Source organism: Pangasianodon hypophthalmus, chromosome 23 (assembly GCF_027358585.1).
Source record: "Pangasianodon hypophthalmus isolate fPanHyp1 chromosome 23, fPanHyp1.pri, whole genome shotgun sequence".
In the NCBI taxonomy this organism is placed as follows: Eukaryota; Metazoa; Chordata; class Actinopteri; order Siluriformes; family Pangasiidae; genus Pangasianodon; species Pangasianodon hypophthalmus.
The window spans coordinates 11,786,437-11,895,435 of record NC_069732.1 but is presented as its reverse complement, the minus strand read 5'-3'; the positions used below and the strand labels follow the sequence as shown (position 1 = coordinate 11,895,435).

The following is a 108,999-nucleotide window of genomic DNA, read 5'->3' as shown; positions in this document are numbered from 1 at the left end:
GTCATGTTTTATAGCAATGTGACTATATCAAATCTGTTCAAATGATGTATCATCTGTTAGCTGTGAGCTTGTTAATTAGTTTGGCTATTAATTTTTATTTGGTTTTCCACTGGCTGAAAGATTTAAAAAATGATGTTTATAAACTCAAAACCATATCATTTCAGTCATAAATGAATAAACTTGGACCAGTTTTTATTTCCTTATGCATGTGGAAACAGAGTTGTCCCAACTGCTCATCCATAGCTCTGACTGGAGCGGTCCCATATGAGAGATAAGCCCAACTCAGCATGCTCACCTTCAGAATTTTTCATTTATGATCCATGCTGACTGAGAGCAGGAACCGACAGAATCATCTTTAGGGGATTATTTGTGTTTGGTTTTTTTGTGTTTGGCTTCCAGAAGCATTGGAAGCAGCTTAAGCTGGAGCATGGTGCGGTTTGCAGAAAGTGGCGATTCCTTAATCCAGAAATACCACTGAGCTCTGGCACATTCCCACACATTCTTCAGCTCTTCTCATAATTCATTTAGCACTTTTGCTCCTCCTGTATTAAAAATAAACTAGGAAGATTAAGGCAGCCATACAGGATGATACCTTTTCATTTGACCGTGTTCTATAAAAGTGTCCCGGGCTTGCAATAAAACTAATCCCACCATTGGCTATTACAGGAGGAGAAAGTGGAGCAGGTCACACAGAAGAGGGGACAAGAGAAGAAATGGAGTTTATTAAAAGCAGTTTATTATAAATCACACTTGGGCTGCTAAATATGCTCGATTGCAAATGTAGATTACAACTGAGTGTGCTATGTTGGTGATGTCACTGGTGACCTCTATAGACAAATATGGTGTGTGTGTGTGTGTGTGTGTGTGTGTGTGTGTGTCTATAGAAAGTGTAAGTGCCCATGTCTGTACATGAACTGCGTATATGTGAAGAGACAGAGTGAATGTGTGTGTGTGTGTGTGTATGGACAGTGAGGGGTTAAGATGGCAGCCAGAGTCCAGAAGCCTGGAGCAGCTGCACTAGTGACTGAAAAGAAAACAAGGCCGAGGCGAGCCTGTCAGTCCTCTGATGTACGACTTGTAATGGGATGTTTCCAGACCTCCTCTGTCCATATGGCTGCCGACACGTTCAGAAACACCCACCGCCTACAGAGCCTGGGACTCTCGGTAAAATACATCTGGCCCACAGACGCACACATAAACACACACACGCACACACACACACACTTCCTTTATTGCTGACAAATTAAAGTAGAATTACAGTTTCATTAATTTGTATAGACATACTTGTTCCATGCTCTGAATGAGTAACAGTAACACTGGTTTGTGATTTAATATAGTACTAAAAGTAAAAGTCGTCTTTCTTCACAGTTTCATCCATAGCCAACATGTTAGTATTTTCTCACTGAGTCATGCACTTGGGATCAGTGTAAGCTGTGGCTACAGATAAAATGAAACCAATAAAAGACTGACTCTGCAACTGAAACCATGCAAAACAAAATTACAAGTTCATATACAACCATATTATACTATTATAAATAAGCACTGTTCAGAGGAACAGCACAATAGTAGACTAAAAGTCGAGTCAAATATTTCAGTTGTAGTAAAAAAACAAAAAAACAAAACCAAGAACTACACATGATAATATCTACATACAGTAGTGATGCAGGCCATTTGTAAACTGTTACTTATTTACACGTCTGAAAAGAAAATCAGCAGCACCTTCTGATAAGACCAGGCTGTTTTTTATACAGTCTACGCCTTAAATCAAGCACAGCGAAGTCTGCATCTGCATTAAATATGTTCATCCCACAGCCATGTTTGTTGCTCTCCTACTCGCTGTGCTTGATCTGGCTGTAGCAGCTCCTCTCTCACTTTGCAGCTGTGTGTCTCAACACCCAGTGAATCTCCAAATTCCCTAATCACAGCACGGCCTGTTCTCTTCGCCACATCCTGTACAGTCACCTCTGAAAAGCTACTCTGAATAGATGTTAATTTGAATTTATCAGAAGAGGAACTGACTCACTGATAAATTGTTCTAACCTCCAGAGCATATGTACATGTGGAATAGTGAAGACACTATAGTGTCTGAAAACCTGATCTTCAGTGAGTTTGTCTGAACTTTATGTTACACTGTGTGGGTTGACATGAACAAAACAATATGTTCAATATGGCCAATTATTTGATCAATTTATTTGCATGCACATAAGTATTGTGATTATTGGAAAACTCCAGGTTTACATGAGTCACTCTGTCTGAATTCTTTAAGTGACATCACCACAAATAGTGAACCTATTAGTTTACCTATTCCAGTAGTGAGGTGGGTGCATTGCTACATTTTAAATCAAATACTTTGTAGGGACGAAGTAGCACTGTAATAAAAGCCAAAACATAAATAAATACATAATATATTTTAATCATTGTATGATCAAATTTATGTTTACCTTGTATGTAGCACCGTGGTCCCGCGAGACACGACATTTTGTTCCACTATATGTCCACACATGTAGCAGAATGACAATAAAGCTCGACTTGACTTGACTTGTATCTATCTCTTGATATCAGTGTTTAGTAGCTCAACTGACTCAACAAAAAATAACAGATTAACAGTATGCGTACCCTGAACAGCCTGGCTATTGGGCAAAATCACAGTGCCTTTATTGAATTTCAAAATAGCCAATAAAAGCATGTTATGCTACACTGTTTAAATACTAACTTGAGAAATAGGCATGAGAGGCATGTCATTCAAGCACCTGAGGAGTCTCACTGACTGCAGGAACTTCCATTCTCTCACCTTGAACTTTCTGTTAGGTCTTAAAGAGACACATATCAACACTGACACATTCAACTATTCATAACCACACTCAGCTTAATGCCCCCTCACAGTCATAGCTGAGTACTACAGAGCTGTAGTACAAGTGTCTGAGACTACTGATCAATAAAAAACACTTAAGACTAGACGGTGAAAGGAAGAACACTGATGGCTGACACTGATCAGGAGGAGAACTGGAAATAAATAGAGTATGAATACTGAAAAGCATTGATTCATGCCTGAAAACATGTGGCCGTACAGCCCATACTGAGTCCAAATATTGAGCATCTATCTGTCTGTCTGTCTGTCAACAGTTATTAATTAAAAGTAATCATATTTCATGATTAATAATGTATGTGGTGTAGATGTGATACGAATATTTTTATGAAACCAATTTCATTGCTCAATTTCACACTTTTTCTTCTAATTATTTTCTCCAAGGTGTTTCACATTTATATCCATTATATTTTCATTATTTATTTAATAATTGTTTTTAGTTCATTCACATTCTACTGTCTAAGACAATAGATTGAAGCTAAATATGGTCAAATATTTGCTATAATTTATTTATTTATATGCATACAAACATTGTTTTTCACAATGAGAGTGTTCATCACACTTGGCTAATAACTACAATTGTGTGCACTGAACCCTCAGATCTGTATGAGAGAAAGGGCTGAGAGGAGGGAGACAGGCAGATAGGGGAAGGCGCCTAAATCAGAGTCGGTTTGCTTAGTAATGTGGAGCAGCTCGCGGTGTCCTAACCCCAGGCAGCTTGTAGACTGCCAGGCAGGTGGGTTTTTATTAGCTTTCCTCTGAAATGGCTTCAAATGACTTCACTGGTGGGTCAGGGCCAGCCTCCATCAGCGCTCAGGGAGAATGGGTAATTACTGAGGGAAATACCGAGGGCTGCCTTCAAAACCACCCAGCCAGGGCCAAGTGTTACATCATTAGAGAGCAATCACCACACACACACATTCTTAAAGCACATATATTCATGTGATGGCTTTGTAAGGGCTGCCACTTACTCAGTGAAAGCAGAAAGCAGAGCAGATGTGTGTCACCCAGGTTTATGGACCAAACCTGGTGGTATTTAGTGAGCAAGCACTCGTGCCTGGCTGTGGCAACACCACTGACATATATCATATAGGGCTGGCTTTAAGGTGCTGCCATAGCCATAGACTGTTTTACTTGCATTTTTTTTTATAACAAATGCAATTAAATGCTGTCCCACTCTACTTTTCCAAGTCCTCGGTCTTACCCACAGTTAATCGACTGGAGCGACTTCAAACCAGCCTTCCTGAAGCAAAAGCCATGGCCGTTCACATCAAGGGGTTCAGATATTATATTGTTAACATATTTATTCCATCTGTAATGGGTTCCCACATAATCTCCAATACTGCTAGGTTAAAATTCATTACTGTCACAGAGGAAGTGGCTTTGATAAAAGCCACTAACTGACTAAAGACGTACCAGGCAAAGTATGCACAAAATTTTAAGATGTTTAGCCTAATAGATAAAAATAATTTCCAGTAGACCAACCTAGTAAGTGTGTTGTTTATGAAGATTTATTATATATCATATTTAACAGGATTTTACAAACAAATTTGTATTTGTATTCAAGATATAGAAAATGAAATCTTTACTATATTTCCTAAATAGGATTATTTGAAGACCCATATTAGTAAAGGAAAGAATTTCAGGTCAATATTTAGCAATTCAGTTACGTGTGTTTAGGACAAAACTGTGGTTGAAACACTCTTGTTTAAATTGTGTATGGCAACATTGCTAGATATTTAGTTTACTTAACAAAAAGATTTAACTGAAACTATGGGATTTTGTTTCTGCATTTAAAATCTGTGATGGAATTTAATTTATGTTTAAATTTTTTTATTACATTTTTAATTTACATCATTTGGTAATATGCGATTAAGAACTAAGACTACTGAATTTTGAGCAGTGTTATAAAATACCACTGTGCATCAGAGTAGATCGATAAATTTATAGGTTGAATAGTAGGTCAACAATTTATGAATTATGTCTTAAAATTTTACTTAAATGTTTAGACTGTATTATCATGATTTACAGACAAACTGAACAAAAAATTATAATTAGTACACTCTTAGACAAAATGTTCCTTTGATAGTTAAAGTTTCTTAGCTTCTTTAAGGGGTTTCTACTTGGAGTCCTATCTGAAAGGAGAACCGTCTGGTGTAGGGTTCTACATAGGAGCCCCAGAGAGACCAAAAACCCTACTAGATTCTCGATGTAACTTCTGTAACAGAGAATTATCTTAGCATTGAAAAAACATCTGTAAATTGTTTTTAAATAGTTTAATGCCACTGCTCTTAACTACAAAAAGAGTTATTAGTAAAAAATATAATAGACAAAAATACATAGAATTAAAAATATACTTGCCAGAGTGTCTTAAAAATACATGTATTTTTTTTTTTATCTTCACAAGTTTTATTACGGCTTTAATCCTGGTCAGCTGAAAACTCAACTTCTTATTCTAGCCATTAACAGACGATGTACTTTTACTAGTTTCAGCAACAACATCGAAGGTAATAAACTCTGCCCTAAATTTTTTATTCACCTTTTATATCTGTGATGAGCATATGGGCATCAATGTCATATAAATCCCAGGGGGAAGAAACTCTCAGTGGGATTCAGCACCGGAGCCGAGTGAGCAGCAGATGGGCTATAATAATAAAAAGTGCATCAGGCCTCACGTGTGAATCAAGTTCTCCACTTCTCGTTAACGGCAGACATGTGTAATTGATTCCAGATGTGGGATGAGCTGGCAGGGGACGATGTCAAATAATGAGAGGTCGCTGGTGATCTGCACCCCTGGCCAAAGCTGCTGCCACACATCCTCAGCAAAGCACTGCAATTTTACGGTCAATTGGGCCCTTCAGCTGGTGGGACAAATTGGACATGCAGAAGACTTCCAGCAAAAGTCAGTTAGAGACAGAGTCCGCTCAGATGAGCTTCAAAAGAGACAATGATGTACACATCACATGCCCAAATACATTCGCATGTATAATATAAATGCCGACCATGGCACTTCAGAGTTTCCAAAAGGAAGTCATAGGAGCGCTATTCCAGTTTAGCTCATCACAGCATAGCAATGTCACAAACTCTCCTATTCACAAAGCAGAACAGACGCGGGAGATTCAATTACTGTCTGGAACCAGAGTTTTAATGTTAATACGCCAGACGATGGCCAATTCTGCAGTGTTATATTTTTTCAGTGGTGTTTCCAGTCTACCAAGGACACATCACCAGTTCTCTGGAACAGTGACCTGTTGCTGACAGTTCTCTTGAGCAATCTTCCTGCTCCATTACTGGTATCTTCCACTTTTGTAGAAATACACCACCTTCCTCTAAAGCCTAACAATTCCTGTGCTGCCAGTGTCATTTATGCTCAAAGTTGCCTCACTGTTTCCTGTAAATTTCTCTATAATGTATAAACTATATTTTTTAACGAGTTACTTTTTGTTCTTTTCACCTTTCTCACTGTATTCAATTAAGAATTAATTGAAAATTGCAGTATTTGCAAGTTCTTACAATATTACTTACAGTTTACAGTAATAGCCCCGATTCTTTCCAAACCTTATATGCAGTACCTTACATATATATCTGTTTTACAGCACAGTGGCACAATTATTCAGGAACTTATAATTCAGCATGCCAGACCACCAAAAAGCTATAAACCTGCTTAAGCACAAGTGACAGGCATATGAACTAAAGTTAGGGCTATTTGCCTGGAAAGCCCTGGTGATTGATGGGACTTAAGGATAATTCAGACAGGAAATGGATGCTCTTACCACACAAATATTTCCCTCATCCTCATGGACCACCAGCACTCACCCCTAATTCCCAAGAGGTGCTGGGTGAATCCTCACAGACAGGAAGAGGAAGGAGCTAGCACTCTCCTGAGCACAAGCCTGAATCAGTCACATTAATTGGGAAACAAAACACTGAGTGTCTGAGCAACATGACAAATACAAACACGCCCTATGCTGTGAAGAAATCTTTTTAAGAGCTTTATGTCTAAATAATGGATATTTATGAAGCCACTTAAAAACACTTAAAGTAGCTATATGAGGTTTTCAAATATAAGAAGGTATACACAATCAATACAATCTCTAAAGAGCACTGTTTGTAAACTAAAATGCCTTGCTATTTATTGCTGAACACAGTAAACATAGCAGTCTAATTTTTCACCTGTATACTGCTAGGAAAGCACAATTCGTAAGTACTAAACCCACTCGGCTAGTGGAGCTATGATTAACCTGATGAAAAATATCCTGTGAGATAAATCTAAGGCAATAAATTTCAGCTCACTCCCTGGCCACTGAAGCAAACTGTAAAAACAGATATGTGTAATCCACGCACACCCACATGAAGTGAAAGAGTACACTTGTGCAACTCATTGTAACAATAAAGGCTTATTGTTTGAGCACGAGTAGCAGACACAGGTCTGATTGTATCCCTGAGGCCATTAAGGCTTCTCCAGGACTGCTTATAGGGATCACAGCTTCCCTCTCTGAAACTTAAATCCTCTCTAGGTGGTTAGGGGAATGTCTGCTGGACATCAGGCACCATATTATGGTTCAGGAGGGATTTCCAACCAACTCTAATAATTCAATGATAAATGCGTTGGTGAAAAAAATGTGTTGACTAATACCTATACAAATCTGAAGCTAGCACTTTGAACACTGTAAAGTGACTCTCTTATCGGAGAACTTGAATTCCTTCCTGATGTTTTGAGTGTGATAGTAAGTGGTTCCAAACACCTAAAGAAGTAGCCGCATTGGCTATAGTAAAAAGTTCTGTTAGTGTAAGTGCAAATACAGTTTAGAGAAACACAATATAACCCTAAAGTGACTGTCATTGACATGATCTAATATATATATATATACATATATATATATATATATATATATATATATGTATATATATATATATATATATATTGTAAATTGTGTTTTAATGCAGCACACTGATAATGATTTATTTGTTACTGCCCTATATGAGTCAGTTTATAGTGTTTATTTAAAGGCAGATCTTGGGTTTTAAGCCCTAGATATTAATTTGAATTAAGTTCAAATGATTTGGTCCTGATTTTACCCCCCTCTGTGTGTATAGAATACAACAAAGTTTAGTGACTGGGTAAAGATAGCATTAGTCATAGAAGCAACCAAGATGCTAAGGGTAACTCTCAACATGATACTACCCCCACCATGCTTCACTGTGGGGTGATGAACACTGTTTGGTTTCCACCAAAAGTAGCACTTCATTCCAAGGCCAAAAACTTCAAATTTGGTCTCATTAGACCAGAGAACATTTTCTTATAGGTTCTCCACTCTTCCATAAAGCCCAGCTTGGTGAAGCGTGTGGGCTACAGTTGTCCTGTGAACAGCCATCTGATTGGATCTCTCCAGCTCCTTCGGTTTTAACCTTGGCCTCTTTTTTTGCTTCTCTGAATAATGCTCTCTTATTCAGTTTTTTTGGTGGATGGCCTCCTCTAGGCAGAGTCAGTGTTGTGCTATATTCTTTCTATTTTTAATAATGGATTTAATGGTGCTCTGGAAGAAAGATTGTTTATAACCAAACCCTGATTGATACCTTTCCAGAACTTTGTCCCAGACTTGTTTTTATAGCTCCTTGGTCATGATGCTGTTCATGATGCTGTTTGTTTAGAAATGTTCTTTAACAAACTTTATGGTTCTCCAGGAACAGGTGTATTCATATTGAGGTCACTTGGTACACAGGTGGACTCCATTCAACTAATTATGTGACTTCTGATGACAATTAGGTTTTCACAGCGATGTCAGTGAATACTTATGCAATCACATGTTTTTTATTTGTAAAAAGTTTGCAGACTCTAATGATGAATGTGTCCCTTAGTTTGTTTAATGACATTTTATTACCTACCAGCTGCAATGGTGAGAAACAGGATTAACCAATCTGTATCATGCATTTTTCTCATTTCTGTTTGAAAGCTATTAGCCAGCTAGCTACACTCTTAAGCTTAGAGATATTGAGGTGACAGTTGATGTACTACTGGAAGTTTACTGTGGGAGGAGAAAATTAAGGGTATAATTGGTTTTATTATGTAAATATTTCACATGGACAGTGGCACAATGGATAACATTGCTACCTCACAACTCCAGGTCCTGGGGTCAATCCTGAGCTAGGGTTACTGACTGTCAGGAGTTTCGCTTGTTCTCCCCCTCCAGGTTCTTAGATTCCCTTCTACTGTCTAAAAACATGCATGTTGCTTGTAGGTGTGAATGAATGTGTGAAATTTGTGTGTGCATGTTGCTCTCTGATGGACTGGCATCCTATCCAGCGTGAATTCTCCTGCTTTGTGCCCAGTGTTACCAGGATCCCTTGTGACCCTGCTCATTATGAAGAGGTTACTGAAGATGAATAAATGAATGATATTTCCTGCTTTTTACTATCATGTTATTTTAATCAATATTCAGAGTAACTGTCATAAAGATATTTTATTTCCTTACCCATATTAATGTTATTAATATGGCAAGATTGATTTGAAAAGTAGCATGTCCCTTACATAATTAAATGACAAATTCTAAATACCCCCACCACTTCTACTACTAAAACTTTGGCATCCACCCAAAATTTACCAGCACATCACATTTATCAATTTAATTGTACACATCATGCACTGGTGCATGTGGCTACTGGTGACTAGTAATCAGCTTGTTTCAAGAGTTTGACTCCAACAGCAATCTATGCTGTCACTGAGAGGAAAAAAGATCACAAAAACCACCCAAGTAATGGAAGCTGCATTAGCTGTGGCAACAGTGTCCTATGTGTCATATCTTTGCCATATATTTTTCTTTTGAAATTTCAGCCTATAAATCTGTGAAAACGAAGTGCTACCTGTTCTACCACCATTTTCAGACTAGGTGACTAGGGACATCATCAGCATTTAAGATTAGATGCTCACACAGAGATAGAATGTGAGCAGTAACAAGATGACAAGACTCTTGTTGTACAGTGTAAACTGGGCTTAAAAGGTTACAGTTCAGCAACTTGTCATATAATAAAAGCACAGATCTAAATTTAGATCACAGATCCACCACCACTCCCTTTGTTTAATATTGTATGCTTTGATGAGGATGGTGGTGTCTGCATGAAAAAAATACTGAGAAGGGCGGAAGAGAAGCTGTGTGGCTGTATTATTTTTTATAGACTACTTGTTATTCTGACTGAGTTTTATTATGGTTGGAAATGATGGCGTTACAGTCAGGATAGTTCACTCACAGCTGGTCCACAGATAGCCTAACGCCTTTAGTTTACTTCCTTCTTTCGCATATGGTGAGGTAAAAGATGCATTACCTTGGCATCTCACATTATACTTGGGACTAATTACATGCTTGTAAAGTTTAGTGAGGCCCAGACCTAATGATGGACCACCCATTTGTCTCAGCAAATGGATTTTGGCACAACACGCAGTCCAGGTTACCACCAAAACAGAGTAAGTCTTTAGTTTCACACAGCACTCCTAATGCCAAGGTTATCTCCTTCATAAGTTAAGCAAACTGCTCATAGATTACTCATATGTTAAAAAAAACACATAGGGGTGAATTTATAGCTGTATAGATATAGCCACTGAATACTGTGCCACACAAAACAATATACTGCAGTAGTCGAAACACAATCAATTTTGGGTGTTGGGTAGCATAGAAGACTTGTTACATGTTTTGACTGGCCTTGAAAAAGAAAGACAAAACTCAAACTAGAACTATTAGTAAATGGTAAGTAAATTCTTATGTGGAAGCATCATGGAATGCCTCTATCCATTAGTCTTAGCCCAGATGTTATTTTTTTCCAAACAGCTTCCTTAGTTAGATAGCACATATAAACAATGCAGCTGCCAAGCTACAAACATCAGCAGTAGAAACGCGAACCTACTTTTGATCCTTCAGTGTTTTTGCCCTTCATCTGGATGAATGTGGAGGAAGATTGATACAAGATGTCACTGGATGTAAGAACAAGTAGACTTCAGTGGAGTGTGTCCCTGCTCTCCTAGTGGGAAGTTGCACTAATGCCATCTCTTCAATAGGGAAAGCCATAGAGAGTGTCTAAGCAAGCAATGCCAAAGCCTGCAAATATGAATTACCAAACACACACTGGATATGTTTGCTGCTCAAGATGGCAAGATGGAAAGCTGCCATATTAAACAAGATGAATCTCACAAGGAGAAGATATCATGTGTTTAATTATACACCAGCTAATGATAATGTCCTAAATCTTCACTGCTGTTCAGAAGGATAAAATACAGTACCACATAAAGAATATAGTCCCTGTGTAATTACCAGTGGTGTCAAATGAGGCATTGATTTGCAATCTGCTGAGTAACTGGAGGCTCTGCCAGTCGTGTTATCAATGGGCTGTGAAACCTTTTTCATATTTGGCACATAGGCCTCTTCACGCTGGGTGCCAACTTAAACAGCAGCTTGAGCCCCATGACACTGGACAAACCGTTCTCTGTCATCGCAATACTTCACGCTGTCTCCACCACTCTGCCGCCAAATGTACAAAATGAGCTTTTTTGAGAGAAGCTGAGAGAACGCCTGAATAGTTATGACTGAGTCAGAAAAGGATTCTTTTAAAAATTAGGTTACATGTGGTGATTTGCTTTATTACGACATATTATAGACCATTAGATGAACTCATAACACAAAGGTTTAAAAAAAAAAGGGTATATCTTCAAGTAATTTGTATATGCTGTCAATAGTGACATGCAAAGCTGGATTTAGGTTCTTGTCATTTTTAGCATATAGCTCACAACTGGGTAGTATATATACATTAGTACATCACTGTGTTTAGTTTACAATAAACAGAATCATGTTCTTATTGTATCTTACTTGGTGACGTTCAGATCATTCCACTGTTTCAGTGCTGATGAGCTTTGATGAGTTGTAATGGGTGGCTACAGTAGAACAAATTGCTAATTGAATGTAATTAAAGTCCTCATTCACAACTCCATACATTTCAAATTCCATTGAAATATTAATGACCTCTTTTGATTGACCAAAAAATTCTAAAAAATGTTGCTAATCAATGTTCCATGAAATGTTCCACAGTTCTACTGTAGATATTGTGCGATCATGGGGCACCATGCTCACTGTCCCATTTAGCTTAATAGAGTTATTATTGCATAAAGATGGGAACTGCAACAAGCATTAATAGAAACCCACTGGGGCAGGAATCAGGCTGCCCCATGCTCCCTCTGTGAATATTTTCAGTGAAGGAGGAGCAGTGGACAGGACTACTGACAGAGTTGTCAAATTTACACCAAACTGGGCTAGTTTAGAAAAACTTTCCAACCAGCAAGATCTTGTTTATAGTAAATAATCAGGAATTATAAGTAACACATTTCCAAAAAGGCAAATTTTAAGTGCAGACAGTGTGGATAAAAAAGCTGTTCAGAGGATATGAAGAGTTTGAAGGCATTTATAAAGACAAAGGTGGACATACAAGTTATTAGAGAATATAGGAACTATATAGTTATTAGAGAATATTATATATTAATATTCACTATTAATATATTACTGTGCGTTATTTAACTGTGGTGGCATGATGGTGCTGTGGGTAGCTGCCTCACAGCTCTGGGGTCGCTGGTTCAATGTCAGGTTAGCTCACATGCTCACATGTGGGTTTCCTCCAGGTTTTCTGGTTTCCTCATACCTCCTAAAAACATGCTCGTAGGTTTATTGGTGAATAAATGCTATGCAAAGGACTGGTGTTCCATCTAGGGTGTGTTCCCACCTTGTGCCTGGTGTTCTTGGGATGGGCTCCAGATCCACCATGACCAGGACTGGTATGGAGGGCGTACTGAAGATGAAGGAACATCAGTGAAACATCACACACAAAATGCTTTATTTTTGTAAATTAAATTCCTTATGTCTTTTTCATTTTATCCTAAGGATATGCAAACTTTTGCACTCAAGTGTACATGAACTGTGTATGAACTATTTTACTATCCAGCATCTAGAGTGAGAGCATTTTGAAATGTTGATACTTTAATAATATTTAATTCAAAGATTGATTTCCTAATACAACTTAAGTATGGCAGAAGTCGTTCAGGTGTTAAATGTGTTTCCAGAATGAGGACAATATAATATATATGGAATTTTTTAAAAAATGCCATTATGCTCTATAGAATTAAAACCACAATCATATCTACATTATCACGCAAACAGGTTAAGTGATCTCTCTGGCTCTTTGCAGTGTGCGGGGTCTGGCCTGGTGTAAATGTTTTTTCATGGCCCCTTGGGCCAGGCTGCAGCACAGTTTCTCCACATCCTGAGAACTCGACTGCTTTTGTCCACTCTCCAACCTGCTCAGCCAGGAACTTCCAGTCACAGGCCAGATTTATGAATCTGCTCTCGACAGGGGCTCGCCCCACTGCAGCTGTACCAGGTTTGTTCTTCGAACAATAACATCCAAATGCACAGGAAGGCTTACTCTCTCTGTCTTTCTTTCTTTCTTTCCTTCTTCTTCCCTCTCATGCTATAAAGCGGGACATTTTCTGACCATCTAAATCTGGGCTGTAGAATTATATGTTAGTCATTTTCAACTTTGTCACTACTCTTGGGACAAATCAATACTGAATAATATTCAAATAACATTTGTACTAAAATTATTTTTTATGTGTTTGGTCATGTAACTTTCACACTAAGAGCCATTTTGAATGTAAAAAAAAAAAGGATCTGTCTGAAATACATTAAAACGTCCAGTCCCAGGTGATTATTATGAGAAAAGATATGAGATGTGACTCATTCTACACACTTTATGCTTTTCAGTTCATTCAAATGGTCCCAATAATTCCACTTTCTCTTTTCCTCATTTAATTTCTTCTCTTCCTTTCCACTCCAACTGGCCCTCTTTCACTCTCCATCGCCTACTTTCCTGCTTTTCTGTTCTGGACGGTTTAACACACGCCAGACCTCGGCAGAAATGTGTGGAGGAAGCAGGGGTGATGAAAGACCAGTCAAAACATATGTGGGGAACTGCCATTAGTCCATATGGTTTTCTTGTGAGGCTAATAATGCAAGTGAACTCCGTGTCTTATGAATTTGGTTTTATTAAGCTGGATGAGGTGCATCCATTGTTTTTTTTTTTTAAATAAAAAGGGTCTGTACTAATGGATGCACGTCTAAACTTCTTATATGTTCTTGATAAACTAAGCGTGGTGCTCTTCTTATTTGTGAACATGATTTGTTTCAACAAATCTCAGGTCACAGGGTTAAGGGTTACACAGGAAGATGTGTTACAGGATTATTACATGAGTGAGTGAGTGCGCTGTATGGGGCCAAACCTCTCTCCCATTTCCTTTATTACAACTCTTGTGAAGACAAAATGCCCTGTGTTTCTCAGCAAAGGAGCACAGACTATCACCTCTGACCATATGATTCTTACCAAGTTTGCTTGTTTCATACAAACATGAATGTCTTTGATTAGTAAATGGTTAACACTTTTAATCAACAGTTATGGGATTTTTTTGTTTTCTTTCATTTAATTTAATGGTTAATTTGCACTCTTTACAGCAAGAGCCATTTTCATTTTTCAGCCATTTTCACTTGGTATTGTTATCACAGTCCAAGGGTCACTGAATTAATCGTGACCACAGGTGTCTGTGTGGAGTTTCACATGTTCTCCCCATATGGTTTTCCTCTGAGTTCTCTGGTTTCCTCCCACCTGCCCTTAAGTTAACCAATTTCAAAAGAAGGGTGAATATTAGGGATCTCCTTCACCACATTCTGCTTTTAAGAGAACCAGATCCAGGGAGCTTGAGGAAAGAGGGAGTCAGTCAGATTATATATCCCATGGTCTTTGTTAGTTCAGCTGAGCTTTATGCCCTTGGTTTTATGCTCACTGTTTGTCATGTTTGTGACTCTATCTATCTGGTCGTGAACAGTCTTCCCCTCTTTCTTTTTTACAGACTTCTTCAATCTACCATGCTGGTAAGCTAAACTCCTCCATTCAAAATCCTTAGCTTCATGATCTTTAACCATAGCTACACTCTTTAGAAAATCTTTAAACATCCTTGAATCAACCCCTTTTTCATAAAAAAAAAATACAGTTAGAAATTTATACTTAGCTATCTTTTGCAACCCTACAACAAGCTTTGTGTTTCAAAAGGTTCTAAGTGGAACCACATTTGAAAGCTAGAACAATCGACCATTCAAAAACCTTTGTGAGACCATTACAGCTATGTAATGCTGTGGGTTTCCAGGGTTTTTATAATTTAATAGCAAGTTCCAAGTCATCCAAACTGCTGGTAGTTTGTCTCTTGTGGGTGTTTTGCGATTGCTATTATTGTTTCTTGTGGGCAGCATGCACTGTCAGTGGATTAGCAAATTAGCAAAGCAAGCTAACTGTTCTAGCTATGTACATGCGACAAATGCAACAATGATCTGCTACTTCCTTCCAAACCTTATAAATAAAAATTGTGAGCGGGGAACTGAAGAAATTTCAGACCACATGTGCCATAGGATTGGTCCAAGGAATCATGTCAATTCAATTTAAATGCCACCTGTTGCTCTGCCACTTGCCACTGTTGCTGAAATCACAGCTGTAAGTCATGCATATATGTATGTAGAAAATTAATGGTCATCTGTCACATCGGAAAAGGCGAGGCAAAATTAGACAAGACTGAATTGGTAAATGGGAAACAGGCTACAATGACAACACTAATCAAGACCAGCAGATAACAAAGGCTAGAACTTGTCATAGACACAATGCTGTAGAAAGACTTGTAAACAGTTGACTTCCATTAGTAATCCGGTCACTTTAACTGGGACAAGTGTTTGACTGGAGGTCATGTGATGAAGTTGTGGGCTAAGCATCATGGGAGTTATAGTCTGCAACTTTGAGAGTTGTTCAAAATTTAGAATTCCAGGATTGACAGAGTCTTACTTACTGACACTTAGAAAAGTAAATTAACAAATATACATATATATATATATATATATATATATATATATATATATATATATATATATATATATATATATATATATATATATATAACCAGGAAATAAAGCCTATCCTAAACTCACTGACTCAGATTCATGTTGTGAACTTGACATGATCCTTGGAGCTGGTTTCATAGTGGGGAAAAAAATGAACTGAAAATTGCAGATATAAATCCGAACTCCTTGTATATGAGTAGGGATGATCTGATTTTCAGACTTTTGAATCACAGGTGTATATCAGATCTTAATAACAAATAGCCAAACTGCATTTTTCCAGACCTGCCTCCTGCAGCGATATCATTAACATCAGAACTATTTACGATGTCTCTCTTCAATGGCACAGGTAGGATGACCTAAACTGTGAAAGCTCACAGCTGAACATCTGTTGGCCTTAAAACATCTGGATTGGTCCATAAATCATGGTTACCTTTGGTACTTCATCGAAAATGTTTGTTTCCATTTTCATCTTGAGGGTTCTTCAGATTGCGGTTCAGTGACAAAGTGAAGTAGATATACCATTACAAAAATATTTTAAATCTAGAAGTATCAAGGTTTTTTCTTTTTTGGTTTGTCTTTCTGGATGAATCCTTCATGGTTATATGTATCCAAAAAACATTTGAAGAAATTTTATTAAATGTGTAGAGTGAAAGTGTTACCAGACTTGTCTGTGAGACTATTTAAGAAAGACTGTTGTAGAAATAAAAATATACTGTATGTGTGGCAGCCTGGGAAAACCCTTTATGTGGTCAAATTACAATATACACTATATATAGTTCTGAAAATGTAAGCCTGTCTTGAACTGAAACTAGTGTCTTATTCTAGCATTTAAGTCTGGTGACCTGCAAAAGTGAAAAAGGAGAAAAATGCGTTTAAAGATTTAAAGATTCACTTCCAGCACTACTGTAAGTCATCCTATTTACCTCTACGTGTATAACCTAATCTACTTACTGACAAATTTTAAAGAATTATAAGTTTGCTATGGGAAATAAATTGATTATCAGCATTATCCACATTGGTATCTGCCTCAACACCTGAGGTAAAAGTAATTCATGGCATTTAAACACAAGCCTTATTATTGACTATCCTGTTAACGCTAACATTGGCAAGGAAAAACTTATCACTGATTAATTCATTCAGTTTTGTTCTGTTGACCAAATTTCTTGTTTCATGTCTTTCATTAGATCATTTAAACATTTTAAAGCTTTGCTCTCTGTCATCTGTACAGATTGTGTAAGCGCTCGTATCTGTTTTGATGATGACGTGATGGTGCAGGAGCCTCGCTGACAGTTTGAGAGTCGGGATCTATAAATATCTAAAAACTTGATCAGGTCTTGAGAAAATTACACTTAGCTGTCAAGGATTTAGTCTTCATTAGGCATACTAATTGTTTTAAACACTGTGTTTGTTAAACTGACTCCTTACGCTAACAGCCAAGGCAATGTTAAAAGCCCAAATAAAATCATTTCTATGTAACTTTGGTCAAATATGTTTATGTTTTCTTAAAATGGGCATGTCAAAAAATATTATGTCAGCTCAAGCAAGATCTGAGTTTTTTGTCAAACAATTTGAAATACTGGACATTTCAGTTTGCTTCAGAATAGAAGTCGTTTTAGACAGAGTGAAGACAATGTTTTCTAAAGTGTTCCTTGCACATGAGGTTCTGCTTGTTAAAAGTTACATGTGAATAACCCTTTGCCATCTGAGCATTTCATTAAGGATTTAATAAGCCATTCCACCAGGGCAATGATAACATTTAATTCGATCATGCTGCCATGACACACTAGTAAAGGACCTAAAATCCTTCATCACAAATCCTATTATGACATTCTTGCACTGAAGACTTTTTGGTCCAAAGAAGTAATATGTTACCAAAACTCAAATTATTATAGATATCAGTGCCAGATAGACTTATTTCTTGATGAAGAATCCCAAAAAGGTTTGGTCTCCAGCCTGCACATTGTTCTTTCAAGAGAGTAGAGGAAATGATGCAACTTAGTTGGAAACCAGCAACTGTTACTAAATCTAGAAATCCAGAAAGCAATGCACAGAATTCTCATTCTCGAAGTTATTGTAATATATTGCCATTCGTACTAGAAATCTGTGTTACTTCTTGTTACTTATTTCTTTCCGCTCTTATTTTTCTACTGAAAAAAGAGCGGCTGCTGCCAAATTGGTCTCCTTTGTATTCCCAAAATCTGAATCCATCAGGAAAATAAATTTTCTAATAATGTCATAAACTAATAGTCTACACTTTGTCTTTGTTGGTTTAAATAAAGAGACAGCAATTTAACTAAGATTAGGATGTTCCATTACCTCACCTGAGAATACTATAATAATTTGTTGACATAACGTATTACAGTTTTGTATGATCAGCAGAACCTGGAACACTTGTATGACTCATATCCAGCTGGAACCATGTTATGATTTAAACAACAGCTCTGATCAACTGACAAGAAATACATAGCTTCTTAAATTATTTTTACAATCTAGTAGTGCAAACATTGCATTGTTTGATTTTCTTAACAAAGTTGTCTACACTTCTACAGCACTTGGGAAATGTAGGTAAACAAAAAGATTTGCTACATCTAGCGACACTGACCAGTTGCAGCAGAGGAGGGCGGTGCCTTCAGACATTAAAATTTCAGAGAATAACTTTTCTGAACTGCCTCACCCGCAGTCTCTAAAGTGCTTTCCGACCTTCTGAATGCTTTAGACGACTGTTTTGAAAGGAAGTATAAATCAGGCTGTAAAGACTTTATCACAGAACTGGTTGGATGTGCTTACTTTCTCCTCCAGGTGTGCAGTTTGGCATCAATTCCAGAAGGCATGCAGACTTTCAGACAGAGATTAATCTAAGATGTAATGATTTTGCAATGTTGGTAGAATCCAGTGGGAATCTCAAGACAAGCTTCATCACTGCATAGAGAGTCAACGTCAAAAACCAATTGATCTTGGAATTGGCACATTCACAAGCATGAACCTAATGACTGCACCAGTCAAGCAAGAACGTGGGAGTTATAACCTACTGGGAGTGTGGGTGTTTCAGATCTGAAGTTATTCATGCACTTCAGATGCATGAATAACGTGAAAAACAGAATGGGAACCAAACGTTTTGTTTTTTTATAACGTAGGAACTTTACTGTATAGCTCACAACAGGTATTTGACTTAGTCTGACGGTTAAATGAGAAGGGGTTCAGAAGAACTGAAGATGCACAGAGAGCTCCTGCCTTAGAATGATGTAAGGAAACACATATTGAACTCACCCCTATTCCCACTCACTCCTGAAGGAATTCTGATTAATCCCGCCTGCCCCCAAAAGAATTCTGACCAATCCCACCGACTCCCTCAGTTATTATTTTTGTCTGTACCTGCCTGTGATGTTTTCTAATGAGCTTAGTCTGTTCTTTTTCTCCAAAATATGATCAAATTATTAATTTAAACCAGAGTCACCCTGACTAGGATAAAGCATTCACTAACGACAAATGACTGAACGCAGTAAATCTGACACATCTAATGCACTGCCATGTTAATGAATGTGGCCTTTCTTTGCAAGCTTCATATGAGACCACCTGCTCCCACCCACATGAAAGTAAAAACCACCCATTCCCATGACTTTTTTTCCTAGTCCCAATGCACGCCTCTAATTAAGACCCTAACTATCCCTGAGAATGCATGTAGTACCAAAGTTACACAATAAAAACCTTATTACTATGATTGAAAAGCAAATGATCATGCTCCTTTTCATACTTGTGCTGTGGAGAAATGCTCTCAGAGCTGAATTGGTGGTCTTCCACTAGAGATAGGGAGTGTTTGGGAGTGCCTTGGAATGACAGGAATGTCTTAGTAGTGTGTACACAGGTGCACTAAGAAATAGGATAGGATTGGGATCAGACAGTTAATTGGGAAATTGAAATGGACGTATAAAATCAGTGCCTATACTTTTCTGCAGTCAGTCCACACGAAAAACAATTAGTCCACACATGAATCTGGAAAAAAAAGGCAACCAAGGGTTATAGAAATCAACTTATTGGCTCTGAATATGACAATTATTGGGGAAAGAATGATGAAAAACTACAGTCTGCACAGCTCTGGGAAAAACGTGGACAATCATTCATAATTTTCATTGTTGCTCCATTCTCTAGAAAAGATTAATGAACATGCTTAGCTTCTACTTTACTGTGATTTACAATTTAAGATGAATCAGCAAGATTACAATAAGTTGTCCTCCTAAACCTCATACATTAAGCGCTCAAGTTGTGCCAGATTTAAGACTAATTTGCTCACACTTCCAGACTACAAGTCTTGGACGGCGGTCCTGGGTGGAAAATGACAGCATTTGCCGAACAGATGTTTGTGTTTTCTGTAAAGCCTCAGTTTATGCATGAGTGCTGTTAACAGCCATTTGAGTGACATAAAACATGAAATGCTAATTAAATAAATGTAAGAAGAAAGAAAGAAAGAAAGAAAGAAAGTAAGTTGTACACAAAAATAGGTTTTAATTGCTTATGGTCAAAGGTGGTCTTAACACTTTCACAGAGATTTCAAATTAATGTTAAAAGAGAAATGAACACTTTATTTGTTCAAATACTATAAACACTGTATGTATATATATATATATATATATATATACACACACACACACACACACACACACGTATATATATATATATATATATATATATATATATATATATATATATATATACATACAGTGTTTATAGTATTTGAACAAATAAAGTGTTCATTTCTCTTTTAACATTAATTTGAAAACTCTGAAATATCTCATATATATATATATATATATGTATATAACAAATACTGTGTTTATAGATAAAGAGATGAACTATATGAACTATACACACACACACACACACACACACACACACATATATATATATATATATATATATAGATAGATAGATATAGTTATAGATATGTATGTATGTATATATATGTATATAACAAATACTGTGTTTATAGATAAAGAGATCTATGAATAATACAAAAAAACTATACAGAGAGTGAGAGAGAGATCAATTAATGTCTACCTCAAGACGTATGTCTCATTGCTCTTCAAATATCTGTTTTTACTGTTTTTATATGGCCTGATTAGAGGCTTATCACAAATAACAAACATATGTTCAACTCAAGAAATACGTTGTGTAGTTTATATGGTTACTGTTACAGTGTCTGGATGGTTTCGCTGAAATGGCTGTCTGAGTGCGATAAATCTTAAGACATTTTACTTTATCACTTAATCATTTTCTAGCTTTTGTTTTAGATTTGATATGTTCATCTCTTCTTTTTTTTTGGTTGAGAGGTCATATGCGTGACTCGGTCTTTTAATGCTCCAGGTGTGAAGTCACATTTTGCTCTATTTCCTTCAGTTCTTGGCCCAGATCTACTGTAGTTAAAGTCACTGTTGTGCCAATAAATAAGACTCTAAATGGACAAAACAGCTGTCACTCATGGTCCCCTGCCAGTTTATTGGAGGGGTTGTGGTTTCCTGCATTTCGTCATTCGATATCATCCGGCCATAATCTTACGATTCGGAACAATTTCCTGAGCCCTAGACGATTCCTCAATCTTGGATACCGCAGCATTAAACCGCACTGGATTTTGGATGTAAGATTTGTTTGAGTTTCTATAATAATCTTTCCAAGAGCATAATGAATTCGAACTCTTGCTTAAACACTTGCAGGGGAATGTAGCTCCAGTTTGCCAGTTCAGAATTTTAAGTCACTGAAAAATGTGACATGGTTAAACCATTTTATTATTACACCACAACCACCATTTGTTTATGTCTGGAAGCATGACAATTGACTTTTACTCAATAATAGCCATGGAATGTGATTAAGTCTAAGAATCTGTGATGACACCTGATCTCTTGTTATGCTCGATTATTTGAGCAAACATGTACATTTCTCATAGACAGCAATTTTAATTTCTCCCAGATGCACCATGAGTTGGCTTTGATCCAGACTGTCTGTGGAAACAGTGAGAAATTCAATGCACATATTTAAATCATGGCCATTTGTACTTTGGAAATATATCTTCTACTGTAGCAAAATGGCTGCTTGAATCTAATTTCAAATATGTGGGCGTTTCGTTATCTGTACCGTGTTGGTGAAAGATTTGTTCTTGCACCGAGCCACTGGATTCAGAAGCCCACAACCACTGTGACACTAGCTATCATAGTTCAGCACAGATCATCCATCAACACCTACAGTTCCACTGAAAATGATCCTAAATCATTGCACTGAGAGGCCACGCAGACACCCAAATTCAATATGGAAAAGTCTTCAGTTGGCTGTGTTGTTCTTGGCATGGCAGAGTGAAATGACAACATTTCCCTTCCTGCTAAAGGAAAGCTGTTCCCTGTGGGGTCAAGGTAGATGGTTCATCCAAGATCAAAAGTAACATGGACCAGAGGCAGTCCAAAACAACAGCGGTTTTATCATCCTCTTGCATTGCATCGATTGACTGAACTTGGATACATAGGAACTTGTAAATGCCCAGGGAGACTGTATACGACAGAAAAAGCACTCAAAAGAAACCCATAAGAACCCAGATCATCCAGAACCCATAAGAACCCAGATCATCCAGCAGCATAGTGAAAAAAATACTTCAGGATAATCACATCGTGAAATATTTGTCTGTCATGTTTAAGTACATTGAGCTGGATTTTAATGCTCTAACCATACATTATTAATATTTACACACAGCAATGTTGAATTCTCTAGTCTGATTGGTCAGATGGTGTTTATTAATGTTCTATAACAGCAGCACAGACAATGGTGCCGGCTGTAATTCAAATGACAGGTATATATGAATAAGCTTGTGGTAGAACCTTATCATTTCTACAGTAACACCTCATGCACAGGGACTTGCATGACACTCTGCATAACTTAAGGCTAATAATAAACAGATAAAAAAAAATGCGTGGTGATTAAAAAAAAAAGAAAAAACTTATAACTGTTGATATGGTGAAGCTTTCTGTAAAGAGATATTTATTAAAAAAATTATGGAAAGAATCTTCAGTGTCAGCGCTTTGTAAGAGTCAATTAGTTTTATAGCACAGGGTTCTTCAGTACAGAGGACTTTGTACTTTCTGTTTATAGCTGCTATAATGTAAGTGAGAACAGGAACTAACTTGGTTCATGGATTTTTCCTTGTTGCAGGAAAATAATCAAATTTACGGTGGTAACAGGAACACAGCATCACGTCAGACTGTCGATTGTTTTCCTATAACAGCACGCCCTGTCATGTTTTATTACTTACTTAACTTCTATTTTAATCTTTATTCTAGAGAACAAAGCTGCAATAAAACAGAGAGTCACTATGGCTTCCAATTAGCTCTTTACCACACAGTCACGGTGAAAATCATATCATCCAAGTTTTGATTGCTTGCTTTCATTTACTTTAATGATCTAGTTTGTGGCCTGTGGTATACTTCTCATACCTAAGTCATATTTGTCTTGATTTGTGTTTATTTATGTATGTTTTTTATTGATTTGTTTGTCCATAGCAACTTTTTCCAGCCCATATTACTCATGTCGTTGTTTAGACATGGCTATGATCACGCTACAGCTAAACATATTTGCAAGGCATTTCTTACGACCACGAATTGTTTTCTCAAGAGCATTGCTCGGTGTCTTGCTTTGATCACAGTATATCTTATACAAACATCTAAATTGTACAGCTAATCAAAACCGTCTTGCACAGAGGAAAACTCATGGCTGGCTTAGACCACAGCTGAAAACAAATCCACTTAGACTGGGTTTTGCCAGAGTGTCAGGGGGAACAGTAAAGCCACAAATCAAATCGCTCTAAATTTTGGAGGGATAGAATCACCAGCTGCTCTCATAAGTGAGGACTCTTCAAACCTCACGCCAATTTCAAAATGCTACTCCAAAAATTAGTATATACTCTGCAATCAGAGAAATGTCAAAGCATAATATTGGTTTTTCAACATGCCTTTCCATCAAATTTACATCACATTAACTTATTTAGAGGTGATAATATTTATAAGAAAACCAAGACTCTAAAGGGAAAAAAGAAATAGCTTTTAACAACCCTGTGGTAAATTTATTCAGGTCAATGGCACAAGAAAAATGTAATTCTTGTTTATTCAAAAGGTAAACATATTAAATTGGAAAAAAAAAGAAATGAACTACACATCCAAGGGAGCAGATCAGAAATGGTATAAAATGCACTGTTCTTCTATTATGCATAATTACTCATAAACAGCCTTCATGCTAGCAGGAATTAAGCAATGCAAATATTGTAAAAACTGTAAATTTTTCATTAATAGGATATTCATTCAAATTATAATATTTAACTAAATATCCAAAGTAAACTGTAGTTTTGGTGCATATCTAGCTCTAGAGAGAAGTGCACAGCATACTAGTAACTGTTCTTTATAGGATATTTATGGGCATTTAAAAGCCAGTGTGATTCAGAAAATGATGATGAATGATGATGATGATGATGATGATTATTATTATTATTATTATTATTATTATTATTATTATTATTATTGGGCAAAATACAACGTCCTCAATGCTGCAAGTGTTCATATACATCATCAAATTTAAAATTAAATCAGTACAGTAGCAATCAATTAAGGCAATACTTAAAACAGTGCAAAAATTTTCCCCAAGGCACTTATGTGGAATGTTCACAACAATCTTTCATTTATTTACAAAATCCAACTTTAAAGCTACAGCTCACAAGTAAAAAAAAAACAAACAAACAAACAAAAAAATTGCAGTCATTTATCTTAATCCATAATCCCAGTATTTGTTTCTTTGTCTGTGTCCAGGCTTGCCATCTCAAAGATGTTGCAGATTCTTAGCAAATGCTAATAAATGGCTCTAGTTTTAAAGGCCCTAGAATCCTAAGAATGTCGATTCCTGAGGAAAACTGTAAGGTTCAGGTGGAAGATTCCAGAAGGTCATAAGTGAGCATGCTCAGAGCTCTGGTCACTGTCATGACTGTCGTCCTCATTGGCCGGGGAGCCTACAGGGTGATGCAGTCCTACCATGCCAGCAAATTCGGAGGGCAACAGGGTTCCTTTCTTCACGTTCACCAGTTCTTTCTCTCGCGCTGCAGCTCCCTGCTGTCCTCCTTTCACTCGTTTCCACTTCATCCTCCTGTTTTGAAACCACACTTTCACCTACGCACATTGAAGACGCAACCAATCAACTCAAGTTTCAGTTAAGCACAGAGTATACTGTAAAGCATTTTAAAAGCAATACACTTCTGGTATCGTAAAGTGGGTAATGACACAGAGTAGCCAAATGTACACAATATTTACAGGATTAATTGAGTCTCCTAGCAACATTGACTTGCCAGAACTGCCTTCAGAGAAACTCAATGCCCTTCGGTGCGTGCCTGAGCAGGCGGGTGTGATACTTTTGAGAAGGAGCTGTTGTGGCATATAAGCCCCACCTCTAAAACCACCATCACCTATATGTGAGAGGTCTCTTCTTAATGTGGGCGTATGAACTTATGTGTTTCTGCTTGATTTACAAGCTTTTTGTAACAGAGCACTGAGAGCACAGATTTCAGTCGTACTCTCACTAGTTCAATTTACATTGCTCTTACGTAAAGCACACACAACACCTCATCTTCCTTGGCAGGACTCGGCGACTCTTTGATGTCACACTTACAGAAGATATCTTATTTTAACACTGTGGGTATTTTTCTTCATGAATTTGGATGAGTAGAGGTGCAGCAACCTGACTGGCGCCATGGGGGTTGGCATCGGGTGGCCAGGCTATTTACACCTGGTCAATAATGTGCTGATGCATGGCGCCTGGCAGCCTGCTGGCCTGTGGCCCTGACTCATTTGCCTGACTCAACAACTTGCCCTGTATTTGTGTCTCTTAGTGATGATTAAGCTGCTGCCTAAAACAGTCCGAACGGTTCCAGACCCCAAGTTGGTAACCACCCCCAACCTATGTGACTATTTTAGGGGTAGGTAGTTATTTTAGACTGCAGGTATTTTAAAGTGAGCTGTGCTGGAAATTATATGTTGAATATGGTTGCATGAATATGAACCATATTCAACATATGAAGCTTGTCTAAAATCATAATTGTAATGTTCATATTCCTCCGGCAAAAAAAAAGAAATTTTATTTATATATATATATATATATATATATATATATATATATATATATATATATATATATATATATATATAGTATTGTGCAAAATTCTTAGACACCAGAAAAATGTTTGTATGTCAGTAAAGAGCAACATATTATAAAGCAACATATTATGTAAGAAACCACTTTTCAGACAAAAAAACATAATGAAGGCTGCTGGATTTTGCTGCAAAAATAAGAAGCAAGTGCGACAGTCATAGTCTCCAGAAGAACTGTGGCTAGTTGTTCAAGATGCTCAGTAACACTTACCAGCTAATTTCCTTATAAAACTGCACAAATTGTACCTGAGACCGCTATTTTTTTTTAAAGCAAAGGGTTGTCACACCAAATATTGACTCCGTTTCATTTATTACTGTTCTTTGTAGGATTTTTTATGTAGAAATATTTAATTTCCTTATTTTTGAAGGCATCCTTGCTCTACAGCATTTCTTCGCATAAGACTTTTGAACAGTACTGTGTATATACATACATACATATACATATATATATAAAACACAATGGGACGTTCTGTTAAAGGAAAATAATCAGTAACCGGGTGGTGGGATGCTTCACCATATTAATTATACATTTTTGATTGATTTTATTTATTTTTAGTGTTTTATTATGTGAAACCTCTGCCATACAAGTCCCTGTGAATAAATTATTACAAATGACAACATATTAGAGCGAGTGCATTAATATGAACGTGATCTTTGCAGCTGGAACGTCTGTCAGAGCCAGGTTGTTATAGAATATTAATCAAGACCTTCTGACCAATCATTTTCGAGAATGCTCTGGTATAAAGTCCTTTAACTAATTACTGTAATATTGGTTTGCTTCACAATGTCATTAGAACGTTGCTCACAGAGTGTCCACATTTAGATAATAAACTAACATTATGGGCAGTGGTGTTAGGGCATTAGTATTAGAGCTAAAAATTTTGACGTAATGTTGTAGGAACATTTATAAATGTTATATTCTCAGAATGTAGAGAACCCATTCCTAGAACTGTAACATTTATAAACTGTTCTGCTAACCAAGACTTGTTTGCTGAGTAGGTGTAATTTAGATGTGCACTGAAAACAAGAGAAGCCTGTGGTACTAGGAGTACTGAGAATACATGCACACAGACTGATTCGTCACTCATTACTTTCTTCAATATAATGTGACGAGTGAGCACATCAACTAGTGAGATTTGGCTGTTCCAGGATCAACCCACACACAGATTTATTGGACCGGTGAAGGGAATCTTCGAGAGCCAATGTGTGGAGGAGTGCGGAGGGAAAACAGGGCTGAACAGGAAGACTTGAATCCTATGTGAGTTGTCTGGCTTCTTGGGCTTTTCATTGGGCCAAGGCGCTCAAGATGGGTTTATCCTACAGGTTCTCCGGATCACATATGGGGGTGTGACATCCATAGGCTATGGTGTATAAATGCAGTCTGTCAAGCAGACATTTGATTTACACTGGGATATAATGGAAGCCAAAGGTGGAGTTGAAGTGTTGTATGTTGGTAAAAAGAAAATTCAGTAGGTTTTGGGCTTATTTAAGGGTGTCAGAATTACAGAGTGTGAAATACGCTGTGTGTGAGAGAAGTGGTGGAAACATTTGGCTCTGTTTGGGCTACACAAACAGCAGGAGGAATAAGGATACTTACATAAATGTGCACACGCACTCTCAAAACAGATGTGTTAAAAAACAACATTTAGTGTCACATTTTCAACACATCTGTGCGTCTAATCAAACACATCACATTCTTTTTACTTATAACACAACCAGTGTGTTTTCAGGCAGTGTGGTTTTTTGTAACACAAATATGCGTTAAAATACAGTACAGTATTTTAAAGGCTATATATATGACACTCATACAACCTCAAATCATACATAAAATCAAAAAGAAGATATGTCAATGTGAATATTGACAACACAAAAAGTGTGTTTATTACCACATGATTTCTGAGAGTGCATAAACAAGCATGCACACACACACACACACACACACACAAAATACACGCAGGAACCCAAACCAGCCGTACCGCCTGTGTTTTGAAATCTATAGGCCTCAGAATGATATCATGATTCTCGTCTACAGGATTACCAAATGTTAAAAAATCAGATTTTTAAACTGTTTTTTTTCCTATAGAGGAAGCTTTCCTCAGTTTTCTACATGCTTCATGTTGCAGCAATCCAATCAAAATGAGATATGTAAATAGTGTTTCAAGTATTATTTTTAGTATTTTAACAATAACAATAAAAATAACATGGTTATTTTATGTTAAAAAATGGCACGGCTGTATCTCACTCTATGCAAAAATAAATATTCAACAGAAAGCAAGCTCAGCATGGGGCATACTTGTCTCTCTGTGAGGTCAAGGTTGACAGCGATTTCGTAACGTCTTAGCCGTGTCAGATAGTTGTGGTGGGCAAACTCTGACTCCAGTTCCCGGATCTGCTCCTTGGTGAACGCTGTGCGCTCCTTCCTGGGCTTACTGCTCACATCTGACTTATAGCTCCCGTCTTGGGAATCTAAAATGAAAAACAGAACATTTTCCAGCTGTGGGGGAAAAATTTGCCGAAACTGGACAAAAAAGTTTTTGTGAAAATACAAAAGGACAAAAAAAAAGACATGGGATTGTGTGATAAACTACAGGAGCCCAGGAGAAATGAAAATAAAATGAGAACTAAACAATTAGGGGTTCCAGTCACCTTTTATTATGCCGATATTGGTCATGTGTTTGCAGAAGGCCATCAAGGCCAGGCGCAGAGTAAACCTGGACTAAATCAACACAGCTCTCCTGTTCTCTCTCATTTCTATATGATCCATGCTACATTTTACTGTCCTTCATTGTATATCAGGTATTATTTTTAGGAATAGTTTAAGTGATTTAGAATTTTTACCAGTAATGTAGGATATCTGCCACTGCAGAAAGCTTGTTATTCATGCTATAGTCTTTGTACTGTAACATCTTTTGGCATAACAATTCACTGTATATTTTATTATTCATTAACTTGTGCTGTGATTAAAAGTAACAAACATCCTGCTTTCATCTTAATAGTTTTAATAACTATTGTAATTGTAACCTGAGTGCAGTTAAATGGAACAGTAAGTCGTGCGTGTGCTGGCCAGTGGAGTGTAGGTTTAATGGCCGAGTCTGGTGCTACACTGGGTCATTCTCTCATCAGTCTCAGAGGTATAACTTGCTGTGGCGTTTCCCTTCAGAGCTTTAATGGCCTACTGGTGAAACTGGGCTTTAAATGCTTGCGCCAGTCACACCTGTGCGTTTGATCCCCCAACATGTGTACTGCATTTTGAACCACAAAATATGTTTAGTGTTCATGCTGAAAACTGTCATTTAATGTTCGATTGACTGCTTCACTGCTTGTACAAAAACATAAATACAATTTAAATACAATTTTGAATTGAGATAGTGTAGAAGTAATTTTACAGTTAATCTTGGCATCTTAGTAAAGATCTGCTGATATTACTGATCCTACAGCAACTCAATATATGTATATTGAAATTTGTTTACTTCTAAAATATTATAGCGGAGTCTCCTTGTCTAGCCCCTCATAACCAGCCTACAGAAAAGACACTGGTTGGTATTTCCCCATTCTTCAGCACGTCTATTACTTAAAGATTTTCATGCTGGCGGTTGAAAATAAAAGCCATGTCTGAAAGAGTGGCCCATAAATTATGATCCAGCACTTTGTCGCCTTGAACTGTAATATTCTAAATGCCCCTGTGAAGTTCAACCAAAACTAACCCCTAAAGTGTTTTCATGAAAGGGATAAAGGCACCATTACAGAGCTGAAACTGCTGCCTCTACTTTCAAGAAGGAGGAATAAATTTTGAAACCATATTTTTGTCCTGACCACATGAAAGCGATCTGAGGAAAATTACAACCCACTTCATTTATTGGTACTGAACGTGCAAGAGTTGGTCACTGAGATATTCTCAGCTATTTGGTGCCACCATTCATTTAATAAATGTCTCTAGCAGCACCTTTCAAAATAGAACAAAGCAGAATAGAAAATAAAATACCAGGAAATGACGAGAATATATTGTTACCCCTTACCGTGCATGCACATTTAATGTGAATGGCCAAACATTAACATGATGGCAACAAATTTATACAGTCAGTGGCATTGAACTCGCACTGCCATTTTAATTTTTAAACTCAAATATTCTGCCCTTTTGCATATGTAATTAAATAACATAACTAAATTAGAATTACTTGTAAAATTACAAAATGCCACAAAACATTGTGATTTTATATTAAATTATCAACTGTGCTTAATATATTTAATGTGTGAGCTGAGTGTGACATCTGATTCGGTTTAATGTACGAGCGGCCTGCCACATGTTACGCAGCAATGTTTTTGTTTGTTTGTTTGTTGTTTGTTGTTTGTATAATTTAATCTCTATTTATTGCTATTTGGATAAAATTGCAATGCTTTGGCAATACTTTAACTGTTGTGATGGTCATGCCAATAAAGGTCATTGAATTGAATTGATTTGAATTGAAATTAATTGAAATGAATTATTTATTTCTGATCTGTACTTTACAGAAAGCCTTCACTGTATTACACTGTAATAAAATTAGTGTAGCAAATTAGTGTAGTGTAGTAAAAGACTATGCTACAAAGAAAGAAAGTATGAAAGAAAGAGAGAAAGAAAGAATCTTTTTTAATTATAAAATCCCCTTTCAGAACTGACGTGACCTATGTGGAGTAAATCTTAAAAAGCATGTATATGTAATATAACTAAACCTCACCAAAAGTTTGTTCTGACAGTTGACAAAAATCATAATATAATCCTGAAAGAGGGAAAGATCATTTTCCTGGTCAGCATGGTTTATTAGTGAGTATGGAAATACAATGGATGACTACCAAACCAAAGTTGGTTTAGAAAAATGAAACGCATACTGCAAACCTTTCAGTCATTAGGCTCTTTGTAGCTGTTACAGTGGTGAGATGTGTAATTTAAATCCAGGTTGTAGCCCAGAAGACTTAATGAAAGAAACTAGCAAATGACCAAACAAAAATAAAATGACAATATTTATCACTGACTTTAATAAACTCATTCCATCACATGGATTAGAGTACAGAATATTCAGTATCTTTGAATGGCAGAGTATGAAGCTTTTCACTGTGGTGAATGTTTGGCATAATTATTAAAAAAAATAATCATAATAATAAGTCAACAAAAGTGAATTTTTAGGTGATGTCGCATTACATCTAAAGGGTGAAAATTATTGTTAAATTATGCAAGAAACAATCAAACAATCTGTTTGAATAGTTGTGAAAAACACATGGACTTTATTTGGATAAATAATAATATGTATAATAATTCATATTAACGTAATAATTCATATTAAAAGTTGTGTAATTTGGTAATATTTAAAAATGATAGAGAATTAATTACTTTTTCTGTCAATTTATTACATTTTAAAAGTTCAATATTTAAAAAATATTTTCATATTAATGTTTAAGAATATAGCAGTTATTTTTTATATTATTATTATTGATATGTGTTAACAAAGGTAAAGTAATACTGTATAAATATGCCTTGCTTACCCGAGTTGTCACTCTTTCCTTTACTGTTCCTCCGCTCTGGTTCTATGGGTGACATGGTTTGCCGCCCGTAGTCCCCAGACCCACACACTGCTCCTGCTGGGTCAGTGTTTCCTAGGCCTGTGTTTGCTGTGCACATATTCTGACCCGCTGTTCCTCCAGATGTGCACAGCTCTGCAGGAGTGTCAGGGTGAGGAAGGCAGGCGGCGTGGCGGGTGCTGCCAGGCGAGGGCATCTGCTGGACATGCCAGGCGGGCTGATGCTGTTGATGATGGGGCAGCTGCTGAGAAGGATGATTGCGTGCATGAAGCCCGCCGAAACCTCCCTCCTCTCCTGTGTAGCTGCATGGCGGTGAGGGTCCTGGCAAATCAGGGTAGGAGACGTGATCAGAGCGGCCGTGCAATGCCAGCGACGACTGGGTGAAGGCCGGGTGGAGAGTCTGGGCTGGAGCGTGTGGGTTCCGCAGGCAGCCGAACAGAGAATGATCCATCTTGCTTCAATCACCACAAATCCACACTGAAGTACTCCAGACCAAAAATCACAAAAATACACCCTTCAAGACTGAACTGAGTGTCACACTAGAGAGAGAAGATGCAGAAAAGTGGTAGTGGGAGGACCAAAAAAGCCCCTAAAATCACTCTGCTCCCTCACGGCTCCTCTTGTACTGACGGCTCTCACAATCCAGGACTTCAACGGCAAAAGGAAGAGGGAGCAGGCGGCGATGAAAGACAGGGCCTCCGGTAATCCTGAGCATGCGGCCCCTGTTGCCAGGCCAAGCGAGGGTAAACACACACAGCCTGCTGGAGGCTGCTCGGGTGACACACAACAGAGAGGGAGGGAGGGAGAGAGAGAGAGAGAGAGAGAGAGAGCAGGGAGTGTAGGGGCGCTTCCAGAGAAATGGAAAAGGAGAGAGGAATAGACAGAGAAACAGAGATGGGGGAGGCTCAGAGGAGGAGGTGGTAGGGTTGGATGTTATATATAGGGCGTAACTTGAGAGTGAGGCCGGGTCACTGGCTGCTTGCTACTGACCACATGCTTATGGTCTTCCTCTAGAAAGTGAGAGACAATAAATTTGAACCTGGCCAAGCAGGTCTGACCTCAAGGGAAATGCAGGCAATTTATTTTGGATCTCAGCTGCCTGACTCTGGCTGGCACATTTTCTAAGAACTGAGTCGCGTCGGGGGAAAGAGGGGGCTCGGATGTGCAGTGGGGAGAGACTGAAACTCAGCTTGCTTTCGACGTGCAATTTTACAAAATTGCCTAAAAAAGCAAGCTTTGACTTTATGCATCAGTCAGCATCATCATCATCATCATCATCATCATCATCATCATCATCATCATCATCATCATCTTCCTCTTGGTCTTCTTCTCCTTCTTCATCTTAATTATTTGCCATTTCATCACCATTGTTTGCACATTTTCTAACAGATCTACTGTATTATCAGTATCTCCAAACTACATGGAATCAAATTATCCTTATATTTTAAGCGAAATCTAAAATCGTATTTAAAAAATCATTTTAACATTAAAAATCTGCTCTTCCTTCAATGTGTCTCTTGGAGGATTTCCACTTATGCTTATTAAAATCAATATGTAATCCCCGGTAAAATGGCACTATTCTTCTAGACTGTTGCATTCCACAAATCTGGACTAGCTACATGTATAAAAGTTGGTTCCAGAAAACAAATACTGTTCAAATTCATGAAGATATGTGTCAGTGGGTGGAAGACAATATTTCTCTCTGAGAGTTCTCACTGAAAATTCAAACATCAAAAACCTTCTTCGTCTGTCGCTAAACGTTTGACGATTGGAAAAGTGCTAAAAATGTATTTAATGAGCTGTGTGTTCACTACCACAGCAAAATTCCATACATAAATGAGGTCAAACAAAAAACATTTTCTGTATTTTATCAAATGTTAATATTCTAAACATATTAATGTTATTGGGTGGGTTACCAGTTCACTTTTTATGTATATTATTCCTGTTTTTAAAACTTCATGATTTATTTATTTTTACTAACATGCCTAAATCCTTTTTTTCAAATGGAAACTTTGATGGAAATGATGAAAATTTTGCCTACAAGGATACAGTCGTTCCTCAAGTGGAGCTCTTAAAGATTAACAAGAAAATGTACCTTGTTATAATAAATGTGTTATTGCATATTGATTTATATAGACGATGTTTACATTTTAATTGTATATATTATTATTAACTGTATATGAATTTCTCAACAGTTGCTTGTGCTAAATTTATTTGCGACTTTGTTAAGAAACTAAAAATGGCTCTGCAGTTTACCCTCTTTATTTTTTCCAATGGTTTCTTGCTGAACAGAGTATATATAAACAAACGCAGTGTGCTTCTTCTCGTCGAGCCAGATTGTAAAATATAGAAAGCAAATTTTAAGATAGATCAGTGTGATCAGTGTAAGATAGATCAGTGTAATTATAAAAAAGAAGTCCATACATTAAACACGTTTGATATTTTTGGTTCATCACAGTGAGCTAACTAAAGATGCGCGTGTGTGGTTTTCCCCCCGTACTGTCCTATCCAATCCTATCTATGTATGTTGTGACCCCCAGGCTTGTAAAGCTGAACCAGTGGAGAAAATTAGATTCATTCTGAAGGTAAATGACTTTAGCAGAGCTGATGTGGGTGTTATTGCTATTTTGTGTCTCTCAGTTTGGAGAGACCGCTGCACGTGGAGGTCTTGTATTAATACCTAAAATAAAATGCAGTGTTTGCTTAACAAATTAAGCCAATTAGTCGTTATGTAACGTAATCTGCGAGTGGAGCCCCTGGGTGTGTATTAATGCTCATATGGTTTCGCTTTAGCTTCAGTCACAGTGCCATAGCAGTGCCCCGCGGCCTCCGAGTAGTTATGTGACTCTCCTGCTCCTCTCCTTCTTTTTGCACTCTCTCTCTCTCTCTCTCTCTCTCGTTCTCTGAGAGTACAAGCCCTAAGCCTCTGTAATAACCAACTGCTAATTTGACAGCTCCCAGTGGAGATGGGATATTCTGCAGGTGAGGCCTTTTGACCTTGGTGACCAACTGTGTGTGTTTGTGTGTATGTGTGTGTGTGTGTGTGTGTGTGTGTGTGTGGCATGTGTACACAAATGAAGCTCTGTTTTACTGTAGTTCTAGAGGCGGTTTTCCTCTGACAGACAGTACATATTAGATTTTGTTGGATTTTGTGCTTTGCCTAGGCAACACTCCCTCAAACTGTCTCCGTCAATCAAATCAACAAGGAATAACATTTACATGCACTTTCCTGAAAATATGACTGAAAGCAATTTTTTTGCACATTTTTTTAATTAATTTTATTTTCAATTGCAGATGCTTCGTGGGGGATGAATGAGAAATTTTAATTACCAATATCATCCATTTTCCATTTATATTGAGTTTATTAATTAACTTATTAATGAGCTGATTAATGATTTTTCATAATTTAATACTTCCAAACTTTCCCCCCACACGTTTTTCTGAAAGAGTATAAAATAATGAAATGTGAACCCTTACAGAAAAGTCACATGTCTTATGATTTACATGTTAAATTATGTGTACATATATAATTTTTTACAAAATTCATTTATTTTCACATGTTAATCTTTCCCATGTAGGTTGTACGGTTTTATTTTTCAGATGTGAGTTTTGCACATGGATAATTATTTTACACGTGCGGTAACATTACTCACATAATCACACAATGTGAAATGTATGTGTTTTTTTTCAGTGAGGAAGCATATGTAATATGATGAAATATTTGCTTAGTTTTGGTTGTGCTACATTTCAAAATTAAACCTCAGACATATAATTCAGAGACAGTGATCAGGCTTTGTGCAGCTTTGTGCACAGTATAAGATAAGACTCAGAGATTAGATATAATCTCTCTTATAATCTCTTACAGAAATTCACAGATAATGACTTGATCGTCACTGAAGCATATGATACAGTTTGTGATTTTATAACTATTTAAATTTACATTTTTTGTGCTTTGGTTATTTAAAGACAGATCTTATGTTTTTTCCCCTAAAACTCCTCAATGAAATCAAGATGCGAATGATTTGATTTGGTCCTTATTTGTGTTTTTGAAATATTACAACATGTAAAGCACAATGTTAATCAGTGTTTTAACATTAATAAAAAAGATCAATGTTTTAACATTAATAACAAAGAAACCTTTGGGTATGTACATTTGAATTTGACTTGCCTGTAATGTGTAGCCACAAAAGACATACCTCTGTATATTGAAACTAATATATGGAATTAATTTGTTTCTGAACACAGCATTTAATTCTCAAATTCAGCATTTATAGTATGTGGATTAAGTAAAATTTTCCATGCATTTAAAAAGGACAAAATGGAGCCAGACTCATACACACGGCTCTAAGATTTGGTAACAATTATATAATCAAGTCAAATTATATATAAAAAACATATCGTATCAGATCTTCTATTCTCCAAGCCTCAGTTGTGTTGTATATTGTACTTGATAAGTGTTTTTTTCACCTGTTCATATTTCTATAGTACGTGACTAAAGTTCAGTAGTACATTTATTATTATTATTATCATTATTTGTAAGCTAGAACTATTTTTTGTCCTCCGTTTAAAAAGAATATCTTAACAGATTTATCTGTCATCAGAATATACACTCTTCACTTACCAGAACTAAATTCTGTTCAGTGACCAACGCTGGACTCACAGCAGTCGTTTCTATAGTAACAGCTCCTTGACAGGGACATGTATAGTGGACGTGTCACATAATCTAAAGCTAATAATAAATAGATTATGTTATGATTAATAGATTATGTATGTTATTTAACAAAGATTGATATGAGGCTGCTTTCCGTAAGGATATGCTTATTTAACATTTATAGAAAGAGTCTGCTGGCACTTTGTAACAATTTTCTGCCATGAGAAAGTCTTCACGGACAGAGAACTTTGCACTTTCTGGTTTTTAGGTAACATGACAGAGTGTTTGTTAACATCAAGAGAGAGAAAATGAAAGGCTGTTAAGAGAACGATTGTTTATAGCTGTTAAAATGTAAGTGATAATAGTAGCTAACTTGTTTCCTGGAAGTTCCACAACATACAACATATAACTACCCATGATTAAAAGTATGAAATGGCATTCATTAATAAATTCAAAATTAGACTCATTGACAAATTGCTGTGGTTTAAGAGAAATAAAAACACTTCAGGATGTGCTGTTTTTGTTTTAATTATCAACATTTGAGGGGTGTTAAAGCAAATCAACAAAGTCGTTGATTTTTTTTCCTTTAATAGCAGTTTCCGAAGTGTATTAATCCTTACATATAACACTGTGTAATGAATACAGTTTGTTTACAGCGAAAACTTGAGCTATAAACAAGTCAAATTTAATATTGAGCTCCACCAGTTTACTGCAATTAATGTGAAAATTTAATTTGAAATTTATTTGATATTTCATTTAAGGGATCATAACAGCTTTGATGCCTGAAGCTACTGTATACTGTGTTTTGTCAGTCAGCTGCTGAATCCACACAGAGTGAATCAGTCTGCTGTAATGCTTATAGCTGAGACTGCTATATCCTACGCAATGCCTTCACTTCGTCTCAGCCTTTTAAAAGAGAATTTGTCTCTGGTTGGCTGAAAGCACTGCCATATGTCAGTAGTTAACATAAATGAAAAAAAAGTTTATCCTTCCAACTTAGGTCTCTACCTTCTATGACATGTTGTTCTAATATTACCGATAACTCTAAAAAGTGATGCTGACATTGTGTGATTTAACTGCTTCCTCTTTTTCTTAGTCCTTGGTGTGCTGGCCAAGTTTTTCAATGGAATTTGACTTTTCTGGTGTCTTTGTACCGTTAATACCTCTTACTTTCTGCAGTCTTTTTTGTCACATTTCTGAATCTAATGATTTTCAAACATATGATTTAACCTGAGAAATATGAGTCACAATCTCAGTTATTTCTGCTGTGTGAATTTACTGCCATGGCATCAGTCAGTGTTTTCTGAGCTTATGTATGCTTTAATACAGTTGTGACAGCTAGTACTTCCATAAGATATCATACACAGGACCTGGTGCTGTGCTGTCTTTATTATTTTTTGAGTAGTGTTGCTGTACTTGATTAAAATGGATCAAGAATTTCTTCACAGAAAGCAAAAGACCATTAAGCCTTGTCTATTAATATTATGTATTATTTGTCAGGATTAAAAATGTCCTCATTATTTAGCAAGAAAAAAAAAACAGTGCTGACCTAACTTGTTAGGGTTAGGTTTAGGATTTGATGTAGAAAATTTTAACATATAGGTACTTACATACATACAGTATAGGTTACATATACAGTATACTGTATAAGTCCTGAAAAGTCACAAAAAACAAATTCGTGAGTGTGTGTGTGTGTTTGTGTGTGTGTGCGCATGTGCGTGTGAGCGCGTGTGCATGCATCACGCCCTCTACTGGCACAGGTTAAAAGTAGGCTTACTCTAAAATAAACAAAATAATCCTGTGGCTGTCCTCTGACTTTTTGAGATTTCTTTTCTCACAGCTAATTCGCAGAGGTTTGGTCACATTCAAATCTTTTTGGGTGAGTTCAAAGCCTGTCTGAATAGCTGGACATATAGAGTTCGACCTCAACTTGGCATGAATGGAACATCTTCAGGCACATTAATAACTGAAACAGGTTTTTCTAAGCCACAGAAAAGCCAGAAATACTGATTAGGCATCTCCAATGACAGACTACCAGTGGAGCATCACAGACTAAAAAAGACAGATGCTTCCCTCATACAGTCTCCCGTATTTATCCGTTGAGGTTTTTCACATCAAGTCTTTTTAAACAGTATGCCACTGAGGACTAAATACTCCAGTCAGCCAGCTAATGACGTTTCGTATTCACTGTCGAATGTTCAGCTCTCGTCTTCTTTAATCAGGGCATGATTCTAAATTTTTACCCTCTAAACACTAATCCTTTTTGAAGATTGTGTGTAAACATCATGTGCAACCTGTGCCATCCTTGCATACTCATTCTGAGGCGTGTAAGTCTATGTGTTTTTTCCAAAAAGCCACAGTTAAATTGCCTTGAATTCACCATTTTCTTAACAAATGGGCCATATCGCCCCACCATGCTGTGTTTACATGGAATAGGGCTGACCTCTTGTCAGCGCTGATTAATCCAGAGGGAAAAAAATAACAAAATTAGGTAAGCCATAGGAGCAGTAGCAATTTTCTCTCTCCCTCTCTTTCTTTAGCTTCATGTAAATTTGAAAACAGACTGTATATTTTGTTTTTTAACTCTCTGTCTCCCTGTGGCGCAGTTTGTCTACATAACTAAGTAACCAAAAAGCCACATAAACATAAAACTAATAATGTGAGGCAGCAAATTTAAGTAGTTTAAAATGCACTGGTTTGAAATTTTTTGAAGGGATATAAAACAGAGTTATGACGTCAACACTCCATAAATCTCTGTGGAACCACTGTTCACTCATATGCAGAGAGAAACTAACAAAAAAAAAAAACCTTTTTACAAAACAGTAACTTTGTTTTCATCATTCGAACAACACGTTCCCTTGGTAATGATTACTATTTGTGACTAGTATTATTATTATTATTATTATTAACTAATTCATTCATCTTCATTAACCGCATTATCATGGTCAGTGTTGCTAAAGTCTATCCAAGGAACACTGGGCATGAGGCAGGAATACGCACTACATGGTACATTATTTCATTGCAGTGCACCATGAACACACACATTCACACCTAGGGGTAATTTAGTGTTACCAATCCACCTACTGGCAGGTTTTTGGGAGGTGGGAGGAAACTGGAGAATCCACATGGATAGGGAGAGAGCATGCTCTGCTCAATTCCACACAAACAGTAACTCGAGCTGAGGATCAAACCAGGGACTGTGGAGTCAGCAACGCTACACACTGCACTACCATGCCTCTCTATTTCTATTATTATTAGTAGTATTAGTAGTAGCAATAAATATAACAAAACCACCCTATTTTTATTTCACTTTGTAAAGATCATGGGGATGAGCTCTTCCACTCTGCAATGAGACATTTAATCAATAAGAAATCATCGGCCCAATGTATTCTTTTCTTTTTCTGGTGTCAGTCATGATTGAAGTATGCATGAAGTAATGACCACAGGAGTTCCAACTTCAGAGCTATGACTACAGATTTATTAAATCAGAACAGGGAAGTTGGATCATCATGGAGACTGGGAGAGGAGGAAATAGCCTAACTCATCCTATCCCATCTGGCCTGCCTTTTATTCCCCTCAGCTCCTCTGAGTGTGTGGAATGTAGTAAATCATACAGGCTGGCCATCCCTGCAGTATTTTCTCTTTCCTCTCATGTCCGTCAGGGGCCCCTTAAGACAATCTGTAATTAAGGCAGCATGGGCTTGGTATACACACACACACACACACACACACACACACACATACAAACACGCACATACTCTTTCTTACTCACACAGACTCTTATATACCCCCTTGTCCCCCCTGCTTGTTGTTCATGTACTACTAAACCAGGACATGACATCAACATTGGTCAAAAATATGTTTTTTTTTTTTATCCTTGCATTGCTGCACTGTTCTTGGCTGTTGGCATGAACCCATGTGGAAGCCTTGGCTTTGGATTTATGGCATGCTTCCCTTCACCAGACGTCTGCGGCGAAGCAGGCATTCTGCCGGACAGCCCGTATGAGACATCCATCACTGCAAGGCCATCGGAGTGGGAAGAGCCACTTTCACAGGCAGTGCTGCATGGAGTACCAGGCAACTACAGACTGGGATACACAACTTTATTTGAAGGTTGGAAGGATCCTACTGGTATAGTGCAGGCTGTATTTTACTCTAATGAAACGTTTCCTGAGGTTTTACTGAAGTGCATTTTTCTGCTCTAGTTTTGTTTCCTTAGGTGCTGAGGGAGATTTTTATTTTGTTCTTTGGTTCTTATTTTCAGGTTGCTTTTTAAATTTGCCATTCGTGTTATGTGATATCATTTAAGAAGTCTATCATTTTAATTCCATCCATAGTTGAGATTTTCACGCTAAGTTGTATGTATTTTGGTCTTTATATTATGCTAGGTGTACTAAATTAGTATGCTGGCTAGCTAGTTATTTAACTGGTTCATATGTGGTTTGAGGGGAAGATTTACAGTCTTGTCCCTTAGAGAATTTCCTGAGCAATTTATTGGCATTTAGGAAAATCCTACTTTGTTAAAGAAATAATGTGAAAAGGTAACACTGCCAGCTGTATTTAAGCTAGAGAACAGCAATGGTCTGTTGTATTACAATACTGCAACTATAGTTAAAGGTAAAATATTTATTAACAGGGGTGCTGTGGTATCTGGCACCAAGACATTAGCAGCAGATCCTTTATGTCCTGTAAGCTGTGAGGTGGGGCCTCCATGGATCAGACTTGTTTGTCAAGCACATCCCACAGATGCTTGATCAGATTGAGATCTGGAGTATTTGGAGGCCAAGTCAACACGTTGAACTCTTTGTCATGTTCCTCAAACCATTCCTGAACAATTTTTGCAGTGTGCCAGGACGCATTATCCTGCTGAAAGAGGCCACTGCCATTAGGGAATACTCTTGCTTTGAAGGGGTGTACTTGGTCTGCAACAATGTTTAGGTGGATAGAACGTGTCAAAGTAACATCCACATGAATGCCAGGATCCAAGGTTCTGCAGCAGAACATTGTCCAGATGCACCCTGCCATCCACATGATGTAAAAGAAAATGTGATTCATCAGACCAGGCCACCTTCTTCCACTGCTCCATGGTCCAGTTTTGATGCTCCCATTGTAGGCACTTTCAGTGATGGACAGGGGTCAGCATGGGCACTCTGACCAGTCTGCAGCTATACAGTCCCATATACAGCTGCGATGCACTGTGTGTTCTGACACTTTTCTATCATAGCCAACATTAACTTTTTCAGCAATTTGTGCTACAGTAGCTCTTCTGTGAGATCAGACCAGATGGGCCTTTGCTCCCCACGTGCATCAGTGAGCCTTGGACGCCCATGACCCTGTCACCAGTTCACCAGTTGTCCTTCCTTGGACCACTTTTGGTAGGTACTAACCACTGCATACCGGGAACACCCCACAACACCTGCTGTTTTGGAGATGCTCTGACCCAGTCGCCTAGCCATCACAATTTGGCCCTTATCAAAGTCACTGAAATCCTTACGCTTGCCCATTTTTCCTGCTTCCAACACATCAACTTTGAGAACTGACCGTTCACTTGCTGCCTAATATTTCCCACCCCTTGACAGGTGCCACTGTAATGAAATAATCAATGGTATTTACTTCATATTCACTGTGTGTTTATAATATGGGTGTGAAATCACAAAGCAGTATAATACATATTATAATTATAATCCATATTTGTGACAACTGAATGTTTCTATATATGAAGTTTAACTTCACAAGCATTTTCTAACACAGCTCACTAAACACATATTCAGTGCTTTAGCAGCATGTGTAAAGAGCACCATCTAGAGTTTACTAAAGGGTAAAAATAGATGCAGCCAAATATTACTGGAAATAATATTGCAAATATATTGCAAAGTTTCAATCTAGTGTAATAACAATAGAACTAACACTGACTGCTCTCTCCTTCTGAGTGTCTGCCTTTTTATTACTTTCTCTTTCTGTTTCACTTACTTTTCTTTTTTGTCTGTCTATTCATCTGTCTGTCTTGCTCTCACAGACACTCTCTCTTTCTCTTTTTTTCTCCACTCTTTTGTGTGCAGTGTATGATTCATCCTCTCAGATCAGTCATTCTGTGTATGTACTTCAGCACATTTTATCGCATTTCTTCTTTGTTTACTGAGAAACAATGCGGTATAAAGAGTGTTTTTGCAGTCTTTGAGTGGTTTATAGAAGAGAAGATACCCTTCTTGCCCAAATCCACAAGGACCTGGCATTCAAATTCCTCATTATTTAATGAGATCAAGACTTTGCTGGTTTGATTGCAAGGCACTTTAATAGCATATCATATTAAATATGTATTTCTTTGTCTTAATTTTCTTAGAGTTTCTTATTCACAGTTTGTAAAGATGATGTTACATGATCAATCAGCAAGCAAGTTTAAAATGGCTACAGAATGAATTATAAGAGGTTACAAAAGTTCATCTAGAAACATATTTCATGATTATTATTAATCTTTCATACATTTTTACTGCTTACGGCTACAGTGTTCTATGGCACAGATGGCACAGGGTAGGGTTGCCGCCTCACAGCTGCAGGGTTACAGGTTCACATGTTCATGTCCGTGTGGGTTTACTTCAGGTTCTCCATTTTCCTCCCACCTCCCAAAAAACATGCTGGTAGGTGGACTGACAACTCTAAATTGCCCCTAGTGTGTGAATGTGTGTGTGTGTGTGTGTGTGTACATGTTGCTTTGCAATGGACTGGAATCCTATCCAAGGTGTTTTCATGCCTCAAGCCCAGTGTTTCCAGGATTGGCTTGGGATCCATCGTGACCCGGTCCAGGAAAAAAGCAGTTACTGAAGATGAATGAATAATGATCTCTATTTTATTGCTCTTAAAGTTTATTAATTATATGAGGATTCCATAATATTGACCTTACACACCTGGATCACACACCCGCTGCTGCACGCACATGGAAATACATACCTAATGTTTGTTCTTAATGGATTTCAGTTGCCAAGAGATGTGCATAATTACACTAATTACATGGCAACAGACAGTCTTTTCATCACACTGCTTTGATTTGGCTGATGGTTGAATTAATTGTGAGTGGTTGTTAATCAGATCAAACTGGAAGTTCAAACAAGAATCCTGTTGGTGTTTTCTATTATTGGATCCATGCTCTTTGGTTGGGAGATACGCTGTCTACATTAATTATGTTCTAGTGCACATGGCACGCGATGTAGATGTTTTCTGTATATGGGGTGGTGCTGTGTGTGCGTGACATTGCCTGTTCTTTGTCTCTAGCAAATATTCTGAAAAGAGGAACGAACAGTCAGGTAGTAATTTTTCGATATTAATAGAAGATGAAAGGTTAACTGTGTATATTGATAAATGTATTTCTTAAAATGAATCATGTCCTGAGTTATCCTGTGGCTTTGCAATTTCTCTATGGAAATTTCTTTATTATGGGCGTACGGTGACAGAAGTCTGGCAGAGATTTAGACTATTCATCATTTTCCATTATTCTCAGAGATTCATGATGGGTGACATTCATGAAGGTTTCAGCACCTGTGTCTGTGAGCCCACATGTCTTTGCTTTATTTCAACACCCCCAATCAGTGGCAGTCATCAGCTGAATGCTGTTGAGAAAATAAAGGGCTGTTTTATATTAAACACTCTCGTCATCATTTAGCAGTAGGCGGTCACCATGGCAATGTGAAAAGAACAGAAGTAATGACTGATTGAAAAACATTACTGCTGTATTACATCTAGTCTCAAGACTGGCCAATGCTCTGGCTATATAGCTCAGATTATTATTATTATTATTGTTATTATTATTTTACATTTTTTGTTACAAAGGTACAAAATATACTGTTTCCAACGACCATGATGAAACATGCATTACAAGCGAGGAGCTCTGTACACACAAATACATAAAATGTAAATGCAAATTTACATGTAAATTTCCAAATATAACACAAGAACAAGTGGAGCGCAATACTCTAACTATACAGGAAAACATAACATAGAACCAGAAAATATGTACGTAGGTATGTATATAGTAATCATGTATGTATATATGAATGTAGTGATCTTTTCGTGAGTCACAGTTTATAGAAGATCAATGCTTTAACTGATTGAACAAAAAGAGGGACTGCTCACTGGATTTCATTTATATTCACAACAACAAGGTTCAATAATTTATGATCACATGTATGAAACAGGCTTCCCCTATAGGGGGCAATAGATGCAATTATAATGGATACCTTTGCAATGCAATGCATGCAAAAATCAGTTCCAAATTCCAAAGGTCAGAGGATTCACTTGCGAAAAATACTCCTTTTTGCTTCAGTCTTGTATTGTACTTTTAAATTTTATATATATTCATTCTTATTTCATTTCATTTATAATGTTAAATTATAACATTATGATTTTGCTGCTGTAATAGGTGAATTTCCCTCTGGGACGAGTAAAGTCTATCTATCTATCTATCTATCTATCTATCTATCTATCTATCTATCTATCTGATATGTGGCTCTGTTTTGCTTTTCTGAGTGATCAATTGCTGTGAGCATGGCACTGTGATAATGACCAGAAAGAACAGGTCCATCAAAGGTGAATAAAATTGTGCATTATTGATGTGAAACTCCATACAGTATATAATTTCTAAGTGTGGCTGAACTGCTTGCAAATGAATAATCACACAATTGTACTTTGGTTAATATCATTCATTTTATATCGAAAGCCTCAAGCTTTCCAGTCTGAATGTTCGAGCATGCAGGATGCTACTTGTCTTTGTAAATTAAGCAAAATGACAATTTTACTCCCTGTCACACTTTGACTTGCGCTCAGACCTGCGGTGGACAATCTACATCATCTAGGGCTAATAATACACAGATGTAGAAAAATAAATGTGTTGCTATTTTAAAAAAAGAAAAACATTTTAGCATTGAAATGGTTACACTTTCTGTGAGGAAGTGTTTATTTAATATTCATGGAAGGCGTCTCAGGTATCAGCACTTTGCAGAGTTTGTAACGTTTTCCGCCACAGGAAAGTCTTCACTGCATAAGACTTGGTGCTTTCTGGTTTCTCAGTAACATGACTTTTTTTTGTCCTTTGAAAAAGTGAGGCTGGTGAAGGAATAACTTTATAGCTACTATAACATAAGTGATAACAGGAACCAACTTGTCTCTTAGATGTTAATTATAACTATTTAATTATTGTGCTGTGGTGTAAGAGGAATGAAACATTGGGATGTGCAGTTATAGGAAATTAATAAACTGTTGGGTGGTAACGGCAACTCTGCTTCATGTTAGGCCACGTCACATCACTCTGTTGTACATTATTTTTCTATAATCTTGTTTTATTGCTTGCTTAAGAGATGCCCTGGATTAAGAATAATTCCATGAAGTAAACAGAAAATTAGGGCTTGTGACCAACTTTATTGCATAGGGCACGTACACCACCACCACACCGCATAGAGCATCCTTATTCATAAACTGTGATTCACAGTGTGAGGTAGAGAAATCTGATGCTGCCAAGCATGAGGTCACAGTTAAAGGATTAGTGGTGTCAGTTGTTTGCACACCTTCAGTGCTGACACATAATCCTCAGTGATGAACAAATAGCACTGTTTATCTTTTAAACCCGCATTTCCTCTTCCTGTATTGAGTATCCCTCACAGCAACAATGGTCTTGTGTGTGGCATATGCATAAAGATCAGTGAAGATGCAGCCTTTTACAGCAGCCTCACAAAGCAGTTAACAGGCTTGGGGAATGACAAAAGGCATCCTGAGTTAGAAGAAAGCCATATAAGTCAGACTCATTTACAACTGCATATATATCTGTACTGCACTGTAAATGTAAAAATCTACTGTTAGTCACATACATAAAGGATTAAATAGCAGATTGTGGATCTTATCAGTAGTCAAACCACATCAGAAACGTTGCGCACACCAAAAATGTTAGCACACATCACAAGAGTTGAGACAATAATACTTACAAATTGTGAAAATGATATCATCCTGATATAGTTTTATGTGAAATCACATGCTAAGTGAGAGTGGTAGAGGGAAACAGAGTTAGCTGCAGATGTCGGCCTTACTTTGCCCACCCACACCGGACCGGCTTTCCCAGAAGTGTAACTACTATGGTGTCAACAGACAGGAAAGAGCTTATCGTCACAAGTGCAACTGTGGGTGAATACATGAAGTCAGATTCAGATATGAAGATCAGTCACCACATTACTTCTGTTGGCTGCTGTACACCACATATTAGGCAAATGTGAATGTGTACAAATGAGACTATTAGATTCTAATCAAGCCAAACTCTGACCTACTGATCAAACCGTATAGGCTGATTATTTATCAGCCTTTCTGAATGCACAATTATAAAGAACCTTCTGCTTAAACAGATATGCAGCTATGATAATCTGACATAAGCTATTTAAAGAGTAGCGTTTGGTAACATTGTCGTGTGATGTTTCTATGAAAATAGTTATTTAGGCAATTAATTATTTCTTAATTACTTAAATCAACAATGTGGAACATCTGCTTGTTTAACTCTACTGGATTTTTTTTGTATTTTTTTTTTTTTATAAATACTGTATTTAAAGAGAGTATTTGTTTGACTACCACTACTGTTTCAGAATCTGATATTTAATTTTCTCAGCACAGGAGTTGTCATTAATTTAATGGTTTCCAACAGACTTTTAAGAGAAAGGGCAGGGATTGATTTATGTGCCAAGTTTGGTAATCTCTAATTACTGGCTCTTACAAAGTATGTCTTCATGTTCATTGTTACATACAGACTACGATCTACATGCAAAGGAATTTTTTTTTTTTTTTTTTTTTTTTTTTTGTCGGGTTTAGAATACCAAATATTAAATATACTAACTAATACACCTCTCCTTTATTAGGTAATGTTATTCAGGTATCTGACTATATTGTCAGTTCCTTATGTTCTGAGCTGCTAGGGTGCTTTCCTTCAGAACTAGTGGAGTTTTCCTGTGAACATATTTCACAATTTGTCACCTAATGACCTTGACTGTATGTGGGTAGCCAATAAAAGGTCACTGCTACATCACATTTATCCTCTTTCCATTCTCAAGTTTGGGAGTTGAGGAAGTAGATTCAAAGATGCTAAAATATAGCATTCTAATTGTTTGGATTCTTGCTAATAAACATAATTTTATTATTATTTAACCATCAGATGACTGTTTGTTGATGCTTACCCTGGGTGGCGATAATTCTAGTGTTTGACTTATTACTATTCTCTCCACCTTTGACTATTGTCTCAGCATGTAGTATCATGGGTGCTGTGGATGCAAAGTGATGAATAAAAAACAGAGCTGGAATCTGTCCCATTCTGGAACCTAAATGTCTCTTTAAAACAACTGTATGCTACATATACTGGACAATTATGGTTTGTGACCATTAGACCTGAAAGATGGATATTTCCAAAGTCCAACTGCTGTGAATATACAGGGGTACATACATTTCTCTACTGTCATATCAGCAGAAACCAGAAGAAAGGATGTACCAGTTTAGGGTCCTTCCTTTGGGGTTCTGGATTTTGGTTCAGTTTATGTTTGTTCTAACACATTTAAATTGTAACCACAGACATTTACTTGGAGTGAATTTATTCAGAATGGTTTGGAAGTGCGTTTACAGAAGAAATGTGTTATTCGTGAAAAAAAAAAAAAAACATTTTTTTGAGTTTGTGTAAAAATTTACATTTCATTAACGTGAACCTTGATTGATAGACTTCAAATAATGTAAATGGCATAATTTACTGCAATTTAATATACAGATTATGTTGTCCTTTATACACAGCTTCACTAAAAGTTTGATAAATAAGGCCCCATGTAGGAACATTGTCAGGAACGTAAGAACATTAGTATTTACTATATCTGTTTTCAACTTCCAAAATAATTTATTTACATGTAAAATCATACAGTGACAGAAATAGACCTTTCTGCCCAGGGTGAGAAGGGTTACTCAGAGTTTCCTGGGGTTGTGAAAGGAAAGATTAGAAATATGGTAGCACTTGGCTCAATGAGATTCTGGTCTGGCCTAATGCCTAGTAATAGCTAAAGATTATAGCGTGATTAATTATGCATCATTACTGTGGGGATTGTTACCACATGCACACTCTTAAATCATTCTTCAGCCCACACCTGCTGACGGGAGGATTTATGTTTGCTCTCTTCAGTGGTAGAGATCACTAGCCACGCCAGGCAAATCTTGATGAGGGGAAACATCAGGGTCAAATGTTTTAAATGCCCACTTAAATGTTACTCTTTTAGCTCAGAAGTAAAGAATGAAATTTGTGTATTTGTGTGAAAGAGCATTCATTTGTTACTAAAGAAATTTAGTAAATTGAGAAATTTTGTTAAAAAAATTCTGTAGTTTTTAAGAATGAAAAAACAAAAGTAATTAATCCCTAGAAATAATTATATTTGAAATGAACTTATTTACAGCATGCTTGACACTTCTGTAACATGGCATTTGACAATCATGAGATTAAGATCTTTCTGGATCAGAATGTCTGTTCTTTGACGGATGTGTTTTCGAGCATACTTAATATCATGATCTCATATCCATCTATCAAGTACATTTCATCTGCCAGCAACCGCCAAGTGTGTATGACTCCTACTCTCAACCCTGAGGTTTCTACTTGCTGGTGTGGAGCTGAGCTAGCCTCCTAGCTTTCTGTACTTCAGCCAAAGGAAAGATGGAGAGAGAGGGTGGGTGCACTGGCACGATCAACTGTGATGACAGAGGGAGTTACAAACTGCAAAAATGAAGTGTATCTGTGTGTGGCTTCGACTAGAGCTTTAAGAGATAACTGATTGCGGTTGTTATATAAGACACTGGAATGGAAAATTACACATTGAACTAATGAAGCAAAGGGCACATAATGAACTGATGAATTTAAATACAAGGGTTAAGGCATTTCTTATTTGAGGAGGTTGTCACTGAATGTGGAAAAGATGATTAAAGTCAAAAGATAAAATTTTTCAGCACTATGGGCAAGGAAGGTGCCTCATGTCTGTTAAACAGTAGTTTCAGCTCCAGATGATTTAAAGAGATCTACTGTATATGTATGTGCATGCAGTCATCATAAACTGTGTTGGTTTATGATAACTTTAAGATTATGGCTGTTAACCGATGTTATAAATAACAGCAGGTGGTCCTTGTATCTCGTGCTTTCTAGAGGCGACTATGGTGCTGGTATAGACAAATAGAAGGTCAGACCAGGTTCATTGCACCTATGATGAAAGCTCTTATCTGTGAATAGGTTGTCAATCCAGTATAATATTTTAATTAATATGATTTAACAAAAATAACCACTTTCACGAGCACTGCCTTAGGGTTTAAAGGAATACAATAGCATTCTCTGTCTACTGCATTTGTAGTATATAAGAGATTGTCACAAAGAAGACAAGAACGGAAAGCACTTATATATAATACAGGCCTAAGGGCAGTCTTTCAATAAACACTTATAATTATGTGACTAAAAGACTAAAATACAACCATTATACTCTAACAGTAAGGGTCTTAAAAGGAAACAGGCATGAGTGAATGTATTACCAAAGCTGTTCATGTGTAGGTTTATTTAACTTTTAAACTCCGGAACAAAAAAGTAATTCCATGTGCCATGTGAAAGTGGAAGTGAATGTATATACTTACTTTGAGCTACATTGACTGATTTGGCAGCATGTAACCACAAATTCTTTTCATTCATCTTCAATAACTGCTTTATCCCAGTCAGGGTCACGGTAGGTACAGAGACTATCCTGGGAACACTGCACATGACATGGGAATATATCCTGTATGGGATTCCAGTCCACCACAGGCCACCGTACACACATTTATTCCTAACATTCACACTTAGGGGCAATTTAGCATAGCCAATCCACATACCTGCATATTTTTGGAGCAGGGAGAAAACCAGTGAAGCAGGAGGAACCCCATATGGACACAGCGAGAACATGAGAAACTCCACACAGTCAGTAACCTGAGCTCAGGATTGAACTGAAAACCCTGAAGCTGTGAGCTGGCAATGCTACCTCCTGTGCCATCATGCCATGAAACACACATTCTTCTGTCTGACTAAGTAGTCCCATCTCTGAAAGAATTAATTATATGAAATATATTGAATTATATGAATGAAATTTCATTTGCAAACATGTATGTTTGGCTGAAAAATTCATGAAAGCATTTTTTAAAAATGATTCATATAAATGTTTATTGACTGCTCCAACACCTGCCATCAAACCTCTAATATAAAATCGTAAATAGGTTTGCTGTTCTTCTTAGACGTAAACAGGTAGAGTAATCCTTTAGGCAAGACCAGACTTTATTTTCCTTCTCACATTTTATTCCTTTTGAAATTATTTCATCTCCACCCAAAATGTTATGTGCTCAGAGTCACTCCACTGCTGTCTATAGGAAATGGAAAACTCTTGATGAACTGCTCAAAACAGTGGCCTGGGGGAAGGTACTGTGTAATTGCACAACAGTGCTACTTTTAGAAATGAGGAATGAAAGGACCTAGAATACAAAAAAACAACCATTCAGTAACATGTTACCACAAAGAGAGGCTGATATGCCTTGGGCTGAGGGTATCCCCTCACAGCAATGAGTCATAAGATTTCTTTTTGACTAAATCTTCTTTTCCAAATCCACCCTTGGCACATCAAACTTGTGGCTGCTGGGTGCAGAATTATTGACACAAACCATGATAAAAAAGCTATCTGATTTATTGCACCCAAGGCAAATATTTTGGCTACAATGGGAATATAAAATGGGTATAACAGATCTCATCAATAAACTATAACAATTCTGAAAATGTTTACTATATTGCAAAACATTAAACATGACAGTGACACTGCAAAATATTGTGCCAGTGCTGAAGTCTTAATGTCTTCACACGGGAAGCCTAATTTCTCTCATTAAAATTGTTTTCAGTTCATTATTTCCCAAGGAAACTAACATTGCCTTGGGGTTTAAATGAGGTCTGACTTTAGTCTGCTGCACTTTCTCATGTTATTTCAGAAGAAAATATTCAATATCTTCCTTCCAAAGTGTTATCTACATAGTGTACCTCTATTAAATTTCATTTCTAGTAAAGGAAAAGCATTTTATGAACCCTGTTAAAAAATATGGCCTTGGGGGAGAGTTGCGAAACAGAAGAAAAAATGAACACGTGAAGACACAAGCTCTCGTAAACACACAGAGGGAGGCTCCTAGAGAGAGACAAAACACACACAGAATTAAGAGATCCAACTACAAGTTCCATATCTTATCGTGAGTCAGTGTTCTTGAAAATCAGTGGCCTTCCAGTACAGAAAGGTGATGTGAGGTTAAAAGATGATGACAGTGAAGTTTTCAGCTGGGAGTGAACTAAACTCCGCTCTACTCCTCTGCATTTGCTCTACGTTTTTTCTTTGAGGTGGCCTTCTGGGGTGACGGCTTCAGCTGGGACTCGTTGTGTTGCCTTGTATAGCGCTTACAAGTGCACGAGGTCACAGCAGTGACCTTGTACGTGCGTGTACTGCCATCCTGGCACCAGAGCCTGACGCGCTGCGTGCGCATATGCTCGTTCACGCACCTCCACTCGGACGCATCCCGCCGTGCCCAGTATCCTCCTCCGATCCAGTTGGGTAGCAGTTGAGTGGGCAGACACTCACCAGCACACACCAGCTCCTTCACCGCCTTCAGGCTGGTGCACTGACCGTCTGATATGTACTTGGTGGAACGCAGCTCTCTGCAGCCCAACTGGCTTTGCTCTGTGAAGAACAAGCAGACATCTTCATAGTTATATAGGCTGCAGTGTTTCTGAGGACTGTGCCCTTCTCCCTACCCAGGCTACACCGTACACTCTCAGAAATAAAGTTACCGAGCCCTTGTCACTGGGGTGGTACCATTAAGGCTGCATGTAGGCCTATGTATCTTTTACCGCATTACAGTAATGTTCAAATGTGCAATATTTTATAATTTTATATAATTGTATTTCTTACAACACCGCATTACTGTGATGTTCATATGTGCAATATTTTATAAATTTTATATAATTTTATTTCTTTTATTATTCCTAAGGGTGTATATACAGTTATAGTTTAAACTTTTCTTTCTTCCTTCCTTTTCTTTCTTCCTGCACTTTAACTGTCTGTGAGCTGCTGTGATAAGTGAATTTCCCCACTGTGGGATCAATAAAGTTAATCTTATCTTATCTTATCTTATCTTATCTTATCTTATCTAGGAAGGTGCATATGGTGTCCAATTATGTACTTTAAATTATTTTTAAAGGTAAATTATTTTCCAGGTAAAATATACACACTAAAGATACCACAGATGGTACCACCCCAGTGACAAGTAAAAGAATAGTTTGGTACCTTTATTTCTGAACATGTATACAGTAAGAATTCTACTCATTTGATCATACTCATATGTAGAGGTAGAAAGTAACAGCCATTCAAAGTTCCACTCACAATCACTGACACTGAGTTTTACAATTCTTTATGCAAAAGCCATGGTGGAAAATATCGATGTGCTAATGAAACCCTAAAGTACAGAATAGAGCAGTATAGAGAATACACATAATGCAATACAGAATAGTAGGGCATCATTTAGTACATGGAGAAAGCCTCATGTAGGTTAACACTGAACAGATACTGTAAGCTGTAAAAGTGAATTTGAAAATTTTGCCTGAGTTATTTGTATGTTTGATTAGTAAAGTAGGCTAGGTTTAATTTACAAATCCAAAGATGGATGTAATCATGTAAACATTAAGTTAAAAAATAGACAGTCACTTTGGTTTATATATTTGTGTAGTTAGTACAAGTTTGTTGTGCTGTGCTGTAGCTTGGTAGGCAATAAGATATTGATAAATATGTAGCCTGCACATTAAAACAGGAAGAATATGGTTAAAGCAACTGAGTGAGATTAGATTCCACATTGTTCTTCTGATGCTGTATAACATTCATACATAATGCTGTATAACATTCATACATAATTCATAATAATAATAATAATAATAATAATAATTATTATTATTATTATTATTATTGTTAGTAGTAGTAGTAGTAGTAGTAGTAGTAGTATTGTTGTGTTGTTGTTGTTGTTGTTGCTAAATGTAACATTAATATGATTCACTCTTGAATTTGAACACTAATCACCAATTCTCTGGTTCCATCAGGTATCTGTCAACTGGTAACCTCAAGGGTACACATTTTGTATCTTTTACCAAGGTAGGATACCTTTAAAGCTTTATCGTAAAAAGATACACATTACAGGTACAAAAGATATACCCTTGAGGGTAACACCCCACCAACAAAGGCATAGTTTGATACCCTTTAGAGAGTGAAAGTACTTTTCATCAGTGCAAACAGTAACATCTAATCAAGTAGAAATATCTTGCAAATAGTCCAATTTATCTAGTATTTCCAATTATAGGATTACAATAAAATATTAGGAATACAATAAGACTTTTTTTTCTAGTTTCAGCCTTGAAAGTGTCTTGTTGTATTGGTAGATAATTTGTCTTATTTTAATCATTTATTTCGACAAAAAACAGAATAAGAAAATTCAAATGAGTGAAAGCATCAAAGTGAATAAGCTTATATTTGATTTATAATAAGAAATATTAGATAAATTTGCCCATATTCAAGATATTTTCACTTCCTAAGATATTATTTGTGCAATGAAGTAATTGCCTTTTAATGATTATTTTAACAAGGACAACATCCAGGCACAAAATGACATCTTAGTGAAAGCTGAGTGGAAATATCTTAGTGAAAGTTAAGTAAAAAAATATCTTGTATATAGTCAAATTGATCTAGTATTTCCTATTATAAGATTACTATAAACCAAATATAAAATTATTAAGCCTATGTCTAGACATTATTTTACAGATCTCAAGTTTTAAATTTTGTCTATTGGCAGATAATTTTGCAAATAATTTTGCACATAAAATGCTTTAAATTAGCACAATTATCTACCAATAGCACAAGACTATTTCATGCTTGAAATTACTTTTAAAAATGTCTAGGAATAGGTTTAATAATCTTATATTTGGTTGACTATAATCCTGTAGGAAATACTAGATCAATTTTATTATTCAAGATATTTCCACTTGATAAGATGTCATTGTTTGGAGTGTAAAGCTGCTGTGAGCATTTCTTTAACACTCTTTAAAGTTAGAAGTAGAGAGAGAGAGAGAGAGAGAGAGAGAGAGAGAGAGAGAGCAGTAATGCATCCTTTTTACCCGGAAAACAACGGTAATGTCATAGCCTATGGAAAAGAAATTGAAGACAAGATGCACATGTTTGTTGTGCAGAGTGAGTAGTAAGCTACGCACCTATTTGCCCTGTGCTTTCTGTACGTCTCCCGCCGCCCCGCGCTTTGTTTACAGATCCATTGGCCTGAGGTTCCTGGAGCGAAGAGGCCGCGATGCCATCCGACAGTTCAGTGGCACCATTCTGAACTCCTTGGCAGCTCTTCAGCAGGGCACAGAAGACAATCATCAGCCAGTAACCATGCATGTTCAAGTGTATATGACACCAGTAGCCTTCCAGTGCTCAGTGAGTCTCTAAACATTGCATGAGTGAGGTGATATCACCTGTAGCTCATATGATTATATGGTTTTATACTCATCCCTCCCCGCCTTCAGCCAACAGCACTTGCCTGGCAAGTGAGGTTTGTAAGAAAGGGGTGTGCGCTTGCATTGATGGTAGGTGCTGAAAATGTGGTCATGTTCAAGCTGGAAAGTCTACACCATGCACATCTGAGCAAATCCCTGTGGTTTCACTATTCACTTTTTGTTGTCATCACCAGGACATGTAATAAGACTGAAAATTAGAAAATGCTGTGCTCTGTGTTTAGATTTTCTTTTTAACTACACTATTTTAACATGTTTACACACATTCTTTGAAATTAATGGTGTAAACTAGCTAAAGCACCATGCATTTATCAATTTTATTTATTTATTTTGAATTTTGAATTCTTTAATCCTATTACAACCATGTATGTAAAAGTTGAATAACATAACAACATGTGGTATTCACTTAAAACTATTCCAGCAAGCTATAATAACTCGAAAGTCTATAATACTCTGACACCAGTTTCTTGAAATTTGCTTTTACTTTTTTTTTTTTTTTTTTTACTTGTGTGTTTATCAAGTAAAGAAAAGGCAAGCCTACTTGTTGAGCATATTTTTCACCACTCTTCCTAAATTGAAAATAAGCCCAACCTTTTGAATGGGTCAAATATTTTGGAAACTAAACTTTAATGGAGAATATGTAGAATTTTGTCAAATTCAGTATTGTAAATTATAGTATTGTAAGCTTTGTCTCAAATAGCATGCTAATATACTATTCCAGATTATTTTTGAGCATGCATAACTATAGTGTGCTCACACTGAGAAATACAAACAAGTATATCTCTATGTATATTTGTAGAGCTAGTGAGGCATGGAGGAATGGATATTATGCACTGAAGGGAATAGGAGGGTCTTGGAACAGCAAACGTGTGCTTTACTGCAAAAAATATTGTGAATATGGGTAAATGAATCAAATATTTCTTATTATAAGATTATAAATCAAATATAAACTTGTTCGGCTTGTTTTTAGATGCTTTAATTCATTTTAAGCTTTACGTGTTACGTGTTCTTATTCTATTGGCTGATTTTTTTTTTTTTTTTTGCTTCTTTCTAGGAAGAATGCTTAAGATGAAAAAAAAAAGAAACTGGTTTAATAATCTTATATTTGGTTTATTGTAATCCTATAATAGGAAAAAATTAGATAAATGTAAGTGCATATAGAATTGGTTTAATCTCTGTTATTGCAGTCTAGTGCAGTCGGTGAGTAGGTAGAGATGAATGTGTACTTTGTTGGAGAATTTCTGCAGAATCAGATGTATTCTACCTTCCTTATTCTACTCCAAACAGTTCTCTAAAGCTCCAACATGTGCAACAAACCCATGAAATAAAATACACCAGGATTATTTTACCTCTAACTTATCCAAACAGGTGTCTCTGATGAGCATGCCAAATAAATGTATGACAGAAATGGCAACACAAAGACCCGTGTCCTCTTTATTCTGCTGAAACTGTGTAAGTCTCCAAATGAAACAAGGGTCTAATTTCATTCTTTCCTAAGGCTGTTGCTTTCAATTCATCATATTTTATCACTGGTACACTTCTTTGATTTTGGTTATATATAATTATGGGTCTCTTTTGTGATTAAGGAGTATGCATTATTGTTTTGCTGATCTTGCCTTTTACCTTTCACTTATGCTTTAAAAAAAAAAAAAAAACGAGCTGTCAAAATGATTTCTCATGACTTAAAAAAAAAAAATACTCACTGCTAGTGATATTGTTTGAGAGACAGGGGACTGTGGAGGGTTATTGGGGAACTCTGAATGTTCAACCCCCCAGGCTTGAAAGCAGAATGTAAAAGCCATCTGATACAAGGTGGTATTTGCTAATTTCTTCATCTGAAAAGCAGATATCTGAGATAGTCCTTTTGTGCTCTGTGACTTTGACAAAGTAAGAAGTGGAGACAGAGGAGGAAGAGATAATCTCCCAGGAGAGATAGACGGGTTACAGCACTGTGTTATGAGCATATTGACATGCAACATGACAAGAGAACATTACACAGACTCTCACTGGCCTACAGGGTGATCTGCTCTCTTGGGATGAGATGAGATGGGGAACAAAGCATTCAGGTAAAGGTGAAGAACTCTACAGAATTCAGCAGAAGTGCCTTAGGATGTATTCAACAGTACCAAGCGTGGGAAGGTCTGAGAAGATCGCTTCTGTTCTTCTCATATCCTGCTTTGCCATGTACCTCATGATACAACTGATTATTGTATTACTACATTTTGTTACATAATTAATTTTATATAACTACAGTATTGATAAGGGCAATAATGATAACAGTGCTCATGATTATGATAATTGAAGTAGGCAATACGTAATGGTTTTTAATTTATTATAATTTATATAGTGGGCAGGGTGGCTTAGTGGTTAGCACTTCTGGGGGTTCGACTCCCGCCTCCCCCTTGTGTGCACAGAGTTTGCGTGTTCTCGTGGGTTTCTTCGTGAGTTTCTTCCGGATACTCCGGTTGCCTTCCCCAGTCCAAAGCATGCATTGCAGGCTGATAGGCATCTCTAAATTGTCCATAATGTGTGAACAGGAGTGAGAGTGTGTGTGTGATTGTGCCTTTTGATGGGCTGCCAACCCGTCCAGGGTTTCCCCTGCCTTGTGCCACGAGTCTCCTGGGCTAGGCTCCAGGCTCTCCACAACCCTGTGTAGGATATGCGGTACAGAAAATGAATGGATGGATGGATAATTTATATAGCTTACAAATATAAATTATTTTACTCACTATGTTAGAATTTACTTATATACTTACTTATATCATATAATTGCTGTAGATTTGTCAGCTGCACGTTCATGCTGTGAATCTTCTGTTCTACCACATCGCAAATGTGCACTTTGGTTTGGTGACCAAGGAAGCCACTGAAGCACACTGAAATCATTGTCATGGTGGAACCAGGTTCTACTGGCAGATGTTGAGGCAGTTAATTAACCTTCATGAGTGGCAGGTATTTTTGTAGAACACTTTCCATTTATAAATACATTCTGGGACTACATTTTGACAGGGTAGAATTAATTAACATAGAGTAGCTCAAAGAATGTGTACTTTTTACTGTGTGGCTCCAGAGCTAAAATGCTTTGGTTAGACTGTCACATTTCACGTCTGTATCATCCGAAGATCTTTATAGTTAGAGTTAGGTCCATGGTATTTTGTTACACATTGTGGTACATCTTCATGGGTATAGCTCTTCTAGGTGCTGGAAAAACAGGACTTCAGAAAGCACTGAAAGCTGATCTTCTTCATACACACTTCTAACTTTATATAAAAGCAGACCAATAATGATGTATATAATGAAATTAGAAAAATATTCTACACTGACAACAGGCACCATGAAGTATTGCTAGGCTCCAGGCTTTCTAATGTTCCACATGTTGGTCAGGTTATAAAGTTTCTGAAGGTTTAATAATCAGCTTTCAAAGTGCTGACAAGACACTTACAGCTTCAGCAGTGAAAATCCAGGAAGACAGCCTGCATTTTTAACATCAAGTCCACTGATCTATGGAAGAACGCTGTAATAACAACTCATACTGGAGTTTTGGAGGACAAAAGCTGCCCTCTACTGTCATAAATATTACACTACCATAAAAGCCTCAGACACCCATTTACAGAGTCGACACTCAGCAGAGAGCAAACAGAACTCCAGCAACTTCTACCTTACAAGAAACTCATTTTTACAATGATATTCTTTCCAATTTAGCCTGGTTAGTTAGTGAATAAAGATTTTCATTTATATTTACATTTAGATAAACTACCCTGATATGTGTTAGGAAAGACATCTGTGAATGAAACAGTTTATTTAATGTTTATTCAGAGAAAAAATGAAAAAAATGAAAAAAAAACAGCTTATGAAAAAAAAATAACTTGATGGAGTTACAAGACAGGAAATTTTTAAAAACAAAAAATAAAAATGAATTTGTTCAAATGGTTCAATCTAGAGGTATAAGGAAGAAAAATACCAATCAGTACTGATCTGTAATAAGAAATAATCCACCATCAGTCAGAGTTGTTCTTCAAATTTAGTATATACATGAGCCCTTATGCCAGTGCAGAAGCACACTACCAGTCAAAACTTTGGACACACCTTCTCATAGAAGGCTTTTCTTCATATTTCTACTATATTAGAAAATTAACACTATAGTATAACATGATATTTTATTTTTTCACTACAGTTGTCCATAAACAAATTTCAACCATAAGCTTTTATCAAAATGCCTTTAAGACAATGAAAATTATACATTTAATCTAGTGTGTCCAAACATTTTGATTGGTAGTGCACACACCCTGTATCTATCATCCTAAAAGGTACTTTAAGAACCCTTAAAGTTTCTATGTAGAGACCTACAATAGAGCGTTTCCCCTTTTAGAGATGATTTCAAGTAGAATACCTTTAGGAGGCTAGAAGTGTTAAAAAGCCCAAAAACCCTGAATATCTTTTTTTTTCTAAGAGTGCAGGGTCTAATGGGTCTTTGGTTATCACTCTGGGTTCTATGTAGAACTGAGTGTTTCCCTATCAGAAAGGGTTTTGGTTGTGTAATGTTCTGCCCAGTTAAAATGTATGGTGAATAAGCAGAGCTTTAATAGTCAGGAAGATGGATGGTCCTCTCTTCCCCAGTCCTGGCAGCCAGACATGGCCTCTGCAACAGCATTCGAAGGGTCAGGGTAGTTCTCACAAAAAGAATGTGAACGTCCAAGCTCCGCAAATCCCAAACAGAGACCCAGCAATGAGCTGCAATTTCCCTCAATAGCATCATGACCATCATCTGAAGAGAAGAAACAAAGTAATAAATCTGAGTGGACAGTAGAGGAAGCAGTCACCTAAACATCAACCATGATATGCTATCGTATCAGAGAAACACAGAGCCCACATCTCCTGTCAAATTTATTCATCACGTCTTTGCAGAAATGTGAAGTGTCTTATGATCAGTTTATTTCTGTTTCCGAGTGAAATAATGAGATTTTTTTCCAAGATTTAAAGCAGTGGTTCTCAAATTGCAGTCCAGGGACCCCCAGGGATCCGTGAAGCATAACCAGGGTGTCTTTTTTTTTTTTTTTTTTCACTTTGTTATAGTGCTGGAAATATCAACTCATTATTATCAAATTTATCATATTTATTATTGACTTCTTATAGTTATTAGCCTATTTGACTGCTATTTATCCAAAACCTCAGTAACTCAAAACCAAATATAAATAATGCCAGGCCTATAAATAATCTCAGCTTATTATAGACACATATAGTCTGTCTGTAGTAATTTCAGGAATAAAAAGCTCTGTGGCTCCAATAAATAGCCAAAATATTATTGTACATATTTAAATAATGAACCTAATATTTCAGTAGTTGGATTATAGTTGAATCGTTGGAGAGGGTCTGTGAAATTTGTTTTACGGGTCTGTGGCTGCAAAACGTTTGAGAAGCCATGCCTTAAAATAGTTGGTAAGTGACTGAGATATGAATTAAACAATGATTATGAGGTTAGAGTGCACAATGTCAGATTTAATTAAAGAGTGAGCTAGAAATAAGTTCACCCTTTTATTGTAAATAAAATAGTCATATTTAGTACTTGGTTATAAGATGTGAGATGTGATTTCCATGCAGGGAAAAGTAAACAGAAAAAAACCTAGCAAGATGCATTGCATGGCAACTGCAAAAAAAGAAAAAAAAAACAGCTAATTTCAAATAACTTTGAAATTAATATAATTATATTAGGTCTTTGCTATTCCAAGACTCACCAGTGCATTCTCACACTGTTGTTACACACTAGATTGCGTTTCCGACAATTCACAATTTCCCAGACACAATTAAAAAAGACATTATGGCATAAAGACATTTCAATATTTTACCATTTCCAGGGATTTCTCTCACACTAGGAGAATCTTTACTCTGAAATTCTCGCTGTCGCTGCAAGGCCTTACATACTTTCTTATGTGTGAACCAGTGCAGCCTCTGACAAGCCTGCCCACAGTAGACAACCTGGAAAGAAATAAAAAATCAAGATAGTTAACGTGTGCCCTTACCCACCTGTGCTCAGTGCTAGAATCAGTCTCAGTAAGAACGGAGTGTAAATACATAGAACTCACAAAATGTTTCGGAATCACATCATATCAAGCTTAAAAATGGCACAGACCAAAGATTATATGACAGGAAGCAGGGAGCCTCTGTACCATTTCGCAGAACGAACACTTCTTATCAGCTCCCCTCTCTCCGCATGTAGCACAAAACTCAGCATCCATTAGAGCCGTCTGACCCGTTAATGCCTGAGTAAGAACTGAGAAGGCTGTTGGGGAGTTCCCCTAGAAACAATAAACAGTTTGCTGATTTTACACATGTTGATTAAAGGAGCAGTTTGTAATTTCAGTGGTCTTTTCTGTCTGTGAGGTAAATTGCAATTTCATGGAAAACTTCCCCTAACTGATCCCACCTCCTCTGGAAAAACTACATATGCCCTGCGAGTTGTAATTTAAGGAAAAGAGGCAGGAAACATAAACAGAAGCCTGAAAGGGGGGGAAACCTTTTTTGCATGATAAGATTGCAAATTAGTTTTTCTAAGGTAACTTTGAAATTAGTAAGGACTAAGGTAACTTTGAAATTAGTAAGGACTTAAACACACCGTGGCATATCATGAACTGAATCGTTTCTGCTAGGTACTTTTTAAATAACCTATACATGCTCTTTTAATCGAAATTGAATACACTGGAGTAACTTATTCATACCACACTTTTGACCTCTATACAAAGTGTAATATATGGAGGTTACAGGTTACACAAGACAACAAATAAATCAGAATGTTGGTAATAAGCCATACAGTTTCACTAACATTTTCCACTGGAGCTATGTTTTGGACCAACTGGTGCAACAGAGTCGCCTCACAGTAAGGAAACTTCCGGATACAGTCACGAATAAATTTCTCCTGGTACTGAGGAAAGCCATCACCATCTCGCCCTTTTAAAAGACTGAAAAAAGTCACATAATTACCATCTATGGAACTAATATATTAATAAGTGTGATCACATTGAAAGACTAGTGTGATTAAAGGTTGCCATTTGCATCACTTTAAGGCGCTTGACAATGAAATTACCTCTTGAGGAGAGCGTCTAGTTTGTCATCACGCTCCTGTAGGAAGGCCAGGCACTTTTGTAGCACACAGCTGATGTAGTGCATCTTCATAGCCAGCACCTCATTCATGTCCTGCTGCTTCACACACTGCTCACACAGCAGATCCATCACTCGGTAACACTTCTCTAGAGCTACGACGTCTACCAGGAGCGGGTTTTCTTTCACCATCATCACCATCTAACAGAGAGCGTGGGAGGATGGGTGGCATTTGAGATAAGTGGAAAGAAGACAAAAAGGAGCTAATCAGGAAAAATATGCCACAGTGAAATATTTCAGTACCATTTTGACCCAGCTAGCAGGTTTCCAGGAACTAGTCATATTTTAGATTACACATTTTCTCTGGACTCATCAAAAAAGATAGATTAGGAGTTAAATATCTGTGAGACTGTGAGGACCTTATGCAAGACATCTGAGATAGCTAAGATACCATGCTCCAAACAACATAAGGCACATAAGATCCAATTACACCATTTTTCCATGAACCCTTACTTGCAAGATTTTCCAATACAGTATTATTTATTTATATACGTATATGTTTACAATATACACAATAGACCAAAAGTTTGAAAGCAGCACTAAGTCTGTAAAGCATGAAACCTTCACCATTTTAAGAAATAACAGGTAGTATATGTACCATAACAGGTAGTATATGTACCATGTTTTTCTTTACATTTTACATTGATTTAATGTATACATTTTAAAGTCCACAAGTTTTAACAGATATGTTTATCCCATATATCCTTGGTGAGTGAAGAAGAGCCTTTTGGTGAATATTTTAATAAATCTATGCTTTTCTCCTAACGATAATGTATTTCAGTAGGCTTATGGGAATCAAGCCATGTACTCACTGCTAAGCTACATTTTGATACTGTGCTTAGCATACATTATATGGCCAAAAGTATGTGGACACCTGACTATCACACTCATGAGCTGGAAGCATGTATGCTGTAGGACTATGATTTCACTTCATTAGAACTATGAGACCTGGCCCAAATGTGTTCCAGCATGACAATGCCCCCTGCATGAAGCAAGGTCTATAAAGACATGGTTTGCCAAGGTTAGTGTGGATGAAATTGAATTGGCCTGAACAGAGCGCTGACCTCAACGCCATTAAACACCTTTGAGATGAACTGGAACACTGACTGTGCACCAGGCCTTCTCATCTTATATCAGTGCACAAGCTCACTAACGCTCTTGTGTCTGAATGGGCACAAATCCCCACAGCTTCCAAAATCTAATGGAAAGCCTTCCCTAAAGGTTGGAAGCTATGAGTAAAGAGGGGGCCAACACCATATTAATGGCTATTTGGCTATTACATTTGGCTATATAGTGTAACTGTGCGTAAATACCATCGTAATGTTTGGTGTCTCCTTTGACTTGCCTCAGTCTAACACTGGCAATAGCACATACAGCTTTTTTATCTAGTTTAACCACAGTTGTATAGGTGCTATTCAGTGTGACTGATATCATGTTTATTTGTAGAATTGAGTTGTGGTGCTAATTTTGCTCGCACTTAAAGGCAATTTACAGCAGCTCTGTGTTATCCACTCCATGCAATCAGCAACACTGACTAAAGGCTACTGATGTGTAAAATACAGGTTTATAGGAGTGTCTTATATGGAGATCTAGTGACTAAGGTGCATTCCCTAATTTTCTGAACCTTGTACAAACAATCTGTGAACCCACCTCCTTGAAATGGCAAACGTTTTAGTCTCCTCCACTTAGGGTTCCTGGTTAATGACTCTACTATTCCCTTAATCTCACCTTGGTTTTTTTTTTGGTGTCTTGCAGATGGACTTCACTGTAACATATTTTGAAACACTGCTTGCAAGTTTATACTTTGGCCTACAGTTAGTTCCATCAAATATAAACATGTAGAATGGGTACATGCTTTTGCAAATGGTATCATGGCCTGAATTCACATTCCCTTTTATGGAAACATTAGTTGATGAATCTTAGCTCACTGGCCACATTCATGCAGAAGAAGATCTCATTATATTCTATGATAATCTGTAGCCATGTGAAGTTCTGCTGGATTTTTGCAATTTACAGAAAATGATCTCTGCAGAAAATATATAGATTTAAGAGCAATTCCTACCTTGACTGGGTTGAGGTTGGTGGTCATGATGATTTTATGTAAAGGTCCTGCCAGTTTTGGAGGCAGTATGGGTTCTTTCTCTAAGCCCTGCGGCCTGGTGTAGTATTCTAATCTTGTTCGTGAGAAGAAGTTATTGATCACTGTCACACAGTCATGCTGGCCTGGCAATACAGAAGAAAAATTGAAATAGCTGCTCAGTGGTTGTATATAATTTAAGTATGTAGGCAGTGTGTAAACATCTTTGTCTGTCTGTGAGCATTACCTGCATTACTCACCTACAAAAGCTGCCATTTGGGCTGCGGTCCGTCCCACGGAGTTGACCAGGTCTGTCTCTGCCCCAGCGTCCAGCATCATCCATGTAATCTCAGCATTGCCTAAGCATGAGTTTTATTCGCGCTTTGAATATTTACTCAAAATACAACTGAGCTACAAAAACACAAATGTTTTATATAAAAACAGCTCTTTTTTTTAATCAAAATTCAAAGATTTATTTCTTTTAGTTGATTGATACTCCAAATAAACACCCATTTTCACCCCCAGAAAACATCTGTGTTGTCACCTGAGAGGCTGGCGAACATGAGAGCAGTATAGCCATACTCATGCTCATTACAATTGACATCAGCTCCATGCTGCAGCAATAGCCTGCATACGTCTGCTTGCCCCTTATAAGCAGCATGCATGAGAGGGGTCATGCCATTCTGGATGGAAAGGTCACGGGGAAAACATTAAATACACAGATGTGAGATTGTAAATGAAACTGCACCTTTTATCAGAAGGCATTTATAACAAAAGATGTCTGATTTGATTATTCAAAGCAGCAATCTGGTTTTATTTTTTTGTATTGCTGCCTCTAATCAACAAACATTTTTACTTCTCTCACATATTATCTTTGTGACTCATAATCTGAGCTGCTTCTTGGCCAGAGCTGACTGAGTGCGTTGGTGGCATAGATTGCATGCCATACATCTGAGTTTGACAGGCAGGAGGCTTGCGGTTTGCTGTTTTAAACCACTCTATTTTTGACAAAAGAGTCTGAAGAAGCTTGTATTGTGGGCTACACTGAGTGCTGCTTCTCCATTATCAAAATCCCTTTGAGCTGCACGTCCGCCTCTCACAAGTCTCCACCATATGTCTGTCTAACAATGGACAGCATGTGTTGTCAGTTCACTCCAACAGGCACTGTACAACTTCACATAAGAGCTACTCAATAAATGATTACATCATTTACACATGGACTACAAAATTTACAGTTATATGATTCTGATTGGTCAGAAGATGTTGATTAATTTTCTATAACCGCATGGCACTGACAACTGGGTTGCCTGCAAGTTGTTTCTATAGCAACAACTTACACAAGGACCTGTATGGCAGACACTCCACATAAATGGATTTAAAAACGTGTAATTATTGATATGGTGATGTTTTCTGTGACGAGAAATTTATCTCGTGTTTTAGAAAGACTCTCCAGTGTCCACACTTTAACAGTCAGAGGTAAAGCTGTAAGTTTAAGGTTGTGACATAGCAAAGTCTTCAGGGCAGATGGCTTTGTGGTTTCACTATAAAATGTCAAGCTGTATTTTTGTTTTATTAACTACAAGAGAGAGAAAAAAGACTAATAAGGGAGGTACTGTAGCTTACAGCTGCTATAAGATAAGTGATAACAGGAAGTAACTTGTTTCATGGATGTTTAACAACATTAAACAGGACTAATATAAAGTAGGAGGTGTAATTCTTTTATTAATACAAACGTAATTATTGGCAAATTGATGTGGTATGAGAGAAATAAAATGCTTCATGACATGATGCTATTGGAAAATAATCAACTTAATAATAGTCTTGCATTGTGCCATATCACACCACCTTTCATTGATTATTTTCCTATAACAGCATGCCCCGTGTTTACGTATTCATTTGTGTTTATGCTATAAAGATAAATTAATTACTCTTACCTCATCCAGACAGTTAACCCGCACTTCTTTACTGTTGAGAAGCCGAGCAGCCTCTTGCACATCCCCTGCAAAGAAAAGATTTGCTTGGTCAAATAATTACAAACTAACAGATGGATAATTTAAAATATTTTACACATATTTGACATTCAGTTATATGATCAACACTGTAAAAACATGAATATCTTGTAAAACTGTGTGTACATCAGACTGGCCCTGTACTAGGTGAAACTTTAGTTTATTATTTTTTCTATACGTTTAGAAAAAAGTTTATTATTTGCTGTTTATGTAATTATTCAAAACAATACCGATATCAGAGGTATTGACTGAGACCTGCTACCCAATACCCAATAGTAACCAAGCCAACACTCTGCAAGCTTTTATTGTCAAGTTATGCAAAACAGATGCATGCAATTCAGTAAGCATCATACTTATACAAGGTATAAAATAATCAGAGGAGCAGATTGAAACATTTGTTAAATATGATCCGATAGTGATCCAGTATTTCAATTCGATATCATCCCTGACACCAATACTCAGTATTGAATTGATACATCCCTACATGTCATGTAAAATACATTCAATTAACACACACACACACACACACACATCAATTTCAGGAAAAAAAAATATTAAAGATATATATATATATATATATATATATATATATATATATATATATATATATATAAAAGAATAGGTTCAGAAAATCTTAAGAATCTTTAAGTTTAAATTTTGAGGTAATTTTAAAGATAAAAAGGGCAGTATATATGCATCTCCTGCACTCTGACTGATACCTGCAGCAGCAACCTGTAGCATCTCTCTTTCAGCAGATGTTAAATCACCTCTCTTCGTTTTAGCTGTGTTCTCTTGAGTTGTCATTTTAATGTTAATTGCTATGTTTTTTTAATTGTTACTAATACGAATTTGCCTGTATTTTCCCTTTAAAACACCTTTATTCATTCACGGTAAGGTAACGAGAGATATACAGAAGCCCTCAATTTATAACACTGTAGCCATGGAAGAAAAGCCATTGTTAGGATCGTACCATTTTCGGATCACAACAAGGGGGAGATAAAATATATGAGCTCAAATGTAAGAACATTTAAAGCAGTAATTTTTTACTATAGGTTGACATACTTTATTTACTATACATCGAACTTTCATCATGTAATCTGTTATTTTATTTACAGTGTATTTGCTTTATAATGTAGCCTAATAATGTACAATAGACTCCTCGGTGGTGTCAATGTTGGACTGCTCTGAGTGCATTTCAGTGCCTCTCCGTGTGGAAGAGTGAGACTTAGCGGTACTCAAGCGGTGTTCAAACTCTTCACAAGGTTAAACCCACTGCCAGGTAAAAGAAGTTTTAACTTCAACAGTGCTCTTTTGAAACGTGTCTTTCCTGCTGTAGTTTAGTTCCCTGTGTTAGTCTATACTGGTGTGAACCTGTGTGGTAATGTTTAAGCTGTTCAGCTGGCTTTATGTGTGTAGAGGAGGTGTAGAGGAAGCTGTGCTGTTCAGCTATGTACATGAACATGTATATTTTGCTTAAGAGCATTGAACGCACCTCGAGTCTAATGTAAAGACTGAGCTGGGCTTTAACTGCACAGGTAAAGTCATGTATCATGTCCTATAAACTAATCAGCATTGCCAGAAGATTTCTAACACAGTATTTATGCAGGATAATCTTATGTGTTTTTATGGTTGAACACTTTATTCATCTAAGGATTTAGACAGGTGGTGTTTTGAAAGAGGAACTGAAAACCTCATTTGAACATTTGTATTCAATAGGACACAAAAAAGTGTTACACAATAAAATACAGGAACCAGTCATATTCCAATATGCAAATACAGCTCATGCAACACCGGTTTACCAGGTGAATGATTAGGTGCATAGAGTTGTGGGCGTCCCCAGTTTGCATATAAAATCTTTTGTGATTTCTCTACGGTCCTGTGACATTTTTGTTAAACTGCTACATTAAGCAATTTATTATTCATTATAAAAAAAAAAAAAAAAACCTAAAGGTCGTAATTTACATGACTGTGCTTCATCAAGCTGATTGTTTTCCACTCTGCATTTGGACTAAGACGTGAGCACTTCTCATGCTGATCTGGTTTGATCTGGTTCACCCATCCGTTCAGATAAGAAATACATTTGGAGGAGATGGAAACACTTGCCCTGACACCAAGCTGTTGGTGTGGATTTTTTTTTTTTCTTTTTTCTCTCCAGACAGTATAGCATCCCAATGTCTCATTTGTTAAATTTCATTTATGTTTCTGGTCTGGAGTATTCTCAGGAGCCCTGATGTTTGAGACTGGTGACACCCCCACAGTGTGGACATGCCAAATCATTGTATGGCTATGGAAATAGATTAGAAGGCCTGAGCTGGACAATGTCCACTGGCATACTAGTCAGTAGGTGATAAGAATGAGAGGTCCTATTCTAGGAAAAGGTCTGTGAGCTTTGTAATTATATGAATTTTGACATATGATATCACACAATGTAATCATCTAAGTTGCAGTAACACTTAAGACTTGTTAAACACCCACAGTATTTTAGCTCTGCAGCCTGATTTTTTTATTTTATTTTTTTCTCAACATAATGGTTTGGAAAGTGTGCCAACTTATTCAGTCCACATTCATGTACTGTACATATATTCATTTATTCATCTTCAGTATCCTCTTTATCCTGGTCAGGGCTGTGGTGGATCCTGATACTTTCCCAGGAACACTAGACTCGAGGTAGAAATACACCCTGGATGGGATGCCAGTCCATCTCATTCCATCACACACACATTAACTCAGTCATGTTTTTTGGGAGTTGGGAGGAAACTGGAGAACCTGCAGGAAACCCACGCACACACAGGGGGAAGAGAAACTCCTCACAGACAATAACTTGAGGGCAGGATTGAACCAGGGACCCTGGAGCTGTGATGTGGCAATGCTACCTGCTGTATCACCATGCTGCCTGAGCAAAACCCATCAACAAGAGCGTGTCTTTTTATCTATCAGCCAGTTAGTTCTTACTGTGACTGCCTGATCAAGCGCCTTTAGTTGTGCACCAGCTATGTCGCAGTGTAACCTTGCCCATTCTGTAAGATCACAAACATCACTATATACAGAATGAATTGGTCACCTAGAGTTAGCTGGCTAGCTAAAATATAAGCTGTGGTTTAAAGGGAAGATGGGTGGTCTGCTGATGGTTGGTCTCAAATCTCAGCTGCATGTTCCTGACTGTTCCTGAATGTAGGTGCTTTTGCTGAGGCTCTGTGCATCTCCTGGGCTAATGGATGCAACTAGCCTGCTAACTCTAGCTAGTTAGCTAAAATATTTTGTAGAGAACAAAACTAACATGCAGGTTGTTTCTGATGTGTGTGTTTTTTTTTTTTTATATATATATATATATATATATATATATATATATATATATATATATATATATATATACCCAATCTGTTCTAGCTAGATAGTATTTTCTTGATGGCTAAAACCCACACCAGAGGATTAAAGGACACAGATCAGACAATCAAAGGGCTTGAACCACTCACTCTTTCTACATAGCTTCAGATAAACTTCCTAACACCTCTCGTTAGTCACTACCGGGCATCTAACAAGGACAGCTGACTATCATCTATCATCCACTAGCTTCCCCATCAAATTAGAAACAAATAAATGCCCACTCTGTTTAGCAAGAAAAAAAAAACAAGTCTAAAACTCAATCAGTCCTAATCCCTTCTTTCCTGATAGACTAGTGTCAGACTCTATCATTATCACACTTCTATTTGTTTAGGCTTTTATGCAGCAGCTAATGTAATACAGTATATTTTTTCCTCCCTTCATACAGGTTTTTTCCATTTTTAACAGTCTTTCTCACTATAACTTTAGACATTTATGTACACTGCCACAATTTCAGCAGAGCAGAAATATGATTGTTGTGTATTGTTAGCTTAACAAAAGAACAAACGTGTATTACAGTATGGGATATACTGTATTCTCCAGTTTAATAAAGTATAGATATAAAGGAGTGGAACTTCCTCTTTCTATCGCATGTGGACTCTTATCTGATGTAATTAAAGAGTGAGGCACGACTCAGACTTCTCTTTCGTTTGCAAGGTGTGATCTCTCTCTGGGTGACTCAGTTTCCCAGCTAATTCTCACTGTGTAAATTAACCCAGAGACGACACCCAGAGACTTCCTCTAGCATCAACGATACCAGGTTATGGATACAGCCAGTGCTTGTGTCAGATACCTTTTGCGCATACCTAACAACACAATGTTGTCATTTTTAGCGTACAGTGGATGAAGATTATCCGGGCCGGTTAAAGCTGAAGTGAAAACAGCCCTTGTGGAACTTGTAGGGTGATGTCTGGTATCTCCTGTGTACGTGGGGTCAAAGCTGCAGGAAATGACTAGCCCTAACTGAGACGTACAATGTGCCCAAGCCATTATTAATTAGAATTAGGAGTGAGTGATACAGTAAAAATATACCACAATACATGAAATGCAAAACAGTAGAACATTTTGTATAATGTATCTAGTAGCTATATAAAAAAAAATATATGTACTTCAGGAAAGGTAGGAGAGAAATTCATTTAAATTCCTAAAGAAACTTTTTCTCGAAGGATCTTCAACTATTTTTGCTCGTGCCACAGAAAAAAAAGCATCATTAATGTTACCAAAATCTTTGAGGTAGGAGTAACTGGAATAACTGTTTCTGTACAATATACGTAAACTATGACACCTAGAATTGTCATTATTTGTGTAAGACACTCCCTTTTTTCTGCAGAAGCTACATCAAAATCAGGTACCAAATTCAGTTACAATGCCTTTCTTTGTTCTGCTTTAAATTTCAGTAGTTTCCGTAGTCAGGGCTGTGTGGGCAGCACTTCTTTCTAATTGAGCTGCAAATGATTGGTTGTGGGGGTTGTGTGTTTGGATATGCATTGTTAAGCGCCAGAGAAACGTCAAAAATACCTTCCAAAAAAGTGAGGATGGGAAATGTTGCTGAGGAAATGGAGATTATAGTCATAATTGTGAATACTGGGGTTTTTGGATGTTGATGGTAATCGATGGCTTGATTTGGAAATCATCAGTGGCTGTGCACTTGAAAGGAATTGTGTAGATGCAAATTATGTACAAGAATTTCAGCACATTTTCCTATACTGAGAAAATAATGGAAAAACACAATGTTTACTCGAAACCTGCTTATAACGCCTAAGGGCTGCTGTTGCAGAGGTCAGCAAATGCTAGTGCAAAACACTTTCATGAATTCTATAGTTGAAGGGTTTTGTCCTTTCAGAGATGGGCCTACATTTTCAACAGGAAGAATTTGTACTTATGCAAAACCTTTAGGAATGCAACTGGAATGACTTGTAAACTGCTTTGGAAAGTTTGATAAATCCAAATAGTAAGAGCTATAATCAAATATTCTCTTTTCAGTGCAGTAGTTTTTAATGTAACTGACCCTAGGCTTTCATTATAAGTGAGTTTTGAGTAAACAGGTTTTCTGTTGTTTTCTCAGTACAAGAAACTGTAAATATTATTTAGAGATGTGATAGGTAGAGAAATGACACTAGAGTATTCCATCAACTGTTGTCAAAGTGTGTGTGTGTGGGTGTGCGTGCATGCGTGCGTGTGCACAATACCAGGCAGTGGACTATGCTCAGACATGTCCTTGCTGTAATACGACACATGTCCCATGCCTGGCTTACTGAAGTTTACGCTGTCACAGAGATGAGCTCCTCTATATTTAGCACAGAGCAGTGTCAGCTTGACCACAGCAGTCACTTTGCTGGAGTGCTCACAGAGACACACATCACACTTACTCTGTAGTGGAAAGGACATTACAGCTGGTAAGCTTTTCAAACAGCAGGTTTTTTTTGTTGTTGTTCTCTCTGTACTGTTTCACCACGGATAAGCTCTGGTGTTCAGGAAAGTGTTAGTGATGATGCGTGGGAAATACCTGGCACGGAAGCGGTTACTGGAAATAAGGGAGTGAAAAGTCGGGTGTTATAAATTTACTTCTGCTTTGCTTTCTGAATGATGGTTTTATGAAGTGGTATCAGGTTGTTGAATGTTAATAACTGGATCAGGTTCAGATTCTACCATCTTTTTTTAGAACTGCTTAATATAACAGAAGCATTTATAATTTGAATATAAGCCGTGCATTACAGGAATATGCCTTTTTTTTTTTTTTTTTTAAAACTTAATTTGTATTTGTTGCATGTGTAACATGTGTAACACATACTATGGAGAATACCTAGAAGAGAACAGAACCACTAGTGACTCAAGTTTAATAATGCTAATAAAAGTCTAAGGGCAGTTATATATGTTTAAAATAGACATAGAAAAATAGAATTCACACATGTGACACAAGCATGTGAGAGCAATACAATTTAAAAAAAAATGCTTTCCTGAGCATTTTGTGGTTTCTGTGAGATTGAGGAACTTCTGTATTTACTTTGTGCTACATTGGTTACACATAAGCACAAATTATGAATGAAAGGATGAAGTATATGAATTTAGAACTTAATTTACCTTAGACGGAAGAAGACATTAAAACTTCCTCCAGAAATGTGTTTTGCATATAATGAATGCCCAGGCAACTGCCCATGGACTTCCAAGGTTAAGTGAGTTTTGTATAAATAGATGTCAAAATGCTGGTCCTTAATAATCACATATATGCTACAGAGGCTGGAGATGGAAATTGGGTTGAAAACCTCTGGATTATTCCTTTAATGTTCTCAGCCTCCTGGTTCTGGAAGTATTTCAGCCTGCTGGTATCATTTGGTCCGGTTTGCACTAACATGCGAATGTTTTCCAAGTAGATAAAAAAGCACTTCTGTAAGTCTCTCTGGATAAAAGCATCTGCCCAGTTCATTTAATGTAACATTTATTTTTCTTTTCAGGACTTTTATGAATACCGGTAAGCAACAGAAGCCAGTGCTTACAGGCCAGCGGTTTAAGACCAGGAAAAGGGGTGAGTGTCCATTTTCAGCACTGTCCATCTACTGTATAGTGTAATATTTTATAGCAGTTTAACTAGACTAAATAGCTTTTTTTGCCTTGAAGACTGTTTAAAACTTTTATTTCCAAACAAATTGACTTTTATCCAAGTTTGTCTGGGCACTTATCCACATAAGTGCGCACACACACACACACACACACACATACACACACACACACACACACACACACACTCCCCTAAGGTACTCATGTGCTGCAGTCTTTCACTCACTGTTGCAAAAGTCCCTGTAGCAGTTCTCTGCCTTCCATTAATAGCCTGTTTGTGTCTGCTCTTGCACAACACAACCACCTCACTACTGCTGCCATTTTTCCACCTGAACAACACACACACACACACACACACACACACAAGCACACAGATCAGGAACAGCAGCGCTGAAGCTGCCCACACTAGTTTAGATGCAGGACTTTTCAAACAGGCTTTATATGATTTAAATACATTAGAGCTAGAACACTGCGATTGCAGTACAGTGCTTTATAGACAAATGCTCATGGAAAAACTGTTTTTCATTCTGAGCTTGGCTTGGCCTACAAAATGTTCCTCAGGGGCTTGTGACTGCCAAATGTGAGGGTGTTTTTTATCACAGGACACTGGTGTCACACTTCAAAGCCTTACTCTGTAGGTGCTATTGACTGTTCAAATGTGGGGTGTCATAGCTACAGCCAGACTGTTAATGTGTACTTCTACCCATTTGGTCTGATGTATTCATGAACTATGTACAGTAATGATGGACTGTAATTGGCTACTAGAGCTCATTAAAAAGATTAAAAAGTGCAAGATTCATCCTCAAATGCTCACATTTGTGCACAACTATCAGTTACACAGACAAGAAATGTCTTTAGCAAACACTTAATGAAAAGTAGTGTGTACCAGTCTGTACCAGTCCCACAGTTGGCTTGGTTCTGATTACTTCCCTCTGGTTATTGCAGATGAAAAGGAGAAGTTTGAGCCCACGGTTTTCCGAGACACAATCATTCAGGGCCTCAACGAAGCTGGGGGTGATCTTGATGCTGTAGCCAAGTTTCTGGATGTCACGGGTTCGAGACTGGACTACCGTCGCTATGCTGACACTCTGTTTGACATCCTCATCGCTGGGAGCATGCTTGGTATGAACTAAGAAAGAGGAATGTTGATGGTTTCTGCTGTACTTTTTTTCTTTCCTTTAACATATTTTTTAAAGGATATGTTTAAATATATGCATATATTTTAAAAGCTTTTTCCACATTTACAGTACTATCTTCATTATTATTTTTATATTTAAAATGATTAGATATTTTAACATGAAATGCTGTCTGTTACTATATGGCAGTTTCTTGGCAATGCTGGGGTTATGCTTAGCTTAGTATCATGATCAACAGGTGCATTGACATTGCCCACAGAATCAATGCACTGTACTTTGTCTAGAATTAGCTCACGTTTCAGGGTTTCTCTGTAAATGTAGCTGCAGCTAAATGGTTTACTTTGGGGTTTATATGTAGTTACACTAATCAGCAGGACAAGTATGAAATCTGTCTTAAAGAAACAGTTCAGCCAAAATGATTAACAGTGAGTAGAAGCTGCAATTAGTCAGCAGTCAAATGTACGTGCACATAGAGTATGTATGCAATTACTGTCTATAGTCTGTTGCTATGCAGTTTGTCAACCCCACATTCACCTAAATAAAGCTAATACACCTCATAAGCCTAAATAACAGCTCATTTTTACATTTCATACACCCTGTTGTGTTTTTTCTCCCTTGTTGACATCGGCTCCTTAGGGTTTATTGATATGAGCAGTGTACAGTCATACAAGCCGTTACACCATTAACCTCTAACCTCTGTTTCTCTCCAAGCCCCCGGGGGAACACGCATTGACGATGGGGACAAGACCAAGGTGACTGTCCACTGTGTGTTCACTACAGAGGAAAATCACACTGCTGCTCGCAGCTATGCTCAGGTAAAACACCTCCTCGCTGAACGGTAATGCAGAATGCCAGCCGTGCTGTGTCACTTTAAATGCAGATCTGCTTGACACTTTCTGTATTAAAAAAAAAGGTGCTTTATTAATTAATCTTGCCAATGTTTAATATTAATGTCAATTTTTTAACACTTGACTGGCTGGAAATGATATTTTGTTTATTAATTTGATTTTCATGTTGTTCATGTACATATCACCAGGTTTTCAATAAACTTATCAGGAGATACAAATATCTGGAGAAGGCTTTTGAGGAGGAAATAAAAAAGGTACTTTCGTTGTACTCTACTTGTTCCAACAGATGGTGTTTATACTGTGTGGAGTTAAAACAGTTCTTCTTTCATCAGTCAGCCTAAATACTGCTATGGTATAAGAACTCTGTGCTGTTTGTTAGGATGAGTCACCGTTGTCTATGTAGCCCCCATTTATAACTCCTCTGACAGGCTCTAATTATAAATTTGCACCTTAATTATGAAACTGACCACATCTGAAGGAACATTTTATGTTGCCAAAGCTTTGCTGCTTAATAAGAATAGTAGGCATCAGAGATGAGTACACATTAATGGGTATGAAGGACCTATTATACATTATATATCCCTTATTATATTATCCCTTTGGTGTTTATTTTCTACTTCAATTTGATGTTTGATTAAGCTATAAATAGCTTGGGGTTTGGGCTTTAAGTGGTGTGGTTTTGTTTGTGTCTGTCATACTGACTCATGGAATACAATAGAGATACCTGGCAATTTCAACATGTGAGCCTAGATAGTTCACAATAAGGTGTAACCAAGCCACATGATTGTGGACCTTTGAAACCATGGTCAATAAATACTCATTATGTTGAAGTTTCTGGTTGCTATATAATTAAGAAGTTGAGTGTTTGTTCAGTGTGTGTCTGGCTGTTTTATGCCTTAGTAAAAGATGGATAAGGCTTTTTTCAGGCAATGTTTTGGAGGGATTCAAATCAGGGCTGTTTTTCTTTCTTTCTGAAACCTGTTTAACACTTTCTGTATGTTGCTGTTTGTCCTGGACAGCTGCTACTCTTTCTGAAAGCCTTCAGTGAGTCTGAGCAGGCAAAACTGGCCATGTTGACAGGCATCCTGCTGGCCACTGGCACACTGTCGCCTGCCATCCTTACCAGCCTCTTCAGTGATAACATAGTGAAAGAAGGTTTGTGGAAAATATTATACATTAGGTTTTAAGTGTGTGTGTGTAGGGTTAGGGCTTGGGGCTTACAGTTTTGGTGATGCTGAGAAAGTCAGCATTTACCAGTTCCGTCAAGAGGTTCTCGCTCCGCAGCAAAACATCAGCATAATGGATAGATTTCACATTTGATTTGACATTCATTAGTCTTCAATAAGCACTTTTATTATTTTATGGTTAGGATTACATACACTCACTGAGCACTTTATTAGGTACACCTGTACATCTACTCATTCATACAATTATCTAATCAGTCAATCATGTGGCAGCAGTGCAGTGCATAAAATCATGCAGATCAAGCTATCATAAAATCATGCAAATCAGCTATCAGAATGGGGAAAAATGTGAACTCGGTGATTTTGACCGTGGCATGATTGTTGGTGCCAGATGGGCTGGTTTGAATATTTCTATAACTTCTCATCTCCTGGGATTTTCACACACAACAGTCTCTAGAGTTTACTTAGAATGGTGCAATAAAGAAAAAACGTACAGGGAAAAGCAGTTCTGTGGATGGAAACGCCTTGTTGATGAGAGAGAAGTCAACGGAGAAGGCCAGACTGGTTCAAGCTGACAGAAAGGCTACAGTAACAAATAACTACCCTGTACAATTGTGGTGAGCAGAAAAGCATGTCAGAATGCACAACATGTCAGACTCTGAGGCAAATGAACAGCAGAAGACCATGTCAGGTTCCACTTTTGTCAGTTAGGAACAGAAAGCTGAGGCTGCACTGGGCACAGGCTCACCAAAACTAGACAGCTGAAGACTGGAAAAACGTAGCCTGGTCTGATGACTCTCGATTTCTGTTGAGGCACACAGATGGTAGGGTCAGAATTTGTCACCAACAGCATGAATCCATGGACTCAGCCTGCCTTGTGTCAACAATCCAGGCTCGTGGAGGTGGTCTGATGGTGTGGGGAATGTTTTCCTGACACACTCTGGGGCCGTTAATAATGATCATCGCTTGAATGCCACAGCCTATTTGAGTATTGTTGCTGACCATGTACATCCCTTCATGGCCACGATTTACCCATCTTCTAATGGCTACTTCCAGCATGATAATGCACCATGTCGCAAAGCAAAAGTTGTCTCAAACTGGTTTCATGAACATGACAACTTTTTCACCTGTGCCAAGCAAAAGAGTTTTTTGAAGTTTAGGATCTTCAGGTGTTCTCAAATTTTCATTAAACAGATGCATGGAAATCCTTGTAGTGATGGGACACTGCATGTTTGTGCTAGAAAATGAATACTTAGCTTAGTACTTGCAGTCTTACATATACAGGTTTAAATTGTTTTAATTTAATTTGTACCAATATATGTATCAATGCACCCTAACATTTTTAGGATCATCCTTCTATTTGTGATGTTGGAATTTATGATTTTCACTCACCTTTATGTCAATCTTATTATACAGGGATCGCTGCTTCCTTTGCAGTGAAGCTGTTCAAGGCATGGATAGCTGAAAAAGATCCCAATGCAGTAACTTCTGCCCTGAGAAAGGCCAGCCTGGATAAGAAACTCCTTGTATGTTTGTGTGTGAGAGATTGCCTGCGGTTTCAATAATGGGTGATATTTAATATTGTAAACATGCTAAATTTGAGATTATCAGCAGATCTGTGAAGGTGTTTGCTCTAAACATTCATGACCTTGAGAATTGGACATGGTAACAGAAAGAATGCAGGATAAACTTACAACTCATTACTTTGTGTTTGTATATTATTACTAAATTTTGACAAAATTTATAAGCTATTTTTAATTCTCCCTTTAACCTGGTCTTCATTAATTCAGTCTCATATAATCTGCTCAGGAACTCTTTCCTGCCAACAAGCAAAATGTGGAGCATTTCTCCATGTACTTTAATGAAGCTGGGCTGAAGGAGCTCTCGGACTTCCTGCGTGTGCAGCAGACTTTGGGCACCCGCAAGGAGCTGCAGAAGGAACTCCAAGAGCGTCTGTCTCAAGAGTGTCCCATCAGAGAGGTGAACATGCCTCCACATTTATACAATGAGTCATGATCTCATTGGTTGTATTTTAACATTAGTAACTTCACATTTGCTTGGCAGACAAGACAGATTTTGTAAATAGGTCACAGAAAAATTCTTAAAATTAATACAGATTAATGTGTAGTTTTATTATATACTTTCAGTTGAATATTATAATTGTAATTCTGTTATTAGGGGGCCAAGCACAGAAGGTGCATAGACATCCTATTGTTATTCTACCTTTTCTTATTATTCTTCCACTTCTTCTTCTGGCTAGGGTGTCTATGGCAGCCCATAGAATCGTAAAATGGTAAAAAGTTGTGAAATTTGGCACACTGACTGGGAAGGGTCTAAGGAACATTCTGACCAAATTTGGGCCGAGTGCTGCCAAAACTATAGCGCCACCATTGGGTTAAATTTGGGCCTAATTTGGAAGTCCATTTATGGTCATAACCTTTGAACCATGTGTCCAAAATTTAAAAGGCATCCCTGGATTTCTTGGGTCTTGACAATTTGAGCGCACCCTATGACGTCAATTTCCACCTAATTAGATTTTCCACCACTTTTTTCGCTACTCCTCCTACAAATTTTGGTCAATCTTCACCAAGAAGGCTCACATCATCTTGAGGCCTGTGTAAATAAAAGTTATCAAAGGAATTCTGATATTCAAAACTGTTCTCCCATAACGGACAGGCAAATGTGTGAAACTACAAATAATTCTTGAATCCCTTTGCCTATAGTTCTGGCTCTGCTTTCCTGTGATTGCTTATGCAACAATTGTAGCGTGTCTGTGAATGTGCGGCTCACCGAGTCTAGATGCTTGGCCCCCGAAAATGCTGCTTGCAGCTTTAATTTTAAACTTTTATTCTAAACCATGCACTTCAGAACTAAAAACAAATAAGTAAAAATGGAAAATGATTTATATCACAGAGCTATTGAATTCTCGATTCTGATTGGTCAGAACATGTTGATTAACTGTTATTCTATATGTTGGTTTATTTTTTATAACAGCAGCTCTGACAGTAGTTTCAGCTGCAAGACTGCAAAGCTCATTCTAATATGGACTAAAACTATTTAAAAGGAGATGTATATTTAGCATTTTTGTTTAATAGCATTTATAGCTGCAATAACATAAGTGATAACAAACTTGTTTTGCAGCCAACTTAAATGTACAAATGTAAATGTAACCATGAATGGATAAAAAAGTATGATACGTAATCTTTTATAAATAACAAATTGTACTCATTGTGAAATTGCTGTGGTATAAGAGGAATAAAACACATTGGGACATGCTGTTATAGGAAAATAATCAGCTCCTGGGTGGTAACAGTACCTCAGGCTACAATGAACCACCCTGTTGTTGATCATTTTCCTATAACAGCACACCCTATTGCTTTTTATTCCTTACATAATCATACATGTTAATTTACTGTAAGATGAAAAGGCTTCAGATGCGAAAGACATGTTTCATCTTTGACCCAATAGTGTAGCTAGAAATATAAATTTATGAAAGCCTATACAGAAAGAAGTAACCAAACTAGTTTTATTAAAGCCCAAGCTTGATCATACATTATATTCACACTGCTGCTACATGGTCAAATGAACATAGGGCAGAACACACTCACCGCATTTATTGTGCTTCCCTTGTTGTGAAGTGCATTCCACTCATGATTGTGTGCTCTCTCAAAAAAATCATACTACTGAGCATAATATTGTACAGAAATCACTAACATTTTGCAGCAAAAACTCACAGCAGCTGGATCCAACCAAGAAATTGATCATCCTGCTAAACGTTCACTTTGCTCATCAATATGTACAATCGACCAGTATTAATGCTTAAGACCACACAGTAAGCTGATTGGTGACAGTTTTGCTTATCCTGATATGCATCTCAACAGGTCATCTGCAAATAAATTAATATTGTTTGTCAAGATGCAACCAAAACATAACTTCAGTTGTGTCAGCTGCAGATTATTATTATTTTTTTTTTTGAAAATCTATAAAAACAAAATGCATACCTTTTTAAGTGTGTAAGACTTTTGACCAGATGTTCAATGTCATGTTCAGATTGTGGTGTATGTGAAGGAGGAGATGAAGAGGAATGACCTGCAGGAGCAGGCTGTGATTGGCTTACTCTGGTCCTGCCTTATGAACGCTGTGGAGTGGAACAAGAAGGAAGAGCTGGTTACTGAGCAGGCCCTTAAACACCTTAAGGTAGATAGATTGTGGTGTTCTCCTCAAATGCATTAAATACATTTAGTAATACATTTGCCATCCTATTTCAGTGACTATGGCACTATATTGCACATCACTGCTTGTAGGTAGTAGCAAAGCTAACCAATTTATTCATACTGTAGTTGATATGACATTCATACTGGAATTGATTTATGGACAGTACAGACTGCTCACAAAACTTAAATCCTGAGCACAAGTACAAAGAGTACTTCTTGCAAATCTTTTCAATGTTAAGAGTGTATTTATGAGCCTTTACAACCCTGCATGCTTACTCACTCTGATTCCTCACTCTTTTTGTGTAGCACTACGCTCCTTTGCTGGCTGTGTTCAGTACTCAGGGTCAATCTGAACTGGTCTTGCTACTGAAGATTCAGGAGTACTGCTATGACAACATCCACTTCATGAAATCCTTCTCCAAGATAGTAGTGCTGTTCTACAAAGGTACCTATTTTATTAACAGAAAAACTCACTTGCTCAATTATGGTATGTAGATACGAGTAGCTTTGGGAAAATGATACTTACACAATTTACCCCTTACCCTGAATGTAACTGATCAGTCAAGACGTGTTTGGTGTCCAACGAAATATATTTTGTCCCCAAATTATATACTTGCTTCAAATGTTAATGTTAAGCTAATCATGTAAACTCCTCTCTAAATAACTGACTTTTGTATAACAGTAGGATAATCCGTATTTACAATAAAGGTTCTCAGTGAAGCATTGTCTAGCTACACTAGTAAGTAAGTTTTATTTCTAGAGCACATTTAAACAAAGTGCTGTACAATAAGCACAAAGGACAATAAATTAATAATTAAATAATTAAAAGAAAGAAAGACAGACACATATATCAACGAAACTGACACATACCAATTGACTAAATTGACTCCTTAACATTATAGCATTTGGATGTATAATGAAGTTTTGTTCATTTTTCTAGATTACAGCATGTCATACATTGTCCTGAACCATGTCCTCAAGCCTGTCTAAATTTGCTCAAACATCCTTAATTGTGAGATTTAGCAGGTTTATACTACACTCCATTCACAATCGCCCTCTTTATGTACATCACGAATGAGGAATAACTGGCTTAGTGTATTGACCTACAAAATGCTTCTGCCTTAGTTGAGAAGGCTGTTATCCAGTTAACGAATAGCAATGACCTTATGAACATTGACTAGTGGTAGTTTCAGGCAAACCTTTAAAGGCAGATAAAGAAACTCTGCTACAATTCTAAATATAAATAGGCATGATTTTCAAATCATCTGAAGTGTCCATAGACACCCAGGAATAATATAGAATGCCTAAATCTAATAAAATATAGGACCTTCTAAGAACCGGTTGCTGTGTCATATATTTACAGAAAAGATTTTGGGTGAGATGTCCATTACGCATTAGCTGTAGCTTTTCATAGCGCTATGACACTACTTAAAAAAAATAAAAATAAAAAAATACCAACCCCCTGGACACCAAACACATCTCAGCTGATCGACTACATTTGGGACATTGTGTAAATTAGCTTTTTCAAATCGTGTTCATGTGACTACACACCCTTCTGTTGTTAGCCGACGTCCTTAGTGAGGAAGCCATCTTAAAATGGTACAAAGATGCCCATGCTGCCAAAGGGAAAAGCGTCTTTCTGGAGCAGATGAAGAAATTTGTGGAGTGGCTTCAGAATGCAGAAGAAGGTATGTGGGTTTTACAGAAATGCTGAAAAGTATAAACTCTGCTTCATTCTCTGATTTACTGCATATACAGTATACCCAGCCACTACTGAATTAAACAGTTAATATGTGTGTATGGCACTCTCTCTGGCAGAGTCTGAATCCGAGAGAGAAGATTAGCTTTCGGGATGACTGAAGATCTCTACACACTGCTCTGAGGCCGGCCTGTTAGTGCACTGTAGTCGAAGAGTCCTAGACACTCGAGCACAACCAGTGGAGAAGCCATAGACACACTTTTTAGTAAAAGACGCATATTCTTTACTTTACTGTTCAGGTACTCTGTGAATCAGCTTCTCATATATTCAGCTGAATTATACTCCCTTGTATGTATGACTGATTTTTATGAATAAAAAGGTTTTTATATGTATAATCTCTTGCTGAAATGTCACTTCAAACACCTAAAAAACCATAATTTCACTTTTTACTGATGTGGGGATTAGATGTTTATAGGTTTTCTTTTTTTTCCCTTGAAAATATAATACAAGGAAAGGTCAGAAGTGTTTATTGTATTTTTTTATTTATCAATAAACAATCCTTTTAAAGCCCAAATGCTTTAGTGGTGTAAATCAAGCATTATATTTTATCTGTCTGTTGCACTGCGTAGGTTATGAAGCCTTCACTTAGGGTTGTTTTTTTTTTTTTTTTCTCTTTAGAGTAAGAAAATTCAAATTCCACAGTAATATTTGAAATAATCACATACTTGTTTTGTCATTACATAAATAATACCCATTTGTTAAACTTTGAGACAGTGAAAGGACATTACTGGAACTTTCCTGAAGATTAGATTGTTGTTACAAAAATTATTACCTAAAAAGAAACCTTTAGTGAATGTTCATTGTCAGTTGTCATATAACCATAAGGTTAAATATTAAACCATGGCGTGTTGTAAAGTTCCCAGAACCTTTTAGGGAACAGCACTGACTTTGTTAAACAAATAGAGCCAAATATTTTCAGAATATCATGAAATGATTCCCAAAACATAACCAAACGGGAACCAAATGCGAATGGAATCACTGTGTTCTTCATTAACTTGTGAAATAGTAATGTCAGCATCTGTAATAGTCAATTTGCATCATCTAATCTTGTTGCCAAGGAACTGGAGCGGACACTTCCTGTCACTGCACTGTAACAAAGCAAACAGCCGCGAAAACCAGGCGGTGAAAAAGGAACATACCATATCCTTGCCATACTATTCTGCTCTCTGATTGGAGGAGAGCGCGCTGTCCCGGTTGCCGCTCTCTGATTGGAGGAGAGCGCGCTGTCCCGGTTGCCGCTCTCTGATTGGAGGAGAGCGCGCTGTCCCGGCTGCTGCTCTCTGATTGGAGGAGAGCGCGCTGTCCCGGCTGCTGCTCTCTGATTGGAGGAGAGCGCGCTGTCCCGGCTGCCGCTCTCTGATTGGAGGAGAGCCCGCTGTCCCGGTTGCTGCTCTCTGATTGGAGGAGAGCGCGCTGTCCCCCGGTTGCTGCTCTCTGATTGGTGGACATTTTTGCTGTTCCGGCTGTAGTTGGCGCGAACGTGTACGGCAGCGCGAGACAAAGAGCATCTTGCACTCGTCAATGTGGACACTCGGTTCGTGTTGATCGGTTATCGGACAGTAGGTGTGTAATTACGACTGACTGAATCGGCATGGCTGATAAAGAAGGTGAGCGCTGTTTAAGGAAACTGTATGCATGTTTGTTTTACATTCTGAGAGGTTTATTCAGCTGCTTCACTGCCTGAGCTAATGTTGCTAATTGTTAGCCATTTGCGAATCAACACAGGCCGCGTCCCGCCATATTAATAGCTAACGACGTTATAGACATGGCTTCAGTGTTTTGAAACTTTTCATAAAGAATTTCATTTGCAGGAGTAGACTGGCGTGTGATACACTTTGAATTACACCAGAAAGGAAAGTTAGACTCCTGTAAATAGTTGACAGGTTGGCCTGGTTGAGTGCCGGCGGTAGGCGGCAGCTATCTGAATGAATTAGCATGCTAGCCTGAGCTACATTTATTTGTTATAAGAATGCGCTGTAAAGTAAATCATGGCAGTAAATTGCTTCAGCGCTTGTGTTTTCCTTTTAAGTAATTATCCCACTTGAGTATTTGTGTACGAGTTCTTTACACATGTGATTCATAAAACTTAAAGCTGTCTGTTTCTCTGAACTGTTGTTGATGTATGGTGAGAGATGCATAGTGTGTGTGTGTGTGTGTGGGTGGGCGGGCTGAGTTGAAACTTTGGTAGTTCACATGTGGCTCACTCAGCATCTGGTTTTTCCATTCTTTGTGTTGCAGCTGCTTTTGATGATGCAGTTGAGGAGAGGGTGATCAATGAAGAGTATAAGATATGGAAGAAAAACACGCCATTCCTCTACGACCTGGTGATGACCCACGCTCTGGAGTGGCCCAGTCTCACTGCACAGTGGCTCCCTGATGTCACCAGGTACTTCACCACACTCCATCACACTCTCATCTGAAGCTCAGGCTCATCTTATACTTCAGACTTTCTTCAGGTGACAAGAGCAGCGCAATAACAGAAACCTGAAACATCTTATACTTATACGCCTCGAAAAGTTAACAAAACTAACAAACACACATTGCAGACATCTAGTTTACTTTATAAACTTCATCTACCTGGTATTAGCTGTCGGTACGGCCAAAAGTTTATCACTGTATAGTTTTAAATTCACAGAGTCGATGTCTATCATGGTATGATGTAAAGTGCCTTCAGTTTCACAAGAACCATATTTACTGACCAGTGGGGATTAATATTGTCTGTGGTGGCACGTATGTGTTTGTCAGATTTAATGTAGAGTAATGATGCACAAAAATATTAAACACACAGCAAAAACTTTACTGGAGATCAGCTCAATATATTTCAGCCATGCAGTAGCAGCGTGCGCTCAGGTGTCGGTTAAAAGTCAAACTTTGTGACGGTTCCGTCACAGAGTGTAGCAGTGAAACTCACTGGATTAATAAATTGTCAGTGAGAGTGTGTTTATATTAATCTGTCAGTACAGAGCTTTCTTTTTTTCGTGTGGACGTAGAGCATAACGAATACCCGAGTAGTGATTTCAGTAATCAAATACTGGTGCTTAAAATGTTTGTGTATTTGATTAGACTTGTTTTATGAATACAGGTATCTCTATGTTTTGATAACTGTTACTGGCCAATATTAAGTGATCATTTAAGCCAATGATCTTACTTCCAGTAGCCGTAATATTTAAGATTCAGGTTTAGTGTTGCAGTAGAGAATGGACTGCAGTTATTAGCCTTTCTTATCAACATCAGTACGTTTTTGACAACTTTTCTCTCTAACATTTCCTTACATGAATTTCATTACTGACTGATCAATGATAGCAGTTTGGAAGCGAGAGTAGGTGAGTAAAAAGTCACAGAAATAAGCTGAGTGACAAGTGTGGATACAGCAGTAGAAATTCATGTTCTCGTTACGTTCTGTAACAGTATGGACAAAATCCATGTCTTAAGAAGAATTACAGTCAAGCCGGGGTAACAGCACCCTTTTTTCTGAGCGGCATTACTTTAAGGTTTTATTCTTGGTTGCATCTGCTATGGAATTAAAAAAAAAAGGGTTTGTGTCCTGTACCCTGCAGGCCTGAGGGGAAAGACTACAGTGTCCACCGGCTGGTCCTCGGCACCCACACCTCTGATGAGCAAAACCACCTGGTCATTGCCAGCGTTCAGCTGCCGAATGACGATGCCCAGTTTGATGCCTCACATTACGACAGTGAGAAAGGGGGTAAGAGTGTTTATGTAATTTTGGTGATAAGCTCCTAGGTATTTGATATAAGCATGGACTTGTGTAGATCATATTTTCAAGTTGTCTTATGAAGAGTATCCTGTTTGCTTTCAGAGTTTGGTGGCTTCGGATCAGTGAGTGGCAAGATCGAGATTGAGATTAAGATTAACCATGAAGGAGAAGTGAACCGGGCCCGCTACATGCCTCAGAACCCCTGCATCATTGCTACCAAGACTCCAACCAGTGACGTGCTAGTCTTTGATTACACCAAACACCCATCCAAACCAGGTACGAACACCTTTTCAGGGATGATTGTGTAGAGTAACCATTTTTTTCTAATTTCAAAGTCTGTTAAAGTGCTAATGAAATTAAAATTGGTGTTTTAGAGCATTTTGTATGAGTCTCTTGGCTTTATGCTGATTGTATTAAAAATGACATTTTTGTAGGTATTCTTAAATTTACTTACTTTATGTAGGTATGTAGCCTTACTGTATGCTATGCAAATCTCATGTGTGTTTAACTGTGATGTCACTGCATGTTTGAGTTGGCATAGAATAACGATACTCCCTTTACAGTTTGATCTGACTACTTTAGCTGAGAAAGCAGAAAAGGGTGCTTTTCAGGTGTCTCCCATATTGCTGTAGCAACCCATGAACACAAATTTGAGTCAAAAATTTTTTTGTTAAATCTGCAATGTAGTAATTTTTTATTGCATATTGATGTTCTATATATGGTGTTGCTGAGCTGCTGTAAGTCGCCCTGACAACCCTGTAATTGGAATTCACAACTCTGATGGGAAATTTGTACATGTGCATCATACGCCAGCTCAGGCAGATAAAAAGTCATCATGCCCCACCTTTAGGCGTGAAAGAAGGAGCCAGCAGCCAGTAAACAGGACAGAGTGTGTATAAGTCTGATATAATGTAAAGAAACTTCAAGATATTTGGCTACATTTACATTTATGGCATTTGGCAGACTCCCTCCAGACTTATTTACAAAAGTGTTTTGAAGTCTATCAAAAATACATTGTGATACTGGCTCGCTAGGTCACAAACTAGGCATACCATCAGTCCAAAAACTCTGCTGGGCAGGTAATAGACAAGCACTGACCAAAAAAAAAAAAAATGTCTATTATTAAGTGCTAGTTTAAGAGTGGTGACTAACAGGAGCTTTATGTGAAATCTGTCAATGCTTTTACATATGTGTATACTCTGGTGCCTGTTCCCTGTAGACCCCTCTGGAGAATGCACTCCTGACCTGCGATTGAGAGGACATCAGAAAGAGGGCTATGGTCTATCTTGGAACCCCAACCTAAGCGGCTGCCTGCTCAGTGCCTCTGATGATCATGTAAGATCATGATCATTCCTGTTATCTCATTATCACAGTGGAATATACTGCTGGTCAGATCACTGCATTGGAAAATCTATACACATTGTAATGCGCTTATGATTTCCTCTTATTTTCTCAGACGATCTGTCTGTGGGACATCAGCACAGTACCCAAGGAAGGGAAGATAGTTGATGCTAAGACCATTTTCACTGGTCACACTGCTGTGGTGGAGGATGTGTCCTGGCATCTTCTGCATGAATCGCTCTTTGGATCAGTAGCAGATGACCAGAAGCTGATGATGTAAGTTAGCTTAGATTATTTATTTAAGCATTTACCAACATAAGTTGATTCAGGGACCCCACTGGCACCTGGGCTTTTTAAGGGTTGAGGTTAAGAATTGAGGTAAATTAAAAATGCTGTGCAATCCCAGAGGTTCAAAGCAAACTGTCTTTTACTTGGAAGAACTAACACAGGATATTTGTTACGAGCCTGATGTGTATATTGTGTGCAGAAATCAAATTTCACTCATGCTCACACATATGACAAGTGTAAATGTTTCTGATTAAAATCTTACTGGATGCATGAAACACCCAGCTATAAATAGGGATCTTGAAAAAATAGGACTTTTATGAAAGAATTTTTTGTCAGTGGTTGAGAATACAAATCTATCCACATTTTCTGTCTCAGTTGGGATACACGCTCCAACAACACATCCAAGCCCAGTCATGCAGTGGATGCCCACACTGCAGAGGTCAATTGCCTCTCATTCAATCCTTACAGTGAGTTCATCCTGGCTACTGGATCTGCTGACAAGGTAGGAACAATAGTGGAAGAGCCTGTCTCTTATCCCTATGTAAAGAATGTTTGATATTTTTTTTTTTATTCACGGATGTTATTCTTAAATAGAAGGTCTTATTTAATCCCACCATAAACTTGAAGTCTTTGTTTAATAGACTGTTGCCTTGTGGGATCTCAGGAACCTTAAGTTGAAGCTGCATTCCTTTGAGTCGCACAAAGACGAAATATTCCAGGTATGGGAATGATGTTAAAATTCAGCTGCTTCAATCTTGAGTGCAAATTTCCCTGACCTTTTAATGTGCCTACAGGTTCAGTGGTCACCTCATAACGAGACCATCCTGGCCTCCAGTGGAACAGACAGACGTCTCAATGTCTGGGACCTCAGGTGAATTTCCTGATTTACTCTTAACTCCATTCTTGATTCCTCAAAGAACAAAAACGTTTGCTGTAATCGATCACACCATCATTCTGATACATTATATTTTTGTGCAGTAAAATTGGTGAGGAGCAGTCACCAGAAGATGCAGAAGATGGACCTCCTGAATTACTGGTGAGAAGCTGCAAATTGCATCATTGATTAGTTATTCAGGCTTGCATAGATTCGTATATATATATATATATGTGTATGTATGTATGTGTGTGTGTGTGTGTGTGTGTGCACCAATCAGCCATAATATTAAAATCATTATCTTGTTACAATGGCACCTGTCAAGGGAAGGGATATATTAGGCTTCAACTTATAATATATAAGTTGATGTGTTGGAAGCAGGAAAAATGGGCAAGCGTAAGGATATGAGCGACATTGATGAGGGCCAGATTGTGATTGCTAGACGACTGGGTCAGAGCATCTCCAAAACAGCAGGTGTTGTGGGGTGTTCCCGGTATGCAGTGGTTAGTACCTACCAAAAGTGATCCAAGGAAGGACAACCGGTGAACTGGCGACAGGGTCATGGGTGCCCAAGGCTCACTGATGTGTGTGGGGAGCGAAGGCTAGCTCATCTGGTCCGATCCCACAGAAGAGCTACTGGAGCGCAGATTGCTGAAAAAGTTAATGCTGGCTGTGATAGAAAGGTGTCTGAACACACAGTGCATCGCAACTTGCTGCGTATGGGGCTGTATAGCTGCAGACTTGTCAGATTGCCCATGCTGACCCTGTCCACTGCCGAAAGCACCTATAATGGGCACGTGAGCATCAGAACTCTGGACCATGGAGCAGTGGAAGAAGGTGGCCTGGTCTGATGAGTCACGTTTTCTTTTACATCATGTGGATGGCAGGGCGCGTGTGCATCGCTTACCTGGGGAGGCGATGGCACCAGGATGCACTATGGGAAGAAGGCAAGCCGGTGGAGGCAGTGTGATGCTCTGGGCAATGTTCTGCTGTGAAACCTTGAGTCCTGGCATTCATGTGGATGTTACTGTGACATGTTCCACCTACCTAAACATTGTTGCAGACCAAATACACCCTTCATAGCAGCGATATTCCATAATGGCAGTGGCCTATTTCAGCAGGATAATGCACCCTGCCACACTACAAAAATTGTTCAGGAATGGGTTGAGGAACATGACAAAGAGTTCAGGGTGTCGACGTGGCCTCCAAATTCCCCAGATCTCAGTTCGATCAAGCATCTGTGGGATGTGCTAGATGAACAAGTCCGATCCATGGAGGCCCCACCTCACAGCTTACAGGACATAAAGGATCTGCTGCTGACATCTTGGTGCCAGACACCACAGCACCCCTTCAGAGGTCTTGTAGAGTCCATGCCTTGACGGGTCAGAGCTGTTTTGCTGGCACAAGGGTGAACCTACACAATATTAGGCAGGTGCTTTTAATATTATGGCTGGTGTGTGTGTGTGCTTGTGTGTGTATGTATATATATGTGTGTGTATATATGTGTGTGTGTGTGTGTGTGTGTGTATGTATATATTATATATAAAATTTGTTTTATATATTTAGTTAGTTACTTAGTTACTTGTTTTTTTTTTGTGTGTTAGTTCATCCATGGTGGGCACACAGCCAAGATCTCTGACTTCTCCTGGAACCCCAATGAGCCATGGGTGATCTGCTCTGTGTCTGAGGACAACATCATGCAAGTCTGGCAGATGGTGGGTAAATATGTTCTGCACATTAACCTGGTTTAAAAGCTAGTGTAAATGTGTCAGCTGTTAAGGTTTGAAACTAAACCAAAATTTAGAGATGGCGCAATGAAATAAACGGTCAGGCCGATAATTAATTAGTGTGTGCTATTTTGGTCATCCGTTTATGTTACATGATGATGGATAACATTCATGTGTATACACATCAGGGGGGGTCGTCAAATTGCCAACAGTTGCCTGTATATATGCTTTCTTGCTGTCGCTAAATCCCCTGCCGTTTGTCAAGAATAGTTTCATGTATATAGATATAGGTGATAAAGGAAAAAAACGATATAAAATATCTTGGTAGGGTTTTGGGACACCATGAACCACAAGAATAGCTTCAGTGCACCTTTGCCCAAGTCTCTGGAGCTGTACTAGAGGAAAAAAAACACCACTCTTCCAAAAATTTACTCAACTAGTGTTTTGATAGTGGTGGAATGATGGTACAAAATCATCTACAGTTGTTGATGAGGATTGAAATCTGGTGACTGTGAAGGCCGTGAGATATGATGTACATAATTTTCTTACTCCTCAAATAATTAAGTGTGCTCACGGGCCCTGTGGGTGGTGGTGTGGCCATCCCAGAAGAGAGCACTCCCATCAGGATATAAATGTTTCATCATAGGATAAACATGATCAGTAAGAAAAACTTTGAATTGATTTGCAGTGACCCTCTTCTTAAAGGGGAAAAAGTGTGCCCAATCCATGCCAGCAAAATGCCCCCAAAGCTTAAAAGCCTTTCAGCTTTTCTTTTAAATAGTCATCCAATGGTATGGCCGAGGTATGCTAAATTTGAACATAGCATGCACTGTGTATTGAGTGTGAGCTTATGCATTGCTGGCATGTTCCTATTTGCATATGTCAGTGCAGGGGAAATGTGAAAAAAAACTGTTACTGTTGCCTCCTGTAGTATCTATATGTGTCCATATGCCCAGATCCCTGATTCCATTTTGTACTGTTTTTCTGCAGGCGGAGAACATCTACAATGATGAGGACCCTGAAGGAGCAGCAGACACAGAGGTTCAGGGATAAAGAACAATGTAGAACTTTCAGCCTCCACTACACCACACTGTCTCACATGACCATGCTCTTTCCTGTTTTCTGAAGTGGTGAACTGCATCAGTCGCATCTTCAGCCACTCATATACTCAAAATGAAGTTTTCTTGAGAGAAGGAGAAAAATGACTCAAAGTATTTCTCTTTAATATGAAAAGTGTATTTTTCTAAGGAAAATTGGTTGCTCTTAATTTTCAATATGGCACATTAAGCTCCCATCCTTTTTTTTTTTTTTTTTTTTTTTTTTTTCTTTTTTTTTTTTTAAAATGTTTATCCCATAGCCTTCACATTCTAAGGCGTTGTTGTGGGTAAAAGGATGTAAAATTAAAATCAAAAGATGCTTAGGCCCACGTACTTAATTACCATGGTCAAATTGTGGTGGATGTCAGTAGGTGACTTATTTTAGATTTATTTTTACATGGCTGAAAATGGAGTCATTCAAGCAAATGTTATCAAGGGTCCACAGGGTGACTTGTGTACTCTTAATTTTGTACTTTTCCTCAACAATGGTCTAATGTCATGTTATTGTCTTTAATATTCTAAAATCATTTTGTGTTTTTCAGTGTCTTTCTTTATGTCCACACTGTTGTACAGAACATTGAGAATAAACTGTTTTTCATCGAACTGCCATAATAATGATTATACCATTTGGCTCAAACATTTTGATTTATTTAAGTATGTTCATACTGATCATAATAAAGTGCTTCAGCCGTCTTATTATTGAGGCTTATCTAAACCTGCTCGGCGTCATTCAGACAGCATGTTCTCAGAGGTCTACCGTCATGCCCTAATAAGTCCATGTTCTCTCGTGTCTCATCTTATTTGCGGTCATATCATGTGGTCAAGACAAGTCACTAGCACTCAGACTGTGTATAAAAGCTTTATTTCCTCCACTCTGACTCACATCCCTGTCAGCAGTGCAGGTACATCTAGAGAGTTCTGTTTAAGTGGGCAGATAAAAATCTGGGCAGTCTCCATCTCACATTCCTTGCTGATGTGACATTGTAGAGAGGCTGAGTGGTGCTGGTACATTTCATATTACCTTCTGCCTGCTTTGGAATATTTATAAAGGGCACCCACATGCATGTTTATGCTGTTAACATTATGGCAGAGCAATGAGAGATTATTTACATTTCAGAATTAAACAATCAGACCATACTGTAGAAACACCAAGAAGAATTTCTGTCACTAATACCAAACTGTGCAACGTTGGGCAATGTTCGTCTTCATCGATCAGGTTTTCTCTTCCATCAGTAGGATCTCCTGAGGTTGTTGTCTCTCTACACACTCTCTGTATAATAAAAAAAAAATACAACATACAGTATCTGGTATTTCGTGTTAGAATTTGAAAATAAACTCCTTTACATGGATGATAACACTTGCCTATAGAAGTATAGTTGCTTGGCCAGATTGTTCTTGAGTTCCTCCATCTCTTTTATCTTATTTATTTGTATCTGAAGTTCGGTTTTCAGTTCTCGGCTGCTCTCTTCTAGACGGTCTATTGTTTCCTGGGGGGAAAAAATTAAATGGCCTTAGTACATTATAATATGCAATTTCAGGAGCTGTATGACTGAAATATTTGTCTCAACACCTATCAATAACTGTAGGCTTATTCAAAATGTTGTTTATAGACTCGACTACATACACGGTATTGCTCCACATTTTCCTTTCTCTGCTTCTCCATCAGATGAATGCGCTCCTCCAGTCGGGCCCTCTCTAGTCCCAGCCTCTGCTCTTCCTCTTTTAGGGGCCCCAGTTGGGTTTTCAGCTCTTGGCACTGCTCCCTGTACTTTATTAAAGCATCAGTGCTGCTTTGTCGTCTCTTTAGTAAGGCCACCAGTCTGGGCTCATACCACTCCTCCAGTGCTTTGATTCCACCCTGCAGGTACTGCTGTAGGTCGAGGGATGCACGTCGGCCTTGGGACAGGTACGAGTGTGTCTTGTCCTTGCTGGATTCCTGGGTCATGTTGTCCATCTGATTTTGTAGGGCCTGCACTTGGCTTTGGTGTTCAGAATGAAGCTGTTCAATGACTTTTATTAACTTCTCAACAAAGGCCTTCATCTCATCCTGATTGAAGAGGACAATGCAGCATTAGACATAGTGGATTGCCATGGAATGTACAGGGAACATGGTATATTTCAAGATTTTTAGGTGTGAGGTAAGTACATCAATATTTTAAGTGCAATTGAATACTGTATGCTAGGACACTTAAAAATCCATCTAGCACTCTGAATGGTTCTTTGGTTTGTCTTTCCGAGGAGCAAATCTTAGAGATTCTATGTAGAACCATACAAGAAATGATTTCCCTACCAGAAAGGTTTCCAATAGAACCCCATTAGAAAGTTATACCCTTAGAGAATAAATGTTAAATCTACAACCCTTAAACATTTTTCAGTTTATCCCCTGTGGGGAACCCTTAAGCATAAAGCTGCTGGCCCATATCTGCATGATTTTTTGCATTGCACTGCTGCCACACGATTCGCTTGTATATACTGTATGTATGTGTGTGTGTATGTATATATATATATATATATATACATATATATATATATATATATATATATATAGATAGATAGATAGATAGATAGTATATATATATATATATATATATATATACTATCTATCTCTCTCTCTCTCTCTCTCTCTATATATATATATATATATATATATATATATATAGAGAGAGAGAGAGAGAGAGAGATAGTATATGTGCAGAACTAACATTTACACTTCACACTACCTGTTCTTCCTTTAGCTGCTCCACTTCTTTCTGCTGTATGACCAAGGTCATCTGGCTCTGTGCACAGTCCCTGGCAGCAACAAACAAGCGTCTCTTGAAGAGTCGCATCTCATCCAGCAAATTCTGCTTCTGCAGCTTGGCCTTGGACAGGAGCTTCTGGGCCTCCTCCAGCTCTCTTCTCAAAGCATGAGTCTCCTCCTCCATGGGCTTCTCCAGCTCCAAAAGCTCCTGCACTAGCTCCTCTTTCCTGCGCTCTAGTCGGCTCACCTCCTCAATGCAGCTCTCAAAAGTTGTCCCCAGCTCCTTTAGCTCCGTGGTTGCAGACAGCTCTGGTCCTGTTTCAACAGTGCCGCCTTCGGGCTCAACTACTGCCATAGATTCTGCTGTGTCTGAAATATAGTCTTCATACTCGCCACTATCGTTGAAGCAATTTGTTACTAACATGTTCTCTCTTTCTGCGAAGAAAGCTGGTAGAGTAGATTTGGTCTCATGGGTGGCTTCAAATTCATCTAGCTGTGCCAGCATCTGTCTCATAAGTACATTAAATTCAGCATTCAAATGTTCCTGACATTTCTGTGAATAGGACATGGAATCACCAGGAAGAGCAAGGGCAGCCTCTATCTCCTCCAAGCAATCTTCAAAGTAGTCTTCATCATCTTCCTCAATAAATAATGGATTATGTTTTTCCTTGGGCTCAGAAAAAGACCCACAGGGTTCCTCCAAGTCAATATCTTCGTCAGCCATTTTCAGCTTGTTACCTGTGGATACATTTTTTTTGTGTGTGCTGAATTATTGGCTAGATCATAATTTAGGCATTTACATATAGGTACATTCTTAAATACAAAGATTTTTGGTCTGTCCCTCTGGGAACTTATTGTAGATCCCTACAACAGAAGGTTTTCCAAGTAAAATCCCTTTAGAAAGCTAAGCACTATTAATTATCCAAAGAAATAATTTTGACACATATTGAACTTGTTATGAGAAAACTTGATTTTTGACTTGTTCCCTTGGCATCCTTCCCTGCTTGATTCTCAATAATGAGAGAGATCTTGTTGAACAACCTTAATGTTTGGAAGCATTATGGGTACATGTTCAAGGAGGTACGGTTGAGGGGAATCGAAGATCTGAGAGGCATGTGGGTCATTTAGCAGCAGCTGCACAAGCCTAATGAACAGCTGATTGATGATTAGCCTACAGACATAAATGCAGTACTGAGTAAAGCTCAGATGAAAATCTTTCAAAATGTTTAAAATGTAATTTTAGCTATTTTACCTACAGTTATGTATGGTCCATTATCACAATATACATCCATTTATTTGGGAGGGTAAATTATAGATGATGCATGCTGAAGTTTTCTTCACTATGGCCCATATAGTCCCGTGACACGTGGTCACTGGCCAAAGACTGCCAAGCTGCAGCTTGAACCTCAATTCCAGCTCTAGGGCATATAGCTGCACTTTTTCCATGTGTACCCTTGGGAGAAAATATGATATTACTGACTATGATACCCTAAATGGTCTGAGAGAATATGTCCCTTGTAAATGGGGTCAGTAGGTACAATGGCAGGCTCAGTGGGACCTCAGAGAGAGCAGCTGCCAGCCATGGGCACAGGCAGGGTACATTCCACCAGCGGCACACTCGCACAAAGTCCACCACAAACAACCACTCACGATCACTTTATTATGAGGAACATCTGAAATGTACACTTTTAATTCTTCCATTGTTTTTTACCTGATGCATCAACAACCTATCAAACAGATCTACAGTAATAGCATTTGTGTAAATAAATTTGTCCTAGGTTGAAATTGGCCAAACTTTCATTCACATCCTTAAAATGACCACGAAAAACCAAACGTCAAGATCTTGCATGACTGCAGGTACACTGTGTAAGTGCTACACAATTACTTATATACTACAGTGACCTAGATTCCTTCAAATGTATTTTGCATATAATAAGCTAAAATGTCAGGTACTCACCACGGTCATTAGGTTTCTTTCCCCGACAGTCTCAGTGCAATATCCAAGTAGTGAGAAAGAGCCAGTAGAAGTCAGAAAATAAGGGAGAGACACGGGACATCTGGTTTCTTTCTCCCAGACTGCCGAGTCACCCAGGCAACTTAGGCTCTGTTTACATTTATGAATAAACAGTAGGAGGGATGAAATATGAGCCAGTTAAACATAGAGCCCATCTTAAGCTGAGCATGTCCAAAGAGGTCCACTGGGACCTGACCAGCTGACATAAACCAATGAGGCTCCAGAAAGACTATTTTATGTAAATAAATGTCAACATGCAATTTGGAGCATATTGTTCATGACAAAGCAGAAGTATCAAATGGGATTTCTAAAAGGGCAGTCAGATACATGTGACACTATGATGTCAGGGGAAAATCAAAGGATGAGCTGACTGCAAATCTGTGGCTGTGTTCAAAACATCATACTGTTATACTAAATACTACATCAAGATCATGTGCTACCTCTGTTAACACGAAGTAAGCTTCACTGACGAGCCTTTGACTTGACTCCTGAATGATCCTACGCAGTGACCTAGATTACAACATGGCCTAAAAGCCTGGCTGTCATCAAGCATAACTGAAATCTATCTCAAACAGATTGCTAACCTGAGGAGCTAACCTGAGGCCGGAGGAACCACAAAGACAAAGTGTATGTCTTGTAGCAAGAATAACGGTTCTGAATTCCCTCCATGCCTGTTCAATGCCACAGCTACTCTAAATAGACACTGTACTTTACACGACGTGTCAGACGACAGAAAAGGATACTTTGGCTCTTTATTTCTCTGTTCACTTGATATATAAAAGTAAATCGTGTACCATATGATTTACTTTTATATACTGGAAACTCAAGCCATTTAAGCACTGCAATTTCCAGCATTAGACAGAAATCAAAATAAACCGAGTATAAGATAATTACAAATTTCAGAATAATATCATTATCTCTCTTAGTGGTTGAATGAACTTTTAGTTCAACAGTAATTTACTATGCATGCAGTATGTGACATACATATAACGCATACTCTGTCATAATATGATTTCTCTAGTCTGTTTTATTTCAGAGCTCAGCAAAGAATTAGGTTATATGGATCTGTCTGTGATTCTCTTAAGAGAGGTTTCAGGGTCATTGTTCTGATTAGTGAGAATGACTGTAGAGTACTCAAGGTAAGCTAAATAAATAAATAAATAATAGCACCAACACCATTACCCTTTGTAGCATTTATACCCAATTATGCAATGTCTGCATTTAAACATAATAATAAAATTAAAAAAGTAATAAACAAAACATTTAACTTTCATTTAATAAAAGTCTCTATGCATATTACTGGTCAGTGATGGACATGCCTTCACATAGACGGGTTTTGTTTTTTATTATTAGCATTATTTTATAATAATAATAATAATAATAATAATAATAGGCATTCATACTATGAAATACACATATGGAATTTATATTTTAAATCCCCAACAGACCTTTTCACACTCTCTAGAACTTCTCAACCAGCTTCATGAGGGAGCTTCACCCATGAGGCATTTCTTAAAGTTCACAAATAGACCGAGCCCTCGGTACTTCTCCTAAATTGACTTGTTTGGGAAAATTATAAATAAAAATTTTTTAATTCAGAAATAAATTTATACATAGGCAATCACTTCACTCTTTATATTTGTCTTGGAAGCAATTTCAAGCTTTGTCTTCAGTGAACATGTACAGATGGGCGACAAATTAAAGGAGAAATCAACAGTGTCTTAGTAAGGTCTTGGACCCGCACGAGCTACCAGAACAGCTTCAATGCTTCTTGGAATAGTTTCTACAAATCTCTGTAACTGTACTGGGTTGATAAACACCATTCTTCCAAAAGTTTCCTTCAACTGGTGTTTTGATGATGATGGTGAAGAGCGCTGTCTAACACGTCAGTCCAAAATCTCCCACAGGTTTTCAATTGGGTTGTGATCTAGTGACTGTGAAGGCCATAGCATATGATTTACATTATTTACATATTCATTGCACTATTGAGGGAGCCATCAAGCCCTGTGCATGGGGAATTGTCTTCCTAAAAGAGAGCACTCCCATCAGGAAAGAAATGTTTTATCATAAGATAAAGTTGATCACTTAGAACTTTTGGTTGATTTGGCAGCAAAATGTGTCCGAAAGTATAACAGAGCCATTTTTTTTTACCCATCTGTATATTCATCTTGTGTGTCCTAACTTTTGAGTGGTTGTGTATTTCATGAAATCTAAATAAATGTAGTGAAAGAAAAATGTGAAGAGAAATAATGTATGAAACATTTCTTCAAGTACAAGCTGTGTTGCACAGAGGGGTGTCAAACAGGTGGACATGAGCGAATGGAAAAGAGCACTGGCTTCCAGGGGCTTTCCTGCAACCTAAATTCCCAGGGTGTCCAGCGGTGTGGTGCTGCATTATGACCACAAAGAGGCGCTGCTCAGCTTCTGTTTACCCAAGACTGTTACGCTGTCTGAAAAAATGTTTTGCTTGTTTGTTTGTTTGTTGTATTTTAATGCTATTATTATATGTTTCATTACACATTCATTTTACTAATATACTGTGGCTATGGGTTTGAATCAACAAAAAATAATTAATTATAATATAACTCAACAATCAACAACAATACTGCTACTACTACTACTACTACTAATTACTACTACTAATAATGTGCAATTGGGTCAATATTTAATTTTATTATTTTTTAATATAGACTTATTAAAAAAAAATTTTAAGTTTAGTTTGGTCAAGTTTTTTTGTAAACATTTCATGTTAGTTACAGTTATTCTGAATTATAATTTTACACTTTAGATAATTATTAATCCCTTAATATATAATTTTCATTCTATAAAAAAGCTTTATAATAGAATATAAGTATAAAGATGTCTTATATTTAAGCATATTGATAGTTTTTCTGTGAAATGAAGCCCCAGTGTCTCATCTTTGATCCATTTCCTTTCACATTTTAATCTGTCATTCAAACTGTGCTTCTCTGCTACGACCACAGAGAGGCGCTGCTTAGTTTCGCTTCTCATTACACATCCCAGACCTGAGCACACTGTGAAGGCTACGTAGCAGTGTAAGAAAATCCCAGTCGCAGTCCCCCATTCTCTCCCCCACAAGCTCTCATCTATGCAGATTGAGTCATAAGGACCTGTGAATTCCTCTGGAATGTACATTTGTTTCAGAAGGGTCCTCTCTTACACAGCAGATCTCCGGGTGGTCTCAAAGCCTCTCTCATTCCACCTGAATCTGTTCCCAAGTATGAGTGCAGGGGCTGGGAAGCTCTATCCTTTCTCCTCATTCTCTTTACATCCACACCAATCTGTGTGAGTCTGTAATCTCTCTCTCTCTCTCTCTCTCTCTCTCTCTGTTTGTCTCTATCTCCCTGTTTGTCTCTTTGTTTCTCTTTCTCCTTTGAAACACAGGTTGAAGAAAACCTCTCTGGAATGCAGCAACACTGCAGCTGTATAATAAACCAGTGTTGAGTGAAGGTTTAATGGATTTAAGTTTAATTTGACAAAACAGCTGAAAAAAAAGTTCATTCTGTCATTTGGTTCATTTTATTACGGAACTGCATGTTCCGTTCTTGCAACATTTGTTTTCTGGCTCATTTTACACTTCAGACACCATCATCGAGGTGAAAAGAATACCAAACACACTGACTTGAGCTAAAGTACGGCCGCTGTAGTCATATTTCACTTGCTGGCGAAAAGCTACTTGAGTGTTTACAAAATTTTTGTTATGTGTTTTTTTCTTCAATTGACACAACTAATCTAAAAATGTTCTATATCTGAGAAACGCATTTTTGAACAATTATGTTAACTAATCAAGTGAGCTATGCTGAAGTGAACACCACCTCGATTATCAGCAGTATATAGACGAAGGTAATGTTTGCTAGCTAGCTAACTTAGTCAAATGCTGTTGGGGGTTCAGCAGCTTGCTAGGTTACTTAGCTAGCTCATGTTAATTAAAACATGTTTCCAGCTACGTAGCTATCTAACAAAGATGCCCCTTACACATTAACCTGAGCGTTACCAATGTATGTAACCTTTATTTAACCAGGATAAAAAGCTCATTGTGATAATATCTCTTCTACAAGAGTGACCTGGCCAAGAGGGCAGCAAAAAACCACAACAACAATTAAAGACACAACAACAGTTAACACTTTAAAACTCCCCCCAGAATTAGTGAAAATAAATAAATCAATCACACAGAAATAGAAAATTACATAATAATTTACAATCAAATATCACAAAAACAGCTTCCAAAATGGCTATACTCAAAGTTATTTACAAGTGCCATAAATTCAACCAGTGAAGGGAGCACAGTAAGTTTTAAGCGTTCCTGTAAGTTGTTCTATGTTGTTCAGGCATTAAAATTAAAACCTTTTTTCCCCAGCTCAGACCTAACACGGGGAAGAACAAGTTAAATAATGTCCTTTGAGTGAAGATTGTAATGTTTGTTTTTTACAGAAATGATGGATGAAAGATAATAGGCAAATAACCTATAGGCTGTAGCAGCAGATATAGTCAACACAATAAGCAACTGCTACCAAACACAGAGATTTCATACTGTACAACATCCAATGATCTGGCTAGCTCGTCTAGCTCACTAAACTAATGGTTTCCCTGTATGTACACGTTATCGCAGGTTGTATGTTAAGCTGTGAAATGCCGATATCTCCTTGGGTAATTTGCAGATCATTAACACATTGTTTCCTTTGAACCATTTAAAGCTCAAGGTACTTGATAAATTGGGCCAAAGATGCTCATCTGTCTCCACTGTCTCAGACATTGCTACTGCTGACTAAACATTTTGCACTGAAGTGTAGACTTTCGATAGGAAACTGCTTTATTGGTCTTGAATCCAATTATTACAAATTTGCATATATTATCTTTCTAAATGGCATCCGTGATAAAATACATGATTTTTTTATTTTTTTTACTCTTTAACGGTAATTCGAAAATAAATGTAGCATAGTTGAATGTTTTATTTTTTTAAAAACTTGATTAAAAGTATTATGATTTAATTTATCTAAAAAATGTAACTTTACAGTGAACCATGTACAAGTACAGTAACGAGAGAACATGTAGTTCATTACTTTCCATCTCTGTGTTTATGTGTCTCATGATGAAGGTCACATTGATTTTTCAGAAATCACACTGAGTTCATCCATTTTGTACAAATTAGCTTGCAAGCTTGATTCTTGTAAAGGTCTCTAAGGCACATTTCATATATTAGAAGAAACACTTGTCTGGTAAGTGTGATGTAAATGATATGGAATAAATTACGCTAGAACGCACCTAGTTCAGTGGTTTACTTAATCATTATATTTCTGGAAAATATCTCAGGGATTTGTTAGGCTAGAGTTGTCAAACTGTGTATTGTGCAAATATTAAATAACCATCCGTCCAGCAGGCATTCATTTTAAGCATGTTATAATGTTACAGGCTTGCATATTTGTTGTACCAGACATACTTTAGCTAATAAAGTATCGACCAAAACAAAACAAAATGGTTTTACTTTTGCTGAATTTTACTGAATGTCATGCCAGGTTTGCATGAATGTTTACAAGCTGTCTTTATTTTGCCTTCCATCACTTGTTTCAGTAACATTTCAGAATGTTTAAATCCTTTCTGACTCAGAAATGGTTTTATCTTTCAAGCAAAACTTTCATTAGAAAGAAATCTCGAGTTAACATTTTACTCCTGGGTCCTAGAACAGGTTTCTAATGAACCCAATTGTTTGAGACACTCCCAGAAACAATGTCACGTCAAAAGGATCACAAGAACAATAATGATGAGAGTGATAATGAAGCCTTTGAGGCAAATGACAACAATCAAACCTATCCTTATCTTTCAGTCAGCTGCCTGGTAATTAAGGGTTTTCTGAATTGTGCCAATGTTAATGGTCACACAGAATAAGGACATGAAGAATGGGGAAAAAAGACCATCAGTTACTACATGTCTCTCAATTTAATTCCACTCAGTGTGTTTTAGGTGGAGTAAGAGAAATGGCAGCTCTATGTATTGGCTATAAATTTTAGGCTTTACAATATAGATTTCAGATTAGATATATGCTGTAAGTTCTGCCAGCCAACTCCCAAGTTTTTAAAAAAAAAATCAATAAACAATCTGTAAGTGTACTCTAATCATGTCATCATATGAAAATGTCATGACACTGCTCATACTTGGTTTTTAGTTTATAAGAGGAGGTGATTTGATTGGATATATTGCAGTAGCATTCCTAACTACTGCTATACTATTAATAATGTACTCATTCAAACCCAACCCTTTTTACACTGGTGCTGCTCTGCAAGACATTACTGCCTGCACTGATGGTCATGAAGATACCAAAATATCCATCTCCATGATCCTTGTTTTTCCATGTGTGCAAAAATAGAGACCAGAGATGTTTATTATGAATCGCTTAGCCTGAGTGCATGAGACATTGTTAAGATAACATTAACATTTACCCGGTCTTCCATCTTACTGTAAACAAACATACCCTGGTGCCTTAATTAAACAGATCACCAACATAACACAACCCAGACAACAAATGAGTGATAAAACGGTGCTGTTCCAAGTTACCACTTTCATCTGGTCCACATACAGCTGTGGAACTGCTATGAACGTCTGAGAATCTGGCTTCCAGAACTTAACATTTATCAGACTGTATCTCGGGCAAGAAATTACAGTTGCTCCAATTTTGGCTCAAACTGAAATGCATTAAATACAGACAGTGGTAAAAAGACAAACATTCACAGATAACCCTAAATACAGTAAAACATCACCATGCAAAAGTGCAAAAAAAAAAAAAAAGAAATCTTAATGGAAATCCTTTTTTTGGGATGGAGGAGTCAGGGAGTGTCTGGCTTGTCTCTATACAAAAAAATAAGTGTAAACAAGGCACTTGGACATTGTGCAACTATGCAATATATGGTTGTTTGGGTCATATTTGTCCCAGATTTAAAAATATGACTGCTTACAGTTGGAACACTTTTGATTTTTTTCTAATTTCAGGATGTCATCATAAACAGCTACGAAGTGATAAGTGTGGAAACATATGTCAACAGCTGTGTCGACTATTAAAAGTATTAATGTTCTTTGCAATCATTGCAGGCACAGGAAACAAATTCGGATCAACACTGTAATGTCACTTGAAACTCTCTTGCATTTCTGTTTCAACAACCAGGTGTAATTTAGTCAGGAGCATTCCCTGAAGCATGCTGTCCCAGTCTAAAATACTTTAGTGGTAGTTCAGGGGGTAAGGTTCTAGTGAGAAGGAGCTTGTGAGTTAAATTTCTGTACCCCAGAGTTCCCCGGGATTCCAGAAAACACCGCTGACACGTTGAGTAATGCTTTTAATTCTCAGCTGCTCACCTATACTTCAGGACAATTTTCTGCTTTGGAGACAGTCATCTGCCAAATAAATGAATGTCTGTAACAGATCTACAGATTGAATGATAAAGTATTTACATTTGAGCACATACCAAACCTTTTAATTTGCAAATGGGATGTATCCCGATACTTTTATTGCTTCTATATGTACTGAGACTGCTTGCCTAAGTGGCTTTTTTCAGGGTAAGGAATACATCATATGAGTTGTGTCACAATGCCCCACAAAAGAGTCTGTTAAGGGGGTACTGTGTTTGAGCTCTACCACAGAAAGCTGTAACTCACGGAAATCTGATGGGACGGCCCCTACCTGACCCTGCAGCAGACAGAGATGCGTGACTGAGAAGAAAAGAGATTCCCCATGTTTTTCACAATGTCACACAAAAAAATGACTGGCTAGTCTATCATTCATTAGCACTGTCATGGAGAAAAATGCAATAATGGTTCAAATACACATTCCTACCATTTAATGTGATATTTTTACCATAGAACAATAATAGAAAGAGGAGTGAAACCTCATAATTCACTGTAGAGCAGAACTATTTATTTCTGCCTGACTGTACTATTTGGAACTGACCTATCATGGACCTACAAATCCACAAAAGTATGAGCTTTGCAATATATATCAAACAGCGGGGATAAGCGCAAATATAATAAAAAAAAAATCAAATATTTGCTCCTCTGTGTCTCTGACTGTTTATTATTTATTTCCATTTTACAAATATCCCATTATAAATTGATATATTGTGACGCTACAGACAAAGGAAAGATCAGATCAGTTTTCCAGTGCGCAGGATCTGTGCAGTTTTAGGCCAGCAGCATTCCTGAGCAGAGATCCAGAAATAAAGGTGTACATGGAAAAAGATGAAAACAAAACAATGTTCTTCTGAACATTAATGTCCTGAATAACCACATCACCCAGTGGAGCTGTAAAGAAACCTGAATTCAGTTTTCACACTCAGTTTGAGATGAGGATTGCACATACAGCACCAGGAAAACATACTGTATATACAGGACTAGAATGAGTAAATGTGTGTTCAGGCTCTCTTGGTGCAGGCAATAATTAAACCATCTAGAAAAGGGAGCAGAGTGAACATGTCTCTAACTTAAAACAAAACACCCACTTGTTCAGCTCCACAGTTTCAGGGATGTGGAAGAAAAACCGACACAAACATTTTCTCTGGTCTTTTGTGTGGTGCAAATGGAGCAAGGTAGAGGAATTCCAGGACATTCAGCCTCTCAGTGTGCCCCGAGGATGGAGAGGCCTGAGAGAGAGAGAGAGAGAGAGAGAGAGAGAGATAGTAGGTCATCACCATGCCTGGACATGTGCCTATTCCCCTAAACAGAGAGAACAGAAGGAAGGAATAATGAAGCAGACTGCATGTCTGATCTCTCAAAAATTTGCTCACTCAGCAGAAAACTTAAAAATAAAAAGACAAATGTGTACATGTGTGTTTGAGTGTGTGTGTGGGGGTGTGTAATATGTGAAGATATGTTTTATATATAATTACAACATCTCCTTTTCCTCATATTCCCCATGCATTTATGCCCCAATTATGTTTTTTTCCTGTTTAGTATTTATCATTAATAATATTGCCATAATATTGTGAGTCCTCTTTGAATTACATTTTTGTTGTCTATTCATTATATACACGATGGAGAATTAAAATCTGTGGTGGAGAAATCATAAATCCATTAGCTAGCTCATTCTGTAAGTGAATGCTCCAAAGCACACGTCCATTCCCATGTTTATTTGTAATATCACACTTAAATATAGATGACATCACAATAATCAAAATGTCAGATTTGATCTTGAAGCCTATCAAAGGAAAAAATCTTAATGTTATGTTAGCTACCTAGCACACAATGCTAATTTACTAAAAAATTGAAGGTAACAAAATTGATCTAAAATAAATTTATAATGAGCTAATCATCTGATTAAGTGCATTATTACAGACTTTTTAAAAATTACTTCTTTCTGCCAGAATTAAAAAATATATACAGTATATCAGTTAAAAAAAAAATCAGCCTGCTAAATGGCCTATCAAATTAGAGATTTTGTTTAGCAGTGAAAGCTAATATGGAGCAAATTTTTTTTTCTGTGAATAAGACAGGAATAAATAACAAACAAAAATTATGATCAAAAAAATGATTAGCCCAGATCCATAATCTGCTTGTGCTGGAAACCTGTGCTAATTATTTGTCCACAGCTAATTTTTTATTTATTCACTTGCACGTTGCATTCATTAAAACACATTTCAGTGAGAAGATATGTTTATGGATTTGGTGCCAGTTTAATGAAATTTAATGGAAAAAATAAAGAAAGAAAGAAAGAAAGAAAGAACGAAAGAAACATTTTCAGGTACCATCATTTTCTGATTTTCAGTTTGCCCTTGTACACAAGGAGCTCCCAGTGCTCCTGATCAAGAAAACAACAACCACAACAACAACAGCTACAACAAAAACCCACCAGTTATGGTTAAGGTCATTGGGATCGTCAACTGTATTTGCTCTCACAGAAATCTAGTGTCAGTATCTATCATGTTATTGACATCCATTTTTTGATCCAAGCAACATGAATAAAAAATACACAGCATATTACCCTAGTTTACATTGCGCTCTTTTGAGGTAATGTCAGTTATGTTGCTGTGTGTATGTGTTTTTGTGTGTTTCTAAGGCTGTACTGACAACCAAGAGATTTTATTTACCTTTAAATGGAAAGGTTAATCCTTCAAATCGGACTTGTCCAAGTAATCTGACAGTGTAGAAACAGGTCTGTAGAGGTTTTTGGGAAATATCCTGTCCCCTGTGGCAGACTTTAAGTCAGAGATACAGGTTTTAGTTGATGGAATCTTGAGAAGCATTAAAAAAGTAGAAATTATAATTTATAGCAGAATGTTCTCATTTTAAATATTACATTTTAATTTACTCTGATGGTAGTGATCGTTAGGAATTAAGCTAATTAATTAATAGGAATGAATCTTATTTGTGCCTTCACCTGTGGCTTTATTAAGGGCATGAAGTGCAAAAGCTTATAAATGATATGTCTCACAATGGACCAAAAACTACATTTAACCCTGGAAGTGTGCATATCAGTGAAAAATTAACTGAAAAATTAAGTATGGCTGATAAATTTACTTTGGGCAGAAGTGTATTGGGGTTGCGGGGAGACTATGACCACATCAAACAACTAGACACAGTTGTTTAAAGTGGGCATGAGAGGCACAAATGTGAGCTCATGTCTGTGTGTTGTATACCAAAGATAGACAGCTTTGCTAGCTATTCTTTTATCTAATAGAAGTGTGTGTCTGCTTATTGTGTATATGCGGTACAGTTCTGTCTGAGTGTGTGTGGTGGTGTTATCAGCAGAGCAACCCGTTGGTGCAGAAGGAAATCCAGTATGCAGAGGACAAAGAGAGGAGCAGTAGGATAATGAGGAGTGGGGAAAGGGTGGCTTAGTCCTGCTGGCACATGGGATTTCCTGCTTGTTGCCTCAGCTCTCATCACTGACTCTCTTGGGTATGTGAGCAATGGAGTTGTAGTCTGAAATAATATTTGGTTTCTATATATGAGACACTCACTGTCCACTTTATTAGGAACACCTGTAAACCTGCACATTCATGCGATTATCGAATCAGCCAATCATGTGACAGCAATGCAATGCATAAAATCATGCATCAAACATCAGAATGGAGAAAACATGATCTCAGTGACTTTGACTGTGGAATGGTTGCTGGTTTGAATATTTCAGAAACTGCTTATCTCCTGGGATTTTCATGCACAAAAGTCTCTAGAGTTTACACAGAATGGTGTGAAAAACAAACAAGTAGAAATCAACACCAACGACATCAATAAGAAAGTCTCCGCCTCAAGTCTAGCCCTTCTTGTTACTAATTTGTATGCCAGAAATACCCTTAAAATATACCCCAAACAGGAAGGAAGCTACTGAAGAAAAACTATTTTGGACATTTGACCTTGCTATGACATTGACCCTGTTTAGTCAATTTCACAATCTAATCAGTTCATCTTCTGGTTACAATGATAATTCCATATAAATCCTGCAAACATTCAATCACTCGTTCTTGAGATATTGTGTAGAACAAGAATGTTGAATCTTGGACAGTCAAATGGAAGGACAGATGGACAAACAGACAGACCGATGGCAAAAATCCTAGCTAGCCAAAAAGTGGGCCTTAACATAATATGTGTAAATAACATCTTTGTATGACAAACAGGAGAGAAGCTATAGAAGAAAAAAAGTCATCTGATGGTTACTATGATAATTCTATATAAATCCTACAAACTTTCAAGCAATCGTGCTCGAGATATTGCATTAATGAGAATCTCAGAACAGACACAATGACAAACAGATGGATAACCTGAAAATATAATGCCTCCATCACTCAGTGGCAGAAGCATAAAAACATCCAGTGAGTGGCAGTTCTGTGGGTGGAAACGCCTTGTTGATGAGAGAGATCAGTGGAGAAGTAAGTCTACAGGAGAAGTCTACAGTAACTCAAATAACCTTTACACTATACACCCTTTACAACTGTGGTGAGCAGAAAAGCATCGCAGAACGCACAACACATTGAATCTTGTGGCAGATGGGCTACAACAGCCAAAGACCACATTGGGTTCCACTCCTATTAGCCAGTAATAGGAATATGAGGCTACGATGGGGACAGGCTCATCAAAACTGGACAGTTGAAACAAGGAAAACGTCATCTAGTCTTTGTCCAACATTCAGCTGCCCAGTTTAATGTCGTTGCCCCACAGCTCCAGGGTCTACGTTTTAATCCTGAGCTCAAGTAACTGTCTCTATGGAGTTTTGTATGTTCTCCTCTTGTCACCATGGGTTTCCTCCAGGTTCTCCAGTTTCCTTCCACCTCCCAAAAACATGCCAGTAGGTGAGTGTGTTCCCACCTCATGTCCAGTGTTCCTGGGATAAGCTCTGGATTCACCACAACCCTGACCAGGCTAAAAGTGTCTTTCTAATTGTAATATTATCAGTATTCATTTATTGTAGATTCCATCTGGTCCTCCATATGAGAAAGGTACACTCTGGGTAGACACTAGAAGCTGGTTAGTTGGTGAGTATGTTGGAAGCATGTGCTTGTTGGTTGAAGGTTATGACGCAGAATATGCATTTTCCTGGTTGATTGTTAAGGCTCTTTTGTTTTGTTCCATTGCACTTGGAGAACTTGCACTTTGCCAGATCAAAGACTGCACACAGAGTTCAGGATACGCTGGTGGTTAATGTTCAAGCACAGCTGCACAGAAATGAACTCTGCTGTTAGTACCCCATAGTTTTACCAGAAAAAAAATACTTTTTGCATGGAATAGCAGATGACTGTTTTCTTCATAGTTGCTATAGCAGCATTTAAACATTTCAATCTGTTTGGAGTGACTAAACTTGAGTTTGACTCACTCCAGCCCCACCCTATTCTCAAAATGCTTATGTACTGGGGTTCTCGTTCTCCCGTTGCCTCTCTCTTTATTCTGCCCATACTCTTACTGTCATTCTCAACACCAAAATCCTAAAGTGTCCACACCCAAATAACACATCAAGCAAAATTCCTGAAAATGTCTCTCTGGACTGGAGCCTGATAAAAAGATTTAGATAGTGATCCCCAG

General features: G+C 37.6%; 6 protein-coding genes across 9 annotated transcripts; 2 read left to right on the top strand and 4 right to left on the bottom strand.

Annotated features, from left to right (window-relative positions):
- Positions 1–677: 677 nt before the first annotated feature.
- Positions 678–32,476, bottom strand: meox2b (mesenchyme homeobox 2b). 3 transcript variants are annotated; one of them, XM_053228710.1, is made up of 3 exons: positions 31,566–32,475; positions 28,342–28,514; positions 678–1,175 (listed from the first exon to the last, which is right to left on the bottom strand). In XM_053228710.1, the coding sequence occupies exons 1-3, from the start codon at positions 32,050–32,052 to the stop codon at positions 1,056–1,058; spliced, it is 780 nt and encodes a 259-aa protein (XP_053084685.1). In that variant the 5' UTR covers positions 32,053–32,475; the 3' UTR covers positions 678–1,055. The 3 variants fall into 3 exon arrangements, with proteins under 3 accessions (XP_053084685.1, XP_053084684.1, XP_026785831.2); XM_053228709.1 differs by lacking the exon at positions 678–1,175 and adding an exon at positions 12,400–12,688 and having other exon boundaries at positions 31,566–32,476; XM_026930030.3 differs by lacking the exon at positions 678–1,175 and adding an exon at positions 20,840–25,013 and having other exon boundaries at positions 31,566–32,471.
- A 15,390-nt stretch (positions 32,477–47,866) lies between these two features.
- On the bottom strand, positions 47,867–54,764 carry sostdc1b (sclerostin domain containing 1b). The gene is made up of 2 exons (XM_026930095.3): positions 54,581–54,764; positions 47,867–52,010 (listed from the first exon to the last, which is right to left on the bottom strand). The coding sequence occupies exons 1-2, from the start codon at positions 54,762–54,764 to the stop codon at positions 51,637–51,639; spliced, it is 558 nt and encodes a 185-aa protein (XP_026785896.1). The 3' UTR covers positions 47,867–51,636.
- A 3,486-nt stretch (positions 54,765–58,250) lies between these two features.
- Positions 58,251–67,073, bottom strand: LOC113536236 (ankyrin repeat and MYND domain-containing protein 2). Its single transcript, XM_026930076.3, has 10 exons — positions 66,835–67,073; positions 66,041–66,105; positions 64,651–64,789; positions 64,367–64,465; positions 64,092–64,252; positions 61,956–62,170; positions 61,695–61,830; positions 61,042–61,170; positions 60,721–60,850; positions 58,251–59,642 (listed from the first exon to the last, which is right to left on the bottom strand). Exons 1-10 carry the CDS (start codon positions 66,917–66,919, stop codon positions 59,464–59,466), a joined length of 1,338 nt encoding a protein of 445 aa, XP_026785877.1. The 5' UTR covers positions 66,920–67,073; the 3' UTR covers positions 58,251–59,463.
- A 211-nt stretch (positions 67,074–67,284) lies between these two features.
- Positions 67,285–82,706, top strand: bzw2 (basic leucine zipper and W2 domains 2). 2 transcript variants are annotated; one of them, XM_026930212.3, is made up of 12 exons: positions 67,285–67,394; positions 72,949–73,019; positions 73,997–74,173; positions 74,899–75,002; positions 75,224–75,289; positions 76,055–76,190; positions 77,636–77,745; positions 78,029–78,199; positions 80,270–80,416; positions 80,740–80,878; positions 81,999–82,121; positions 82,252–82,706. In XM_026930212.3, exons 2-12 carry the CDS (start codon positions 72,956–72,958, stop codon positions 82,275–82,277), a joined length of 1,263 nt encoding a protein of 420 aa, XP_026786013.1. In that variant the 5' UTR covers positions 67,285–67,394; positions 72,949–72,955; the 3' UTR covers positions 82,278–82,706. The 2 variants fall into 2 exon arrangements, with proteins under 2 accessions (XP_026786013.1, XP_026786014.1); XM_026930213.3 differs by lacking the exon at positions 67,285–67,394 and adding an exon at positions 71,760–71,892.
- A 935-nt stretch (positions 82,707–83,641) lies between these two features.
- On the top strand, positions 83,642–91,837 carry rbbp4 (retinoblastoma binding protein 4). Its single transcript, XM_026929910.3, has 12 exons — positions 83,642–83,799; positions 84,431–84,578; positions 85,750–85,895; positions 86,010–86,183; positions 87,127–87,242; positions 87,364–87,524; positions 87,912–88,038; positions 88,178–88,255; positions 88,331–88,407; positions 88,515–88,572; positions 90,015–90,125; positions 91,128–91,837. The coding sequence occupies exons 1-12, from the start codon at positions 83,784–83,786 to the stop codon at positions 91,188–91,190; spliced, it is 1,275 nt and encodes a 424-aa protein (XP_026785711.1). The 5' UTR covers positions 83,642–83,783; the 3' UTR covers positions 91,191–91,837.
- Positions 91,838–92,079: 242 nt separating this feature from the next.
- sync (syncoilin, intermediate filament protein) lies at positions 92,080–96,084 on the bottom strand. The gene is made up of 4 exons (XM_053228403.1): positions 95,932–96,084; positions 93,955–94,712; positions 92,859–93,281; positions 92,080–92,721 (listed from the first exon to the last, which is right to left on the bottom strand). The coding sequence occupies exons 2-4, from the start codon at positions 94,696–94,698 to the stop codon at positions 92,575–92,577; spliced, it is 1,314 nt and encodes a 437-aa protein (XP_053084378.1). The 5' UTR covers positions 94,699–94,712; positions 95,932–96,084; the 3' UTR covers positions 92,080–92,574.
- Between the last annotated feature and the right edge of the window lie 12,915 nt (positions 96,085–108,999).

Coding starts and splice junctions, on each gene's coding strand:
- meox2b (XM_026930030.3), bottom strand. CDS start 32,052: ATGGATCATTCTCTGTTCGGCTGCCTGCGGAACCCACACGCTCCAGCC. Junction 28,515..31,565: donor AGGAAAGAGTGACAACTCGG/GTAAGCAAGGCA, acceptor TTTTCATTTTAG/ATTCCCAAGACGGGAGCTAT. Junction 25,014..28,341: donor TTGACCTCACAGAGAGACAA/GTATGCCCCATG, acceptor CAATGTGCGTAG/GTGAAAGTGTGGTTTCAAAA.
- sostdc1b (XM_026930095.3), bottom strand. CDS start 54,764: ATGCATGGTTACTGGCTGATGATTGTCTTCTGTGCCCTGCTGAAGAGC. Junction 52,011..54,580: donor AGAAAGCACAGGGCAAATAG/GTGCGTAGCTTA, acceptor TGTTCTTCACAG/AGCAAAGCCAGTTGGGCTGC.
- LOC113536236 (XM_026930076.3), bottom strand. CDS start 66,919: ATGACAACTCAAGAGAACACAGCTAAAACGAAGAGAGGTGATTTAACA. Junction 60,851..61,041: donor AGTGTTCGTTCTGCGAAATG/GTACAGAGGCTC, acceptor ATTTCTTTCCAG/GTTGTCTACTGTGGGCAGGC. Junction 59,643..60,720: donor GAGAGAAATCCCTGGAAATG/GTAAAATATTGA, acceptor TCTTCTCTTCAG/ATGATGGTCATGATGCTATT.
- bzw2 (XM_026930212.3), top strand. CDS start 72,956: ATGAATACCGGTAAGCAACAGAAGCCAGTGCTTACAGGCCAGCGGTTT. Junction 73,020..73,996: donor GTTTAAGACCAGGAAAAGGG/GTGAGTGTCCAT, acceptor TGGTTATTGCAG/ATGAAAAGGAGAAGTTTGAG. Junction 76,191..77,635: donor TGATAACATAGTGAAAGAAG/GTTTGTGGAAAA, acceptor CTTATTATACAG/GGATCGCTGCTTCCTTTGCA.
- rbbp4 (XM_026929910.3), top strand. Junction 85,896..86,009: donor TTACGACAGTGAGAAAGGGG/GTAAGAGTGTTT, acceptor GTTTGCTTTCAG/AGTTTGGTGGCTTCGGATCA. Junction 88,039..88,177: donor CTACTGGATCTGCTGACAAG/GTAGGAACAATA, acceptor TTTGTTTAATAG/ACTGTTGCCTTGTGGGATCT.
- sync (XM_053228403.1), bottom strand. CDS start 94,698: ATGGCTGACGAAGATATTGACTTGGAGGAACCCTGTGGGTCTTTTTCT. Junction 93,282..93,954: donor AGCAGCTAAAGGAAGAACAG/GTAGTGTGAAGT, acceptor CTCTTCAATCAG/GATGAGATGAAGGCCTTTGT. Junction 92,722..92,858: donor AAAATGTGGAGCAATACCGT/GTATGTAGTCGA, acceptor TTTTCCCCCCAG/GAAACAATAGACCGTCTAGA.